Below are 144,179 nucleotides of genomic sequence, written 5' to 3'. Positions count from 1 at the left end.
GCTTGGAGGCAATGAAGGGTCTCTCTAACAGTTAACCATGTCATGCAGCACAGTTTCCACTCCAGGCCAGCAGAGAGAGCTCTGAACCAGAATTGGGAGAGGAGTGCTCTCTAAGGGCCAGGAGGGGAAATGAGGAGCGAGTGTGAGGAGGGTAACGAGTGTAGACGTGTGGAGAGATGCTGGAGGTTGAGCTGAGGATAGAGAGCTCCCTCCCAGTGATAGCGCATGATCTGGAGCCTGGTCTCCACGGTTGTATGGATACTGAAGGTCATGCAACAGAAACCAGAGGAATAGGAAGCTGTAAATGCTCTATTCCCAACTTAGACTCAGAGGCACAACAGCAATGTGTGAGCTAAGAGAGATAGAGGGGTACAGCTGTCTGTCATACGAGGTAGTTCTAAGAGAAGATAAGAAGGAGGAGCTTCAGTGTAACACTGTACTGCATGTACCTCAAGCCAGCGCTAGGAAGGAGACTACACAACCCATCTGATAGAGAGATCCCTGAGTTGCTTCCAGGCTAGCCTGCTCCAGTGCCATCTGTAACTGTGGCGCCCCCAGGAGTATGGCCGCCACAGTGGCTTTGCCTTCCTCCAGGGGAGGGTAATGCCAGGCTTGGAGGCAATGATGGGTCTCTCTCGCAGTCAATCCATACATGCAACACAGTTCCACTCCTGGCCAGCAGGGGGAACTCTGAACCAGGATTAAGGGGAGGAGTGCTCTCTGAGGGCCAGGAGGAAGGGGAAGTCAGTTAGTCTGCGGAGGGTGAAGTGTGCAGATGTGTAGAGAGAAGCTGGAGGTTGAGCTAGGAAAGAGAGCTCCCTCAGCTTGAGAGCGCACGAACTGGAGCCTGGTCTCCACGGCTGTACGGATGCTAAGGGTCCTACAGCAGATACCAGAGGAGTAGGAGGCTGTAAATGCCCTACTCCCATCTAAGACTTGAGGCACAACAGCAGCTTGGATAGAGAGCCAGGACTCAGAGAAGGGAGTCCCCGAGAGAGGCTACAGCTGTCTGCCGTGCAAGTACGGTTCTTGACAGGAGGAACTTCAGAGTAACTTAGTACTGGAGTGCTTCATTCAAACAAGCGTTAGGAAGGAGACTGCACAGCCCGTCTGCTGAGAGAGAATCCCTGAGTTGCTTCCAGGCTAGCCTGCTCCATTACCATCTGTAATCAGGACCCTGGACTGCAGTTATCAAGTAAAGGTACAGAAATTGCACCCCGCTGTGTCTTGTCTGCTTCCTACCTTTCCGGCACTGGAAGTGAAGTGCCGCACGGGAAGAGAGGACAGCGCGTGAGAGGAGGAGGAGCTGAGGCCTACAGCCCGGAGCGTCGGGCCTGTGAAGCAGCCGCCGGTGAGCTCACACAATCCCCGGCCCTGGCTAACGTTAACTAGGGGGAGAAGAGGATGTCTGCGCCGAACGGCGATGCAGCGGCAGGCGCCGTTGTCAACCTCGCAGCACCACCAGGAGGAGCGCCCGCCACAGCGGTCTCCATAATGCCGCTGTCTGTGCCCTACATACCGGGAGTGGCCTGGCTACCGCAGTACTCGGGTGAGTCGCATACCCTGAGTGAATTTAAAGAGAGACTGTGCAGTTTGTTTAAAGTATACCCTCTGTCTGAAAGCCAGAAAGTGAATATCCTGATTGGAAAGCTAAAGGGTGCAGCGCAGAGAGAAGTGAAAGCCTGGCAGGACAATGATAAAGAGACTGTTGCAAAGATCCTGGCCAAGCTGAGGAGCACCTTTGACACCAGCCCTGCAGCTGAAATCAAGATGAGGTTCTTTGGCTGTAAACAGAAGGCGCAGGACAGTATCAGGGATTATGCTCTCAACCTGCAGGAGGCGCTGCGAGCTGTTAAGCAAGTTGATCCTGACAGTGTAAAAGATAAACTGTTAAAGGAGCAGTTCATTGAAGGACTCCTATCTAGAACCCACAGAGGACAGTTGCGCATTATAACCCTGCAAAACCCTGATCTGAACTTTGCTGATTTTAAGGACAGGGCTATTCGGGTACTGCAGGAGTCCACTGACAGCCGTCCAGCGCCCCCTAGGCGCCTAGCGATCACCTACCATCAGGAAGCAACATCTTTTCCTTCCATCCCTGTGGAGGCTGATGCACGAACTCTGGATAAAGATCCAACTGAGGAGCTGCGTCTTCAAGTCCAGGAGCTGACCAAAGGGATGGCTGCACTTACCAAAATCGTGCAGTCCCTACAAGTGTCTTCCAAAAAAAAGATCCAGCTTGCTTCCAGTCCAGCCAGAGGATGTCCCGTGGCTCCAGAGAAGGAGAACCCCGCCACTTCAAGGAAGGAACAACGATCGCTATGACCAGGATGGACGTCCCATCTGTAGTCGCTGCTACAAGGCAGGTCATCTTGCCAGGTACTGTCCTTTAAACGAGCAACCCCTGGGGCAAAGGGCCAACCCCCAGGAGTAGGATCCCCAGGCCCAAAGAACTGGAGAGCCAAGTATGTGGGAGGGAGACCAATCCTTCCTGTGGTGATTGACGGCATCCCCATGAACGCTTTGCTGGACACTGGCTCCCAGGTGACCACTATGCCGTATATTCTGTACAAGAGATATTGGGCTGATTCAGAGCTTACCCGTGGCCCAACTGATGAACTGACAGTAGTTGCTAGTAATGGTCAGTCTTTACCGCATATAGGATGTAAAGAAATTACTGTCAAAGTGGGGCGGGTATAGCTAAACTCTCAAAGTTTAATAGATGATGATATTGATCGACGTGACTGTAATCCCATGATGACTCTTGGTTAGTGTTGAGCATTCCGATACCGCAAGTATCGGGTATCGGCCGATACTTGCTGTATCGGAATTCCGATACCGACTTCCGATATTTTTTCAATATCGGAAGTCGGCATCGGAATCGGAAGTTCAAAGTTGATTGACAGCCTGACGTCATCATGATGCGCGGTGTGTGCGCATCATGATGCGCCGTCATTTCGGGCCTTCTGGGGGTCTCTGCCGGCCTGCCGGGGGGCTGTGCCGGCCTGCCGGGGGGCTGTGTGGACTGCCCGGGGTCTGTACCGGCCTGCCGGGGGGCTGTGTCGGCCTGCCGGTGGTCTGTGCACCCTGTGGGGGTCTGTACCGGCCTGCCGGGGGGCTGTGCCGGCCTGCCGGTGGTCTGTGCACCCTGTGGGGGTCTGTACCGGCCTGCCGGGGGGCTGTGCCGGCCTGCCGGGGGGCTGTGCTGATGTCCGGGGGTCTGTGCAAGCATCGTCCGATGGGACTACAAGTCCCATCTGGCGATGCCTGCTACCATGACAGTGATTGACAGTAGTAGTCCCATCATCCGGCTAATGCGTTAAATGTTAAAAAAAAAAAAAAAATACTACATACATACTACATGCATGCTACATACATACTACATGCTACATACATACTACATACTACATACATACTACATACATACCACATATATACTACATACATACTACATACATAACACATATATACTACATACATACTACATACATACTACATACATACTACATATATACTACATGCATGCTACATACATACTACATGCTACATACATACTACATACATACTACATGCATGCTACATACATACTACATGCTACATACATACTACATATATACTACATACATACTACATACATACTACATGCATGCTACATACATACTACATGCTACATACATACTACATATATACTACATGCATGCTACATACATACTACATGCTACATACATACTACATATATACTACATACATACTACATACATACTACATGCATGCTACATACATACTACATGCTACATACATACTACATACTACATACATACCACATATATACTACATACATACTACATACATAACACATATATACTACATACATACTACATACATACTACATACATACTACATATATACTACATGCATGCTACATACATACTACATGCTACATACATACTACATACATACTACATGCATGCTACATACATACTACATGCTACATACATACTACATATATACTACATACATACTACATACATACTACATGCATGCTACATACATACTACATGCTACATACATACTACATATATACTACATGCATGCTACATACATACTACATGCTACATACATACTACATATATACTACATACATACTACATACATACTACATGCATGCTACATACATACTACATGCTACATACATACTACATATATACTACATGCATGCTACATACATACTACATGCTACATACATACTACATATATACTACATACATACTACATACATACTACATGCATGCTACATACATACTACATGCTACATACATACTACATATATACTACATGCATGCTACATACATACTACATGCTACATACATACTACATATATACTACATGCATGCTACATACATACTACATGCTACATACATACTACATATATACTACATACATACTACATACATACTACATGCATGCTACATACATACTACATACATACCACATATATACTACATACATACTACATACAATACATACATAGACATACAGTACATATAACATAGAGTAACATACTTACCAATACTTGTCACATTGTTCCCCAAAGCCATTGTCTTTTACGGAATAAATATTAACATAACAAACCACAAAAATACTCACCCACGATCCGAAGCAGTCCACGAGTGTGTCCCACGACGATCTTGGGTAGAGAACTGCAGCATCAGCTGTTGCTGCCGTTCTCTACGGGCTGCAGGAATCCAATGACGGAAGGTAGGTATCCTTCCGCACTGTATTCCTCCGCCACTTAAAAAAAAAAAAAGTCCCTAGTCTCACTTTATGCCATTGAGACTAGGGACTTTTTTTTTTTTTTAAGTGGCGGAGGAATACAGTGCGGAAGGATACCTACCTTCCGTCATTGGATTCCTGCAGCCCGTAGAGAACGGCAGCAACAGCTGATGCTGCAGTTCTCTACCCAAGATCGTCGTGGGACACACTCGTAGACTGCTTCGGATCGTGGGTGAGTATTTTTGTGGTTTGTTATGTTAATATTTATTCCGTAAAAGACAATGGCTTCGGGGAACAATGTGACAAGTATTGGTAAGTATGTTACTCTATGTTATATGTACTGTATGTCTATGTATGTATTGTATGAATGTATTGTATGTAGTATGTATGTAGTATATATGTGGTATGTATGTAGCATGTAGTATGTATGTAGTATGTATGTAGCATGCATGTAGCATGCAGTATGTATGTAGCATGCATGTAGTATATATGTAGCATGTAGTATGTATGTAGCATGCATGTAGTATATATGTAGTATGTATGTAGCATGTAGTATGTATGTAGCATGCATGTAGTATGTATGTAGTATGTATGTAGTATGTATGTAGCATGTATGTAGCATGTAGTATGTATGTAGCATGCATGTAGTATATATGTAGTATGTATGTAGCATGTAGTATGTATGTAGCATGCATGTAGTATATATGTAGTATGTATGTAGCATGTAGTATGTATGTAGCATGCATGTAGTATATATGTAGTATGTATGTAGCATGTAGTATGTATGTAGCATGCATGTAGTATGTATGTAGTATGTATGTAGTATATATGTAGTATGTATGTAGCATGTAGTATGTATGTAGCATGCATGTAGTATATATGTAGTATGTATGTAGCATGTAGTATGTATGTAGCATGCATGTAGTATATATGTAGTATGTATGTAGCATGTAGTATGTATGTAGCATGCATGTAGTATGTATGTAGTATGTATGTAGCATGTAGTATGTATGTAGCATGCATGTAGTATATATGTAGTATGTATGTAGCATGTAATATGTATGTAGCATATATGTAGTATGTATGTAGTATGTATGTAGCATGCATGTAGTATATATGTAGTATGTATGTAGTATATATGTAGTATGTATGTTGCATGTAGTATATATGTAGTATGCATGTTGCATGCATGTAGTATATATGTAGTATGTATGTTGCATGTAGTATGTATGTAGTATGTATGTTGCATGTAGTATATATGTAGTATGAATGTAGCATGTATGTAGTATGTAGTATGAATGTAGCATGTATGTAGTATGCATGTTGTATGTATGTAGCATGTAATTTTTTTTTTTTTTTTTACATTCAACACATTAGCCGGATGATGGGACTACTACTGTCCCATCATTGGCTAATGTGTCAATCACTGTCATGGTAGCAGGCATCGGAGTATCGGACGGTATCGCTCAACTCTACTCTTGGTACAAATGTAATTGAAAATTGTCTGTCCGAGGTTATTGTCTTGTTGCAACAGGTGGCTGAGACTGCTGGTTCTGGAGAACAACGAGTCCTGCAGAAGGAGATCCGAGGCCTGATGCAAAGGCAACAGGTAGAACTCTCTGGCGGAGAGATTGGCACCGTCAGAGTAAGTGATGCTTTTCCCATTGCAATACCCCCCAGATGTGAAATGTTGGTTTGGTGTCGGGCAGCTATAGGTCTTAAAGGGAGAGATTACCTGGCGTTGAAAGAACCAGTATAGTCCGAGAGCAGGCCCACTGTCCTGACAGCCAGAGGGGTGGTTGATGTCAGAAAAGGGAGAGTACCTGTACGCCTTTTCAATTGTGGGGAAGAGGAAGCCACAATACCTCGGTACGCCACAGTTGCTAAGCTGCTCTCCGTTAATAACAACTCTTTGCAGACAGCAGAACCCTTGGTCTCATCCGATCAGGTGGAGGACAATGGCTCTGTGAAGCAGCCAGATGAGTGGTGTCAGCAACTGCAGGTGGGAACTGACTCTACACCTTCATACCGGAAAAATGGGGTTTACAGAGTGACACAAGAGTATGAGCGGGTATTCAGCAAACACCACTAGATTTTGGGCAGGCAAAAGAAGTTTAACATCATATCCCTACTGGAGACCATCCACCCATAAAGGAGAGGTACAGACGTATACCCCCAACACAATACCAGTGTGCTAAGAGTATGTTGAGGGAGATGAAGGAGGCAGGGGTCATCAGAGACATTTGTAGCCCCTTGGCAGCTCCATTAGTGTTTGTAAAGAAAAAGGATGGTACCATGAGAATGTGTGTTGATTACAGGAAAATTAACAGCATTACACATAAGGATGCCTACCCATTACCCAGAATTGAAGAATCATTAGCTGCACTTAAAACTGCTAATTACTTTTCCACCTTGGATCTCACTAGTGGGTATAGGCAGGTTCCCGTGGCAGAGGCAGACAAGGAGAAAACAGCATTTACCACTCCAATGGGTCTCTGTGAGTTCAATTATATGCCATTTGGGCTCTGCACTGCTCCAGGAACATTTCAACGGCTGATGGAGTGCTGCCTGGGACACAGGAACTTTGAGACGGTCCTGTTGTACCTGGATGATGTCATTGTTTTCTCCAAAACCTATGAAGATCATCTGGAACACCTGGCTGAAGTGTTTGAAGCTTTGTCCAATTTTGGCCTGAAGGTGAAACTCTCCAAGTGCCACCTCCTGAAGCCCAAGGTGCAGTATCTCGGTCATGTGATCAGTGCAGAAGGTGTGGCACCAGATCCTGATAAGGTCACAGTCATCCGGGACTGGCCGAAGCCCAGCAACCTTCATGAGGTACGCCAATTCCTTGGACTGGTAGGCTACTACCGAAGATTCATCAAGGGCTTTACTGAAATAGCCATCCCTATGCAAAATCTCCTGGTGGGGCAGTCCAAGAAGACCAAACAGAAAAATTCCACCTTTGAATGGACTGAAGAGTTGGAAAGGTCCTTCACCAGATTGAAGATGGCTCTCACAGGAGATGAAGTTCTGGCCTACCCAGATTATGACAAACCCTTTGTGCTGTACACAGATGCCAGCAACGTGGGACTAGGAGCAGTACTGTCACAGGTACAGAATGGGAAAGAAAGAGTGATCTCCTATGCCAGCAGGAAGCTGCGCCCCACTGAAAGGAACCCTGATAATTACAATTCTTTCAAGCTGGAGTTCCTTGCCATAGTCTGGGCTGTCACTGAAAGGTTCAAACATTACTTAGCCTCTGCCAAGTTCACTCTCTTCACGTACAACAACCCGTTGACGCATTTGGATACTGCAAAACTAGGTGCACTGGAACAGCGATGGATGGCTCGGCTATTGAACTGTGAGTTTACCATCAAGTACCGGGCAGGGCACAAGAATGCCAATGCTGATGCGCTGTTCAGAATGCCTAACCTACCAGATGCTGGAGAAGACCCTGAGGCTCTTGAAGAGATAGAGCTACCTCCCTTCCACCGGCCACTTGCGGCCCAACGTGCTCAAGGAGTGAGAAACAGACGGTCTGGCTTGAAGGAGATCACCCTGAACCCATTGCCCCATCATGATTGGGCAGAAACGCAAGATAGTGACCCTACAGTCCACCTGGTGAAGGAGCTGCTGACACGAGCTGACTCATGTCCAGAGTCGGATGCTCCTGAAGAAACTCAGCAGTTGTGGAAGGAGAGAGGCCGGCTGTTCATTTATGAAGGGAAGCTGTGTCGGAGGAGTATCAATGCCCGCACTCATGAGTTGGTCTGGCAGGTGGTAGTCCCAAAGAGAGAGGCATCAATGGTCCAGGAAGCATACCACAATGGAGCTGGACACTTCGGATGGAAGAAATTGGATGTATTGCTCCGAGAGAGGTTCTACTGGGCTGGTATGAGGAAAGCCATTGAGAGGTGGTGCTGGGAATGTGGACAATATAACCTGCGGATCGGGACAGTCAGAGAGCTCCTCTACAGCCAATCATCACCAAACAGCCCCTTGAGTTGGTAGCCCGTGACCATGTGAAGCTGGTTCCAAGCCGGTCAGGCTACATCTATGCACTTACCATTGTGGACCACTACTCAAGATTCCTGGTAGTTGTGCCTGTCAAAGATCAAACTGTAGGACAGCAGCCAGAGCATTCCAACAGCACATCTGTAATCCACATGGGTATCCTGAAAGAGTGCTGACAGATCAAGGTCCAGTTTTCGAGGCAGAAGTGTTCCAAGAATTCTGTAACCTGTATGGTTGTAAGAAGATCCGGACAACGCCGTATCACCCACAGACCAATGGCATGTGCGAGAAGATGAACCAGGTAGTGATTGACCTCCTGAAGACTTTGCCCTTGGAGGAGAGGAATCTGTGGCCAGAGAAGTTGCCCGATCTGGTGGACCTCTACAACCATATCCCAGTGAACTCCACCAACTGTACTCCAGCCTATTTAATGAGAGCCAGACCTGGTAAGCTGCCTATTGACTTGGACATGGGAGTTCTGACACCTGAAGTGGCATCCCCAGATGCTGATTGGGACAAGGAGAGGCAGCAACAGTACCGGAGAGTTCAAGAATGCGTGGAAAGGAGTCTGGCTCAGGCAAGGCAAAAGCAGGAGAAGCTTTACAATCAAAATGCACCTGCCGTTCCTTTGTCGCCGAGGGAGCAAGTCTTGAAAAGGAAGAGAAGATTGCACAAGTTGGATGATCAATGGGAGGCTGAACCTTATACCATTCTGCCCTCGAACTTTGATAATACTAAGGTATGCCTTGTGAGTAAAGATGGAGGAGAGACCTCTGCAGCGGTATCGAGAGATCATTTGAAGTTGTGTCCTGACCAGTTATAAGAAAGAAAAGAAGAACCAGATAACATCCCGCCCGTAGTGGAAGAAGAGAAGGTCAGCACAGTACTTGGGGAATTCCCTGCGAATTGGACCAAAGTAAACGATGCAATAGTGGTGCCAGTGTTGATATTTCCTCAAGTGGTAGCACAAGAAGAAGTGACTCAAGAAAATCAGGAAAATCAGGTAGCAGATGCCACACCAGCAGTGGAGCCAGAGAACCCTCGCCCTGCCAGTGGTGAATCTGCCATACCCCTGGTGAGTCTAAGATTCGGTAGGAGAATGCTACCCAGTTTGCCCACACTACACAAGGTATACCACCCCTTAGATATCGCATATAGTAAAATAAATGTAAATGATGAAATTGTGTATGTAAATATGTAACTGTTCTCAAGTTTTGTGCCTACAGGTAACCTGTAAGAGTTTCCTTTGGAGTTTGTTTCATGGACACTGAACCACTGGACTTGTGTGTGGTCAAAAACTTTATTTGTAAATAATTTACCATTTGCCCAGGAATGGACCATGGACATTGATGCTGGACTTAACATCATAGGACCATTTTTGGAAACACTTGGTTTTTGTAACTTATTCATTTTTTAAATCTTGTACAATTGTTATTATTGTAACTGTTTACATGTTTCACTTTTTTTGTTCAGCCCAGGAGTGCTGACTTGCACTAGGGGGAATGTGGCGCCCCCAGGAGTATGGCCGCCACAGTTGCTTTACCTTCCTCCAGGGGAGGGTAATGCCAGGCTTGGAGGCAATGATGGGTCTCTCTCGCAGTCAATCCATACATGCAACACAGTTCCACTCCAGGCCAGCAGGGGGAACTCTGAACCAGGATTAAGGGGAGGAGTGCTCTCTGAGGGCCAGGAGTAAGGGGAAGTCAGTTAGTCTGCGGAGGGTGAAGTGTGCAGACGTGTAGAGAGAAGCTGGGGGTTGAGCACAGACTCAGTGCTGCAGCCCCTTCATTCTCTGAATGGGGGGCTCGGGATGTAGGACCCCAGATACTCAGTACTGCAGCCCCTTCATTCTCTGTATGGGGGGCTCCGGATGTAGGACCCAATAGACTCAGTACTGCAGCCCCTTCATTCTCTGTTTGGGGGGCTCCGGATGTAGGACCCCATAGACTCAGTACTGCAGCCCCTTCATTCTCTGTATGGGGGGCTCCGGATGTAAGACCCCACAGACTCAGTACTGCAGCCCCTTCATTCTCTGTATCGGGGGCTCCAGATGTAGGACCCCACAGACTCAGTACTGCAGCCCCTTCATTCTCTGTATCGGGGGGGTTCCGGATGCAGGACCCCATAGACTCAGTACTACAGCCCCTTCATTCTCTGTATGGGGGGATCCGGATGTAGGACCCCACAGACTCAGTATAGCAGCCCCTTCATTCTCTGTATCGGGGGCTCCTCCAGATGTAGGACCCCACAGACTCAGTACTGCAGCCCCTTCATTCTCTGTATGGGGGCTCCGGATGTAGGACCCCATAGACTCAGTACTACAGCCCCTTCATTCTCTGTATGGGGGGCTCCGGATGTAGGACCACACAGACCCAGTATTGCAGCCCCTTCATTCTCTGTATCGGGGGCTCCTCCAGATGTAGGACCCCACAGACTCAGTACTGCAGCCCCTTCATTCTCTGTATGGGGGTCTCCAGAGACTCAGTACTGCAGCCCCTTCATTCTCTGTATGGGGGGCTCCGGATGTAGGACCCCACAGACTCAGTACTGCAGCCCCTTCATTCCCTGTATGGGGGGCTCCGGATGTAGGACCCCAGAGACTCAGTACTGCAGCCCCTTAATTCTCTGTATCGGGGGCTCCGGATGTAGGACCCCACAGACTCAGTACTGCAGCCCCTTCATTCTCTGTATCGGGGGCTCCTCCAGATGTAGGACCCCACAGACTCCGTACTGCAGCCCCTTCATTCCCTGTATGGGGGGCTCTGGATGTAGGACCCCAGAGACTCAGTACTGCAGCCCCTTCATTCTCTGTATGGGGGGCTCCAGATGTAGGACCCCACAGACTCAGTACTGCAGCCCCTTCATTCTCTGTGTGGGGGGCTCCGGATGTAGGACCCCACAGACTCAGTGCTGCAGCCCCTTCATTCTCTGTATGGGGGGGGCTCCGGATGTAGGACCCCACAGACTCAGTGCTGCAGCCCCTTCATTCTCTGTATGGGGGGCTCCGGATGTAGGACCCCACAGACTCAGTACTGCAGCCCCTTCATTCTCTGTATCGGGGGCTCCTCCAAATGTAGGACCCCACAGACTCAGTACTGCAGCTCCTTCATTCCCTGTATGGGGGGCTCTGGATGTAGGACCCCAGAGACTCAGTACTACAGCCCCTTCATTCTCTGTATGGGGGGCTCCGGATGTAGGACCCCACAGACTCAGTGCTGCAGCCCCTTTATTCTCTGTATGGGGGGCTCCGGATGTAGGACCCCACAGACTCAGTACTGCAGCCCCTTCATTCTCTGTATGGGGGGGCTCTGGATGTAGGACCCCAGAGAGTCAGTACTGCAGCCCCTTCATTCTCTGTTTGGGGGGCTCTGGATGTAGGACCCCACAGACTCAGTACTGCAGCCCCTTCATTCTCTGTATCGGGGGCTCCTCCAGATGTAGGACCCCAGAGACTCAGTACTGCAGCCCCTTCATTCTCTGTATGGGGGGCTCCGGATGTAGGACCCCACAGACTCAGTACTGCAGCCCCTTCATTCTCTGTTTGGGGGGCTCCGGATGTAGGACCCCACAGACTCAGTACTGCAGCCCCTTCATTCTCTGTATCGGGGGCTCCTCCAGATGTAGGACCCCACAGACTCAGTACTGCAGCCCCTTCATTCCCTGTATGGGGGGCTCCGGATGTAGGACCCCATAGACTCAGTACTGCAGCCCCTTTATTCTCTGTATGGGGGCTCCGGATGTAGGACCCCATAGACTCAGTACTGTAGCCCTTTCATTCTCTGTATGGGGGGCTCCGGATGTAGGACCCCACAGACTCAGTACTGCAGCCCCTTCATTCTCTGTATGGGGGGCTCCGGATGTAGGACCCCACAGACTCAGTACTGCAGCCCCTTCATTCTCTGTTTGGGGGGCTCCGGATGTAGGACCCCACAGACTCAGTACTGCAGCCCCTTCATTCTCTGTATCGGGGGCTCCTCCAGATGTAGGACCCCACAGACTCAGTACTGCAGCCCCTTCATTCTCTGTATGGGGGGCTCCGGATGTAGGACCCCACAGACTCAGTACTGCAGCCTGTTATGATTGAGTCACCGTAGGAGGCAAAAATAGAAATGCTAGCTAAGTCCAGAAAACCAGAGAAGTTGGCAGCTATCGGATTGCAGACCCCTGAACCTATCAACACAACTAGCAGTAGCCGTGGGGGGCTCCTACGATGCCCTAGGCCCCTCGATCACAGCCGGAGGACTACATAGCCTAAAGACAGAAAGGGAAATCTAAACTGCCCCAGAGCAGACCCCAAAGCAAAAGGCAGCCCCCCACATATAATGACGGTGAAGCAAGAAGAAAGAACAAAACACAGACAGAAAGATAAACTGAGCTAAGATGGGGCCCAAGCTAGCTTAGATAGGAAAGGACAGGAAGGCTGCTGTCTGCAATCCATGAAAAACCCTATGAAAATAAGAGCCAACAAACTGACAGTAAAAAAGGCCCTGAAGACGCTAGGCTTCAAAAAAGGCTATGTCAGTACTCAGGAATATTCTGAAGACAGAGCAACAGGCAAAAGGAGAATCAGCTCACCCCAGCAGGGAATGGCAGAATCCAGAAAAGCAAGGAAAACAAAACACTAATGCAAAAAAGCAAAGCAGAAATCTTAGCTTTAGATGAGCAGGAATCAAACTGGTTTCCTAGAAGTCTACAGAGAAATCACCCGCAGGCCAGAAGGGCGTCGGCAGCCTTATATCCAGTCATTAACTCCACTCAGCCAGTCATCATCATCAGCCCCAGGTGTTTGACAATCAGGCTCACTACCTTTCTTCACCAGAAGAGGAAGTTCCTCGGGACTCAGTAGTGAAGGGGAAAATGAACTCACAACAGTACCTCCCCCTTGAGGAGGGGTCACCGAACCCTCAACCACGCCACCAGGGCGATCAGGGTGAGCCCGATGAAAGGCACGCACCAATCTTTTGGCATGAATATCAGAGGCAGAGACCCAGGAATTATCCTCCTGACCATAACCCTTCCACTTAACCAAATACTGGAGTCTCCTTCTAGCCAGACGGGAATCCAGTACTTTCGCTCCGGATGTAGGACCCCAGAGACTCAGTACTGCAGCCCCTTCATTCTCTGTATGGGGGGCTCCAGATGTAGGACCCCACAGACTCAGTACTGCAGCCCCTTCATTCTCTGTTTGGGGGGCTCCGGATGTAGGACCCCACAGACTCAGTACTGCAGCCCCTTCATTCTCTGTATCGGGGGCTCCTCCAGATGTAGGACCCCACAGACTCCGTACTGCAGCCCCTTCATTCCCTGTATGGGGGGCTCTGGATGTAGGACCCCAGAGACTTAGTACTGCAGCCCCTTCATTCTCTGTATGGGGGCTCCGGATGTAGGACCCCACAGACTCAGTGCTGCAGCCTTTTCATTCTCTGTATGGGGGCTCCGGATGTAGGACCCCAGAGACTCAGTACTGCAGCCCCTTCATTCTCTGTATGGGGGGTTCCGGATGTAGGACCCCACAGACTCAGTACTGCAGCCCCTTCATTCTCTGTACGGGGGGCTCCGGGTATAGGACCCCACAGACTCAGTACTGCAGCCCCTTCATTCTCTGTATGGGGGGGCTCCGGAGTAGGACCCCAGAGACTCAGTACTGCAGCCCCTTCATTCTCTGTATGGGGGGCTCCGGATGTAGGACCCCACAGACTCAGTACTGCAGCCCCTTCATTCTCTGTATGGGGGGCTCCGGATGTAGGACCCCAGAGACTCAGTACTGCAGCCCCTTCATTCTCTGTATGGGGGGCTCCGGATGTAGGACACCACAGACTCAGTACTGCAGCCCCTTTATTCTCTGTATGGGGGGCTCCGGATGTAGGATCCCAGAGACTCAGTACTGCAAAGCAGAAATCTTAGCTTTAGATGAGCAGGAATCAAACTGGTTTCCTAGAAGTCCACAGAGAAATCACCCGCAGGCCAGAAGGGCGTCGGCAGCCTTATATCCAGTCATTAACTCCACTCAGCCAGTCATCATCATCAGCCCCAGGTGTTTGACAATCAGGCTCACTACCTTTCTTCACCAGAAGAGGAAGTTCCTCGGGACTCAGTAGTGAAGGGGAAAATGAACTCACAACAGTACCTCCCCCTTGAGGAGGGGTCACCGAACCCTCAACCACGCCACCAGGGCGATCAGGGTGAGCCCGATGAAAGGCACGCACCAATCTTTTGGCATGAATATCAGAGGCAGAGACCCAGGAATTATCCTCCTGACCATAACCCTTCCACTTAACCAAATACTGGAGTCTCCGTCTAGCCAGACGGGAATCCAGTACTTTCTCTACCTCATATTCCATGTTACCTTCAACCAATACAGGGTCTGGAGGTGCAACCCCCGGAACAACAGGTTCAACAAACCTCTTCAACAAAGATTTATGGAACACATTATGGATTTTAAATGTGACAGGAAGAGCCAAACGAAAAGAGACCGGATTAATAATCTCCAAAATCTTGTAAGGTCCAATAAATCTAGGCTTAAACTTAGGAGAAGCCACCTTCATAGCAATATATTTTGATGATAACCACACCATATCAACAACCTTAAACTGGGGACCAATGGTCCTATGTCGGTTGGAAAACCGCTGGGCCTTTTCCTGGGAGAGAGATAACTTATCCACCACTTGGTCCCAGATCTGGTGCATTCTCTCCACCACAGTGTCAACACCTGGGCAGGCAGAGGGCTCCACCTGCCCTGAAGAAAATCGAGGATGAAACCCAAAGTTACAAAAAAAAGGTGACATCAAAGTGGCAGAACTAGCTCTATTATTTAAAGCAAATTCGGCCAAGGGCAAAAATGAAACCCAATCATCCTGATCAGCAGAAATAAAACATCTCAAATATGTCTCCAAGGTCTGGTTTGTTCTCTCTGTCTGCCCATTGGTCTGAGGGTGAAAAGCAGAGGAGAAGGACAACTGAATTCCCAGCTTGGAACAGAAAGTTCTCCAAAATCTAGACACAAACTGGACTCCTCTGTCAGATACAATGTTCTCAGGAATCCCGTGCAAGCGAACCACCTGTTGTAAAAACAGGGGCACCAATTCAGAGGAAGACGGCAACTTAGGGAGTGGTACAAGATGAACCATCTTAGAGAACCTATCACAAATCACCCAAATAACAGTCATCCTTTGAGAGACAGGCATATCAGAGATGAAATCCATTGAAATATGGGTCCATGGCCTCTTGGGGACAGGCAAAGGCATCAACAACCCACTAGAGCGAGAACACGATTTAGACCGGGAGCACGTCCCACAGGTCTGCACAAAATTCCTGACATCACGAGACAAGGAGGGCCACCAAAAAGACCGACTCACCAGATCTCTAGTACCAAAAATACCTGGATGACCAGCCAAAGCAGAGCAATGAACTTCAGACATCACTCTCTTCTTCCACTGGTCAGGAACATACAACTTTCCACTGGGACAACGCTCAGGTTTGTCCTCCTGGAACTCCTCCAGAGCACGTCTCAAATCGGGCGAGATGGCAGAAAGAACTACCCCTTCGCCTAAGATGGTAGCAGGCTTGGTCACCACAGGAGAATTAGCAAAGAAGCTCCTAGAGAGGGCGTCAGCCTTGACATTCTTAGTTCCAGGAAGAAAAGAAACCACAAAATCAAAACGTGTAAAAAACAAGGCCCACCTAGCCTGTCTAGGGTTCAAGCGCTTAGCCGACTCTAGGTAAATCAAATTCTTGTGGTCAGTGAGGACCACGACTTGATGCTTAGCTCCCTCCAACCAATGTCTCCACTCCTCAAATGCCCATTTCATGGCTAACAGTTCCCGATTCCCCACATCATAGTTACGTTCAGATGGAGAGAACTTTCGGGAAAAGAAAGCACAGGGATTCATTTTAGATGTTACAGGATCCTTTTGGGACAAAACAGCTCCTGCACCAATCTCAGAAGCATCCACCTCTACCTGGAACGGAAGTGAGACATCAGGTTGCCGCAAAACCGGGGCGGAGGTGAATCTTCGCTTCAGCTCCTGAAAGGAAGAAACAGCCTCCGGAGACCAATTTAACACATCAGCACCCTTCTTAGTCAAATCAGTCAATGGCTTGGCAATACTAGAAAATTTTGCTATAAATTTCCGATAAAAATTAGCAAAACCCAAAAACTTCTGGAGGGCCTTCAAAGAAGTGGGCTGAACCCAATCGTAAATGGCCTGTACCTTGGCCGGGTCCATTTCAATAGTTGACGGGGACAAAATAAATCCCAAAAAAGAAATCCTCTGTACTCCAAAAAGGCATTTAGATCCTTTGACATACAGGGAATTCTCCCTCAAGATCCGGAACACAGTCCGAATATGTTCCACATGAGAATCCCAATCCTTGGAGAAGATCAAAATATCATCCAGATAGATAATCAAAAATTTATCGACAAAATCTCAGAAAATATCGTTCATGAAGCACTGGAAGACAGAAGGGGCATTAGTGAGCCCAAAAGGCATCACCAGGTACTCAAAATGTCCCTCCGGAGTATTAACCCCTTCCTGACATCAGACGTACTATCCCGTCCATGGGAGCCGGGTCCCTATGCCCATGGATGGGATAGTACGTCTAGCGCGATCAGCGGCGCCCACGTGGTGAGCGCCGCTGATCGCGGCCGGGTGTCAGCTGATTATCACAGCTGACACCCGGCACTATGTGTCAGGGGCGGTCACGGACCGCCCCCGACACGTTAACCCCTTGCACACCGCGATCAAACATGATCGCGGTGTACCGGGAGTTAAAGGGAAGCATCGGCAGGGAGGGGGCTCCCTCCGTGCTTCCCTGAGCCCCCCACGGCAGCGCAATGTGCAGCGCTGCTGCGGGGGACTCCTTTCTTCCAGGCCCCCGGATCCAAGATGGCGACGGGGGCCTTCGGGGGCCTGGAGGAAGCTGGCTTCCTCAGTGCCTGCAAAGCGCAGGCATGAGGAAGTCTGCAGAACTGCCTGTGACAGATTGCTGATCTGTCACAGTGATCTATGATGTGACAGATCAGCGATCTGTCACAGGACAGTGATGTCCCACCTGGGACTATGTAATAAAGTAAAAAAAAAATTAAAAAAGAGTGTAAAAATAATTTTAAAAAAATCGCCAAATAAATTAGTAAAAAAAAAAAAAAAAATATTCCCCAATAAATTCATTTTTTGAAAATAAAAAAAACCCAAAACAATAAAAGTACACATATTAGGTATCGCCGCGTCCGTAACGACCCGCCCTATAAAACTGTCACATTAGTTAACCCCTTTAGCGAACCCCTTAAAAAATAAAAATAAAAAACGAAGCAAAAAATAATGATTTATTATCATACCGCCAAACAAAAAGTGCAATAACGTGCAATCAAAAAGACGCATATAAATATCCATGGTACCGCTGAAAACGTCATCTTGTCCCGCAAAAAACGAGCTGCCACACAGCATCATCAGCGAAAAAATAAAAAAGTTATAGCTCTCAGAATAAAGCGATGCAAAAATTATTATTTTTTATATAAAATAGTTTTCATTGCAAAAAACCGACAAAACATAAAAAAAGACCTAAATGAGGTATCGCTGTAACCGTACTGACCCGAAGAATAAAACCGCTTTATCAATTTTACCGCACGCGGAACGGTGTAAACGCACTCTCCCAAAAGAAATTCATGAAACGCTGGTTTTTGTTCATTCTGCGTCCCAAAAATCGGAATAAAAAGCGATCAAAAAATGTCACGTGCCCGAAAATGGTACCAATAAAAACGTCAACTCGTCCCGCAAAAAATAAGACCTCATATGACTCGGTGGGTCAAAATACGGAAAAATTATAGCTCTCAATATTTGGTGATGCAAAAACTATTTTTACAATAAAAAGCATCTTTTAGCGTGCGACAGCCGCCAAACATAAAAACTGCCATAAATAGTAAATCAAACCCCCCGTTATCACCCCCTTAGTTAGGGAAAAATAATACAATTAAAAAAATGTATTTATTTCCATTTTTCCATTAGGGCTAGGGTTAGGGCTAGGGTTAGGGCTAGGGTTAGGGTTAGGGTTAGGGCTAGGGTTAGGGCTTGGGTTAGGGCTGAGATTAGGGTTAGGGGTGTGTTGGGGTTCGGGTTGGAGTTAGAATTGGGGGTTTCCACTGTTTGGGCACATCAGGGGCTCTCCAAATGCAACATTGCGTCTGATCTCAATTCCAGCCAATTCTGAGTTGAAAAAGTCATATGGTGCTCCTTCCCTTCCAAGCTCTGCCATGCGCCCAAACAGTGTTTTACCCCCACATGTAGGGTATCAGCCTACTCAGGACAAATTGCAAAACAATTTTTGGGGTCCAATTTCTCCTGTTACCCTTAGGAAAATAAAAAATTGGGGGCAAAAATATCATTTTTGTGGAAAAAAATGATTTTTTTATTTTCACGTCCGAGCGTTATAAACTTCTGTGAAGCACTTGGGGGTTCAAAGTGCTCACCACACATCTAGATAAGTTCCGCGGGGGGGTCTAGTGTCCAAAATGGGGTCACCTGTTGGGAGTTTCAATAGGTTAGGTACATCAGGGGCTCTCCAAACGCACATGACACCCGCAGACCATTCCATCAAAGTCTGCATTCCAAAATGGCACTGCTTCCCTTCCGAGCCCCGACGTGTGTCCATACAGTAGTTTTCTCCCACATATGGGGTGTCAGCGTACTCAGGACAAATTGGACAACAACTTTTGGGGTCCAATTTCTCCTGTTACCCTTGGGAAAATGAAAAAATTGGGGACTAATTGATCATGTTTGTGGAAAAAATACGATTTTTTTATTTTCATGCCCTGGCATTATAAACTTCTGTGAAGTCCTTGGGGGTTCAAAGTGCTCACCTCACATCTAGATAAGTTCCTTAGGGGGTCTAGTTTTCAAAATGGGGTCATTTGTGGGGGGTTTCCACTGTTTAGGTACATTAGGGGCTCTCCAAAGGCAACATGACACCCGCAGACCATTCCATCAATGTCTGCATTCCAAAACGTCACTACTTCCCTTCCGAGCCCTGACGTGTGTCCATACAGTAGTTTTCTCCCACATATGGGGTGTCAGCTTACTCAGGACAAATTGGACAACAACTTTTGGGGTTCAATTTCTCCTTTTACCCTTGGAAAAATAAAAAAATGGTGACTCAAAGATCATGTTTGTGGAAAAAATATGAATTTTTTATTTTCACGCCTGGGCGTTATAAACTTCTGTGAAGCACTGGGGGGTTCAAAGTGCTCACCACACATCTAGATAAGTTCCTTGGGGGGGTCTAGTTTCCAAAATGGTGTCATTTGTGGGGGGTTTCCACTGTTACGTACATCAGGGGTTTTCCAATCGCGACATGATGTCCGATCTCAATTCCAGCCAAAAACGTCAAATGGCGCTGCTTCCCTTCCGAGCTCTGCCATGCGCCCAAATAGTGGTTTACCCCCACATGTGGGGTATCAGCATACTCAGGACAAATTGCACAATAACTTTTAGGGTCCTGTTACCCTTGGGAAAATAAAAATTGGGGTGAAAAGATCATTTTTGTGGAAAAAATATGATTTTTTAATTGTACCGCTGTACGTTATAAACTTCTGTAAAGCCCTTGTGGGTTCAAAGTTCTCACCACATATCTAGATAAGTTCCTTGGGGGGTCTAGTTTCCAAAATGGGGTCACTTGTAGGGGGTTTCCACTGTTTAGGTACATCAGGGACTCTCCAAACGTGACATGGCGTCCGATCTGAATTCCAGCCAATTTTGCATTGAAAAAGTCAAACGGCGCTCCTTCCATTCTGAGCTCTGCCATGCGCCGAAACAGTCGTTCCCCCACACAAATCAGGTATCAGCGTACTCAGGACAAATTGCACAATAACTTTTGCAGTCCAATTTCTCCTGTTACCCTTGGTAAAATAAAAAAAATTGAACCTGAAGTATTTTTTTTGTGAAAAAAAGTTAGATGTTCATTTTTTTTTAAATATTCAAAAAAATTCCTGTGACGCACCTAAAGGGTAAATAAACTTCTTGAATGTGGTTTTGAGCACCTTAAGGGGTGCAGTTTTTAGAATGGTGTCACTTTTGGGTATTTTCTATCATATAGACCCCTCAAAGTGGCTTCAAATGTGATGTGGTCCTAAAAATAAAATGGTGTTGTAAAAATGAGAAATCGCTGGTCAACTTTTAACCCTTATAACTTCCTAACAAAAAAAAATTTTGGTTCCAAAATTGTGCTGATGTAAAGTAAACATGTGGGAAATGTTAGTTATCAAGTTTTTTTTGTGCAGTATCTCTGTGATTTAAGGGCATAAAAATTCAAAGTTGGAAAATTGCGAAATTTTCAAAATTTTTGCCAAATTTCCGTTTTTTTCACAAATAAACGCAAGTTATTTGAATGAAATTTAACCACTAACATGAAGTACAATATGTCACGAGAAAACAATGTCAGAATCACCGGGATCCATAGAAGCGTTCCAGAGTTATAACCTCATAAAGGTACAGTGGTCAGATTTGTAAAAATTGGCCCGGTCATGAATGTGCAAACCACCCTTGGGGGTGAAGGGGTTAAACTCCGTCTTCCATTCATCCCCATGCTTAATGTGAATAAGATTATACGCCCCCCTGAGGTCAAGCTTGGTAAACCAGCAAGCACCTTTAACTCTGGAGAATAGATCAGAAATAAGGGGTAACGGATACTGATATTTAACAGTAATTTTGTTGAGAGCACGATAATCAATACAAGGTCTTAATGATCCATCCTTTTTGGCTACAAAAAAAAAAAACGGCACCTAAGGGTGACGAGGATGGTCTAATATGACCCTTCTCCAACGCCTCCTTAATATAGGATCGCATAGCCTCGTGCTCGGGTACAGATAAATTGAAGAGCCGACCCTTGGGAAATTTACACCCCGGGCTGTTCAATTGCACAGTCATAACTCCTATGAGGAGGCAGAGACGCAAACTCATTCTCACTAAATACATCATAAAAGTCCGCCAAATAATCAGGAACATCATGTGACTGAGTAGAGGTGGAAAACACCTGAGCCTCACTAAAGGCACACCGACAACCCCAACTCACCACAGACACAGATTTCCAATCCAAAACTGGATTATGAATTTGTAACCAGGGAAACCCCAGAACAATAGTATCATGCAGATTATGTAACACCAAAAACCTGCAATTTTCTTGATGGTCTGGGGCGACCCGCATTACCACCTGGGTCCAAAACTGAGGTTTATTTTTAGCCAAAGGAGTAGCATCAATCCCCCTCAAAGGGATAGGTGTCTGCAGAGGTGTCATCGGAAATCCACAACGTTTAGCAAAATCCAAGTCCATTAGGTTTAGAGCTGCTCCCGAATCCACAAAAGCCTTGGCAGAAAATGTGGACAGGGAGCAGATCAGAGTAATAGCCAGAAGAAACTTAGGTTGAACACCACCAACCGAAAACGTGTGTGCAAGGCATTTCTCGCGTTTAGGACAGACAGAAATAATATGTGAGGCATCTCCACAGAAAAAACACAACTTATTACGCCTTCTGAACTCCTGTCGCTGCTCTCTGGAAAAAACTATCACATTGCATAGGTTCAGACATCTGTTCAAGAGGTGGCAACACCTCTCGTGCAGCTCTGCGTTCGCGCAAACGCCGATCAACCTGAATGGCTAAAGACATAGAATCGTCAAGACCAGAGGGAACAGGAAATCCCACCATAGTATCTTTTACGGCTTCTGACAACCCCTTCCGAAAGAGAGCAGCCAAGGCATTATCATTCCAGGTAGTAAGTACTGCCCACTTTCGGAATTTTTGACAGTACAATTCTGCAGAATCACGACCCTGGTTCAATGCCAGCAGGGTCTTTTCAGCCTGATCAATGGCATTAGGTTCATCATACAACAACCCCAAGGCCTGAAAAAATGCGTTCACATTAGTCAGAATAGGATCATCTGGTTTCAAAGAAAACGCCCAATCCTGGGGATCGCCACGCAGCAAAGAGATGACAATTTTAACCTGCTGCGCGGAGCTCCCTGACGAGTTAGGCTTCAAGGCAAAAAATAATTTACAATTATTTTTGAAATTCAAAAATTTAGACCGATCCCCCAAAAATACATCAGGTGTAGGAATCTTTGGTTCAGCAGCATGTGAATGAGCAAGGTAGGCGGAAATTCCCCGCACTTCCGCAGCGAGCTGCTCCACACGATCAGACAATTGCTTTATCTCCATTGAGAGAAAAAAAAATTCCCCCTACGGCCTCAGAGATAAAGAGGAAAAAATATACACACTTTTTTTTTTTATACAATTCTTTCCTGCAATTGAGTACCCTAGGATCTGCGGTATGGCGGGTGATTCTGTTATGATTGAGTCACCGTAGGAGGCAAAAACAGAAATACAAGCTAAGTCCAGAAAACCAGAAAAGTTGGCAGCTATCGGATTGCAGACCCCTGAACCTATCAACACAACTAGCAGTAGCCGTGGGGGGCTCCTACGATGCCCTAGGCCCCTCGATCACAGCCGGAGGACTACATAGCCTAAAGACAGAAAGGGAAATCTAAACTGCCCCAGAGCAGACCCCAAAGCAAAAGGCAGCCCCCCACATATAATGACGGTGAAGCAAGAAGAAAGAACAAAACACAGACAAAGATAGACTGAGCAAAGATGGGGCCCAAGCTAGCTTAGATAGGAAAGGACAGGAAGGCTGCTGTCTGCAATCTGTGAAAAACCCTATGAAAATAAGAGCCAACAAACTGACAGTAAAAAAGGCCCTGAAGACGCTAGGCTTCAAAAAAGGCTATGTCAGTACTCAGGAATATTCTGAAGACAGAGCAACAGGCAAAAGGAGAATCAGCTCACCCCAGCAGGGAATGGCAGAATCCTGAAAAGCAAGGAAAACAAAACACTAATGCAAAAAGGCAAAGCAGAAATCTTAGCTTTAGATGAGCAGGAATCAAACTGGCTTCCTAGAAGTCCACAGAGAAATCACCCGCAGGCCAGAAGGGCGTCGACAGCCTTATATCCAGTCATTAACTCCACTCAGCCAGTCATCATCATCAGCCCCAGGTGTTTGACAATCAGGCTCACTACCTTTCTTCACCAGAAGAGGGAGTTCCTCGGGACTCAGTAGTGAAGGGGAAAATGAACTCACAACAGCAGCCCCTTCATTCTCTGTATGGGGGCTCCGGATGTAGGACCCCATAGACTCAGTACTGCAGCCCCTTTATTCTCTGTATGGGGGGCTCCGGATGTAGGACCCCACACACTCAGTGCTGCAGCCCATTCATTCTCTGTATGGGGGGCTCCGGATGTAGGACCCCACAGACTCAGTACTGCAGCCCCTTCATTCTCTGTATGGGGGCTCCGGATGTAGGACCCCATAGACTCAGTACTGCAGCCCCTTCATTCTCTGTATGGGGGGCTCCGGATGTAGGACCCCACACACTCAGTGCTGCAGCCCATTCATTCTCTGTATGGGGGGCTCCGGATGTAGGACCCCACAGACTCAGTACTGCAGCCCCTTCATTCTCTGTATGGGGGGCTCCGGATGTAGGACCCCACAGACTCAGTACTGCAGCCCCTTCATTCTCTGTATGGGGGGCTCCGGATGTAGGACCCCACAGACTCAGTACTGCAGCCCCTTCATTCTCTGTATGGGGGGCTCTGGATGTAGGACCCCATAGACTCAGTACTGCAGCCCCTTCATTCTCTGTATGGGGGGCTCCGGATGTAGGACCCCACACACTCAGTGCTGCAGCCCATTCATTCTCTGTATGGGGGGCTCCGGATGTAGGACCCCACAGACTCAGTACTACAGCCCCTTCATTCTCTGTATGGGGGGCTCCGGATGTAGGACCCCACAGACTCAGTACTACAGCCCCTTCATTCTCTGTATGAGGGGCTCTGGATGTAGGACCCCATAGACTCAGTACTGCAGCCCCTTCATTCTCTGTATGGGGGGCTCCGGATGTAGGACCCCACAGACTCAGTACTGCAGCCCCTTCATTCTCTGTATGGGGGGCTCCGGATGTAGGACCCCACACACTCAGTGCTGCAGCCCCTTCATTCTCTGTATGGGGGGCTCCGGATGTAGGACCCCACAAACTCAGTACTGCAGCCCCTTCATTCTCTGTATGGGGGGCTCCGGATGTAGGACCCCACAGACTCAGTACTGCAGCCCCTTCATTCTCTGTATGGGGGGCTCTGGATGTAGGACCCCATAGACTCAGTACTGCAGCCCCTTCATTCTCTGTATGGGGGGCTCTGGATGTAGGACCCCACACACTCAGTACTGCAGCCCCTTCATTCTCTGTATGGGGGGGCTCTGAATGTAGGACCCCACAAACTCAGTACTGCAGCCCCTTCATTCTCTGTATGGGGGGGCTCTGAATGTAGGACCCCACAAACTCAGTACTGCAGCCCCTTCATTCTCTGTATGGGGGGCTCCGGATGTAGGACCCCACACACTCAGTAGTGCAGCCCCTTCATTCTCTGTATGGGGGGCTCCGGATGTAGGACCCCACACACTCAGTACTGCAGCCCCTTCATTCTCTGTATGGGGGGCTCTGGATGTAGGACCCCACACACTCAGTACTGCAGCCCCTTCATTCTCTGTATGGGGGGCTCCGGATGTAGGACCCCACACACTCAGTACTGCAGCCCCTTCATTCTCTGTATGGGGGGCTCTGGATGTAGGACCCCACACACTCAGTACTGCAGCCCCTTCATTCTCTGTATGGGGGGCTCTGGATGTAGGACCCCACACACTCAGTACTGCAGCCCCTTCATTCTCTGTATGGGGGGCTCCGGATGTAGGACCCCACACACTCAGTACTGCAGCCCCTTCATTCTCTGTATGGGGGGCTCTGGATGTAGGACCCCACACACTCAGTACTGCAGCCCCTTCATTCTCTGTATGGGGGGCTCTGGATGTAGGACCCCACACACTCAGTACTGCAGCCCCTTCATTCTCTGTATGGGGGGCTCTGGATGTAGGACCCCACACACTCAGTACTGCAGCCCCTTCATTCTCTGTATGGGGGATCTGGATGTAGGACCCCACAGACTCAGTACTGCAGCCCCTTCATTCTCTGTATGGGGGGCTCTGGATGTAGGACCCCACACACTCAGTACTGCAGCCCCTTCATTCTCTGTATGGGGGGCTCTGGATGTAGGACCCCACACACTCAGTACTGCAGCCCCTTCATTCTCTGTATGGGGGCTCTGGATGTAGGACCCCACACACTCAGTACTGCAGCCCCTTCATTCTCTGTATGGGGGGCTCTGGAAGCCGGCCCCCACAGCTCCTACCCCTAGCCTCCCTCTCTATAAGTAATGCACACACGTGTTGGGTACCACAGAGAAGCTCTGCAGCCACAATGGGGTCTTATACTGGGGACCCCCCACTGCCGGGTAGTGGATACTTTTTAATCCCACAAATGTAAAAAAAACGGGAAATATTCCTGCTATTAGCTATGACTCAGTCATCTTCAGTGTGAAGGAGCAGCGCTCCCGGCCATCATGCCGGAGGTGCTGGGTAGATGGTCACTGTTGTCCATGGCTTCTGGAGCTCAGACTTTGTGTGCATCCTTACAATATAGATTATTAGCTTCATAAGAAAAATTGCACAAAACTCTGATGAACACGGACATTCTGTGGACAGGTTTCCCCACGAGTGTGCACTCTCTCCGGAGACGGAGCAGACGAACATCGAGAACAAATCCTCTCGCTACACGGACTACTTTTCCAGAAAGGAGCATGGCTACATAGTGACGTTCGTGACGTGATCGCAACACACCCAACGGCTGGCGTTGGGCGCATCACGAAGCTCCCGTTTATGGTCAATGGGCGGAAGGATCTCTATTCCCAGAATGTGGATCCGGAGTAGGTGAAGGATGCAGCTGGGAATGTTGTGTGCTGGAGGCTCCCGGACTTGGTGATGTGTGCGCGGTGAGTATGGCGATGCCGGATACTCCTCCTCCCGCTACTCACCTGTTTTGTTCTCGGTTCCCCGTAGTTACACGTTGCCCCAGGGCCATAGTCGTCTGTACGCGGAGCGAGATGTCAGGCCCCGCCCCCTGCCTGCTGCAGAGACAAGGCCCGGGTGTCAGGAGCTGTGGCCGTGTCCCTGCGAGCAGCATCCTCCGGAGCATCACCGGGACACGGCTGTCAGTGCGGGCCCGCAGCCAGGCGGCATGTGCGGCGACTATCCGGGGCTGCACACCGTCCACGTACTGGGTTATACCTAATTATGTGTGCGGTATCTGTACAACCAGGAAAATACACTGCTATACTGTCTCCATACACACTACCTCCTGTATATATACACTGCTATACTGTCTCCATACACACCACCTCCTGTATATATGCACTGCTGTACTGTCTCCATACACACTACCTCCTGTATATATACACTGCTATACTGTCTCCATACACACCACCTCCTGTATATATACACTGCTATACTGTCTCCATACACACTACCTCCTGTATATATACACTGCTATACTGTCTCCATACACACTACCTCCTGTATATATACACTGCTATACTGTCTCCATACACACTACCTCCTGTATATATACACTGCTATACTGTCTCCATACACACCACCTCCTGTATATATACACTGCTATACTGTCTCCATACACACCACCTCCTGTATATATACACTGCTATACTGTCTCCATACACACTACCTCCTGTATATATACACTGCTATACTGTCTCCATACACACCACCTCCTGTATATATGCACTGCTATACTGTCTCCATACACACTACCTCCTGTATATATACACTGCTATACTGTCTCCATACACACTACCTCCTGTATATATACTGCTGTACTGTCTCCATACACACTATCTCCTGTATATATACACTGCTATACTGTCTCCATACACACCACCTCCTGTATATATACACTGCTATACTGTCTCCATACACACTACCTCCTGTATATATACACTGCTATACTGTCTCCATACACATTACCTCCTGTATATATACACTGCTATACTGTCTCCATACACACCACCTCCTGTATATATGCACTGCTATACTGTCTCCATACACACTACCTCCTGTATATATACACTGCTATACTGTCTCCATACACACTACCTCCTGTATATATACTGCTGTACTGTCTCCATACACACTATCTCCTGTATATATACACTGCTATACTGTCTCCATACACACTACCTCCTGTATATATACTGCTGTACTGTCTCCATACACACTATCTCCTGTATATATACACTGCTATACTGTCTCCATACACACTACCTCCTGTATATATGCACTGCTATACTGTCTCCATATACACTACCTCCTGTATATATGCACTGCTATACTGTCTCCATACACACTACCTCCTGTATATATACACTGCTATACTGTCTCCATATACACTACCTCCTGTATATATGCACTGCTATACTGTCTCCATACACACTACCTCCTGTATATGTACACTGCTATACTGTCTCCATACACACTACCTCCTGTATATATACACTGCTATACTGTCTCCATACACACTACCTCCTGTATATATACACTGCTGTACTGTCTCCATACACACTACCTCCTGTATATATACACTGCTGTACTGTCTCCATACACACTACCTCCTGTATATATACACTGCTATACTGTCTCCATACACACTACCTCCTGTATATATACACTACTATACCGTCTCCATACACACTACCTCCTGTATATATACACTGCTATACTGTCTCCATACACACCACCTCCTGTATATATACTGCTATACTGTCTCCTTACACACCACCTCCTGTATATATGCACTGCTATACTGTCTCCATACACACCACCTCCTGTATATATGCACTGCTATACTGTCTCCATACACACCACCTCCTGTATATATACACTGCTATACTGTCTCCATACACACTACCTCCTGTATATATGCACTGCTATACTGTCTCCATACACACCACCTCCTGTATATATGCACTGCTATACTGTCTCCATACACACTACCTCCTGTATATATACACTGCTATACTGTCTCCATACACACCACCTCCTGTATATATATGCACTGCTATACTGTCTCCATACACACCACCTCCTGTATATATACACTGCTATACTGTCTCCATACACACCACCTCCTGTATATATGCACTGCTATACTGTCTCCATACACACCACCTCCTGTATATATGCACTGCTATACTGTCTCCATACACACTACCTCCTGTATATATGCACTGCTGTACTGTCTCCATACACACTACCTCCTGTATATATTACACTGCTGTACTGTCTCCATACACACTACCTCCTGTATATATGCACTGCTATACTGTCTCCATACACACTACCTCCTGTATATATTACAGTGCTGTACTGTCTCCATACACACTACCTCCTGTATATATACACTGCTATACTGTCTCCATACACACTACCTCCTGTATATATTACACTGCTGTACTGTCTCCATACACACTACCTCCTGTATATATGCACTGCTATACTGTCTCCATACACACTACCTCCTGTATATATTACACTGCTGTACTGTCTCCATACACACTACCTCCTGTATATATGCACTGCTGTACTGTCTCCATACACACTACCTCCTGTATATATGCACTGCTGTACTGTCTCCATACACACTACCTCCTGTATATAATATGCACTGCTGTACTGTCTCCATACACACTACCTCCTGTATATAATATGCACTGCTGTACTGTCTCCATACACACTACCTCCTGTATATAATATGCACTGCTGTACTGTCTCCATACACACTACCTCCTGTATATAATATGCACTGCTGTACTGTCTCCATACACACCACCTCCTGTATATATGCACTGTAATACTGTTTCCATACACACTACCTCCTGTATATATGCACTGCTATACTGTCTCCATACACACTACCTCCTGTATATATGCACTGCTGTACTGTCTCCATACACACTACCTCCTGTATATATACTGCTATACTGTCTCCATACACACTACCTCCAGTATACACTGCTGTACTCTCTTCATACACACTACCTCCTGTATATATGCACTGCTATACTGTCTCCATACACACTACCTCCTGTATATATTACACTGCTGTACTGTCTCCATACACACTACCTCCTGTATATATGCACTGCTATACTGTCTCCATACACACTACCTCCTGTATTTATTACACTGCTGTATTGTCTCCATACACACTACCTCCTGTATATATGCACTGCTATACTGTCTCCATACACACTACCTCCTGTATATATACACTGCTATACTGTCTCCATACACACTACCTCCTGTATATATGAACTGCTGTACTGTCTCCATACACACTACCTCCTGTATACACTGCTATACTGTCTCCATACACTACCTCCTGTATTTATACACTGCTATACTGTCTCCATACACACTACCTCCTGTATATATGCACTGCTGTACTGTCTCCATACACACTACCTCCTGTATATATGCACTGCTATACTGTCTCCATACACACTACCTCCTGTATATATTACACTGCTGTACTGTCTCCATACACACTACCTCCTGTATATATATACTGCTATACTGTCTCCATACACACTACCTCCTGTATATGCACTGCTGTACTGTCTCCATACACACTACCTCCTGTATATATACACTACTATACTGTCTCCATACACACTACCTCCTGTATATATACACTACTATACTGTCTCCATACACACTACCTCCTGTATATATGCACTGCTATACTGTCTCCATACACACTACCTCCTGTATATATACACTACTATACTGTCTCCATACAAACTACCTCCTGTATATATACACTGCTATTCTGTCTCCATACACACTACCTCCTGTATATATACACTACCTCCTGTATATATGCACTGCTATACTGTCTCCATACACACTACCTCCTGTATATATACACTACCTCCTGTATATATACACTACCTCCTGTATATATACACTACCTCCTGTATATATACACTACCTCCTGTATATATGCACTGCTGTACTGTCTCCATACACACTACCTCCTGTATACACTGCTGTACTGTCTCCATACACACTACCTCCTGTATATATACACTGCTATACTGTCTCCATACACTACCTCCTGTATATATACACTGCTATACTGTCTCCATACACTACCTCCTGTATATATACACTGCTATACTGTCTCCATACACTACCTCCTGTATATATACACTGCTATACTGTCTCCATACACACCTCCTGTATATATGCACTGCTATACTGTCTCCATACACACTACCTCCTGTATACACTGCTATACTGTCTCCATACACACCTCCTGTATATATGCACTGCTATACTGTCTCCATACACACTACCTCCTGTATATATGCACTGCTGTACTGTCTCCATACACACTACCTCCTGTATATATGCACTGCTGTACTGTCTCCATACACACTACCTCCTGTATATATGCACTGCTGTACTGTCTCCATACACACTACCTCCTGTATATATGCACTGCTGTACTGTCTCCATACACACTACCTCCTGTATATATGCACTGCTGTACTGTCTCCATACACACTACCTCCTGTATATATGCACTGCTGTACTGTCTCCATACACACTACCTCCTGTATATATGCACTGCTGTACTGTCTCCATACACACTACCTCCTGTATATATGCACTGCTGTACTGTCTCCATACACACCACCTCCTGTATATATGCACTTCTATACTGTCTCCATACACACCATCTCCTGTATATATGCACTGCTATACTGTCTCCATACACACCACCTCCTGTATATATGCACTGCTATACTGTCTCCATACACACCACCTCCTGTATATATACACTGCTATACTGTCTCCATACACACCACCTCCTGTATATATGCACTGCTATACTGTCTCCATACACACTACCTCCTGTATATATACACTGCTATACTGTCTCCATACACACTACCTCCTGTATATATACTGCTATACTGTCTCCATGCACACTACCTCCAGTATACACTGCTGTACTGTCTCCATACACACTACCTCCTGTATATATGCACTGCTGTACTCTCTCCATACACACTACCTCCTGTATATATGCACTGCTATACTGTCTCCATACACACTACCTCCTGTATATATTACACTGCTGTACTGTCTCCATACACACTACCTCCTGTATATATGCACTGCTATACTGTCTCCATACACACTACCTCCTGTATATATGCACTGCTATACTGTCTCCATACACTCTACCTCCTGTATTTATTACACTGCTGTATTGTCTCCATACACACTACCTCCTGTATATATGCACTGCTATACTGTCTCCATACACACTACCTCCTGTATATATGCACTGCTATACTGTCTCCATACACACTACCTCCTGTATATATGCACTGCTGTACTGTCTCCATACACACTACCTCCTGTATATATGCACTGCTATACTGTCTCCATACACACTACCTCCTGTATATATTACACTGCTGTACTGTCTCCATACACACTACCTCCTGTATATATTACACTGCTGTACTGTCTCCATACACACTACCTCCTGTATATATACTGCTATACTGTCTCCATACACACTACCTCCTGTATATGCACTGCTGTACTGTCTCCATACACACTACCTCCTGTATATGCACTGCTGTACTGTCTCCATACACACTACCTCCTGTATATATGCACTGCTATACTGTCTCCATACACACTACCTCCTGTATATATACACTACTATACTGTCTCCATACACACCACCTCCTGTATATATGCACTGCTATACTGTCTCCAAACACACTACCTCCTGTATATATACACTGCTATACTGTCTCCATACACCACCTCCTGTATATATACACTGCTATACTGTCTCCATACACCACCTCCTGTATATATACACTGCTATACTGTCTCCATACACACTACCTCCTGTATATATACACTACCTCCTGTATATATGCACTGCTATACTGTCTCCATACACACTACCTCCTGTATATATACACTACCTCCTGTATATATGCACTGCTATACTGTCTCCATACACACTACCTCCTGTATATATGCACTGCTGTACTGTCTCCATACACACTACCTCCTGTATACACTGCTGTACTGTCTCCATACACACTACCTCCTGTATATATACACTGCTATACTGTCTCCATACACTACCTCCTGTATATATACACTGCTATACTGTCTCCATACACTACCTCCTGTATATATACACTGCGATACTGTCTCCATACACTACCTCCTGTATATATACACTGCTATACTGTCTCCATACACCACCTCCTGTATATATGCACTGCTATACTGTCTCCATACACACTATCTCCTGTATACACTGCTATACTGTCTCCATACACACTAACTCCTGTATATATGCACTGCTATACTGTCTCCATACAAACTACCTCCTGTATACACTGCTGTACTGTCTCCATACACACTACCTTCTGTATATATGCACTGCTGTACTGTCTCCATACACACTGCCTCCTGTATATATGCACTGCTGTACTGTCTCCATACACACTACCTCCTGTATATATGCACTGCTGTACTGTCTCAATACACACTACCTCCTGTATATATGCACTGCTGTACTGTCTCCATACACACTACCTCCTGTATATATGCACTGCTGTACTGTCTCCATACACACTACCTCCTGTATATATGCACTGCTGTACTGTCTCCATACACACTACCTCCTGTATATATGCACTGCTGTACTGTCTCCATACACACTACCTCCTGTATATATGCACTGCTGTACTGTCTCCATACACACTACCTCCTGTATATATGCACTGCTGTACTGTCTCCATACACACTACCTCCTGTATATATGCACTGCTGTACTGTCTCCATACACACTACCTCCTGTGTATATACACTGCTATACTGTCTCCATACACTCTACCTCCTGTATATATACACTGCCATACTGTCTCCATACACACTACTTCCTGTATATATACACTACCTCCTGTATATATACACTACCTCCTGTATATATACACTACCTCCTGTATATATACACTGTCTCCATACACACTACCTCCTGTAGATATACACTGCTATACTGTCTCCATACACCACCTCCTGTGTATATACATACATACACACACTGCTATACTGTCTCCATACACCACCTCCTGTATATATACACTGCTATACTGTCTCCATTCAGACCACCTCCTGTATATATACATACACACACTGCTATACTGTCTCCATACACCACCTCCTGTATATATACACTGCTGTACTGTCTCCATACACCTCCTCCTGTGTGTGTGTGTGTGTGTGTGTGTGTATGTATGTGTGTGTATGTGTGTATGTATATATATATATATATATATATATATATATACTGCTATACTACCTCGTGTATGTATATACTGTATATACACACATACACACGACTATGCAAATAAAGTTCGTGGAGCCTCATTTAAGAGTCTCAAACACGGGACTAGCCAGATCTTCCTCCTTCCTTCCGCCAAGGGGTGGCTTCTTTCGGAAACCACCATTACCACCATATTAAGTGGCCCTTTAAGTCAATATCCAGCTCTTTACGAGTTTACAGATATGAAAAGGGAAATTCCAAGGCCAGGTATCCATCCACAGACAGCTGTTTCGGGGTGTTGTCCCTCATCAGTGTTGAGTAGGATTCTGGCTAGGTGGGAGCAATGCCTAGTAGACCAACATCACGACCATACACACCACCTCCTGTATATATACATACACTGCTATACTGTCACCATACACTACCTCCTGTGTATATACACTGCTGTACTGTCTCCATACACCACCTCGTGTGTGTGTGTGTGTATATATATATATATACATACACTGCTATACTGTCTCCATACATTACCTCCTGTGTGTGTATATACACACACACACTGCTATGCTGTCTCCATGCACCACCTTCTGTGTGTGTGCAAATTTATTAAAGAAAAACTGAAATATCACATGGTCATAAGTATCGTATTTTTAGGAATATAAGGCCGGTTTCACATTTGCGTTTAGGGCCGCAGTGTCGGCCTGCGCACGGCCGCCGCTAAGCCCCGCCCCCTGCCGCGCCTCCTCCGGTAGCTCTGCCTCCGGGCGCATGACGCTGCATGCATCATGCGTCCCCAACTTTATCACTGAGGACGCAGGCAGTGCGCAGTATGCGTTTTGGCGGCGCCTGCGTCCTTTTGACGGTGCGCCGACCAGCGCCAAACGCAACCTGTTGCAATTTGGTTGCGCTCGGCGCACCATCAAAAGGACGCAGGCTCCGCCAAACGCATACTGCGCACGGCCTGCGTCCTCAGTGATAAAGATAGGGGACGCACGCAGCGTCATGCGCCCGGAGGCGGAGCTACTGGAGGAGGCGGGGCTTAGCAGCGGCCGTGCACAGGCCGACGCTGCGGCCTTAAACGCAAATGTGAAACCGGCCTAAGATGTATTTCCCCCCCCCCATATTTGGGGAGAAAATGGGGGTGCGTCTTATAATGCATATATACCTTACCGATACTGTTGCTGCAGGCTGGGATGAGAGGGTGTCCGGCGCTGCTGCTGTGGCTCTGCCGACATTTTGTGAAAGGCCAGAGCCCCCTGCAGTTCCATGGTTTCCTGTGTGGTGGACTCCGGGAAAATGGTCGTCGCATGCGCAGATGGAGATATCGGCACCAAATATCTCAGGAAAGGAGATCTCAGTGCTGATCTATTCCCTATCAGTATGTCTTTGGAATATGGGAGGAAATCAGAGTATCCGGAGGAAACCCACGCAAACACGGGAAGAACATACAAACTCCTTGCAGCCACCGTGCCGCTAAATTCTTTTGTGACCTTGGCCAGAACTCTGCCTTGCCACAATTCTGTCTCTGAGCTCCTTGGCCAGTTCCTTTGACCTCCTGATTCTCATTTGGTCTGACATGCACTGTGAGCTGTGAGGTCTTATATACACAGGTGTGTGCCTTTACAAATCAAGTCCTATCAGTGTAATTAAACACAGCTGGACTCCGATGAAGGCGTAGAACCTTCTCAAGGAGGATCACAAGGAAATGGACAGCATGTGACTTAAATATGTCTGAGCAAAGGGCCTGAATATTTGTGACATTTCAGTTTTTCTTAATAAATTTGCAAAAATTTCTACATTTGTTTTTTTTTTTCAGTCAAGATGGGGTGCAGAGGGTACATTAATGAGAAAAAAAATGAACTTTTTTGAATTTACTAAATGGCTGCAATGAAACAAAGAGTGAAAACGTAAAGGGGTCTGAATACTTTCCGTACCCACTGTACACTGCTATACTGTCTCCATACACCACTATATATGTATATATATTGTACAGTCATGGCCAAAAGTTTTGAGAATGACACAAATATTAATTTTTACAAAGTCTACTGCTTCATTTTTTCTAATGGCAATTTGCATATACTCCAGAATGTTATAAAGAGTGATCAGCTTAACAGCAATTACTTGCAAAGTCAATATTTGCCTAGAAAATGAACTTTATCCCCCAAAACACATTTCAACATCATTGCAGCCCTGCCTTAAAAGGACCAGCTAACATCGTTTCAGTGATTGCTCCATTAACACAGGTGTGGGTGTTGATGAGGACAGGGCTGGAGATCAATCTGTCATGATTAAGTAAGAATGACACCACTGGACACTTTAAAAGGAGGCTGGTGCTTGGCATCATTGTTTCTCTTCTGTTAACCATGGTTATCTCTAAAGAAACACGTGCAGTCTTCATTGCACTGCACAAAAATGGCCTAACAGGGAAGAGTATCGCAGCAAGAAAGTCAACAATCTATCGCATCATCAAGAACTTCAAGGAGAGAGGTTCCCTTGTTGCAAAAAAGGCTCCAGGGCGCCCAAGAAAGACCAGCAAGCGCCAGGACTGTCTCTTAAAAGTGTTTCAGCTGCGGGATCGGGCTACCAGCAGTGCAGAGCTTGCTCAGGAATGGCAGCAGGCAGGTGTGAGTGCATCTGCAAGCACTGTGAGGCGGAGACTCTTGGTGCAAGGCCTGGTCTCAAGGAGGGCAGCAAAGAAGCCACTTATCTCCAGGAAAAACATCATGGACAGACTGATATTCTGCAAGAGGTACAGGGAGTGGACTGCTGAGGACTGGGGTAAAGTCATTTTCTCTGATGAATCCCCTTTTCGATTGTTTGGGACATCTGGAAAACGGCTTATTCGGAGAAGACCAGGTGAGCGCTACCACCAGTCTTGTCTCATGCCAACTGTCAAGCATCCTGAAACCATTCATGTGTGGGGTTGCTTCTCAGCCAAGGGAATGGGCTCTCTCTGTCTTGCCTAAAAACACAGCCATGAATAAAGAATGGTACCAGAATGTCCTCCAAGAGCAACTTCTCCCAACCGTCCAAGAGCAGTTTGGCGATCAACAATGCCTTTTTCAACATGATGGAGCACCTTGCCATAAAGCAAAGGTGATAACTAAATGGCTAAGGGAACAAAACTCCCCAGATCTTAATCCCATTGAGAACTTGTGGTCAATCATCAAGAGACGGGTGGACAAACAAAAACCTTCAAATTCAGACAAAATAAAAGCATTTATTTTGCAAGAATGGACTGCTATCAGTCAGGATTTGATCCAGAAGTTGATTGAGAGCATGCCAGGGAGAATTGCAGAGGTCCTGAAGAAGAAGGGTCAACACTGCAAATATTGACTTGCTGCATTAACTCATTCTAATTGTCAATATAACCTTTTGCTACTCATAATATGATTGCAATTATATTTCTGTATGTGATAAAAACATCTGACAAACACACATAAAAACCAGAGGGCAGCAGATTATGTGAAAATATAATATTTGTGTCATTCTCAAACCTTTTGGCCATGATTGTATACACATACACACACACTCTGTTATACTATCTCCATACACCGCCTCCTGTGTATACAGCTCTGGCAAAAATTAAGGGACCACTGCAAAATTTTCAGTTTGTCTGATTTTTCTCTTTATAGGTATATTTTTGAGTAAAATGTAAATTGCTCTTTTATTCTATAAACTACTGACAACATGTCTCCGAATTTCCAAGCACTAAATTTTGCCCTTATTTTCAGAAAATGAGAAATGGTCAAAATATTAAAAAAAAAAAACCAGGGCTTTCAGACCTCAAATAATGCTAAGAAAACACGTTCATAATCATTTAGAAACAACAATACTAATGTTTTAACTCAGGAAGAGTTCAGAAATCAATATTTTGTGGAATAACCATGATTTTTAATCACAGCTTTCATGCGTCTTGGCATGCTTTCCACCAGTCTTTCACACTGCTTTTGGGTGACCTTATGCCGCTCCTGGTACAAAAATGTAAGCAGCTCTTTGTTTGATGGCTTGTGACTATTCATCTTTCTCTTGATTACATTCCAAAGGTTTTTCAATGGGGTTCAGGTCTGGAGATTGAGCTGGCCAGGACAGGGATTTGATGTGGTGGTCCTTCATCCACACATTGATTGACCTAGGTATGTGGCATGGGGCATTGTCCTGCTGGGTAAACCAGTCCTCAGAGTTGGGGAACATTGCCTGAGCAGAAGGGATCAACTGTTTTTCCTGGAAAACCTTGTATGCGGCTTGAAACATATGTCCTTCGCAAAGATTAACCTGCCCAATTCCAGCCTTGCTGAAGCATCCCCAGATCATCACCAAGCCTCTACCAAATTTCACAGTGGGTGCAAGACACTGAGGTTTGTACGCCTCTCCAGGTCCTCGTCTAACCATTAGATGACCAGGTGTTGGGCAAAGCTGAAAATTAGACTCATCAGAGAAGATTACCTTACTCCAGTCCTCTATGGTCCAATCCTTATGGTCTTTGGCAAACTTCAGCCTGGCTCTCCTTTGCTTCTCGTTGATGAAAGGCTTTTTTTTTAGCTTTATATGACTTGAGCCCTGGCTCTAGGAGCCTGTTACGACCTGTTCTTGCCATGCACTTCACCCCAGATGCCATTTGCCATTCCTTTTGTAGGTCGTTAAATAAGATTTGGTTCAGATGATCACCTAATCAGAAGCACATTTAAGGGAATCTGTCACCTGGTTTTGGCGGGCTATTTAAATGAGGTCTGTCCGGTCCGATTTGGTTCAGGTGTTCACCTAATCAAAAGCACATTAAGGGTGTGTGCAGACGCTGCGGATTAAGCCGCACCGCACAGATTTTGCAAAAACCGCAGATAAACCGCAGGTCAAAAGACCTGTGGATTATCTGCGGTTTGGTCCTGCGGATTCACCATCTCCACAATGGTGGAGATAGGAACCCGCTGCGGATTCCGCAGAAAGAATTGACATGTCACTTCTTTCTGCGGTTTCAAAACCGCAGCAAATCCGCGCGGATTTTTCCGCAACGTCTACACAGCGTTTTTTTTTACCATTCATTTGAATGGTACTGTACACCGCAGCTAAAACTGCTGCGGGTCCGCAGCGGCCAAAAACGCTGCGGAAACGCAGCGGAATCCGCAGCGTGTGCACATACCCTAAAGGGAATCTGTCACCTGGTTTTGGCGGGCTATTTAAATGATGTCTGTCCGGTCCGATGAGCGGTGTTTCAGATCTTGGCCGCCGTCCGCAGTTTGTTCATGAATAGGAGTAGGTGTGCGACATCTTTCGCGTGTGCGCTAAGCATTCTTGGCTCGCACACGCGCAGTATGCTTTGCCCAACTGCGGGCAAAGCCGAAAAGCTTTGCTGTGTTCAGGGGCCTAGTTAACCGGCGCATGCGCAGTAAGGCTTTTCGGCTTTGCCCGCAGTTGGGCAAAGCATACTGCGCGTGAGCGAGCCAAGAATGCTTAGCGCACGCGCGAAAGATGTTGCACACATACTCCTATTCATGAAAAAACTGCGGACGGCGGCCAAGGATGGGGAGACGGCAAAGATCCGAAACACCGCCCATCGGACCGGACAGACCTCATTTCAATAGCCCGCCAAAACCAGGTGACAGATTCCTTTTAAGTAGAATGAGGTGTCCTCTGGTTGGAATTCAACTGACACTGAAATGGAATGGCTGTCAGACATGTAGAGAAGCTGATTTTTAGAAAACTGTAGTGGTCTCTTAATTTTTGCCAGAGCTGTATATACATAATACATACGTGTGTGTGTGTGTGTGTGTGTATATATATATATGTGTGTGTATATATATATATATATATATATTTACTACATTCTGCAGCCATACAAATTATGTGCTATATATGTACACATTGTATTCTGTAAGTGCAGCCAGTCATATATACATCTATACTGTGTATCCATATACCTCATCTCAATAAGTATATATTTATGTATTCTACAACTGTACAAATAGTCATGTGCTAGTCTTTACCATGTATCCATACACTCCATCTCCTATGCATATATGCATTGGCAGACACAGACAGAAAAGGCCCCTATGCAAGGTTAATATATGGGCCTTTTTCAGTCATAATGCACAATTCCACCTGCTGTCTTCAGGGTGCACCAGTGATACGTCCTCCCATTTATGTATGTGTACATTTTATTCTACAAGTGTGCAGCTATTCCTATGTACGTCTATACAGTGTATTTACCATATTTTTTCGATTATAAGACGCACTTTTTTTCTCCAAATTAGGGGGGGAAAAGTGGGGGTGCATCTTATAATACGGATATACCTTATCGTCGCGCCGCTGCACTGTGTCCAGTTCAGTTGCTGCGCTGTGTCCGACGTTGCTGCGGGGGGGGGGGCTCTGCTGTCATTTTGTGAAAGGCCAAAGCACCCCCGCAGTTCCGAGGTTTCCTGTGCGGTGGACTCCGGGAAAATGTCTGCCGGGGAGGCGGTGCATGCGCAGATGGAGATCTCGGCACCAAGATCACCGCAATAACCACCCCAGGTAAGCAATAAGACACATGGGTTATAAGAAGCACCACCATTTTATTTTAAAAAAGTTGTTTTTCCTATTTTTTCCTCAAAATTTGGGGTGGGTCTTACACTCCGAAAAATACGGTATATTGTGTGTCTGTACAGTCCATCTCCTCCCTCTCTCTATTGGATACATGGTGTAGATGTATACATGACTAGTTATAGAATATATATGTGTACGTACAGTAGCTTGAGGTATATAGACCAGTCATAAAACACAAGGGTTTTACACTACTACTCTTATATTCTCCATATATGCAAGACTTTGTAAACGTTTTAGATGGGTGCGTAAAAATTGCTTCAAAGTAAGAAAGCTTTAAAAAATAGAAGTGATAAGTGAATGAACAAAAGAGAAATCTGAATAAAATCAATGCTTGGTGTGACCGCCCTTTGCCTTCAAAACAGCATCAGTTCTTATTGCTACTACACTTGTCACGTGTACACAGCTATTGAAGGAACTCTGCAAGATGTTGTTCCAAACATCTTGGAGAACTAACCACAGATCTTCTGTGATTGAGGCTTATGCAAAACCGTCTATCTCTTCATGTACTCCCAAACAGTATGGATGAGATCAGAGCTCAGTGCCGTATCATCGTTTCCAGGACTTGTTCTTCATTACAGTGAAGATTTTAAAGGGAATATGTCACTCCCTGGGCTGTTTTTAACCTATTAATATGGGCATACAGGTGAAAGAATGGTAAAACAGTCATATCTGCATGCCTCTGTTATTATTATTTATTTATATGGCACCATTGATCATTCCATGGTGCTGTGCATAAGAAGGGGTTACATACAAATTACAGATATCACTTAAAGTAAGCAAACTTACAATGACAGACTGATACAGAGGGGAGAGGACCCTGCCCTTTCGGGCTTACATGCTTACAGGATGGTGGGGAAGGAGACAGTAGGTTGGTGGGTTGCAGCAGTTCGGGTGTTGGTTGAGGTGATATCTCCAGTAGTGGTGAGGAGGTAGTGGGGTCATTGCAGGCTGTAGGCTTTCTTGAAGAGGTGGGTTTTCAGGTTCCGTCTGAAGAATCCGAATGTGGTTGATAGTCGGACATGTTGGGGCAAAGAATTCCAGAGGATGGGGGCTATTCGGGAAAAGTCTTGGAGGCGGTTTGGTGAGGAGCGAATTAGTGTGGAGGCGAGAAGGAGGTCTTGGGATCGGAGATTACGTGAGGGAAGGTATCGGGAGATTAGTTCAGAGACATATGGGGGAGACAGATTATAGATGGCCTTGTAGGTCAGTATTAGTAATTTGAACTGGATACGCTGAGGGAATGGAAGCCAGTGAAGAGATTTGCAGAGGGGAGAAGCGGAGGAGTAGCGAGGAGAGAGATGAATTAGGCAGCAGAGTTAAGGATGGGCTGGAGAGGTGCGAGGGTGTTAGCAGGGAGACCACAGAAAAGGATGTTGCAGTAGTCGAGGCGGGAGATGAGGGCGTGCACAAGCATTTTAGTAGATTGAGGGTTGAGGAGAGGACGGATTCTGGAAATATTTTTGAGCTAGAGGCAACAGGAGGTAGAAAGAGCTTGGACGTGTGGCCTGAAGGACAGGGCAGAGTCAAAAGGGTCACTCCGAGGCAGCGGGCTTCCGGTACTGGGGAAAGTGTGAGGTCATTAATTTTGATAGGTCAGGTAAGGAAGATCTATGAGATGGAGGAAAGATGAGTTCGGATTTGTCCACATTGAGCTTGAGGAAGCGAGAGGCTCAGGAGGATATGACTGATAGATACTCCGGGATTCTGGACAACAGAGAGGTAGATCTGAGTGTCGTCAGCATAAAGTTGGTACTGGAATCCATGGGACTTTATGAGTTGACCCAGGGTAAGGGTATAAATTGAGAAGAGTAGGAGTCATAGAACAGAGCCTTGGGGGACTCCAACAGAGAGAGGGTGGGACGAGGAGGTGGTGTGGGAGTGGGAGACGCTGAATGTGCAGTTTGAGAGGTATGAGGAGATCCAGGATAGGGCGAGGTCTTTGTTGCCAAAGGAGGAGAGGATCTGTAGTAGGAGGCAGTGGTCAACTGTGTCGAATGCAGAGGACAGGTCTAGAAGCAGTAGTATAGAGTATTGTCCGTTTGCTTTGGCTGTAAGTAGGTCGTTAGTAATTTTGGTCAGGGCTGTTTCAGTGGAGTGATGGGGCGGAAACCAGATTGTAGATTGTCAAAGAGCAAGTTAGGATATGTGCACACGTTGCGGATTCTGCTGCAGATCCGCAGCGTTTCAGGCTCTGCGGGTCCACAGCAGATTTAGCTGCGTTGTACAGTACCATTGTTTTCAATGGTAAAGTGAAAAACGCTGTGCACATGCTGCAGATTTTCCCGCGGGTTCAAATCCGCAGCATGTCAATTCTTTGTGCGGAATCCGCAGCGGTTTCACACCTCCATTTTAGAGGTGTGAAACCGCAGGGCTAAACCGCAGGCTAATCCGGAGGTAAACCGCAGGTCTTTTGACCTGTGGATTTACCTGCGGATTTTTCCAAATCCGCGTGGAAAAATTGGCAGCACCTAAAACTACGTGTGCACATAGCCTTAGATGAGAGGTGGGAGGAAAGTTCAGCATGGATGTGCAGCTCCAGGAGTTTGGAAGCGAATGGTAGCAGTGATATTGGGCGATAGCTGGCTTTTTAAGGATAGGTGTGATTGTGGCATGTTTAAAAGCAGAAGGGAAGGTACCGGACGGTAGCGATAGGTTGAAGAGGTGGGTTAGGGATAGGATAAGTGTGGTGGTGAGGTTGGGGAGGAGGTGGGATGGGGTCAAGTGCACAGGTTGTGAGGTGCGATTTGGAGAAGAGGAGACCTATCCATTAAAGTAAATGGCTGCTCACTCTCCCCAGTCCCACAAGCTTGCTGCCTCAGGGTAATCCTCGACTCCGATCTCTCCCTCAAACCACACATCCGAGTCCCCTCCACCTCCTGCCGACTTCAGCTCAAAAATACTTCCCGGTTCTGTACATTCTTCATCCAAGAATCTGCAAAAACCCTAGTCCATGCCCTCCTCTCCCGCCTTGACTACTGCAACCACTTGCTCTGTACCCTCCCCTAGAACACTCTCGCTGCCCCCCCCTCCAATCTGTTCTAAACTCTGCTGCCTGACTAATCCACCTGTCTCTTTGTTATTCCTCGGCCTCTCCCCTCTGTCAATCCCTTCACTAGCTCCCAATTACCGTATATACTCGAGTATAAGCCGATCCGAGTATAAGCCGACCCCCCTATTTTTGCCACAAAAAACTGGGAAAAATTATTGACTCGTGTATAAGCCGAGGGTGCACAGTGAGTGGCCTCAGTTATCTGCAGTGTGTGGCCCCAGTTATGATGCACAGTGAGTGGCCCCAGTTATGATGCACAGTGAGTGGCCCCAGCTTTTCTGCACAGTGAGTGGCCCCAGCTTTTCTGCACAGTGAGTGGCCCCAGTTATCTGCACAGTGAGTGGCCCCAGCTTTTCTGCACAGTGAGTGGCCCCAGCTTTTCTGCACAGTGAGTGGCCCCAGCTTTTCTGCACAGTGAGTGGCCCCAGCTTTTCTGCACAGTGAGTGGCCCCAGCTTTTCTGCACAGTGAGTGGCCCCAGCTTTTCTGCACAGTGAGTGGCCCCAGCTTTTCTGCACAGTGAGTGGCCCCAGCTTTTCTGCACAGTGAGTGGCCCCAGTTATCTGCACAGTGAGTGGCCCCAGTTATCTGCACAGTGAGTGGCCCCAGTTATCTGCACAGTGAGTGGCCCCAGTTATCTGCACAGTGAGTGGCCCCAGTTTTTCTGCACAGTGAGTGGCCCCAGTTTTTCTGCGCAGTGAGTGGCCCCAGTTTTTCTGCGCAGTGAGTGGCCCCAGTTTTTCTGCGCAGTGAGTGGCCCCAGTTTTTCTGCGCAGTGAGTGGCCCCAGTTTTTCTGCGCAGTGAGTGGCCCCAGTTTTTCTGCGCAGTGAGTGGCCCCAGTTTTTCTGCGCAGTGAGTGGCCCCAGTTTTTCTGCGCAGTGAGTGGCCCCAGTTTTTCTGCGCAGTGAGTGGCCCCAGTTTTTCTGCGCAGTGAGTGGCCCCAGTTTTTCTGCGCAGTGAGTGGCCCCAGTTTTTCTGCGCAGTGAGTGGCCCCAGCTTTTCTGCGCAGTGAGTGGCCCCATCATGTTGCTGCTGCCGCTGCCTCCCTTACAAAAAAAAACAAAAACCTGTATGCTCACCTCAGTCGCTGCCCCCTGCTCATCAGCATTGCGCTCTGCAGTGACTGTGCAGGCAGAGAGCGATAGCGCCCTCTGACCTGAATGTCACTGCAGAGGACGCAAGACAGCAGAGCGCAGGGACAGGTGACTATGCCTCCCAACCCCCCGCGTTCATACTCACCGGGTCCTGGCGCTTGTCTCTGGAGCTCCCATGCTTGTTGTTCCATGTTGTCGGCGCTGCTCTCTTCCTGGTTCAGTGGTCACGTGGTACCCGCTTATTAAATATGCGCATATTTAATGAGCGGGTACCATTTGACAGCTGAAGCAGGAAGAGAGCAGCGCCGACAACATAGAACAAGCAGGGGAGCTGCAGAGAAGGGTGAGTATGATCTGACAACCCCGCTCCCCCTCCCCTGCCGATCTCCCCGGTATATGACTCGTGTATAAGCCGAGAGGGGGACTTTCAGCCCAAAAAAATGGGCTGAAAATCTCGGCTTATACACGAGTATATACGGTACCCAAAAAGACTCCAGATCAAACCCTTAACATACAATGGTAATGAGTTCTTCCAGTACCTGGAAGAAAACTCTGCATCCGATCTTCATTATCATACAAACCCCATCCCATCAGCGTCACACTGCCCTGTGACGTGTATTGGTGGCCCCGGACTCTCGCACCTGTGCACTGCAATAGATATTGGTTGTATGTTTGGGGTCGTTGTCTTGCTGCAGTGAATATTTGGAGCCCATCAGATGACTTCTTATGTTATTGCATTATGATACTGTGTATATATGGGGGTGAGTCAAAAATTTTCCGCACTCCGGTTATATTTAAAATTCTGTTCACATCTTCCCCAGTCGCACCAGTTTATTTGTAACTGAGGTGCGAGAAACAATGGCTGCTTCACTTACTTTTGCACAAAAGAGCTGCTTGTTCTGTGTTTTTGTGGTCCGAGGATGTCTGATGCCGATGTTTATCTAAGACTTTGTGCACAGTATGGAGAAAGTGGTTTGCCATGAAGTGTGTTTGAATGGGCAGAGACGTTGAAGGAAGGTCCATCCACAGCTGATGACAACACTGAGCGTACTTGTGAACTGTTTCTGTTGGATTGATGAGTGACCGTGGGTTATGTCCCCTGAAAGAAGCCCTACAAAAGACTTAAGATTCACATCTGATGAAAAAGTGAGGACAACGGTGCATTAATGGCTCGCAGCTCAGCCTAAAATATCTTTCAATGAGAGAATATGAAAACTTGCTGACAGATGGCCAAAATTATTGAAGCGTTAGGCATTTATGTAGCAAAATTACCGTATATACTGGTGTATAAGATGAGTTTTTCAGCCCTTTTTTTGTGCTGAAAACATCCCCTTAGGCTTATACACGAGTTAGTTGTCCCAGAAAGCCGGTGGGGGAGGAGGAGCGGTGGTGCACAGAGGCAGGAGCCGGAGGGGGAGCGGTGGGTCACAGGCAGGAGCCGGCGGCTGTGGGCTAAAGCCTGCGCTGCTGCTGTAATAGCGCACAGTGTCAGCCGCAGCCGCCGGCTTCCAGCACACATCCTACTCGCCTATCTGCACGCCCTCGCCGACACTACATCTCGTTCGTTCTGGCACCAGCAGCTCTTCCGGTCGAGCGATCACATGGCCCCGCTCATTAAGATAATGAATATGCACGCCTCTCCACTCCCATAGGCGTGGAGTGCATATTCATTACCTTAATGAGTGGGGCCAAGTGATCGCTCGGCCGTAAGAAATCCTGGCGCTGGAACGAGATGCAGTGCCGGCGAGGGCGCACAGGCCGGTAAATATGATGTGTTTCTTTTTTTTTTGTTTTTTAACAGGAACCATACAAACAATGATAGGGGATAAGGAACTATGCATACCATGACAGGGATGGGGGAGCCATGCATACCAGGATAGGAATGAGGGGGACAATGCATACCCAGCTTATACTCGAGCTTATACTGCTCACCAGAAGAAATGCTGGCACCGGAACAAGATGCAGAGCCAGCGAAGAACCATACAAATAAGGATAGTGGATAAGGAACCATACAAACAAGGGAGTCATGCATACCATGACAGGGACGGGGGAGCCATGTATACCAGGACAGGGATGAGGGGACAATGCATACCATGGGGGAGCCAATGCATACCATGACAGGGATGGGGAGCCGTGCATACAAGGACAGGGACCAGGGAGCCATGCATACCAGGACAGGGATTAGGGGACAATGCATACCCGGCTTAAACTCGAGTCAGTAAGATTTCCCAGTTTTTCGTGGCAAAATTAGGTGCCTCGGCTTATACTCGAGTATATACAGTATACATTTCTCTTTTCTGAAAGTTGTGTAAAATAAATTCTATAGCCAAAGTGCGAGTATTTTTTGACTCACCCATGTGTGTACAGTATGTTTTTAATATTATGATTACGTACTGTATATTGTACAAAAGTAGTCATATGCTATTCCTTACCCTCACCTTCTGCGTGTGTCTACATACACATATATAAATAACCCCAATTGCCAAAAAGTTGTGACACTGTAAAATGTAAAGAAATCAAGAATCCAATGCTTTGGAAATCTTTTATCAGCATATGCTGTTCACAACAGAGCATAGAACGCAGATCAGAAGTTGAAAGATTGACATTTTTTTATTTCACTTGAAAAAAAAAAAGATTTAAAAATTGATAGCAGCAGCACATCTCAAAAAAGTTGACACAGAATTAATAAAAAGGTCTGTAAAGGTTAGTGTCATTAATGAAAAACAGTTGGAGGCTATGTGCACACGTGCGGAATTGCCGCGGAAATTTCCGCGACAATTCTGCAACTCCCTGCCGCGGGAAATACGCATGCGGAATTCCCGTGAAAATCTAGCGTTTTGCAAGCGTAATTAGCTTGCAAAATGCTAGCGTTTTCCAAGCGATCTGTAGCATCGCTTGGAAAACTGACAGGTTGGTCACACTCGTCAAACATAGTATTTGACAAATGTGACCATCTTTTTACTATTGAGGCTGCCTATGCGGCATCAATAGTAAAAAGATAGAATGTTAAAAATAATAATAAAAAAAAAATTATCGTGATATTCTCACATTCCGGCGGCCCCTGCAGCCATCCCAGGCCTCAGCGATGCTCCCGACAAGTCCCGTTCCCAGCGGTTCCTTGCGAAAATAACCCCAGATGACGTAGCATCACGCGAGACCACTACATCATCACAGGTCATTGTGGCAAGGCATCGCTGGGAACGGGACTTGGCGGGAGCATTGCTGAGGCCTGGGAACACTGCGGGGGCCGCTGGAAGGTGAGAATATAACGATTTTTTATTTTAATTCTTTTTTTTTTTTAACAGGGATGTGGTACCCAGGGCCTGGAGGAGAATCTCCTCAACTCCAGACCCTGGGCACCATCCACACATTTTCCGCTTACTTTGTGCATGGTGGGCATAGCCACATGCAGATAGTAAGCGGATCAATGCATTCCTATGTGTGCGGAATCCCCGCGATTCCGCAAAAAGAATGAGCCTGCTGCATATTTTTCCGCGATGCAATTCTGCCGCTGGAAAATACGCAGCATTAGCACAGCATGTGCGGAATGCCATTGAAGTCAATGGGTTGCGTATTTTTATCGTTTTTGCGGCGAAAAATCCCCACGTGTGCACACAGTGTGAGGCTCCGTTTTTTACTTGGTCACAGGTCTATAAAAGAGAGAACATTAGAGTGGCAGAGTCACTCAGAAGCAGAGATGGTCAGAGGTTCACCAGTCTGAACAACTGTCTAAAAGTTGTGGTCATTTTCAGAAAAATGTTCATCAATGTAAAATTGCAAAAACTTTGAATATTCCAACAACCACAGAATATAATATGAAAAGATTTAGAGATTCTGGAGAAATGCATGTGCACAAGAGACAAGGCCAACAGTCAGTATCTGCTCATGGTCCACAGGTTCCCAGGTAGCAATGCATTCAAATTGGGCATGATTCGGCTAAGGCCTGTTTCACACTTCCGTTTTTTCAAATCCGTCAAAATCCGTTGTTTTCCGTAAAAAAACGGATCCGCCATTTTTTGCAGGATCCGTTTTTTTTTGTCCCATAGACTTCCATTACGGTTACCGCGGATCCGTCAAAAAAACGGATCCGTTTTTAAAAAAACGGATCCGTTGGCATCAGTTTCCGTCAAAAAAACGGAAACGGATCCGTTTGGCGGACACAAAAACGGAAGTGTGAAACAGGCCTTAGTAATCCACAAATGCAAGTGGATAATGACATTGCTGTATGATTGTGGTTGTTCTGCAGAATATATGCCTTCCTGATGCTATTGCATGATTGAAGCATCTGCCTGTATCTCTCAGCATTGAGTACACCGTTAAAAAGGTTGTCTGGTCAAAACTGATTTGTCTGGAGTCACTGTGTGACAGCAAACTTACGAATCCCTCAGTACACGCACTGTGTGCGATGATTCGCCAGTTTTAGCTCTGGGAACGGAGGGTATGTATGAGTTACACATACCTCCAACACTTGTATGGAGTGAGGCTGCATCCTCTAGTCGGACACGCCCACAGTTGGCTCAATGCGAGGCCTCACCCACTGGCCGGGGTATGTATAACTCATACATACCCTCCATTCCTGGGTCTGAAACAGGTGAATCGCAGCTGCGCACCGAGCATGTGCTGGTGGACTCATAAGTCTGCAGTCACATAGCATGACTGCAGACTTATTGGTTTTGACCAGATAACCCTTTTAATATTGACTGAATCCCCATCTTCATTTGCTAAAATACAGCCTCAAACTCGTAGTGAACCCTCCCCCATGCTTCACTGTTACCTTTTGGACACTCATTATCCTGCTTTCCAGCATCATTAGGTCACATTCCAATGTGGAAGGTATGGCTTTTTGGCTGCAATTCTTCCATGAAGTTCACATCTGGTCAGACTTCTCCGAACAGTACAAGGGCGTAAGCTGGGACCCAATGGTTTGTCAGTTCTCAGCTGCTAGTGCTGCTAGAAATCTTTCAATTTTGATGGGAAGTAGGTGTGATGTGTCTTACATCTGCTGCACTATGTTTCCTTGGCTGTCTTCTATTTATCTAGGGTCCTCAACGTTGCCTATTAATGATTCTTCAAATAGCTTAAACAGAAAAATATTTAATCCTTAGTATGCTTTGAAATCTTTGCCTGGAAGGCACCTTCCTGATGCAGTATACAGTTGAGGCCAAAAGTATTGACACCCCTGCAATTCTGTCAGATAATAATCAGTTTCTTCCTGAAAATGATTGCAAACACAAATTCTTTGGTATTATCTTCATTTAATTTGTCTTAAATGAAAAAACACAAAAGAGAATGAAGCAAAAAGCAAAACATTGATCATTTCACACAAAACTCCAAAAATGGGCCAGACAAAAGTATTGGCACCCTCAGCCTAATACTTGGTTGCACAACCTTTAGCCAAAATAACTGCGACCAACCGCTTCCGGTAACCATCAATGAGTTTCTTACAGTGCTGCTCTGCTGTAATTTTAGACCATCCTTCTTTGGCAAACTGCTCCAGGTTCATGATATTTGAAGGGTGCCTTCTCCAAACTGCCATTTTTAGATCTTTCCACAGGTGTTCTATGGGATTCAGGTCTGGACTCATTGCTGGCCACCTTAGAAGTCTCCAGCGCTTTCTCTCAAACCATTTTCTAGTGCTTTTTGAAGTGTGTTTGGGTCATTGTACTGCTGGAAGACCCTTGACCTAAGAGGGAGACACAGCTTTCTCACACTGGGCCCTACATTATGCTGCAAAATTTGTTGGTAGTCTTCAGACTTCATAATGCCATGCACACGGTCAAGCAGTCCAGTGCCAGAGGCAGCAAAGCAACCCCAAAACATCAGGGAACCTCCGCCATGTTTGACTGTAGGGACCGTGTTCTTTTCTTTGAATGCCTCTTTTATTCTCCTGTAAACTCTGTTTGATGCCTTTTCCCAAAAAGCTCTACTTTTGTCTCGTCTGACCAGAGAAATCTCTTGTCAATTTTTCTTTTCCGTCCACATCTAGGGAGGTTAGCCACAGTGCCATGGGCTTTAAACTTCTTGATGACACTGCGCACGGTAGACACAGGAACATTCAGGTCTTTGGAGATGGACTTGTAGCCTTGAGATTGCTCATGCTTCCTCACAATTTGGTTTCTCAAGTCCTCAGACAGTTCTTTGGTCTTCTTTCTTTTCTCCATGCTCAATGTGGTACACACAAGGACACAGGACAGAGGTTGAGTCAACTTTAATCCATGTCAGCTGGCTGCAAGTGTGATTTAGTTATTGCCAATGCCTGTTAGGTGCCACAGGTAAGTTACAGGTGCTGCTAATTAAACAAATTAGAGAAGCATCACGTGATTATTCGAACAGTGCCAATACTTTTGTCCACCCTCTTTTTTATGTTTGGTGTGGAATTATATCCAATTTGGCTTTAGGACAATTCTTTTTGTGTTTTTTCATTTAAGACAAATTAAATGAAGATAATAATACCAAAGAATTTGTGTTTGCAATCATTTTCAGGAAGAAACTGAGTATTATCTGACAGAATTGCAGGGGTGTCAATACTTTTGGCCACAACTGTAACTACCTTTCCTTTTGTTGCTGTGCTTAGTCTTGCAATGATATGTGATTTGTGTCATAAAGGAAGAACAAGGACTTCTGGAAGGAATGATATCGCCCCCACAGAGTTCTGATCTCAACATAACTGAGTCGAAGGATTACATGAAGCAATAGAAGGATTTGTGCAAGCCTTCATCCACTGAAGGTCTGTGGTTACTTCTCCCAAGATGTTTGGAACAACCTCCCTGACAAGTTGCTTCTAAAACTGTGTGCAACTGTGAATAGTTGCTGTTTTTAAGGTAAAGGGTGGTCACAGTAAATATTGATTTAATTAAGGCTAGGTTCACATAGCATTTGACTGTATGTTCCATGACTCCATTGGTGTTTGTGTTCAAACCCCGGCAAATTGAAATTTGGGTGTATGTGCTGACGGGGCCATTGACTATAATGATGCGGATTGAGTCGTAGTGTGTTCTGTTTTACATAAGTTTTGGCCATAAACGCTTATTGGAGGCAGGCAGCAAGATTTAGCAGACTACGTCTTGGTGCCTGCCTCAACTCTGCGTATGAGGACAGAAATGATGTCCAATAAAGCACACTGTGACTCCATGTGCATTGTTATAGTCAATGGGGCCGGACAGTTGATACTTCAGTAATGTGACCAAGAAAAGAACCAGAACAGCGCTGGAAACCATGGAAGATGGCCATCGGTGAGTTTATTAAAGGGTTTGAGGGTATACTCCTGACCATTAGTATACAATTAACCACTGCAACCCACTATACAAAATATAAATTGATAAGTCGGCACTGTCCCCACCCTCGTTATCAATTAGCCACAATTTTTCCTGCCAATAAAATATAAATTAATTATCCATTTTTCCTTTCCGCCAATTCATTACAAGTCCCTTTTCTTTGCCCTATCTCCCTTAGTTCATGGCAATTCCTTTTCCTCTTCCCCAGGTCATTAATGCTCCCTGCTTGGGTGGGCCGTGCAAGTCTTCTTACCTTTAAATAAAAACAATTGGTATATTTGGGACAGTAAACGTGGTTGTGTGTGGTCACTACTGATCCACCACTACTGCCAAAAGTCACAATGGACATAGAAGTTCTATACAGTTCTGTCCTAAAGTGTGGTATCACCATCATATCAGTTGATCAGCCATAACATTAATACCAAATTGTGCAGGTCATCTTATACTGCTGAAACCGCTGTATTCTGCTGAGACATGAATTCCACCAGACCTAAAGGCGTCCCGTGGTATTTGCCACCAAGACATTAACTACAGACTCTTGTAAGCTACGCCTCCATGAACGGATGGTAAAAGCAGGCAGCTCCTGCACCCGTCCACAATGCGGATGAGCGACTGGTCGCTATTTACAACTGTTGTCTGATCTCGGCCTATGGCTGAGTTCACACATAGTGGCTGCTGCTGTGGAGCTGGCACAATTACTGCTTTTTTTCCATTTGGATTATTCTAGGATGTGTTTGCCTTGCTGCCTCCCTGTATTACGTCCATACACAGGCATCTGGTGCAGAGTTCATGGAACATTTTTCTGTCCAGAAGTAGCTCTAAATGTATTTCAGAAAAGTAAAAATACACCTCGTAGCAGTTTTTAAGGAGTATTTTTAGCCATGGAGTATTTTTATATGCAGTAACACGCCCTCTACTGTAAACGGCACAATCCACAGTGTGTTTTTAAAAATAAAATAAAAATGACACACTAATCTTCAAGAAGAGCCTGCGTGATGCCAGTGATTACCTGAGGAACTTGGGGGAATGTTCCTTACGCTCTTCTTTCTGCTCCAGCCCCCCACATCAGCGAGATGGATGTCAGTACAAGTTCCACAGTTAAAATTTCGTATGTCGGTCTTGAGTCCAGGGTTCAAATTAATTAAGAAGCCAATATGGATTTCAGCTACAATTTACGTAGGTTTTTTTTTTCTTGCGCATTATGGTCTGCTCTAGCATTCCAATTTTTAGATTTTTAACCCCTTCCCGACCCATGACGCCTACGTAGGCGTCATGAAAAGTCGTGCCTAAACGACCCATGACGCCTACGTAGGCGTCATGGTATAAATCACCCTCCTGCGGGTTGGGTGACTGGGGTCACTGAAAGGTCACCTGACCCGCACACACAGGAGGTTTTGTGCTTCACCACAGGGGGCGTGGCTTAGCCCCCAAGTGGCTATGATCGCTCTGATTGGCTGTTAAAAGTGAAACTGCCAATCAGAACGATAGTAATATTTCATCAATGAAATTTGATGAAATATTACAATCCAACCACGGCCGATGCTGCAGTAGCATCGGACATGGCTGGAAACACTAACCTGACACCCCCCCCCACTCCCAGCTGGCAGGGGAGATCGCCCCCCGCCACGGACTGGCGGCAGCGATCGGACACTGCCCTCAGGATCTGCTCCCCCTTCCCTTAGCTCCCCCCGCAGTCCGATTTCCCCCCCCCCCTCACCCTCCCCGGTACCTGCTATGTCCCTCTGGCTGTCCCGGTGCCCCGCCGTCCCGGATCATGGGCGCCGCCATCTTGGAAAATGGCGGGCGCATGCGCAGTCCGATTGTAATATTTCACCAATGAAATTTGGTGAAATATTACAATCCAGCCATGGCCGATGCTGCGGTAGCATCGGACATGGCTGGAGACACTACCCTGACCCCCCCACACCGGCTGGCGGGGGTGATCGCCCCCGCCACGGACAAACGGCAGCGAACGGATGTTGCCGTCACAATCTGAACCCCCTCCCCTTCCCTCCCTCCGCTTCCCCCCCGCAGTCCGATCCCCCCCTCACCCTCCCCAGTACCTGCTATGTCCCGCTCTGGCTCCCGGTGTTCCCCTATCCCTCCTGCATGGGCGCCGCCATCTTGGAAAATGGTGGGCGCATGCGCAGTGCGCCCGTCGGAATATGCCGGCCGGCAGATTCATTCATTTATTTTGATCACTATGATTAACTCTCTCAGTGATCAAAATAAAAAAAAAAGTAAATCACCGCCCCCCTTATCACCCCCATAGGCAGGCACATATAATAAAATAAAGAAAATATTTTTATTTTTCCATTTAAGGTTGGAATTAGGGTTAGAATTAGGGTTAGGGTTGGAATTAGGGTTAAGGTTAGGGGTGGGTTGGGGTTGGGATTAGGGTTAGGCTTGTCGTTAGGGTTAGAGTTGGGATTAGGGTTAGGGGTGTGTTGGGGTTAGGGTTGTGGTTAGGGTTATGATTAGGGTTGCGATTAGGGTTAGTGGTGTGTTGGGGTTAGAAATGGAGTTAGAATTGAGGGGTTTCCACTGTTTAGGCACATCAGGGCGTCTCCAAACGCGACATGGCGCCACCATTTATTCCAGCCAATTTTGCGTTCAAAAATTCAAACAGTGCTCCCTCCATTCCGAGCTCCGACGTGAGCCCAAACAGTGGTTTACCCCCACATATGGGGTATCGGTGTACTCAGGAAAAATTGTAGAACAACTTTGCGGGCCTAATTTCTTCTTTTACCCTTGGGAAAATAAAAAATTGGGGGCTAAAAAAATTATTTTTGTGGAAAAAAAAATGATTTTTTATTTTCACGCCTGGGCGTTCTAAAATTCTGTGAAGCACTTGGGGGTTCAAAGTGCTCACCACACATCTAGATAAGTTCCTTGGGCGGTCTAGTTTCCAAAATGGGGTCACTTGTGGGGGGTTTCCACTGTTTAGGCACATCAGAGGCTCTGCAAACGTAACATGATACCCGCAGACCATTCCATCAAGTCGGCGTTTCAAAACATCACTACTTCCCTTCTGAGCCTCGACGTGTGCCCAAACAGTGGTTTACCCCCACATATGGGGTTACCATCGTACTCAGGACAAACTGGGCAACAACTTCTATGGTCCAAATTATCCTGTTACGCTTGTGAAAATAAAAAATTGTGGGCTAAAAATCATTTTTGAGTGAAAAGCTTACTCAGGACAAACTGGACAACATCTTTTGAGGTCCAATTTATCATGTTTCCCTTGGGAAAATAAAAATTAGCTTGCTAAAAAATAATTTTTGAGGAGAAAAATGATTTTTTATTTTCTCTGCGCTGCTATAATCTTCTGTGAAGCACTTGGTGGTTCAAAGTGCTCACCACACATCTAGATAAGTTCCTTTTGGGGTCTAGTTTCCAAAATGGGGCCACTTGTGGGGGAGCTCCAATGTTTAGGCACACAGGGACTCTCCAAATGCGACATGGCAACCGCTAAATATTCCAGCATATTTTCCATTCAAAAAGTCAAATTGTGCTCCTTCCATTCTGAGCCCTGCCCTGCGTCCAAACAGTGGTTTATGACTACATATGAGGTATCGGTGTACTCAGGAGAAATGGCCCAACAAATTTTAGTATCCATTTTACCCTGTGGCTTATGAGAAAATGAAAAAACAGGCTAAAAGAAAATTTTTGCGAAATAAAAGTCCTTTTTTTTTTTTTTTTTTTTAGGATCAATTTGTGAAGCACCTGTGGGGTTAAAGTGCTCACTATGCATCTAGATAAGTTCCTTGGGGGGGTCTAGTTTCCAAAATGGGGTCACTTGTGGGGGAGCTCCAAAGTTTAGGCACACAGGGACTCTCCAAACGTGACATGGCAACCGCTAAATATTCCAGCATATTTTCCATTCAAAAAGTCAAATGTCGCTCCTTCCCTTCTGAGCCCTGTCGTGCGCCCAAACAGTGGTTTATGACCACATATGAGGTATCGGTGTACTCGGGAGAAATTGGTCAACAAATTTTAGGATCCACTTTATCCTGTTGCTCATGTGAAAATGAAAAAATTGATGCTAAAAGAAAATTTTTGTTGGAAAAATTAAAATGTCCATTTTTCCTTCCATGTTACTTTAGTTCCTGTGAAGCACCTGAAGGGTTAATAATCTTCTTGAATGTAGTTTGAGTAGCTTGAGGGGTGCAGTTTTTAGAGTGGTGTCACTTTTGGGTATTTTCTGCCATATAGACACCTCAAAGTGACTTCAAATGTGAGGTGGTCCCTAAAAAAAATGGTTTTGTAAATTTTGTTGTAAAAATGAGAACGCTGGTCAACTTTTAGCCCCTATAACTTCCTAACAAAACAAAATGTTGTTTTCAAAATTGTGCTGATGTTAAGTAGACATGTGGAAATGTTATTTATTAACTAGTTTGTGTAACATAAATGTCTGGTTTAACAGAATAAAAATTCAAATTTTGAAAATTGCAAAATTTTCAAAATTTTCGCCAAATTTCCGTTTTTTTCACAAATAAACGCAAAAATTGTCGACCTAAATTTACCACTAACATGAAGCCCAATATGTCATGAAAAAGCAATCTCAGAATCGCTAGGATTCGTTGAAGTGTTCCTGAGTTATTACCTCATAAAGGGGCACTGGTCAGAATTGCAAAAAATGGCCAGGTCATTAAGGTCAAAATAGGCTGGGTCATGAAGGGGTTAAACCAAGTATGTATTAAAAAAAAGTCTCGGTCTTTGCTTTCCAGGTGTCCTATGTTTAGAATCCATATCTGCCTTTAGCTTCAAAAACAGCACAAGAAATCCACCATGTGGAACTATAGATGTGCTGGTGCAAAAGGGCAGAAGGTGAAAGTTATGCTTTTCTTCAAATAGTGAACTATTTGACTTTTCAGGAAACTTGTGTAGTAGGATTAATGTATCACCCTCTGTAAAATTGTAAAATCTTTGGTTACGTTATTTAGATCTGCTTTGTGGTAACAGGCTGACTGTGAAGCATTTAAAGGGAACCTATCACCTCGTTTTTGAGCTATGAGCTACTGCCACTGCCTTTCGGGGCTTATCGACAGCATTCTGTAATGCTGTAGATAAGCCCCCGATGTAACCTGAAAAATAAGAAAATCACGTTTTATTATACTCACCTGGGGGCGGTGTCGCAGGTCTTTTTGCAATGTCGTCATCTTCAGAGATCAGAGAGGCCCAGCGCCTGCGCACTGCAGTATTCTGCCCTGCCATCAATAGGGCAGATCAGTATGCCTGCGCAGGAACCATGACAGGAAGCAAGGAAGATGACGACATCGCAAGAAGATGGGAGGCACGTCACCGATCGGACCGGACCGCCCCCGGGTGAGTATAATAAAACTTGTTTATCTTACAGTATCTTCCAGATTAGATCGGGGACTTAGCTGCAGCATTATAGAATGCTGTAGTAAGCCCCGAAAGGCAGTGGCCGCAAATTGAGGTGACCTGTTCCCTTTAACCCCTTAATGTCCAATGACGGACACAGTCCATCATCAGACATTTCCCCTGCTTTGATGAGGGCTCCGGCGCTGAGCCCGCATCAAAGCCGGGACATGTCAGCTGTTATGAACAGCTGACATGTGCCCGCAATAGGCGCGAGCGGAATCACTGTCTGCCCGCGCCTATTAACTAGTTAAATGCCACTGTCAAAGCTCACAGCGGGCATTTAAATAGCATTTCCGGCCGCCGGGCCGGAAATGACCTCATCGCCGACCCCCGTCACGTGATCGGGGGTCAGCGTCATGTTGCCTGGACAACCAGAGGTCTCATCGCCCATATGTAGCAGAGCCGATCGGGTTGCGCAAGCTTCTAGCCTCCTATGGAGGCTATTGAAGCATGCCAAAAGTATAAAAAAAAAAAAAAAATTAAAAAAACCTAAAAGTTCAAATCACCCCACTTTCGCCCCAATCAAAATAAAACGGTAAAAAAAAAATCCCACATACACATATTAGGTATTGCCGCGTTCAGAATCGCCCGATCTTTCAATAAAAAAAAAAGCATTAACCCGACCGCTAAACGGCGTAGCGAGAAAAAAATTCAAAACGCCAGAATTACGTTTTTTTGGTCACCAAGACATTGCATTAAAATGCAATAACGGGCGATCAAAAGAACGTATCTGCACAAAAGTGGTATCATTCAAAACGTCAGTCCGGCACGGAAAAAATAAGCCCTCACCCGACCCCAGATCATGAAAAATGGAGACGCTACGGGTCTCGGAAAATTGCGCAAATTTTTTTTTTTTTTTTTTTTTTTTTAGCAAACTTTGGAATTTTTTTTCACCACTTAGATAAAAGAGGACATAGACATGTTTGGTGTCTATGAACTCGTAATGACCTGGAGAATCATAATGGCAGGTCAGATTTAGCATCTAGTGAACCTAACAAAAAAGCCAAGCAAAAAACAAGTGTGGGATTGCACTTTTTTTGCAATTTCACCACACTTGGAATTTTTTTCCCGTTTTCGAGTACACAATATGGTAAAACCAATGATGTCATTTAAAAGTACAACTCGTCCCGCAAAAAATAAGCCCTCACATGGCCATATAAACGGAAAAATAAAAAAGTTATGGCTCTGGAAAGAAGGGGAGGGAAAAATGAAAATGTAAAACCAAAAATACCCCTGGTCGTTAAGGGGTTAAAGAAACTTGTGTTTATTTTTAAAAGGTCTTTCATCATCATCATCATCATCATCATCTAAAATGGATCAAATGACAAAAAAGCGCATTTTTTTTCAAATCTGCAGGATGTCAAAGCAACGTGTATTTTGCAGCATTTATCCTGCCAGTGCTCTGTTTTTTCCCCAGAAAAATCTGCAAATACTCAACGTGTGCACATATACCCTAAGGCGGCTACATTCACATGCCCAACCGTGGGCTTCCTGACCGAACTGCCTAATATCCGTATATGATGAGGCATGTTTGGCCAGGCATTGCAGTCTGAGCATGGTCAATATATTAAACATAAGTCAAGCGTTAGGCCGGATTCACATTAGCGTATCACATCGGATGCGATATGCTAATGATCCTCGCCTCCTGCTCTGCTGCGAGTGGGAACCGAGTGTCATGCGATTGTGTTCCAATCCTCTCGCGTGAGAGAATCTCAGCACAGCTGCGGAGGAGACAGAGAAATTAATTTTTCCATCTCCTCTGTTGCCGGAGTCGTAGGAAAATGCACTGCACTTTGGTGATATCCGATGTTTTACACGCACCCATAGATTTATCAGGGGCAGAAGAGAGAACTTAACGGGACCTCTAGAGATAGCCGAGTGTTGCATTGAACTAGTGTTACGCACACCTGAAAGAATGAATAGAGCTGCAGTGACCATGACCACCCTCCACTCAGTTCACATGGGGCTGTTCAGAGCTTACGATAGGGCTTATTGTAACATAGACTCTTGTCTGTAGATACTAATCAAAGTCATATAATTTCCTGCTTTTAATACATTGTACTGCTCCTGTTATTTGGCCTTTAAAGGGGGCCCAAAAAGTTCATTTTAATCAATAAATCATGGAATAAAAATAGGTCCCATAGTTGGATGTGTTTAAAAGAAATGTTTCTGTGCTGAGCTAATCTTATAAATGTGCCTCTGCTATGTACTGTGTAATGACTGTACCTTACTGTGCAGGAACATGGTCTGATCATACCACAGCACCTGGGCAGGGGAGGAAGCAAAAGACAGTATACAGATAGCACAGCAGGGGATCACAGCTGATTCTTTCTGAGAGATCAGAAATTTTCCTGCCCATTTGAATACAGTGTTTTCACTCACAGAATGCAGCATCTGTTGTACCTCTCTGTATATTCTTGCTTCCTCCCCTTCCTAGGATCTGTGGTAAGATCAGACACAGCCATTACACAGCAGGGGCACATTTATAAGATTTTCTCAGCAAAGGGACATTTTTTTTAACACATCCAAATGTGGAAATGATTATTTTTCCAATATGTATTGATTAATATGTACTTTATTTGTGGGACAACCCCTTTAAGTATAGATGTACCTTGATCCATAGATGTCCCCACAGTTCCACCAAGTACTGACAACTTAAAAAATGTATAAAAGTAAAGCAGCTCATCTAGCCTCATTCCCCCGATCAGATGCTGCGGTCTGTGCAGTGTGTGGACTGAGGCTTCTTGCAGCAAGCATTATCTAATGACCTCAGTCACGCCTGCTTTACTGAGACGCTTACTCACATGTTGAATGTTGGAGCAGATAGTCAGTGGCTTCCTCCTCCCCTATTGTATTCCACAGTGTGTGCATTCTGAGGACGCAGATACTGGGTAAATTGAGATGATGTTCATCATGTGGTGTGGTACACCACTATCTCCAGTGCTTCGGCTTTCCCAGTCTGCCCAGACCTGGTATATGCTGGATACAACAACAAGCCCAGTTTTAGTACTTAGTCCTGTTGCAATACTGTCTGTCGTAGTTATGTATAGAGATGGGCGGACATCTGGATTTTTGGCCAAAAAGTTTGGGTACAAGAACAGTACCTGGACCCCATTCACTTGAATGGGGGTCCCGAACATCCAGTGTTTGCCACGCTGTCGTGTGCATGGCAGTACGGCAAACACCTCTTCTGATTGGCAGTGAAATCATCCCTGCCGGTCAGAGAGCCGTGGTTCCCACGCTGTCAAATTACAGCGTGAGCGCTAAGCTGTGATCGGAGGTATAAAGTTTACCTCCGGTCACTGGTGTCAGCGGATGGCACAACTGCTTTCATCATCCGACACCTGCTGCCACTAATAACAGCGAGAGCAGGAGCTACTGATGAGTGTATTCATTAGCCGACTCCTAAGCTGTAAATAAAAAAAAAAAAAAAAAAGTGTGGGTTCCCCCATATTTTTGATAACCAGCTAGGCGAAACTCACAGCTCGGGGAGTCAACCCTCAAGAAGCCAGCGTCAACAAGCCTGGTTATCAAGAATAAAGGGGTCCCCAAGCTGTTTTTTCAAATTATTTACATAAATAATTGAAAAAAAACACTGTACACCCATTTGTGACAACCAGCCTTGCTAAAGCAGACAGCTGGGGGGTTGATATTCTCAGGCTGGTAATGGGCCATGGATATTGCCCCCCCCCAACTTAAAAATAGCAGCCCGCAGCTGCCCAGAAAAAGCACATCTATTAGATTTGCCAATTGTGGCGCTTTGACCAGCTCTTCCCACTTGCCCTGTAGCGGTGGCAAGTGGGGTTCATATTTGTGGGGTTGATATCACCTTTGTCAATGAGACACCTGTCCATTACCAATCCTATAGTTATATGGTAAATAAAGACACAGCAATAATAAAGTTCTTTGTTAGAAATAAAATAAAACACAGTTTTCCATTATTTAAAAATAACAAACACAGTTATACTCACCTAACTCCTAATTCCAACAAAGCCCTCGATTTCCTCTAACAACCAAAAATAAAAAAAACAACAATATCCCTAACCTCTCTGTCGTTCTGTCCCATGCTGTTATCCATGTCTGGGGGGGAAAAAACGTTTTCCATCTGGACGGTGCCAAGATGCCACCATCTAGGCTGAGAACCTCTGGTGAATGAGCTGCTGCGAGCGCAGCCTCAGTGACCGGCGGTGATGTCATCGAGGTTACCTCCGGTCACTGAGGCTGCGTTCCCTGCCGGGCTGAACTGGGGTGACCTCTGTGAGTTCTGCTAGCACCGTGAGAGAAAATTTCACTGTGTTAGCGGGGATCTCACCAAGGTCACCGCAGTTTCGGCCCGGCAGGGAACACAGCCTCAGTGACTGGTGGTAACCTTGATGACGTCACCACCGGTCACTGAGGCTGGGCTCGCAGCAGCTCATTCACCAGTGGTTCTCAGCCTGGATGGTTGCATCTTGGCACCGTCCAGGTTGAAAACTGTTTTTTCCCAGACATGGATTACAGCATGGGACAGAACGACAGAAAGGTGAGGGATTTAGTTTTTTTTTTTTATTTTGGTTTATTACAGTAGATTAAGTGCTTCGTTGGAATTAGGCGTAGGGGAGTATAACTGTGTTTGTTATTTTTAAATAAAAATTCAAAACTGTGTTTTGTTTTACTTCTAATAAAGGACTTTATTCTTGCTGTATCTTTGTTTACCATATAACTTTAGGATTAGTAATGGATAGAGATGTCTCATAGACACCTCTCCATTATTAATCCATGGGCTTGTTGTCACCTGACAATACAAAGGCGATAACAACCCCACAAATATGAACCCCACTTGCCACTGCTACAGGGCAAGTGGGAAGAGTCGGGCAAAGCGCCAGAATTGGCGAATCTAATAGATGTGCCTTTTCTGGGCACCTGTGGGCTGCTATTTTTTGGCTGGTGGAGGCAATATCCATGGCCCCTTACTACCAGCCTGAGTATACCAGCCCCCACCTGTCTGCTTTAGCAAGGCTGGTTGTCAAAAATGGGAGGGACCCCATGCTGTTTTTTTTTTTTTAATTATTTGTTTAAATAAAAAAAAAAAAAAAAAAAGCGAGGGTACCCCTCTATTCTTGATAATCAGCCTTGCTGAAGCTGACAGCTGAGGGTTGCAGCCCCCACCTGTGAGTTTTGCCTGGCTGGTTATCAAATATAGGGGGTAACCCACGCTGTTTTTTTTTTCCTTTAATTATTTATTTACGGCGCAGGAGCCGGCTAATGAAAACACTGATCAGCCACTCCTGCTCTCACTGTTATTAGTGGCAGCAGGTGTTTTTTGACGGGAGCAGTAGTCCCATTCGCTGACACCAGTGACCGGAGGTAAACTTTATACCTCTGATCACAGCTGAACACCTGCTGTCTTTTGACAGCATGGGAACTGCGGCTCTGACTGGTGGGGATGATTTCACTGCCGAGCAGAAGCTGTGTTTGCCGCGCTGCCATGCACATGACAGCGAGCAAACACTCGGTGCTCGGGCAGCCGAACCCGAACAGTAACACGGACTTACTGGTGAAGTCCGTATTCGGTGTCTGTTCCCAAACAATAGGTGTTCGGTACCGACGTCGAACTTTACTGTTCGGGTTCGCCCATCTCTGTTTATGTAATTTCTAACTTGAATGCATTGAAAACTGATTTCACATGTATGAACCTGCCCTTGTGGACTCCCTGGTGTTTGGCTTTCTTCTTGCATTTATTGGGGTAGAATTCTTTTAGGAACTTAAGTAATGACTTTACAGAAGAACATGCTTCAGCCACTGCCTGAAAATAAGTTGTTGTTTTTTTTATTTCTTTTTGGGAGTGTCCCAAGTCTTTACATTGTTCTGTTATAAGGATTTAGTCATAGGAAAGTGGCTTTAAACACTTCAAAGTAGCAAAGCTTTTAATATGAGGCTGTTAGCACAGTGCGTCAGGCACGGGTACTGTTGGGTGGATGTGGGTTTACATTAAATACCAGTTGTAAAGATCTTCCTAACATGGTGAATAAAATATACTGTATAGTTCCGTCCCAAGCTACTTGGATCTGTATTTCTGCCTATTCCTTTATGTTATCTGCTATCTAGTTAGGCCTAGCAAAGGTCTTTTTATAAGTACACTCATTTCTGATATCTGGCAGCTAAATTGTATGGAGGGAAGTTCAGCTGTTAGAATTGCCCAGTTCACAGTAAGATCAGACAGATTTGGTTTCCTTCTTCCTTCCTATGCAGACGGAGTCTTCTCTGCTGTGTACGGCTCTGCTCCTCTCCTGACAAGCGGGCCACAAAGTTGTTGTTTTTTTCTGGTTACTGGGCAGAGAACAGAGAATCGCTATGCGTAGAACTGATTGACTGTATATATCCCAAGTTATTTTTGTTTATGTTTTTTTCGATTTCCAGATATCCTTGAATGGTTATCATGGTCATATCAATGGTTTATTGTCACTTTGCAGGTACTAAAAAGAAAGCCATGCATATGACATTTCTCATCGTGGCTTGAGGGATTGGATTTTTTTTTCTACTTGTCATCCAGAATGACAAGGACCCTTATTTATAGTCTCTATTAATATGCAAACACTAATTGTTACCTGATCCTGTGCTGATCTTTAAAGGGTGTGACAGCCTACGTCAACAGAGCTGCCAAGCTTAGTGATTGGCTGCAGCGGTGATGTAAGCTATAAATGTGATGTCACTGCTGCACCCAAAACTCCTGACAGCGGAGCAGCGGCTGATCACCAATCATGGACCCAGGGAGGGTGAGTACCCACTCTGTTATGTATGTAAAACCATTTGGTCTCCACTTTTCTTAAACGGAAAACCCTTTAAGTGAAGCAGACACATAATAAGCACTGTTAGGAATTATATACTTTAAACAGAACCTGTCAATAGGTTTTTGCAATTTAATTAACACCACCACCTAATGCCTATCTTACCGCATTCAAGGAATCTGCATATAAGCCCCCAACTTTCTTTACCTATCCAAAAAATACCACCATATGTCCACATCCAATGGGCAGTGATGGTTTTTGCCGGTGCCTCTTCTATTCCCGTAATCGCTGTCTTCTTGCCTTGATTGATGTGGATGATGTGTACTGCGTCATCAACAGTGCCACCAATCTCTTTCTCACACAGGCGTTCCTCGCTCTCCCTGCTATGGGCACAGGACCACTACATCCCGTTATTCATATTCCCATAGAGAGGACAGAGAGGCGATGACTCAGAACTAAAGTCGCCGAGTGTGCATTATGGGATGTTCTATGTAATCCGCCCTTAGCAGGGCACAGCGATGCACGTCTTTGTAGGTCTGTGTTCCCACTGCGCATGAGCGTGTTTCGCAGCACGGTGAGGATGACATACGATGCGTCATCCACATCAATCATTGCCGGAGGACAGCGATTGTGGAAATAGAGGAGGCGCCGGGCAAAGACCTACAATGCCCATCGGACTGCAGCGTATGGTGGAATCATAAGGCTGCGTGCACATGCTGCGGAATGGGGTGCGGATTTGGCCTCGCGGATTTTGTAAAATCCGCAGGTAAATCTGCAGGTCAAAAGACCTGCGGATTGGCCTGCAGTTTTGCCCTGCGGTTTTTCATCTGCACAATGGAGGAGATGGCAAACCGCAGCGGAATCCGCAGAAAGAATTGACGTCAATTCTTTCTGCAGTTTCAAAACCGCAGAAAAAACGCGCGGAAAAATCCGCAGCGTCTGCACTGCGGTTTTTTATTCCCATAGGGAATAATGGTACTGTACACCGCAGCGGCCAAATCCGCTGCGGGTCCACAGCAGAATCCGCAGCGTGTGCACACACCCTAAGTATTTTTCTGGATATGCAGAGGTAGTTGGGGACTTGTATATACAGGCTGCTTGACTGCAGTAAAAGAGACTTTAAAAGTGGTGGAATGAATCTATATTGGGAAAACTTGGTGAGAAGTATCTTTATGAGCATAGGGCAAGTGGCTGTATAAATAGAAGCAAGAATGGAACGGATTTTGCTCCGATTTATACAGTTTTCTGACTACTATGTCATTAAAGAGAATCTGTCAGCAAGTTTTTGGTACCTCATCTCAGAGTAGTGTAATGTAGGCAAAGAGACCCTGAATCCCATGATGTATCACTTAGTTTACTGGGTGCAGCCATTCTGAGAAAGCTAACCCCACCCACACCAGGCTCCATATGTATATTGTCTATAGATAGATTCTTAGAACAGGAGAGGAGGTGGTTGGACTGTCATGCACGCTGCTGTAGTCCGGTCAGTAGTAATCACCAGGTGATAAAACCTTCTATTCAGTATAAGTAAGCAACAGCACACAGCTTGACGTGACTGACACATCAATGAACTTGGTGTTTTAACCCCTACCTCATGCTCTCTGAGCAGATTACATAGCAAAAATCTGCTAACGGATTCCCTTTAATCGGACAGGTAGACTATGGTAGAGAGAAACTGCCCGCTACTCCTCTGCCTACAATACATTGAATAAGATTTAGGCTGAGTTCACACGTGGCGTTTTTTTCGCGTTTCCGCGGCGGTTTTAACCGCGCGATTTTGCCGCGAAAACGCGAAAAATAAGCATCCTATGCATTCCTATGGGATTCCGCAATGCTGTACGAATGCTGCGGTTTTTACCGCGGCGGAATCGCTTCGTGGTAAAAACCGCAGCATGCTCATTAATTTGCGGAATCGCGGCGATCCCGCACCCATAGGAATGCATTGTTCCGCTTTCCGCATGTGGCTGTGCACACCATGCGGAAAGTAAGCAGAACATTTGCGGATGGTACCCACGGTCCGGAGGAGAGGAGACTGTCCTCCGGGCTTTGGGTACCATATCCCTGTAAAAAATAGAATTTAAAAATAAAAAATATTGTTATTCTCACCCTCCGACGTCCCGCGCAGTCTTCCTGCTTCTCTTCACGCTCTCGTTCCCAGTAGTCCTTTGCGAAAATGCCCGCGATGGCGTCCGTTCTCGCGGGATCGCGAAGTCTCGCGGTCATTCGCGCGACGTCATCGCGAATTACCGCGAGATGTCGCGATCCCGCGAGAACTGACGTCATCGTGGGCATTTTCGCAAAAGATTACTGGGAACGGCTGCGCGGGACGTCGGAGGGTAAGAATAACACCATTTTTTATTTTTTTTTTTTACATTCTATCTTTTACTACTGATGCTGCATAGGCGGCCTCAGTAGTAAAAAGTTGGTCACACTTGTCAAACACTATGTTTGACGAGTGTGACCAACCTGTCAATCAGTTCTCCAAGTGATGCTACAGATCGCTTGGAGAACGCTAGCATTTTGCAAGCTAAATACGCTTGCAAAATGCTAGTTTTTCCGCGGGAAAATCGCGGGAATTTAAAATGCGATTTTCCCGCGGACTGGAATTCCGGAATTCTTGCGGTAATTTCCGCGAGAGTTCCGGTACGTGTGCACTTAGCCTTAAGCAAAACGTTTCCTAGGATACTGGTCCAGTGGCCACAGACCACAGGGCTCTGGCCTGGTGGACTTGGGCTACTGACTTGTTTGCTGGACAAAGGGCTTACAAATCTTTTTGCTCGACTGTAGACTGGAGCACATGTGTAAAGAGCAGTGGAGTCGATACATGGATCAGTTTCGCAGCATCAGTCTCCAGCTATCATTAGTTATGGCAGAAGCAATCCTCCATGCTTCTCTGCACTTGTTTTCTGTATTGTCGGAATATGGAGCCTTGTTAAAGCTGCAGTAAACGGGCTGATATTCCAGCGAGTGGGATCAGACACTCCCATTTGTTTTGGTAAAATACGAGGGGCGATCCAAAAGTAATGATAATCAATAATAAACACAATGAATATAGTAAAAAAATTTTTTTATTTTTCTACATAGTCTCCTAACAAGTCTATACATTTAGTCCATCTCTTTTCTAAACTTAAAATTCCCGTCGAAAAAAATTCTTGATCTTGACCCTCAAAAAACTCCCCAACAGCGGTTATCACGTCGTTATTGTTGTCAAATTTCTTGCCCCGGAGGTGTTCCTTGAGCCGAGGAAAGAGAAAGAAGTCACTGGGGGCTAGATCTGGCGAATAGGGGGGGTGTTCCACCAGTTCAAAGCCCGCTTCTTGAATGGTAGCCATGGCAACTGCAGCTTTGTGAGCCGGTGCGTTATCTTGGTGAAACAGCACTCCAGCCCGCAGTTTGCCGCGCCTTTTCTCCTTGATAGCCTCCCGCAATCTTCTTATTTGTTCTGCGTAGTAGGAGCCCGTAATAGTGGCTCCCTTCTCCAAATAGTCCACCATAATAATTCCTTCAGCGTCCCAAAAAACGGACGCCATAACCTTCCCTGCTGAGCTTGACACTTTGAATTTCTTCGGCGTCGGTTTGTCAGCTCATTTCCATGTCATCGATTGTTGTTTAGTTTCGGGATCAAAGTGGTGGATCCAGGTCTCATCCATGGTCAAAAAACGTGACAAAAAATTCTCCTTGTCTGCTTGGAACTTTTCGAGATTTGCTATTGAAATGTCAACTCGTTTCTTCTTTCGCTCGTCGGTTAACATTTTTGGCACCCAACGCGCGGAGACCTTTCTCATATGCAATTCTTTTGCAAGTATTCTTTGAATACTGCCATATGAGATCCCTGTGACCTCAGCTACATGCCTGATAGTCACTCTTCGATCTGCCAACACAACTTCAACTTTTTTCACATTTTCTTCATTGAGGGACGTGGATGGGCGTCCTTTGCGATGTTCATCTTCCGTCGATGTTCTTCCCAGCTTAAGTTCCTTGGCCCAGCGTGCAACTGTGGAATATGGAGGAGAAGAGTCCCCCAATGTTTCCACCAAGTCGCTGTGTATGTCTTTGGTAGACATTTTTTTCAAGCAGAGGTATTTGATGACAGCTCTGAGCTCGTTTTTTCCATTTTGATGTTCACTCCTTGGCAGTTCATATTCAAATGAATGTAGCTCCCGGGAATCGTGGCCTATTTCAGTGATTTTTTTTTTTTCCTGGACTAGTGGGCACCTAAGAGTGAAGAAAACATTTTATTTTAATTTCTGTGTGCAATAGAAATAACCGATTATCATTACTTTTGGATCACCCCTCGTAAGTAATTTGATACTGTAGGAAGAAAATAAAATAAGAAGCTGTTCAGCCTCAGGATCAAGTTACTGACATGTCTTTCCCCATGCGACTTACTCCAGTGATCCTCCTGGCTTTATACTCTACCTTATGTAAGTTCCATTTCTTTCCCTTTCTTTTTATGCCAAAAGCTTATCTGTATGGTGAAAAATATATAGGCCCCGATTGTCTTTGCGCCATTTTTCTGGGGTAAAGTGGCTCTGATAGTGACATTCTTATTTGCTCTTATTATTTAACCCCTTTCCGACATCCGACGTACTATCCCGTCCATGGGACCTGGGCCCCTATGCCCATGGACGGGATAGTACGTCTACCGCGATCAGCGGCGCCCACATGGTGAGCGCCGCTGATCGCGGCCGGGTGTCAGCTGATTATCACAGATGACACCCGGCACAATGTGTCAGGGGCGGTCACGGACCGCCCCCGACACGTTAACCCCTTGCACACCGCGTTCAAACACGATCGCGGTGTACCGGGGGTTAAAGGGAAGCATCGGCAGGGAGGGGGCTCCCTCCGTGCTTCCCTGAGCCCCCCACGGCAGCGCAATGTGCAGCGCTGCTGCGGGGGGCTCCTTTCCTGCAGGCCCCCGAATCCAAGATGGCGACGGGGGCCTGCAGGAAGCTGGCTTCCTCAGTGCCTGCAAAGCGCAGGCATGAGGAAGTCTGCTTCAAAGCCTGTGACAGATCGCTGATCTGTTACAGTGATCTGTGATGTGACAGATCAGCGATCTGTCACAGGACAGTGATGTCCCACCTGGGACTATTTAATAAAGTTAAAAAAAAAATAAAAAAAGTGTTAAAATAAATTAAAAAAAATCGCCAAATAAATTAGAAAAAAAAAAAAATATTCCCCAAATAAATCCTTTTTTTGGAAATAAAAAAAAAACAATAAAAGTACACATATTAGGTATCGCTGCGTCCGTAACGACCTGCCCTATAAAACTATCCCATTAGTTAACCCCTTTAGCGAACCCCTTAAAAAATAAAAAAAACGAAGCAAAAAATAATGATTTATTATCATACCGCCAAACAAAAAGTGTAATAACGCGCGATCAAAAAGACGCATATAAATATCCATGGTACCGCTGAAAACGTCATCTTGTCCCGCAAAAAACGAGCCGCCACACAGCATCATCAGCGAAAAAATAAAAAAAATATAGCTCGCAGAATAAAGCGATGCAAAAATAATTATTTTTTATATAAAATAGTTTTCATTGCATAAAACCGACAAAACATAAAAAAACGACCTAAATGAGGTATCGCTGTAACCGTACTGACCCGAAGAATAAAAGTGCTTTATCAATTTTACCGCACGCAGAACGGTGTAAACGCACCCCCCCAAAAGAAATTCATGAAACGCTGGTTTTTGTTCATTCTGCGTCCCAAAAATCGGAATAAAAAGCGATCAAAAAATGTCACGTGCCCGAAAATGGTACCAATAAAAACGTCAACTCGTCCCGCAAAAAATAAGACCTCAAATGACTCGGTGGGTCAAAATACGGAAAAATTATAGCTCTCAATATGTGGTGATGCAAAAACTATTTTTACAAAAAAAAGCGTCTTTTAGCGTGCGACAGCTGCCAAATATAAAAACCGCCATAAATAGTAAATCAAACCCCCCTTATCACCCCCTTAGTTAGGGAAAAATAATAAAATAAAAAAAATGTATTTCCATTAGGGTTAGGGCTAGGGTTAGGGCTGAGATTAGGGTTAGGGGTGTGTTGGGGTTAGGGTTGGAGTTAGAATTGGGGGTTTCCACTGTTTGGGCACATCAGGGGCTCTCCAAATGCAACATGGCGTCTGATCTCAATTCCAGCCAATTCTGAGTTGAAAAAGTCAAATGGTGCTCCTTCCCTTCAAGCTCTGCCATGCGCCCAAACAGTGTTTTACCCCCCACATGTAGGGTATCAGCCTACTCAGGTCAAATTGAAAAACAATTTTTGGGGTCCAATTTCTCCTGTTACCCTTAGGAAAATAAAAAATTGGGGGCAAAAATATCATTTTTGTGGAAAAAAATGATTTCTTTATTTTCACGTTATAAACTTCTGTGAAGCACTTGGGGGTTCAAAGTGCTCACCACACATCTAGATAAGTTACGTGGGGGGTCTAGTGTCCAAAATGGGTCACTTGTGGGGAGTTTCAATAGTTTAGGTACATCAGGGGCTCTCCAAACGCACATGACACCCGCAGACCATTCCATCAAAGTCTGCATTCCAAAACGTCACTGCTTCCCTTCCGAGCCCCGACGTGTGTCCATACAGTAGTTTTCTCCCACATATGGGGTGTCAGCATACTCATGACAAATTGGACAACAACTTTTGGGGTCCAATTTCTCCTGTTACCCTTGGGAAAATGAAAAAATTGGGGACTAATTGATCATGTTTCTGGAAAAAATACGATTTTTTTATTTTCATGCCCGGGCATTATAAACTTCTGTGAAGCCCTTGGGGGTTCAAAGCGATCACCACACATCTAGATAAGTTGCTTAGGGGGTCTTGTTTCCAAAATGGGGTCATTTGTGGGGGGTTTCCACTGTTTAGGTACATTAGGGGCTCTCCAAAGGCAACATGACACCCGCAGACCATTCCATCAAAGTCTGCATTCCAAAACGTCACTACTTCCCTTCCGAGCCCTGACGTGTGTCCATACAGTAGTTTTCTCCCACATATGGGGTGTCAGCGTACTCAGGACAAATTGGACAACAACTTTTGGGGTTCAATTTCTCCTGTTACCCTTGGGAAAATGAAAAAATTGGGGACTAATTGATCATGTTTGTGGAAAAAATACTATTTTTTTATTTTCATCCCTGGCATTATAAACTTCTGTGAAGCCTTTGGGGGTTCAAAGTGCTCACCTCACATCTAGATAAGTTCCTTAGGGGGTCTAGTTTTCAAAATGGGGTCATTTGTGGGGGGTTTCCACTGTTTAGGTACATTAGGGGCTCTCCAAAGGCAACATGACACCCGCAGACCATTCCATCAAAGTCTGCATTTCAAAACGTCACTACTTCCTTTCCGAGCCCCGACGTGTGCCCATACAGTAGTTTTCTCCCACATATGGGGTGTCAGCGTACTCAGGACAAATTGGACAACAACTTTTGGGGTCCAATTTCTCCTGGTACCCTTGGGAAAATAAAAAAATGGTGACTAAAAGATCATGTTTGTGGAAAAAATACGAATTTTTTATTTTCACGCCCGGGCGTTATAAACTTCTGTGAAGCACTGGGCGGTTCAAAGTGCTCACCACACATCTAGATAAGTGGGGTCTAGTTTACAAAATGGTGTCATTTGTGGGGGGTTTCCACTGTTTAGGTACATCAGGGGTTTTCCAATCGCGACATGGTGTCCGATCTCAATTCCAGCCAAAAAGTCAAATGGCGCTGCTTCCCTTCCGAGCTCTGCCATGCGCCCAAATAGTGGTTTACCCCCACATGTGGGGTATCGACGTACTCAGGACAAATTGCACAATAACTCTTAGGGTCCTGTTACCCTTGGGGAAAATAAAAATTGGGGTGAAAAGATCATTTTTGTGGAAAAAATATGATTTTTTAATTGTACCGCTGTACGTTATAAACTTCTGTAAAGCCCTTGTGGGTTCAAAGTTCTCACCACATATCTAGATAAGTTCCTTGGGGGGTCTAGTTCCCAAAATGGGGTCACTTGTAGGGGGTTTCCACTGTTTAGGTACATCAGGGACTCTCCAAACGTGACATGGCGTCCGATCTGAATTCCAGCCAATTTTGCATTGAAAAAGTCAAACGGCGCTCCTTCCATTCTGAGCTCTGCCATGCGCTGAAACAGTCGTTCCCCCCCACATATCAGGTATCAGCGTACTCAGGACAAATTGCACAATAACTTTTGCAGTCCAATTTCTCCTGTTACCCTTGGTAAAATAAAAAAAATTGAACCTGAAGTATTTTTTTTGTGAAAAAAAGTTAGATGTTCATTTTTTTTTTTAAAATATTCAAAAAAATTCCTGTGACGCACCTAAAGGGTTAATAAACTTCTTGAATGTGGTTTTGAGCACCTTAAGGGGTGCAGTTTTTAGAATGGTGTCACTTTTGGGTATTTTCTATCATATAGACCCCTCAAAGTGGCTTCAAATGTGATGTGGTCCTAAAAATAAAATGGTGTTGTAAAAATGAGAAATCGCTGGTCAACTTTTAACCCTTATAACTTCCTAACAAAAAAAATTTTGGTTCCAAAATTGTGCTGATGTAAAGTAAACATGTGGGAAATGTTAGTTATCAAGTTTTTTGTGTGCCGTATCGCTGTGATTTAAGGGCATAAAAATTCAAAGTTGGAAAATTGCGAAATTTTCAAAATTTTCGCCAAATTTCCGTTTTTCTCACAAATAAACGCAAGTTAATTGAATTAAATTTTACCACTAACATGAAGTACAATATGTCACGAGAAAACAATGTCAGAATCACCGGGATCCATGGAAGCGTTCCAGAGTTATGACCTCATAAAGGTACAGTGGTCAGAATTGTAAAAATTGGCCCGGTCATGAACGTGCAAACCACCCTTGGGGGTGAAGGGGTTAATGTATACCTTTTTAAGTTTACTTGGCTTGTTTGCTTTTTTCTGGTTGACAGTGAGTGTTTTTTTTTTTTCCCCTTATTCAGATGTTTTAGTCTAATTCATCATTTGCGATTTGTTTGAAATGTTTGCAAAATTTCTGCGCAGTTGTACTCCAGTACCCTAGTGGAGTATAAAATCTGTCCGATTTTATTTTTGATGACTAAAATGTAACATTTTTTAAAAAAATGATAACTCTACTGTTAACGTGGGCCATACAGCTGGGGGCCAAGTGAGTGACGAACCACTTTGACTTGTATTTTACTTTCAGGCTTGCATAGAAGTCGTTTACTGCCGGATGTGGCTTTGACCTTCACACGCTCGTAGTTCTCCTTTCACCCTTTTTTGCTGATAAGACGAAGAAACGGGTACAAACATGGCCGGCCATGTATCCCCTACGGTAACTCAGTAATTTCTGTATTTAAATATAATGAAATGTTTTCTGCAATCTACAGGGTGGGCCATTTATATGGATACACCTGGGTGGGACATTTAGGCCATGTGCACACGATGCAGATTTGCAGCGTTTCCGCAGCGGATTTTACCGCGCAGAAACGTTGCATATCCGCATTGTGATGTACAGTACCTTTAAAATGAATGAAAAAAAAAAACGCTGTGCAGACGCTGCGGATTTTTTCGCGCGGTTTTCCTGCGGTACAAAATCCGCAGCATGTTGCTTCTTTTGTGCGGTTTTCTATCTCCCCTGTTACCAAATCCGCAGGGGGAAGACCGCAATGGAAAACCGCACAAAAACCGCATGAAAACTGCGTGAAAAATGGAAGAAATCCGCAGGAAAAATGCAGGTCATTTGACCTGCGGTTTTCTTCCATTCTGCACGGAAAAATCCGCAGGGCTCAAAACTCCGTCTGCACTCAGCCTTATAAAGTTGGATCCAAAATGGCCGACTTCAAAATGGCCGCCATGGTCACCACCCATCATGAAAAGTTTCCCCCCTCCCATATACTAATATGCTACAAACAGGAAGTTGATATCACCAACCATTCCCAATTTATTTAGGAGTATCCATATAAATGGCCCACTCTGTATATGAAGTACAATTCCACACAGTAGGTTACCAAAATGTTGGGTAAATGTAAAGTTTTCTGGTATTATGTAAATAATTTTATTGTACAAGATTGATAAAAAAAACACTGCCACATTCTGCCACAAACTGCACTACATTGTCCAGGTGTCTATTGTATTCCTACTCAACTCTATGTACTTTAGTAGAGTTCAGCTGCAATACTAAACATGGGTAGGTGTGGTGCTTTGCACTTTTTTTTCTTAGTGCAAGCAGATATGGGTTTCCCTGCTATAACTACCCCTTTAAAGGGTAACTGTACTTTCAAGTAACTTTTTCAGAATAAGCTGTTCTGTGTGTGTACATGAGGAATGACACTATCTCTAGCCATTGTGTGACTTGTATCCTATATTTTCACCAGTTTTCCCATCTCCGTGCTCTACCTCTTAGGCCTTCCTCATACGTCCGTGTTTCCAGTACGTGTGCTCTCCATGTTTTTTTCACAGATACCACACATACACATTGGACTCTATGATGTTATGCACAGATCCCTATTTTTAAACGAACTGTGTGTTCGTTTTCTTTATCGCCTTATTGGGGGACACAGAATACCATGGGTGTATGCTGCTGCTGCTAGGAGGCTGACACTATGCAAAAACAGAAAATTAGCTCCTCCCCGGCAGTATACACCCACCGACAGGCACCAAGCACCCCAGTTTGTGCTTAGTGTCTGTAGGAGGCGGACCGGGATCTCCCCAGATCCGCAGTTATTAATCCAATTTTTCCTTCCAGGGTTTAGTTTGAACTTTTTAATCCTTTCTTCTTTTATCTTTTAGGTTTTTCCATTGGGAAACAGGGTATACTTATCACCCTGATTTCCTATATCATGCGGCTGAGCGAGCAGTGTGGTGTCATCCACATCGCAACTCTCAGTACTGCAGGCAGGACTTTTCCCTATCACCTTCCGGTGATAAGGGTTGTGGACAGGTGGCTGGTCCTTGCCGAATCCCCCTCCTCACCCCTCTCTCGGGACAGGGCTGAGAGGAAGACGGCGATCGCAGGTGGTTCAAGCCGTCTTCTGCAGGATGCGGGTACAGAGGACTCCTTCCCCTCCCAGCGGCCTGCCGTTTCCCCGTGGGCCCCTGTGGTCATCCTCTTCAGGGACGTCAGGTAAGTGCCTGTACGTTCCCTCCGGCCCCCGCATAAGCTCCAGTGCATGGGAGAAGTTGGACCTTGGGATTACAGGTCCACTGTTTTTGAATCTCCCGCCCTTTCTGCCTGCCGCGCGCTCACACAATGGAATGCGGACACTATCCCTTCCCCTCTTCTAGTCAGGGAGACGCTGCGGATCCCTTCACTCACCGCAGCAGCGTCGCAAGCAGGGGACCGCTTCATATTACTTCCTGAGCGCGGTATGTCGGGGTGGGCAAGGGGTTGCAGCGCCGGCGCGGGCGCCGTCAGTTTCACTTTCACTTTCCCCTCAGCCAGGGGAATTTCTCTGCTCCCTCCGTTCCTCAGCGCGCTCTTTCAGCGCGCCTTTTCTAGCCCATCACAGGGCTTCTTTCTCTTTGGAATGCCAGCCTCCCCTCTCTGTCATGCCCCCTCCGTCGCTGGTAGCCAATCACGGCGCAGCCGCTAAGCTCCGCCCCCCATCTTCCAGCACAAGGATTTCCTGGTTTTTTCACTCCTTCCTGCGCTGCTTGGGGGACACTTCGGCGTTTCTTCTGCTGCTCACAGAATCTCGGTAGGCTCGGCTCTGGGACAGGGATTAGCTCTCCTCGGCAGTTATTCCCTAATTTCTGCGGCCATTCAGTGCAGTTCACTTATGCCCAACCCTTCAGGGGATCTCTGCTTCAGGCCCACCGCTACCTATTACGCCTGTCTGCACTGTAAAAAGAAGTGGGCATCGGGTCAGTCGTCCCCATTCTGCCCCCCCTGCAGTCCTTCCAATATGTCAGCATCTCAGGAACGCACAGAATCCCGGGCAGAGGGCGCTCTTCCCTCCTCTCTCCCCCCGGAGTGGGCCGTTACAATGTCACAGTCTGTTTCTGACTTGACAAAAGTATCACAGTCGCTGGTCCAGGTCTTAGAACGATTACCTCAGCTATCCTCAGCCACCTCTGCCCCGACCACCTCTCGGGGTGAGTCGTCCGCACCTGACCGCGACCTTCAGAGAGACAGACAGGGAAGGACTTCTCGGAAGCGGGCTCTGTCCACTTCGTCTTCGAGCTCGCAGGGCCCTTCCGCTCCCAGGCCTCCTTCTCCTTCCTCGGAGGACAGCCTTCAGTCAGGCGATGATTCTCATTCGGAAGCTAGCTCAGAGGGGAACAGCGTTTCTAAAACGCGGGACATGGTCGATAGTCTTCTTGCAGCTATCTTCCAAACACTAAAGCTTAAACAGGATGAGGCTCCAGCTCAGGAAAGCTCGGTTCTCCTTAGACGAGCCAGACCTCCGTCTCGAACATTTCCCAATCACAACGATTTCGATACTACCTTATCCAAACACTGGGAGCGCCCTGAGCAACGTTTCTCAGGCCGCAAGTACTTGGACGTTCTGTACCCCTTTGACGCAGAACTGCTCTCTAAGTGGTCCAAGGCTCCAGAGGTAGATCCTCCAGTATCCCGGATAGCCTCTAAAACGGTGCTCTCGCTGCCCGACGGGGCATCGCTCAAAGATCCTACTGACAGGCAGATTGAATCTCTGGCTAAGTCTATCTTTGAGGCACCTGGCGCGTCTCTCTGCCCTATTTTCGCATCCGCCTGGGTGGCGAAGGTCATTTCCGCTTGGGCAAAAATTCTTCGCAGAGGCATCTTAGCGTCAGCTCCTCAAGACGAGTTGGCAGATCTTGCAGATCAGATTAACCAGGCGGGTAAATACCTTTTGGCCGCCTCCTTGGACGCGGCCGGCTGCGTAGCAAGGGCTAACAGCAACATAGTAGCTGTACGCCGAGTCCTTTGGCTAAAGTCGTGGAATGCGGACACTACTTCGAAAAAGTCGCTTACCAATCTGCCGTTCCATGGCTCTAGGCTCTTTGGAGCAAAGCTAGATCAGATAATTTCCGATGCCACTGGAGGTAAAAGTACTTCGCTTCCCCAGTCTCGACCAAAACGTCCCTTCAACAGAAGGGGGTTTCCACCATTCAGGCCCTTTCGTCCCTTCCCCGCCACGGAGAGAGCCACTCAACAGGATCGGCCGCCTGCCACCAGGGAGCGGGATCAGAGGAAACCTTCCTACAAACCCGCTCCTCGCTGGAGATCTAGAGGACAATATTCCAGATCTGCAGGAGCCAATTCCGGCAGATTTTCGTCTAAGTGACGGGTCACCCCCACCTGGAATTTCTTCCAGGGTGGGCGGCAGACTTTCCTTTTTCGCGGATGCTTGGCTGTCCGTTGTAGACGACGTTTGGGTCAGAGAACTCGTCGCATCCGGTTACAAAATCGAATTTGCTTCACTCCCGAACAGACGGTTTTTCCGGTCTCGGCCTCCGCAACAACGGGCCCAGGTTCCGGGTTTTCTGCAGGCCATCTCCTCCCTCCTTTCCGCCGGAGTCATTGTTCCCGTTCCCTCAGACGAACGGTTTTCCGGGTTCTACTCCAATCTCTTTGTAGTCCCGAAGAAAGACGGCTCTCTTCGTCCTATTCTGGACCTCAAATTGCTCAATCGCCGCGTGAAGTTTCTTCATTTCAGGATGGAGTCTCTTCAGTCGGTGATTGCTTCCATGGAGCCCGGGGAATTTCTCTGCTCGGTGGACATTCGGGATGCCTATCTGCACATTCCAATATGTGTGCAACATCAGAAGTATCTTCGATTTGCGTTTCAGGGAGACCATTTTCAGTTCACAGCTCTTCCTTTCGGCCTGGCTTCAGCGCCCCGGGTTTTCACGAAGGTGATGGCGACCGTCATGGCCATCCTTCGCTCCAGAGGGATCCTCATCATCCCTTATCTGGACGATCTTTTGATCAAGGGTTCGTCTCGCCAGGACTGTCTCCGGAGCCTTCAGATAACCCTGGACACTCTCAGCCGCCTAGGTTGGCTGGTCAACAAGGAGAAGTCCATTCTGATCCCCACCCAGCGTCTGACCTTTCTGGGTATGGAATTCGACACGGAGCTAGCCCGTGTTTTTCTTCCAAAGGAAAAATTTACAACTCTGTCCAAGGGCATCAGAACTCTCAAGAGGCCTGCTCCCATTCCCATTCGGTTCTGCATGAAGGTCCTGGGGAAGATGGTGGCCTCCATGGAAGCAGTGCCCTTTGCGCAGTTTCACCTTCGCCCCCTCCAGCTGTCTCTGCTTTCAGCCTGGGACAAGACCACGATGTCCTTGGACCGTCCTATTCGGCTTCCTCTCAGAGTGAGGCAGTCTCTCGCTTGGTGGCTACGGCTAGCGTCAGTTCTCCAAGGGAGGTCCTTTCTTCCGCCTCAGTGGCAAATCATCACCACCGATGCGAGCCTCCTAGTATGGGGAGCCGTGTTCCATCAGAAAGCGGCCCAAGGCCGCTGGAAGCCACAGGAGTCTCTCCTTCCAATCAATCTTTTGGAGATCAGGGCAATTTTCCTGGCTCTTCTTTATTGGCAGCCCCTCCTCTCCGGCAAGCCGGTCCGTATTCAGTCGGACAACGCCACGGCCGTGGCGTACATAAACCATCAGGGGGGCACGCGCAGCAAACAAGTAATGTCAGAAGTGGCCAAGATATTACGCTGGGCAGAACGTTACGTTCCGACAATCTCCGCCGTCCATATTCCAGGGGTGGAAAATTGGGCAGCCGACTTTGAGTCGCCAGGGCCTAGCGTCCGGCGAATGGTCCCTGCACCCCGCGGTTTTCTCTCAGATATGCGACCGTTGGGGCACCCCGGATGTCGATCTCATGGCTTCTCGGATGAACCACAAGGTGTCGCAGTTCGTAGCCAGGTCCAGGGACCCTCTAGCCGTCGCATGCGACGCACTGGTGACTCCGTGGTCCCAGTTTCAACTTCCGTATCTGTTCCCGCCTCTGGCATTGATCCCTCGGGTGGTCAAAAAGATAAAATCGGAAGGCGTACCAGTGATTCTAGTCGCTCCAGATTGGCCAAGACGGCCTTGGTACGCGGAACTGGTCAACATGCTCGCGGACGTTCCCTGGAGGCTTCCGGACCGTCCAGACCTTCTCTCGCAAGGCCCCCTTTACCACGAGAATTCTCAGTCTCTGAGTTTGATGGCATGGCCGTTGAGACCGCAATTCTGAAGGATTCAGGTCTGTCCAGTCAGGTTATTCAAACTATGATCAGAGCCAGGAAACCAGCTTCTTCCCGCATTTACTATAGGTACTGGAAGGTTTTTTTCCGTTGGTGTGATGATAAAGGAGTCTTCCCAATGTCCTTTTCTATCCCATCTATCCTTGGGTTTCTTCAGTCTGGGTTGGACGCGGGTCTGTCCCTCAGTACGCTCAAGGGCCAAGTTTCCTCTCTATTCTCTTCCAAAGAGAGCTAGCTTCTCTACCACAGGTCAAAACTTTTCTGCAAGGGGTTTCCCACGTGGCTCCTCCTCATCATTCGCCAATAGATCCGTGGGATCTCAACCTCGTTCTTGGCGCACTCCAGAAGGCGCCGTTCGAGCCTCTCCAGGACATCCCTTTGTCCCTTCTCTCTTGGAAGGTCACCTTTTTGATCACCATTTCATCCATCAGAAGGGTTTCTGAATTGGCGGCCTTGTCATGTCGTTTCCCTTACCTCATTCTCCATCAGGACAAAGCCGTCCTCAGGCCCGTTCCTTCTTTTCTTCCAAAGGTGGTTTCCGCTTTCCATATCAATGAGGATATCGTCCTTCCTTCTTTTTGTCCGGCTCCGTCTCATCCTCTTGAGAAGTCTCTCCACAAACTGGACGTAGTTAGAGCCCTGCGTGTCTATCTTGCCAGGACCTCTTCCTTTCGTCTGTCCGATTCCTTGCTGATCATCTCTGAAGGTCGTCAGAAGGGCCTTCCGGCTTCCAAATCCACGATCGCTCGCTGGATTCGTTCTAACATTCTGGAAGCGTATCGTCTTCAGGAAAAGCGGCCCCCTCCGGGAGTAAGAGCTCACTCCACCCGGGCTGTGGCGGCTTCGTGGGCTGCTCGTCACCAGGCCTCGGCCATGCAAATTTGCAAGGCTGCAACCTGGTCATCTTTGCACACCTTCACGAGGTTCTACAGGGTTCATACCCAGGCTTCATCTGATGCTGTGGTTGGTAGGAAGGTTCTGCAGGCGGCGGTGGCGCACCGGCCGACCTGAGCCTTTCGGTTACTTTCGTTCCTTTTTGCTGTTCCCACCCTTGGGACTGCTTTGGGACGTCCCATGGTATTCTGTGTCCCCCAATAAGGCGATAAAGAAAGATGGATTTTTGGTTCTTACCGTAAAATCTCTTTCTTGGAGCCTTCATTGGGGGACACAGCACCCTCCCTGTTTAAGTTGTACCGTGTTGGGTCTTAGAGTCCCTTGTTGGGTTGGTACATATGTTTCGAGTTTTTCTCGTTGCTTCTCCTACTGCTTTTTCACCAACTGAGGTGCTTGGTGCCTGTCGGTGGGTGTATACTGCCGGGGAGGAGCTAATTTTCTGTTTTTGCATAGTGTCAGCCTCCTAGCAGCAGCAGCAGCATACACCCATGGTATTCTGTGTCCCCCAATGAAGGCTCCAAGAAAGAGATTTTACGGTAAGAACCAAAAATCCATCTTTTTCAGGCAGCATGGATGAATAGGCTATTGGTCTGTGAAAAACACCTACCTTACACAGAAGGCATCACAGTGTCCGTGTTTAATATTGCAAAGTATAGGAGAAGCTTTGTAATTTCTTTCTTTCCTTATCCATACCGGAAAAACGCTGATGACAAAAATGGTCACACAGATTACACATGAATGGAAAACAATAATGACACCAATACCATTTTTTCACGTGCCTGCTTATATGGAACATGTGAAGGAGTCCTTAGTTTGCGATCCGCTCTGAGCTGGTGGGAGGAAAAAGGTTGCAGTGATTTGTCCCATACGCAGCAATCTGATGAATTTCTGCTCTTCATTCCTGTTTTATCACATAAGAGATGCAGCAGCAGTATAGAGGAAATCACCCAGCAGTACTGATCGGTGTAGATGTGAATACAGCACTGGAGTGAAGTAAAAGACTTTGCAGGAAGCTCAGCATGGTCTTTCTGTGTCTCTCTTGCACTCTGCCCTCTTCATAGAGTGAAATAGGCTCTGTCACATGACGCCAAAGTGAGCCTTTAGTCTGTCTTGTCCGAACAAGATGGAGTTGTGCTCTTTTTATCTGCTTGGATAACAAGTTCAGAGGGAAGAGGTTGAAGTGGCTGGTAAGTGGAGAAAGAATCAGATTTCTCTGATAATGATATATTACAAGGTTTCTTATATTCACCTGTTCTATTAATTGATGTAAAGTTTGTTGAAAGTACAGTCCCCATTTAAGAGCATTCATGACTTCAAGTCTATTAATCTACGTATCTAGTACAATGAAGTAATGATCTCACAGCAACAATAAACCTTACTGTAGTAGTGTTTTGTAGCATGTCTCACGCTGTCATGGCTTTAACCCCATTATATTTTTTAGGTGATATTTAGAGACGTTGCTGTTTATTTTTCGGAGAAGGAGTGGGATCTCCTTGAAGGGTGGCAGAAAGACCTGTACACTGGCGTTATTAAAGAAATTCATGGAATCCTCATCTCTCTTGGTATTGTATTCACATCTTATATAATATGAAGCTTGTAAATTATTCATTCCTTTCACAGAATTTGTGGCCACACTCTGAGACGTGAATTATAATCTATGACGGGAAGTGTCAGAAGTTGCCTCATTGATATACCCAGGCAATATATTTTCCTGTCGTTTAGGTTTTGTCATCCTCAATCCCAATAACTTCCTAAGGATACAGCCAGAAGAGGAGCCTTGTCGGAAAAGCCTCCATGTCGTAGGCAGAAATGAAAACTTGAGTATTGTTGGTTCTGGTGAGTTTTGTTGTAATTGATGTTATTTATGTTTTTTTCAGCCTTCTGATTATTAAAACATACATAGCCCGATACTGCTTTATCTTTGGTCTTGTGGTATTCATTGACGTTTTAAAAGCCAAATCCTTAATAATGGTTTATACATTTTGGGCAAAAACAAAAATGCTCTCTCACTTTTTGTCTTGAGCCTATTTTATGAGTTTTTAGCTTGAAATCACATTTTCCTCTAAAATGTTACAAAATTTGTACCAAAATATCTGGCATAATATTGCACGCCCCACTTTTCAGTTTTTGAATTGCCACAAAAATTTAAAATAACCAAACATTTCGTTCAACTTCACAACTGTGTCCCACTTGTTGTTGATTCTTCACCAAAAATTTACATTTAGTATCGTTATGTTTGAAGCATGATATGTGGGAAAAGGTTGAAAAGTTCCAGGGGGCCGAATACTTTCGCAAGGCACTGTAGCTACTTTTAATAAATTGCAATTGATAAATCAGCCAAAACCTCAATCTCTGGAAACCTCAAACCCCTCCAACAATGGTGAACATAATAAAAGAGGTGAACACTTAAAAAAGGTGCAGGATAATAGTTTTTATTTTTTAATTTGTAACCTCTATTGTGGAGATATGTTTAGGTTATAATTTACATTATGTCCAGGGTGGCGTTATCAGAATTTTTCTCTGGTGGTGTGAATTTCTTCCTCTGTATGATTTTGACCAATCATGGCAGCAGCAACATAGTGGGGAAAAAAAAGAACACACACCCCATGAAACGTTTAAAGAGAAACTCTGTCATCTGGTTGTGTGATCTGAGCCAGGTATGTTTGACTCTGAAATGCTGCCTACCCTCATGTGGAAACCTGTCAATCCTTGGCAGCAGGCCGAGAGAAGCCGTCTGAGACCTGCCTGTCCAGCTAGTTTTAAGCACAGTCTCTGTCCCTTGCGGCTAATAAAGTATAATTGTCTTTGAAACGCTGCAGCGTTTCGGAGTCTGGCTTGCCTTGCTGAGATCATACAGTCAGTGCCGGATACATGCTTCCAACAGGTTAGGCAGCATGTGTCAGCTAACAAGTTCTCTTTAATATAAAAAGGTAAAACTTGCCCATTAAATCCCTTGATACCAATCCTGCAGTGACGACATCACATACATCATTCATGAGACCGCTGCAACCAATAACTATCCTCCATAGTGATGCATGCATGTACAGCATGTGACCACAGGGGACTGGTCAGCTACACCAATTACTGTATCTTGTATAAGCCGACCCGAGTATAAGCCGAGGCACCTAATTTTGCCACAAAAACTGGGAAATCATATTGACTTGAGTATAAGCCAGGTATGCTTTGTCCCCTCATCCATATCCTGGTAGACATGGCTCGTCATTCCTATCCTTGTCTGCATGGCTTTTCAGCCCTATCCTGGTATGCATGGTTCCCTATCCCCATCCTTGTCTGCATGGCTCCTTATCATTCTTGTCTGCATGGCTTCTCATCCCTATCCTTGTCTGCATGGCTCCTTATCCCCATCCTTGTCTGCATGGCTCCTTATCCCTATCCTTGCATGCATGGCTCCTCATCCCTATCCTTGCATGCATGGCTCTTCATCCCTATCCTGGTATGCATGGCTCCTCATCCCTATCCTTGCATGCATGGCTCCTCATCCCTATCCTGGTATGCATGGCTCCTCATCCCTATCCTTGCATGCATGGCTCCTCATCCCTATCCTTGCATGCATGGCTCCTCATCCCTATCCTGGTATGCATGGCTCCTCATCCCTATCCTTGCATGCATGGCTCCTCATCCCTATCCTTGTATGCTTGGCCTCCATGAGAAAAGCATAAAACAAAGAACATCCTGCCTACCTTCCCTGCACGCCCTCGCTGCTTCTTCTTCAGCTCCAGCTGCCGGACGATCAAGTGTCCCCCGCTCATTAAGGTAATGAATATTCACTCCACACCCATGGGGAGAATATTCATAACGTTTAAGTAGCGCGCACCTGTGATAGCCCGGCAGCTGCTGTAAGCCAGCGGCTGCAGCTGTAATTGTGCGCTCTATAAGAGAAATGAATATTCATTGCCAGTACAGTGAATGTTCATTTCTCTTTAGCAGCAGCCGGATCCTGCCTCCTGTGACCCGCTGCTCCCTTGCTCTCCCTTCCCCGCCGGCTTTCTGGGACAATGACTCGAGTATCAGCCAAGGGGGGTGTTTTCAGCACAAAAAAAATGTGCTGAAAAACTGCTTATACTTGAGTATCCCTTTAAGAGAGCCTGGGGTCAGTACCAGAGCATTTGAAGGCAATTGCCCTGACTTCCATACCGGGGATCCCTTTAAGAGAGAGGCCTGGGGTCAGAATTAAAGCACTGGGTGGATTTGCCCTGACTTCCATACCGGAGATCCCTTTAAGAAGGGCCTGGGGTCAGTACCAAAGCGCAGAGCGGATTTTCCCTAAATTCCATACCAATGATCTCTTTAAGAGACCCTGGGGTCAGAACCACAGAGCTGAGTGGAACTGTCCTAACTTCCAAACTGGGGATCCCTTTAAGAGAGGCCTGGGGTCAAAACCAAAGCGCTGGATGGATTTGCTCTCATTTCCATACCAATGATCCCTTTAAGAGGGAAGATTTGCCTACGGGATGGAGGATGTGTGATGTGTATATGGGCACAGGAGGGGGGATTCATTTCTGTCATGTGCTCTCTGCTCCTTTCAGGGTGGCAGACAATGGCTGGGAGCTTATGTTCCTAGGGATGCTATATTTCTCCCATCATGTCAGTGTCTGCTGAGGTGTTGTGAAGTGGGAAAACTGTTGGTCATGGCAACCAATCACAGCTCAGCTTCTTTTAACCAGCTCTGGTGAAATGAGATGCTTAATGATTGTTTGCACGGAAAACTGTTGCTCATAGCAACCAATCACAGCTCACCTTCTTTTGAACAGCACTGGTGAAATGAAGATGCTTCGTGATTGGTTGGTGATACACACATGCATACATTCATTTTTACTATTATGTATTATTAGGCTGGGAAGATTTTGGTAAAGATGTCCTAGTATTTCATGGCTCAGGTAGAAGTTCTAGGGAATGTGTACTATTTATTTTCTCTTGTTCCATCTAGAGTGTGGTATGGTGAATCCTGATATTTTATTAACGGTCAAACTTGGTGAGAAGCAGCGAGTGATGAACTCCTACGACCAGGATGGCAAAGGGAGCATGTCTTCTCCCAGCACAAGTAAGATTCCTTAGAAAATAGGTGCATTGTGTAGTGATCTGTTGTCACATTGTTGGGGTTTTCCGTAGATCTCTTATTAAACCTCATGTGCTGGTGAATACAGCAGTGCCCAACAGAGACTGAAATTGCTGTCTTACGTGCATTGTATGGTGCAACTGTGTAGAGACGATACCCACAGTATCTTTCCCAAGAATGCATGTGGGAGAGTATACTTGTTTAATATGGCGTTACTGTCTCGCGTTTCCTTTTTAACAAGGTGCAGAAGTAATTGTAGAACTTTATGGGGATTAAAGTCAGGATCCATATTCTTAAATACCGTGTGTGCATGAGATATTAAAGAGAGGTTGTCTAAGGCTACTTTCACACATCAGGTTTTCGGCGTCAGGCGCGATCCGGCGTCGTGCCGGAACGCCGGATCCTGCAAATGTTTAGTAAAACCGGATGTGACGGATCCGGTTTTCTGCCGGATCCGTCTTTTTCTTGACAGACAAAACCGGATCCGTCTCATCCGGTTCATCCGTTTTTCTATCCGTTTTTCGACGGATTACGCCGGATCCGGTTTTTAAAATTGACCCTTGTGGCCTTCCGAACGGGATTGGCTACTGGAAAACTATATATAGCATGTTCCTACAGCCCTTCTTTGACAGGTTGTAGAGGAGAAAGTGCAGGTTGGAGAGAAGAGCAAGTTACTGGCGAAGATGGATGTTGTCATTGGAAATATTTTGAAGAATTTGGCGGATTTTACAGCGGAGGCAAATCGTTTGAGGGTGATTGTTCTGGAGAAGGAGAGAGCGAGACAGCAGCGCATCAGGCATCGTAGACGACGTTTGTGGATCCACCCCATCACAGCCAAGAGAATGACGCGTGGGGTCTATTCTACACTATGCATGGACCTTCGACGAAACCCGGATAAATTTTTTGGATATGTTAGGATGAAAATGGAGAATTTTGATTACTTGGTGGAGCGCATTGCACACCTCATAAGAAAAGCGGACACCTATTGCCGCTTCTCTGTTTCACCCGCAGAGCGTCTGATGGTGACTTTAAGGTAAGCCACATTTATTGGATATGATCGCATCAGAGCACACTTTCACTGCAATCTTGTTGGTGGTAATTTGTATCTCCAAGTGTTATAGGTCAGTTTTGGTATGTAATGCTGTGATTTAAAACTAATTTATTGTTTTTTAATTCCCCACAGATTTCTTGCAACTGGAGAATCCCTTTCGTCACTGCATTTCCAGTACAGACTCGGGATTTCCACCATATCTGGAATTGTGAAGTACACATGCCGTGCACTGTGGGACTCCTTAGCTGAAGAGTTTTTACCAGAGCCCACAACAGAGAGGTGGATTTGAAATTGCTGACAAGTTTCAACAGATATGTCAGTTTCCAAACTGCTTGGGCGCTGTGGACGGGAAACATATCCGCATTGTAAAGCCAGCTGGATCGGGATCGGAATATTTCAATTACAAGAAATATTTTTCAATTGTCCTCATGGCCATCGCTGACACGGAATACAAATTTATTAAGGTTGATATTGGGGCCTATGGCCGCTCCAATGACTCTCAAGTTTTCAAACTGTCTGCCATGGGGCGTAAACTGTATGGAAACACCTTCCAGTTCCCACCACCTAGACCGCTGCCGCAAACATCTGGTCCACCTATGCCATTTGTCTGTGTAGGGGATGAAGCCTTCCAGCTGTCAGAACACCTTTTGAAACCGTACTCTAGCAGAGGATTGACAAGACCAAAACGCATTTTTAATTACCGCCTCACAAGAGCAAGAAGAATGGTTGAATGTACCTTTGGTATTCTGACAGCCAAATGGCGGGTCCTATTGACTGCGATCAACCTCAAGACAGAAACTGTGGACGAGGTGATCAAAGCGTGCGTGGTACTCCACAATTTTGTTATCTGCAAGGAACCCATTTCCATTGAGGACACCTCTGAAGAAACCACCTTGCAAGATTACCATGACATTACCACTAGAAGTTCTGTGACGGTTTCAGTAATGAGGGACAATTTTGCACTATACTTTATGTCACCTCAAGGCAGAGTACACTGGCAGGATGACAGAGTGTGAAAGATTTGTGCCCTAACCAAACTTGTGTACCTTCTGTACCAACAGTATATACCTTTGCCAACCAAAGTTGGCTATCTTGTCATGGTCTCTATTTTTAGCTTTAGGCCACAGGTGTGTACCTGGTTGTGTTTTATGCAAAGTATTTCACCTTTTAACAAAAGTTGTGTACATTGTTAGGAAATCACCAACAATAAACACAACTTTTTAGGTGAAATACTTTGCTTCAAACACAACCAGGAACACAACTGTGGCAAAAAGCTAAAATTTACCCACAGTTATATACCTAGTTTTGAATACCATTTCACCTTTTAAATACCCTGTATTTAACCTTTTTCGCCGCAGAAAGAAATGACAGACAACCAGTGTAAAATAATGTAACTTTTATTGAAAAATGTTTTTTTTAGTAAACTTTTTTAAAATTTTAATAAACTTGTTTAATAAAACTTTGAAACTATAAAACTGAAACCATAAAACTGGTCATTTTTATTTAAATACACACATTATAATTCTGTGTAGTGTGTGGTGGAAATACTGCTGTAGGGGCTGCGGGACACTTCGACACTGGGAGTGTGGAGAGAGGACTGGGATCGTGGTGGGGAAGGAACAGTTAGAGGTGACGGTGTGGAAAAAACTACAGAATGGGTGGACATGTGGGAAGCAGAAGAGGTGGTGGGTGGTGGAGTGGAGGGTTGGGCAGGGACTGTAGGAGCAGATGATGTTGATGGCAAGTTGTATGGGGAAGGAGTTTGGTACGGGGCAGGTTGCTGGAAGTGGGGAGATGTCTGGTACGGGGCAGGTTGCTGGAAGTGGGGAGATGTCTGGTACGGGGCAGGTTGCTGGAAGTGGGGAGATGTCTGGTACGGGGCAGGTTGCTGGAAGTGGGGAGATGTCTGGTACGGGGCAGGTTGCTGGAAGTGGGGAGATGTCTGGTACGGGGCAGGTTGCTGGAAGTGGGGAGATGTCTGGTACTGGGGAGGTTGCTGGTACTGGGGAGTTTGCAGGTGCTGGGGAGGTTGCTGGTGCTGGGGAGGGTGCTGGTGCGGTTGCTGGTGCTGGGGAGGTTGCTGGTGCTGGGGAGGTTGCTGGTGCTGGGGAGGTTGCTGGTGCTGGGGAGGTGGATGGTGCTGGGGAGGTGGATGGTGCTGGGGAGGTGGATGGTGCTGGGGAGGTGGATGGTGCTGGGGAGGTGGATGGTATGTAATAGGAGGGGGAGGATGGAAAGTGGCTGGAGGTGGATGGTATGTAATAGGAGGGGGAGGATGGAAAGTGGCTGGAGGGCGTGTAGATGTAATAGGAGGGGGAGGATGGAAAGTGGCTGGAGGGGGTGCAGGTGGAGGAACTACTGTGGTGGGAGGAGGAGGAGGTTGGGAGGTAACTTGCTGGAGAGCAGCGTGGCATGAATGCATTACATGCATCTGCTGGGCAGGAGAGAGCGTTTCCATGCGCTCCACAACAGACCTGAAAAAGGTGTGGTTTGGCGAAGATCTTGCTTCTGAATGCATGGTTTGCAGAAGTGTCTTCACCTCCAGAATGCTGGAGTTGATCTGCTGATAGCCTGCGGAGATTTGCTCTGACAAGACTTTTAGACAGTTCTGGAAAGATGCATTCAGATGCAAGAACTCTGGCGCATAAGTCTTTTCCTGACCCCTCTGCCGCTGCCGCCCAGTACCCGCAGGTGTACTAGAGGTGGCAGGGGCAGAAGGGTGGGGTAAAGGGAAAGCGATCTCCTCACCAGCAGCTTCATGTAATGTAGGCGGCCACGATGCTCCTGTGCTGGTGGATGGGACAGATGGGTCGAATGTGTTGGAAGGCTGGGAAGGTGCAGATGTACCGGGGCGGTCGAAGTGTCCCTCGGTGCCGGTCTCCTCAGGGATCGCCTCAGAAGGGTCCAATCGTGCCGGCTCCCGAGTGCTGCTCACCGTGCTGTGGAATAAAGAGAAAAAAAAACAATTAAAATACTGACATGGTATGGCCCTGGCTGAAAAAAAAATTTACATCTAACATTTTTTTTCACATGTGGTGTGTAATATTTACCTTCTGGTGACCATTGTTTCCCGGAGGAACGACAGGGCTTCTGCGTACTTGTACTTGCTCCTGCGTCCTCCAGATCCACTCGGGGCCCGCATCTCTTTATTGAACTCCTTCTTGAAACGATCTCTCACAGACCGCCACCGATTCACAATTCTGTTCCCTGAAACGAGAAAGGAGTGGTTAGTATACAACATCAGTGTTTCCCAAACTCCAGTCCTCATGGTCCCCAGGGGTCATGTTTTCAGGATTTCCATAGTAAATAGAAATCCTGAACACATGATCCGTGGGGACCACGAGGACTGGAGTTCGGGAAACACTGGTTTACATCAAGCAACCGGTACTGTATATACTTACGCTCTTTAATCTGGGCCCGAGCTTCGAGGTCCTCCCAGCGGCCCACAAGGAGCGAACAGATTTCCTCCCGGAGTCGTCGGGTAACGATCAGGTCAGTGTGGCGGCGGTCAGCCATATTCCAGAGCGGCTCCCTTTCTGTGACGAGATCGATGAGGCGGTCCACATCAATCCCTCCATCCTCACCGTCAGAGTCGGGAGCACGCTGTGAAGGCTGTTAAAGAAAAAGACAAAAATAACATAATTAGCCTCCACAAAAGAAATGAAATAAAAAGTGCAAGAAAACAAAGCAAAAATATTTATACTTACACGCTGGTGACCGCCGCGTTGCTGTCGCCGACGACCCTGGGAGGCACTGCGAGGACCTCTTGGCCAAGCACCAGATTGGGAAGACTAGAGAAGAAAACAAAAAATGTTATGTCTTTGGATGTAGGCATTTGTTTGCTGTGTGTGGTCTGCAGAACATTGTTTTCTATGTGTTGTGTGTAGTGTGATGTTGTGTTTCTGCGTTTGATGCAAAAAACTTACCAATTGTGAGCCCACTCCAGGTGTCTGTCCACCCCTTCCTTCTTCTTCTGGGAGCTCCTCTTCATCTTGTGATTCCTGTTTTGAAATAAAAGGCCATGAATAGACATATATTACAGAGAAGATGGATTTTGGAAATAAAAACTTACCATCAAACGCTGACGATGCGAGGGAGGGCTCCCAGAAGATGATGTGCTGTCTTCCTGGTGGCCACACTCCACGCCTGTGGGTGGTGTTCCAGCTGCTGCCATTGCTGCTGCTGCTGCTGCTGCTGCTGCATCTATTGGGCGGCTGTTGAATAAAGAGAAAAAAAGGGCCAATGAATATCTTGATATTCAATAGCCCTAGTTTGGAGGAATGGGTGATTTGATAATTACCGTCTCTCATCTGCTGCTGGACTCCCCTCCCGTTGTTCAGCATGCTGCTCCAATTGGGGTGGTGCTGATGGTGCTGCTGCAGATGTCTCCTGCCTTCTCCTGCGCCTGGTTGCTGTCTTGGGTGGCATGTTGGGTGTGGCTGTGGGTCCCACTGTCTTGCTTTTATATATGTCTTGTGGGCAGAGCTACTGAGCATGCTCAGACCAAAAAACCGGATCCGGCCGCCGGATCCGGCTTTCGCCGGATCCGGCGCATTGCGGCGCTCATAGGCTTTCATTGTGTGAAAAAGCCGGACGCGCCGGATCCGGCGTGTCCGGCTTTTTCGCCGGAGACAAAAAACGTTACAGTAGACGTTTTTTCCAGACGCCGGATCGCGACACATTGCGACACATTGCCAGATCCGGCGAAAACCGGATGAAACGCATGGCCATCCGGCGCGATCCGGCGCAAATGCAAGTCAATGGGGGGGAAACCGGATCCGGCATTGCATTTCGCCGGATCCGGTTTCTGTCAAAAGCGCCGGATCGCGCCTGACGGCGAAAACCTGATGTGTGAAAGAGGCCTTATCCCCAAATACTATTTACCTGCCCATATAGGGTTAATCAGCAGGTTAATAGTGCTACAATGTAGTCTGGTCGCCTTGTGGCTACCTGGATATAATTTTCTGTATTCCTCTTGGGAGCCCCCGGCTTTAAGTCAGAGGCGTGCATTGAGCAGCTGCAGTCATCGCTTAGTACAACGTGAGCAGCGGCTGTAGGTTTGTCCTGGCATTTTGATTTACAGGTCATTCTGCAGCGCATTATGCAAAGCGAGCTATCCAACTGCAGGGCGTGCTTATGGTGCCTCTCACAATGCTGTGAGCTGTGACACTAGTCGCCTCAGGCACTGCCTCTATCACTGAATGCCAGCGGATAAAATCCAGTTTCTCCCGGACTTTTAGTAAGCTTGCCAGACAGCATTGTAACGTTATTAACCTACACATTAAAACCGGAAAACCCCATCAAATTACAGGTCCTCAGTCATAAGTCTGCGTTCCGTGAGGATTCTCAGATGACGCGTTGGTTAGGCCTATTTCACACTTCAGTTTTTTTACGTCAGTCAAAATCCGCCAATTTTAAAAAAAACGGATCCGCCAAAAAAGGGGCGGATCCGTTTTTTTCCCCCATAGACTTACATTAGTGGCGGATCTTGACTGACGGTCGGTCGTCCGTCCCACTCGTTTTTGATGGATCCGTCAAAATGTTAGCGTCTCCCGGGCGGATGAGACGGACAATGCAATGTTTTTTTGCAGCGACGGTCCGCTATTTTGTAGCGCGCATGCCCGGCAGATTTCTCCTGCCGAGCATATTAACCCTAAATACCGTTCTGGAAGAGCCGAAAAAAATTCTCTCTCTCTCATCTTCGGCGGATAACATCCGTATGTCACAACGCAGGCGGATCCGTTACTTTTCGTTTTTGGCGGATGTCAGCTGACCGCCGACAACGGAAATGTGAAACAGGCCTTATGTGACCACAAGTATGCAATATACAAATTTCTACTAGATGGACATGGCTTCTCATAATGCAAGCATATTCAGTGAAGCCGGAAACAGTCTAGTCTGAATGTGGCCGGGAGTAGGCATATTACTTAGTCACATGACTGTCACAGCATTGGTGAATCCTCACTGCGCCCAGACTGATGACTGCAGACTTGTAGGTTAGGACCAAACAACCCCTTTAATCCCATAATCCCAGTAAGTCTAGGGCAACATCACATGTTATCAGTAATTCTATCAATCTGATGCTATTTCGGTCAAGTTCCCACTCACAAACTACTGTGACTGAGATGTGTGACCATCACAACAAATTCCAACCCTTGATTGGTTGGATTTTTGGTTGCAAATGTTACTTAAAGGGGTTGTACCACGATTACATTTCCACATTGTGGATGATATTTGAATGAACTCCCTGCTTTAGGAGGGTGAACAGTGATCAGGATGATGTATGAGTGAACTATTTGAACCCAGTAATGGGGAAGGATACAGTGAATTCAGGAATGTGGCCGTTGAGGTCACATGGGCCTTTTTGTAACCCCCCCTCCCTCCATTTCACCTGTTTGGGCAACCAAACAAAAAACATATAAAGGCATTTTTTATTCACCATAGCCACTGTAAATATTTTACTTTTGAAGCTTTTGCCAGAAAAGTATGTCATGGCACAACCCCTTTAACTTTGCTCCTATAGATTTGAATGTAAGTTGCATGTGTTGAGATCTGGATTTTTTTTTTTTTACAGTTAAATCACAACTGTAAAAATAGTCGCATGGCAGCAATTTGCCAACAAGTCACACATGATTTTGTTGCTTGAATAGTTTAAGAATTAATGTCATGTGGCCATAGACACTGTGTTCCCCTCCCCATTAATGTGTATATTGCAAGCTCAGGGGCTGAATTTGAGAAAAGTTGTCTGTTTACTTCTCCAACATGTTTTTAATTTAGAATAAGATAATAGGTGGGTTCCCCTTTAAGGGGTATTACTTTAAGAATAAATAATCCTTGTGTTCGTCCAAAAATACCAATTAAAGGGGTTGTCCACTAGTAGGACGACCCCTTGATCGCATTGTTTGACTCCAGTAAAATAAAACTTATACTCGCCTCCCATGCCAGTGCCATTCCAGTGATGTCAGCACTCACGGTCCCGGGACGGCGCCCAGTCGGCGCTGGCATCACTATCCTTGGCGAGAGCGAGTGCCGACACAGTGGGAACAGCGCTGGCATGGGAGGGGAGTATAAGCTTTGCTATTTTATCCGGGGCCAAGCGTGGGGTATGAGGAGGGATGTCCAAGTAGTGGACAACTTCTTTAAGGTCTGACTCTGTACACCTGCTGCTCAGCTCATTGAATTGGGCACAAATCGAGGAGTGCGTCCTTGTCATTGTTCAGTAGAAACGATTCCACACTTTTGGTAGCCTGTGCCTGGCTTTGTAGCTATTCATTTAAATGGGGCTGGTAAGGAGTCGCCGTTGTGAGTTGTAGTACCAGGCACAGCCACTACTAAAAGTACAAAGATCTGCCCTGTAACCGTAACAGAGACCAGGTCCTCGGAGTGCTGTTGCTCCTTCCACCATTTGAGAATTGAACTCCTGCCATTCTTATATTGGTGGCAATACTAAAGAATAAGTAAGCAGTATTGTATTACTGTTATATTGGTGGCAATACTAAAGAATAAGTAACCAGCATTGTATTACTTGGAGAGCCCCTTTAAATTAGAAGTTCACCTCAACTTGCTTAGGACATCAGAATTAAGTATTAATGTGATTTAATCATTGAGGCAGTGAAGTTATATATAGGTGATGAACAGCTCCTTTAAGTGAAAACTCATTCTTTTGCTGCTCTTTACCTTTAGCGTTCTCATTTTCATTAAAAATTTTACATGTGTAGTTGACATGAATTTGTTTTGACTTTACACCAGGTAAATTTATAGACCGATTTGGAGAATACATGGCTGTTAAGGACGAGACACCTCTTGAAGATTATACTGTTATCTCAGATGTTGAATGCTTGGATGACACAGAACAATGTAAGTGGCCACTCAGTGAAACTTAAATTCCAAGTGCAAACACATAGTCACGTGGCAACCAGTTTACCGTGTGGTGAGGATTGTTTTGGACACATTTTGAGGGTCTTAAGGATCTCTTTGCATCTGAGTTGAAATGTGATAGTGGCTAATATATTTTGCCCCCAAAAATATGTAGTCAGAATATTATTTCTCCTTCGTCTCATTGGGAGACACAGAGACTGTGGGTGTGTGCTACTGCCGTCTGGAGGCTGACACTAGGCATACAAAAAACAAGTTGGCTCCTCCGCTGCCGCATACACCCTCGCCCCGATAGCGGGCGGAAACCAGTTTTTGCTTAGTGTCTTATGGAGGCACACGCAGTCTGGATCTCTCCAGACTATTTTTTTCTAGAACTGAAGCAGGGGGAGAGACGCGCAGGAGCGGGTAAGTGCGACCCCGTCCCGGAGCCACACTAAGGCACTACACCGTACCCTCCTCCCCCTCCGCCTACCCCCCCCCCCCAAGCCTTTAAGGGATTTTTTTGGGTGTGGGCCGGCGCCAGCAGTATGTCTGGGAAAGGAAAAAAGCACACGTTCCTTTATGCCGCATGCGTTTCCTGTGGGGTGATGTTCCCACGAGCGCAAACTATTAAGTTATGTGAAGCCTGCGACTCCGAACGCGCCCAGGAGCCCTCCCCTGCGACAGAGCCCGGGGGTCTGGATCCCCCAGAATGGGCGTTATCACTCTCTCGGTCCATGGTTTCGATCACGAAGGCGATTGAGACCCTTCAGGCCCCGGATAGGGGTAGAGATGACGGCTCGCCTGTTTGGGGGGGGTCATCCACCTCACAAGAGCCTCCGGCCTGCAGGGGCCGCACACTCTCTAGGCAGACGCACAGGAAAAGAGCCCGTACTGCGTCTCCTGGCCCCTCCGGTGCCTCAGCATCCGTGAGTGCGGCATCTCGCTCACCATCACCATTTTCTGGGAGCGAACAGAGTTCAGGTGATGACTGGGAAGAGTCCTTGGACCTGGATACCCCGGGGTACCGGGAAATGGTAGACAGTCTTATTGAAGCAGTCAATCAGACTCTGGGTATTGACAATGATGTCTCCCTAACCGCAGGTCATAAGGTATCCTTTAAGAAGACCAGGAGACCACATAGAGTATTTAGCACTCATCCTGAGTTCGAGGATATAGTGCAGCGGCATAGGGAACGTCCACACAAACGTTTTTCAGGACAAAAAATGCTGGAAACGAGATATCCGTTCGCATCAGAATTTTGTAAAAAATGGGCGGAATCTCCGGTAGTGGATCCCCCAGTGTCACGCCTAGCTTCAAGGTCCTTGTTGTCAGTACCTAGCGGTTCTTCCATTAAGTACCCCACGGATCGACTCATAGAAGGTTTAGCTCGCTCGGTGTATGAAGCATCGGGATCAGCGCTCTTTCCTTCTTTTGCGGCAACATGGGTAGCCAAAGCCATGATGTCATGGTCAGATTCTTTAAACAAGGTCCTACAGGATAGAGATTTGATGACAGAAGTGGCAGAGATAGCAAGTCAGATCGCGATGGCGGGTGACTATTTAATTAATGCATCCTTGGATGCGGCTAAAGGCGCGGCTGTAGCGGCAGCAAATGCAATCGCCATTAGGAGAGCCTTGTGGTTAAGGTTATGGCGGGCTGATTCTATTTCTAAGAAGTCTTTGACTTCCCTGCCTTTTCAGGGTAATCGGCTATTTGGGGAGAAATTAGACAAGCTCATTTCAGATGCTACAGGGGGAAAAAAGCAGCTTCCTTCCACAGCAGAAGATTAGGCCGCCTTTTCGTCAACCTCAGGCGCGCTTTCGAGCATTTCGCACCCCCGGGTGGATGGCAGCGGCCAGTACCTCCACCCCAGCTTGCTATAACCAAGACAAGGAGCGTCAGGTCACGTATAGAACCAACCCGCTGGGTAGGATGCGGGGCCGCCCGCCCAGATCAAGGGGGGCCAGGTCCCAGAAGCCCTCAGCAAAATGACTCGAGGCATCCAGTACCCGAGGACAGCAGAGTAGGCGGACGTCTGCGCAGGTTCTGCCGCGTCTGGGTCGCGGTGGTGCGCGACACATGGGTGGCAGAATTAGTGTGTTCCGGGTACAAAATAGAGTTTGTCAAAGATCCGCCAAGACGATTTTTTCTTTCCCGGCTTCCCAAAACGGAATCCCGGGCAGAGGCATTGCTAGGGGCCATCGAGGTGTTACGGCGCAACGGGGTCATTGTCCCTGTACCAGAGTGCGAGAAGGCCCAAGGATTTTATTCCAATCTGTTCGCAGTCCCCAAGAAGGACGGAACAGTAAGGCCGGTTCTGGACTTAAAGCTCCAGAACAGGTTCATCAGGGTCAGGCGTTTTCGCATGGAATCTCTCCGGTCGGTCATATCGTCCATGGAGCACGGAGAATATTTGGCCTCGATCGATGTCCAGGATGCCTACCTGCACATCCCTATTTTTCCCCCGCATCAAAGGTTCCTTCGGTTTGCAATCGAGGGCCGGCATTTTCAGTTTGTGGCCCTACCTTTCGGGTTGGCCACGGCACCCAGGATATTCACGAAAGTGATGGCGGTCGTCATGGCCGTTCTACATTCTCGGGGCATAGTGGTTTTGCCGTACTTAGACGACCTCTTAGTAAAGGGGCCGTCCTTTCGGGCATGCAAGGAGAATGTGAGCATCACACTGGATACCCTATCTCGCCTAGGATGGTTGATCAATGGGAAGAAATCTTCCCTTACCCCAGCTCAGAGGATTTTATTCCTGGGGATGATTTTCGACACTTCCCGAGGGTTGGTAATCCTCCCTCAGGACTAGGCTCGGGCGCTCCGGCAGGGAGTCCGAAGTCTTCAACAACCGGGCCCTCACACTATCCGGTTCGGGATCAGGGTTCTAGGAAGGATGGTGGCGACGATGGAAGCAATTCCGTTTGCTCAATTTCATCTCTGTCCCCTGCAGCATGCTCTCTTAGCGGCTTGGGACGGGAGTCCGTTCTCCCTCGATCATCAGTGCAGGTTGCCCTCTCAGGTTCGACGGGCGCTGCAGTGGTGGACACACGACTCCTCTCTTCGACAGGGGAAGCCTTTTCCCCCAGATCATTGGTTGGTGATCACGACCGATGCAAGTCTTTTCGGCTTGGGGGGCAATCTTCCGGCATCACACGGCCCAGGGGCAATGGTCGCCTCAGGAGGCTCGTCTTCCGATCAACCTGTTGGAGATTCGAGCGGTGTGGTTGGCGCTGCAGCGTTTTCAGCACTTGCTAGCAGGACGTCCAGTCCGAGGTCAGTCAGACAACGCCACGGCAGTGGCGTACGTGAAAAATTGGGCAGAAGATTTCCTAAGCCGACAGGGCGTTGCGGCCGGGGAATGGTCCCTTCACCCCGAGATCTTCCAGCAGATTTGCCAACGGTGGGGGACTCCAGACGTGGATCTGATGGCGTCCAGGGAGAACGCCAAGGTGAGCACGTTTGTCGCTCGGTCTCAGGACCCGCGAGCGATCGCGGTGGATGCGTTGGTCCTACCGTGGAGCCAGTTTCGGCTCCCATACCTGTTTCCCCCACTGCCGCCTCTCCCAAGGGTCATCAGAAAGATCAAGACAGAGGGGGTCCCGGCAATTCTGCTGGCCCCGGACTGGCCCCGTCGAGTATGGTACGCGGATCTAGCGCAGCTCCTCGCAGACGTGCCTTGGCGTCTACTGGAACGGCCAGACTTACTGTCTCAGGGGCCGATCTGCCACCCGAACTTAGGGGCCCTGTGTTTGACGGCATGGCCGTTGAATCTTGGATTCTGACCCAGTGGTTGCGACAATGGTTAGCGCCCGGAAGCCGGCCTGGGCGAAAATTTATCATAACTCTTGGAAGGTTTTCTTTCATTGGTGTCGAGAACACGGGGTTGCGCCATTATCCTGTTCGGTCCCCAACATCCTGGCTTTTCTGCAGTCCGGCCTGGACGCAGGGTTGGCGCCAAGTTCCCTTAGGAGGCAGATTTCGGCCTTGTCGGTCCTTTTTCAGCGAAAGATCGCTACCAATATGCAGGTCAGGACGTTCATTCAGGGGGTTTCTCATTTGGTGCCCCCCTATAGAGCACCTATAGATGCCTGGGACCTTAACCTGGTCCTGGGTGTCCTACAGGAAGCCCCGTTTGAACCATTACAGGAAATTTCATTGTCATATCTCTCCAGGAAGGTGGTATTCTTGGTAGCCATAACTTCCATTAGGTGGGTCTCGGAGTTAGGATCATTATCCTGCAGAGCTCCTTTTCTGACCTTTTTTAAGGATAAAGTAGTCCTTAGACCACCGCCGCCTTTTCTGCTGAAGGTCGTGTCCTCTTTCCATATTAATGAGGACATTGTTCTGCCTTCGTTTTGTCCAGCGCCAGTACACAGAGTGGAAAGGGCGCTCCACTCTTTAGATCTGGTAAGAGCTCTCAGGAGGTACGTGTCAAGGACAGCACCTTTTCGCCAGACGGACTCGTTGTTTGTGATTCCGGAAGGGCGCAGGAAGGGTCTCGCAGCCTCACGATCTACCATAGCCAGATGGCTTCGCCTAACTATTCAGGAGGCTTACCGTATTAGAGGCGCACCGATTCCAACAGGGATAGGGGCGCACTCTACTCGGGCAGTGAGTGCTTCGGCAGAGCAGGTATGCAAAGCAGCAACCTGGTCCAGCCTGCACTCTTTTTGTAAGCATTACAATGTGCATACCCGGGCCTCCTCGGATGCGAGTCTGGGTAGGTAAATTCTCCAAGCAGCAGTGGCACACCTTTAGACAGGAGGGCATGCGGCTTGGATCGGTGAGTTGTCCTCCCACCCAGGGACTGCTTTAGGACGTCCCACAGTCTCTGTGTCCCCCAATGAGACGAAGGAGAAACATGGATTTTTGTGAGTACTCACCGTAAAATCCTTTTCTCCGAGACGCTCATTGGGGGACACAGCACCCACCCTGATAGCCAGTTGGCTCTTGTTTATTTAATTAGTATAATTCCTCATTTAATGTAGGGTGGTCCTTTTTCAGACATATGATTTTCTGCGTTAAGGCTAATTTTTGGATGTTCTCCTACTGCTTTTGCACTAAACTGGTTTCCGCCCGCTATCGTGGCGAGGGTGTATGCGGCGGAGGAGGAGCTAACTTGTTTTTTGTATGCCTAGTGTCAGCCTCCAGACGGCAGTAGCACACACCCACAGTCTGTGTCCCCCAATGAGAGTCTCGGAGAAAAGGATTTTACGGTGAGTACTCACAAAAATCCATGTTTCTTTTTTGTATCTGTTACAGGTTATCCTTCAACGCCACCAGTTCCTCGTCGGGTTAATTTTCAAGAACACCCTTCAAAGAACAGCTTGCAGATTGATGGTAAACGTGATGTCAAATATGCATCTGGTGAGCTCTGAATATGTTCTTTAAGAAATCTGTTTGAGAATACTACGCGGTCATGTAATTTCATTGCTTTGCTCTCCTGCCCTGCTGCTCTCCGTTGCTCTCTAGGGGCTGCTGCTCTCCGTTGCTCTCTAGGGGCTGCAGCTCTCCGTTGCTCTGGGGGCTGCAGCTCTCCGTTGCTCTGGGAGCTGCTGCTCTCCGTTGCTCTGGGGGCTGCTGCTGCTCTCCGTTGCTCTGGGGGCTGCTGCTGCTCTCCGGTGCTCCGGGGGCTGCTGCTGCTCTCCGGTGCTCCGGGGGCTGCTGCTGCTCTCCGGTGCTCCGGGGGCTGCTGCTGCTCTCCGGTGCTCCGGGGGCTGCTGCTGCTCTCCGGTGCTCCGGGGGCTGCTGCTGCTCTCCGGTGCTCCGGGGGCTGCTGCTGCTCTCCGGTGCTTTAGCACCGCTGTGGTCTAGCACTCCAGTAGTAGAAAGAGACTCGGCAACTGTGGATTTCTTGGTGTGGTCATCTGAGAAAAATCTCATGTCAGGAGAAAAAGCTGATCCAGGCGCAGAATCTGTGATCTTCTCTGTCAGCATTTGCTTTTCCTATGACACAGTTGGGTTTTGATTGGCAAGTGCCATAGTGCTGAAATGCAAGAAATATGCCCGGTTGTTTGATGGGAAATACTTCTTATTGGCCACTCTTTATTTCTTTCGGGCATAACCTTGGAATGAAAGGGCACACTAGAAAAACAAAAACTGTTCCAAAATCAGTGATGAAGCGGCAGTTGGAGGATGGTACCTGTTAAGGTTAGGACAATAGGGAAAAACCCGTAAGTGGACCCTCTGGTTCATGGCTCTAGAGCCCCCGAGGGCGAGTGGACCAGGTGAAGACCACCCCCTATACAGGGAGTGCTAGGGGCAGGCCCAAGGGAGATGGAACCACAACGGCTGGAGCCAAAGGGGCGACTTAGGGCAACACAGAGAAGATAGCAAGGAAGACCGGGTGAGGAAGGAGTACAGATATGCGTTTGGAGGCACCGGGAACTGAGGAGTATGGAAGGCAAGCGGGACCGGGAGGACCTGGGGCTGGCAGCAGCTGGATGCTGCAAGAGAGAAGGTAACAATACTGAGAGAAGTACACAGAGACCAACGGGAACACAGAAACGGAAGGACTTCAGCAGCCACAACAGACAGGGGTGGCTGAGACACTAAAAGGCTAACTGGGCAGAGGTACTGGACAAGAGAGTGAGGCAGAGATGCAGGTTAAACAGGTACGTCAGAAGCACAGGGCAAGCAGGTACGGCAGAGGCACAGGGCAGGACGGACAAGACAGAGACACAGGGGCCTTCAGATCTGGTAGCACGCTTAGTGAAAGATACCGCATAAGATAATCAGGCGTCTTACCTGCGCGGACGTCGTGCAGAAATACCCAGTGGGCACCGCCATGTTGGGGGCAGAGCTCTCGGACCCTTGCTGTGGCAAAGATGCCACCATGCATGCACGAAGCGGAGACGCGTCGGGAGCCTAAGATGACAGCAGGGGGAACTCGCCGAAGAGCGGGGCCGCGCTGGTGAGTTACCAGCGGTGGCCATAACAGTACTCAGTTTCAATTAAAAACTAAGTTAACCCCTTCCTTACTGATGACGGAATAGTACGTCATCGGTAAGGATCCCCTGCTTTGAGGTGGACTCCGGTGGTGAGCTGACATGTGCCCACAATAGGCGCGAGCGGAATCGCCGTCCGCCAGCGCCTATTAACTAGTTAAATCCCTCTGTCAAAGCTGGGCCGGAAATGAGCTCATCGCCGACCCCGTCATGTGATCGGGGGTCGACGTCATGTTGCCTGGACAACCACAGGTCTCATAGAGACCTCTATGGTTGTTCCAGGCAGATGGCTTTGAGTGCTGCCCGATGGTCAGCGCTCAAAGCACAGAAGTAAATCTGCTACATATGGGCGATCTGCTCATCTCCCATATGTAGCAGAGCCGATCGGGTTGTGCATGCCTCTAGGCTACTATGGAGGCTATTGAAGCATGCCAAAAGTAAAAAAAAAAAAAAAAAAAGTTTAAAAATGAAAAAAATCTAAAAGTTCAAGTCATGCCCCTTTCGCCCCAATCAAAATAAAACAATAAAAAAAATCCCACATACACATATTAGGTATCACCGTGTTCAGAATTGCCCAATCTATCAATATAAAAAAAAGCATTAACCCGATCGCCAAATGGCGTAGCGAGAAAAAAATTAACGCCCGAACTACGTTTTTTTGGTCGCCGCGACATTGCATTAAAGTGCAATAACGGGCGATCAAAAGAACATATTTGCACAAAAGTGGTATCGTTGAAAACATCAGCCCGGCACGCAAAAAATAAGTCCACCCGACCCCGAAAAATGGAGACGCTACGGGTCTCAGAAAATTGCACAATTTTTTTTTTTTTTCTTTTTTAGCAAACTTTGGAATTTTTTTTCACCACTTAGATAAAAGAAAACATAGACATGTTTGGTGTCTATGAACTCGTAATGACCTGGAGAATCATAATGGCAGGTCAGATTTGGCATCTAGTGAACCTAGCAAAAAAAAGCCAAGCAAAAAACAAGTGTGGGATTGCACTTATTTTGCAATTTCACAGCACTTGGAATTTTTTTCCCGTTTTCGAGTAGACGACATGGTAAAACCAATGGTGTAGTTTAAAAGTACAACTCATCCTGCAAAAAGTAAGCCCTCACATGACCATATTAACGAAAAAATAAAAAAGTTATGGCTCTGGAAATAAGGGGAACGGAAAACGAAAAATCGAAAAAAGCTACGGGAGTCCTGTGAAAAACGGTCAGGAAAATGGAAGCACATTGATCTGATCATGGCAGTGGAGTGAATGGGTATGAATCTACTGTGCAGTAAATAAATGATCAGTTCTTGAAGTTAATATGTTAGAAGTAGGAAAAGCTGGAAGTAACAGCTAAAGTTGTGATGGCTACAAGACTGGGTCAGAGCATCTCTAAACTGTCAGGTCTTTTGGGGAGTTTCTGGTATGCAGTGGTTTGTCCCTATTTATGTGGATCAAGAAAGGATCACAGTTGACCCATCGCCGGGCTCATCATGGGTTCCCCATGCTTATTGGTGCTTATAGGCAGCTACTTCTAGCCAATACTGTATGATCTCACAGAAGCGCTACTTTAGGAAAAAATTGAAGGAAACGCTACTGACTGAACAAAAGGTGTTGTAGTACACAATGCATCACGGCTTGCCAACCTGCTCCGCCAAACCCTGTCTTCTTTCAAAGTCAACTGCATTGGCAGATTAGCATCATTACTGGACCATGGACTAAAAGATAAGGATGACCTAGTAGGATGAATCTGTTTTTCATTTACATCATGTGAGTGGCCAGGGAGTGGTTACCTGGCGGCCCTAGAGGAGGAATGCAAGCCGGCAGAGGTAGTGTGTTACTCTAGGCAATGTTCTAGTAGGAAACCGAAGGTCCTGGTTTTCACAACGATGTATCTTTGCTATTGCCATGAAGGGGTGTACAATGTATAGGTAGGTGATACATGTCAATCATTAATAGCAGTGGCCCCTTTTGAGCCGCGTATCAGTCCGCCACACTGCATAGATTGTTTAGGAGGGGCATGAAAAGGTGTTGTCTTATCCTGCAAATTTCGTATTCAAGGTTTGAGTGGGATTGGCTGGAAAAACTAGTTTATCCATGGAGATCTCCCCTCAAAACTTCTAAGACTAAAAAAGATCTGCTGCTGAAGTCTTCACCTTCAGAGGTCACCAAAGGTGGATTGAGGGGTTAGAGCTGCGTATGTAGCCATACATCTATTCTGGCAAGTAGACTTGTGTAGCCAAGGGTAGCCAGAGCTGTCACAGAATGGTGTTGTTACTGATCTGCTTTATTTTTAAAGGTTTGTTTTTCACTCCTAGTACAAGGACACAGAGCATCTACCTCTGGTACTAATAAGACAAATATGGTTGCAGTTCCACAAAAGTTCATAATTGAAAAACCCTACAACATTTGTGAAAAAAATGTTATTTTGAAAGGTGAGTGCAGTGATGACCATAGCATGCAAATGTATTTCTCTCTCTGTATATAATTTATGTATAGTCAGTGACAAAATATAGGATATGTGGCAAATACCTCCCATAGCCTTCACTGCACGTACCGCTCCCTAGAATTAAAGGGAGTCTGTCACCCCATTTTTGGTCTATCAGCTGCCGGCACCGCCATCAGGGGCTTATCTGTAATGCTGTAGATAAGCCCCCGATGTAACCTGAAAGATAAGAGAAATTAGTTATATTATACTCACCCAAGGGTGGTCCGGTTCGGGTCCAGAGGGTGTCGTGGTCCGGTTCGGCGCCTCCCATCTTGTAGAGATAATGTCCTCTTCTTTGCTTCCCGTCGCGGCTCTGGCGCAGGCGTACTTTATTTGCCCTGTTGAGGGCAGAGTAAAGTACTGCAGTGCGCAGGCGCCAGACCTCTCTGAACTGGTCCGGTGCCTGCGCACTGCAGTACTCTCTAATGCCCTCAACAGGGCAGAGCAGTGCGCCGGAGCCACGACTGGAAGCAAAGAAAAGGACATTATTGCTAGAAGATGGGAGGCGCCGGACGGCGACAACCTCCGGACCCCCGGGTGAGTATAGTCTAACTTGTTTTTCTTATCTTTCAGCTTACATCGGGGACTTATCTACAGCATTACAGAATGCTGTAGATAAACCCCTGATGGCGGTGCCAGCAGCTGATAGTCCAAAAATGAGGTGAGAGATTCCCTTTAAAGGAATATTGAACTAAAATAATAATACATTGATTTAAATGGAAAAAGCATTATGCTGCACCACTAAATTGGCAAACGAGTGTCATATTAGGTATGCAAATAACCTCTCTTTAGGAAGGAAGAGGAAATGATCTGTAGCGCCATCTATTGGGGGGTAGCAGTCCTATAAGTCAATATCAACTCTTTAACAAACCTTGCCACATGACTTGGGAAAGGAATTCAAACCAGACATTTCATTTGCAGACATGTGTTTCGGGGCATTTGCCCCTCATCAGTGCAAAGCAGGAGGTCTCAATTAGCTAAGTGATATAAAGTCTCCTTATAGAGAGTGCCAAGTTGACTTAAGAAGACTTATAGGCCACACAATGCTCCTTTTGTAAATTTGCATATCCTATGAATATATCATTAATGCCCAAGATTAGAATACACCCATAATTAGTATTTCCTTTGGACTTTCAATTTTTTTTTTTTTTTGTAGAATTTCCCAGCATTGAACCTGTCACACTAAGAATGAAATCAAAAGAGCCGCAGTCCAACAGTGAAAATATTTGTTTGGATGGAAGAGATGTAATAAATTATACAGTAGGTAAGTTCTTAAGACTTCTGCAAAGGATAGAGTTTTCTCAAATTGCTTCTGGGTGTTGTTAATTTCAGGAATATGATTGTTTGTGCCTTTGTTTTAGAAGGGGGACAGGCTCGTTATAGAAAACAGTATTTGTTTGTTTGTTTGTTTTTTTTTTAAATCTCCATGATGAATCTGCCCTTAGGCTATGTGCACACGTATGCAGAAAATTTCTGCATAAAAACGGGACTCCTTCTCAGAAAACGCACGTTTTTTGCCGCGATTTTTCCGCGTGTCCCCAGACACATAGAAAGCCAGAAATGCGGAATTTACCACGAAATTAATGAGCATGCTGCGGTTTATTGCGCGGTAAAAAACGCATCAATATGCACAAAAAGTGTAAAATGCATTAAAATGAATGGGAAGCTTCTTTTGAGCGGATTTTTTGGTAAATCCGCGGGAAAAACGCGAAAAAAACAGTGTGTGAACACAGCCTTACAGTATGTTTAGAGGGTTTTCCGATGGCATAAAAACACCAAACCACACATACGTCACTATATATATATATATATATATATATATATATATATATATATACACTCACTGGCCACTTTATTAGGTACACCATGCTAGTAAGGGGTTGGACCCCCTTTTGCCTTCAGAACTGCCTCAATTCTTCGTGGCAGAGATTCAACAAGGTGCTGGAAGCATTCCTCAGAGATTTTGGACCATATTGACATGATGGCATCACACAGTTGGCGCAGATTTGTCGGCTGCACATCCCTGATCTGAATCTCCCGTTCCACCACATCCCAAAGATGCTCTATTGGATTGAGATCTGGTGACTGAGGAGGCCATTTGAGTACAGTAAACTCATTGTCATGTTCAAGAAACCAATCTGAGATGATTCGAGCTTTATGACATGGCGCATTATCCTGCTGAAAGTAGCCATCAGATGTTGGGTACATTGTGGTCATAAAGGGATGGACATGGTCAGCAACAATACTCAGGTAGGCTGTGGCGTTGCAACGATGCTCAATTGGTACCAAGGGGCCCAAAGAGTGCCCAGAAAAAATTCCCCACACCATGACACCACCACCACCAGCCTGAACCGTTGATACAAGGCAGGATGGATCCATGCTTTCATGTTGTTTACGCCAAATTCTGACCCTACCATCCGAATGTCGCAGCAGAAATCGAGACTCATCAGACCAGGCAACGTTTTTCCAATCTTCTACTGTCCAATTTCGATGAGCTTGTGCAAATTGTAGCCTCAGTTTCCTGTTCTTAGCTGAGAGGAGTGGTACCCAGTGTGGTCTTCTGCTGCTGTAGCCCGTCTGCCTCAAAGTTCGACGCACTGTGCGTTCAGAGATGCTCTTCTGCCTACCTTGGTTGTAACGGGTGGCAATTTGAGTCACTGTTGCCTTTCTATCAGCTCGAACCAGTATGCCCATTCTCCTCTGACCTCTGGCATCAACAAGGCATTTCCGGCCACAGAACTGCCGCTCACTGGATTTTTTTTCTTTTTCGGACCATTCTCTGTAAACCCTAGAGATGGTTGTGCGTGAAAATCCCAGTAGATCAGCAGTTTCTGAAATTCTCAGACCAGCCCTTCTGGCACCAACAATCATGCCACGTTCAAAGGCACTCAAATCACCTTTCTTCCCCATACTGATGCTCGGTTTGAACTGCAGGAGATTGTCTTGACCATGTCTACATGCCTAAATGCACTGAGTTGCCGCCATGTGATTGGCTGATTAGAAATTAAGTCTTAACACACAGTTGGACAGGTGTACCTAATAAAGTGGCCAGTGAGTGTGTATATATATATATATATATATATATATATATATATATATATATATATATATATATATATATATATATATACCATGCTAAAAAGTTCATCATTCCAAGTTCATTCATCTTGATAGCTCAAATAGCTGATCCAGGGTGGTCAGACAGGTAGGATTCCTGTCCAACCAAAGAACACATCTCCTGGTCTGGTGGCTGGTTGTCTTCACTGAGAACTAGAGTTCAGCAGATCATGGACATTTTAAAGCGAACCTGTCAGCAGGCAGAGCAAGAAAAAAAGTCAAAACACCAGAATTATGTTTTTTTGGTCGCCGCGACATTGCATTAAAATGCAATAACGGGCGATCAAAAGATCATATCTGCACCAAAATGGTATCATTAAGAACGTCAGCTCGGCATGAAAAAATAAGCCCTCACCCGACCCGAGATCGCGAAAAATGGAGACCCTAATGATATCGGAAAATGGCGCTTTTTTTTTTCTTTTTTTTTTAGCAAAGTTTGGAATTTTTTCTCACCACTTAGATAAAAAAGAACCTAGAGATGTTTGGTGTCTATGAACTCGTAATAACATGGAGAATCATAATGGCAGGTCCGTTTTAGCATTTAGTGAACCCAGTAAAAAAAAAAGCCAACCAAAAAACAACTGTGGAATTGCACTTTTTTTTGCAATTTCACCGCACTTGGAATATTTTTCCTGTTTTCTAGTACACGACATGCTAAAACCAGTGGTGTACAAAAGTACAACTCTTCCCGCAAAAAACAAGCTCTAACATGGCCGTATTGGCCGAAAAATAAAAAAGTTATGGCTCTGAGAAGAAGGGGAACTAAAATGAAAACGCAAAAACAAAAATGCCTCCAGGGTTAAGGGTTTAATCTTTATTTTCAGTTTTGTGTTAATGATATGCTTGTGCTCTAAGGTGGGGTTGGTGTATGTGAGCTCTGATTAGGTATTCATAAAGCAGCCTGCTGACAGGTTACTCATCCCTCACAGCTCGCATACAGAATAAAAAAAACTCTTCTGCAGGCAGGTGCCGGCCGTGGTATCTGCACTGCAGCATAATCGCATGGTTACTATGCGCTTAATCCCTTTTTTCAGATTTTCTTGAGCGAGGGAAAAAAAGTCAGCGAACACAAATTGTAGGAAGCATTCATCCTTAATCAAAATAAAAAGCCTTTCCTTCATGATCCTATGACAACACTTTATGCAATCATCCACTGGTGTTCTGCATAAAGAAAAGTCGGGGCATTGAAGTTGGTGTAGTGAGCAAACTCACCGATTCTAAAGCGCTCATTCATTTTTATGTAGATATATGGCACTCTCCCCCAGCAGACTGATGTTTGATGCTCTCATTTTTAGCAATGACCTTTATTACTGTTGGATCATGAAAGCATAAGGATATGTTCCCACAGTCGGTATTGGCGGCGCTTTGGACGCAGCACATGTCGAAAGTGCTGCCGACTTTTGAACGCAGGTGATTCCGCATGAATTCATTGAACTGAGCATCTCCGCAAGATAAATAGACATGCTGCAGTCTGGAAAGATGTGGCGCATGTGCGTGTACGCAGGGAAGCCAGAGGTATCCCTGCACGCGTCATGAAATCCCATCCACTATGCTGTAACATCTGGACGCTGTGGATGTACGCAGTGTCCAACCCGCAGCGTTTACTGACCGTGGGAACATACCCTAAAAGGGGGTTTTGTAGGACAGTGCTTTTTTTAAAATAATTGATGTGTTTTATATTGTTGGGTATCACTGTTTAGGTCACAAAATGACTGGGTGTGCAGCTCACAGACAACTCCCAGATATGTGGTACCTCTTTTAAAGTGCACCTGTCATTCTCTGAAAGACTACACTGCATGTATCACAACGAGCGGTGACATTTGTAATGACTTTTTCTGTCCTTTCCCCAAAGCTACAGTACCTGGGACCATTGCCCTACTGGCGTGTTGCTGAGTCATTTGCATACTGGAACCACTGGCATTAGGCAGAAAATGTCAGCAGGAAAGGGAGGAAAAATATTAAGTAAAAAGAAAAATAACATTAAAAAAGTAAGCATTTCTGAAATCTGTAGCAAGCATAGGTGATGTGTATAAACTCAGAATGACAAGTGCACTTTAAACCTCTCAATACTTCACACCTTGACAATTGTTAGTCTGTTATGTCATTATAGCAATGTCATTAACTTTTTGGGTTGTGATCAATCAAATAAGATAAGGCTTTTTCACAGTGCACCAAGGGTTTCCATAGACTTGCCACAAAAGAAAGAGTACTTGCACGTACGAACATTTGTAAAATGTATGGTATAATGATTATGCCATGTATGTGTTGCACAAGCGATCAGAAGATTGCAACTTCAATTCTCCTAAGCAGACTATTGAAGCATGTAAAATAAAAAATGTAAAATTTTAGCAAATATATGTTCAAATCACACCCCCCTTTTACCCCTTTCAAAATAAAACAATTAAAAAAATAGAAATACACCAATCTGGTAACGCCGCATTCAGAAACGCCCGATATATCAAAGTATAAAAATAATTAATCCGATCAGTAACTGTATAACAAGAAATATCGAAACGCCAGAATTACTTTTTTTTGGTCTCCGTAACTTTGCAATAAGATGCAATAACGGGAGATCAAAACACCATACCTACCCCAAAATAGTATCGGTAAAAAAGTTAGCTCACCCTCAACCATCCTCAGATCTCAAAAATGGCCCTTTTTTTCTCTTATTTTTGCAAACTTTGGATTTTTTTTTTACCACTTAAATAAAAAAATGGTTTGGTATCTGCATACTCGTACTGACCTGAAGAAGCATAATTGTAGGTCAGTTTTAGCAGTTCGTGAACATGGTAAAAAAACAAACAAAAAACAATTGTGGGATTGCACTTTTTTGCAGTTTCACTGCACTTGGAAGTTAGTTTCCCGTTTTCCTTTGCAATATATGGTAAAATCAATGGTGTCGTTCAAAAGTACAACTAATCTCTCATATGGCCTTATTGATGGAAAAAGAAAAAGGTATGACTCTGGGAAGAAGAGGAGCAAAAAACAAAAATGGAAAAACCCAAGGTGATAAAGGGGTTAACCCACAAGGTAAACTTCATAAACAAAAAACATTGCAACTTGCCCTCCCCAAATGTAGTAAAAAGCAATTAAGAAATGTTATACTGACGAAAACGACACAAAAAAATTAGAGCTACACGTGACACACACTTTTTTTTTTTGTTTGCCACTTAAATATTAAAGAGCTAAATAAGTTTGGTCTCGGAATCTGTCTGTAGGATCAAGCCTCTTAAGCAGTCTATATGGACATGCAGGTCATAGAGGCTTTAATAAATTGGTACCTTGATATCTGCAATTTGATGTCTTATTCCAGAGAAATCCACATTTTTGTTAATCTTTAAATGACCCGCTAAAGGGATTGTCTGGTCTAAAGCTACAAGTCTGCTTGTATACATAATGTGGGATCCAACATCAGGCAATAAAGTGCCACACGTTGGCTGCCTTTCGGGTAAGGTAGTCTGGCTCCAGTGTCTTAAATGGCCACATCACAATGATTGAAAAACGTCACCTGAATAATGGAGGCATGGATATCAGCATTACTTTATTACACATACATACGTTCAGCATGAGTTACTCTCTGAATACTGCAGTTAGCAGCAAATGTGACATTTATGTACAGTACAGACCAAAAGTTTGGATAACACCTTCTCATTCAAAGAATTTTCTTTATTTTCATAACTATGAAAATTTGTAGATTCACTCTGAAGGCATCAAAACTCTGAATTAACACATGTGGAATTATATAATTAACAAAAACGTGTGAAACAACTGAAAATATGTCTTAGATTCTAGGTTCTTCAAAGTAGCCACCTTTTGCTTTGATTACTGCTTTGCACACTCTTGGCATTCTCTTGATGAGCTTCAAGAGGTAGTCACCGGAAATGGTCTTCCAACAGTCTTGAAGGAGTTCCCAGAGATGCTTAGCACTTGTTGGCCCTTTTGCCTTCACTCTGCGGTCCAGCTCACCCCAAACCATCTCGATTGGGTTCAGGTCTGGTGACTGGAGGCCAGGTCATCTGGCGTAGCACCCCATCACTCTCCTCCTTGGTCAAATAGCCTGGAGGTGTGTTTGGGGTCATTGTACTGTTGAAAAATAAATGATGGTCCAACTAAACGCAAACCGGATGGAATAGCATGCCGCTGCAAGATGCTGTGGTAGCCATGCTGGTTCAGTATGCCTTCAATTTTTAATAAATCCCCAACAGTGTCACCAGCAAAGCACCCCCACACGATCACACCTCCTCCTCCTTGCTTCATGGTGGGAACCAGGCATGTAGAGTCCATCCGTTCACTTTTTCTGCGTCGCACAAAGACACGGTGGTTGGATCCAAAGATCTCAAATTTGGACTCATCAGACCAAAGCACAGATTTCCACTGGTCTATTGTCCATTCCTTGTGTTCTTTAGCCCAAACAAGTCGCTTCTGCTTGTTGCCTGTCCTTAGCAGTGGTTTCCTATCAACTATTTTACCATGAAGGCCTGCTGCACAGTCCCCTCTTAACAGTTGCAGAGGTGTGTCTGCTGCTAGAACTCTGTGTGGCATTGACCTGGTCTCTAATCCGAGCTGCTGTTATCCTGCGATTTCTGAGACTGGTGACTCGGATGAACTTATCCTCCGCAGCAGAGGTGACTCTTGGTGTTCCTTTCCTGGGCCGGTCCTCATGTGAGCTAGTTTCTTTGTAGCGCTTGATGGTTTTTGCCACTGCACTTGGGGACACTTTCAAAGTTTTCCCAATTTTTCAGACTGGCTGACCTTAATTTCTTAAAGTAATGATGGCCACTCGTTTTTCTTTACTTAGCTGCTTTTTTCTTACCATAATACAAATTCTAACAGTCTATTCAGTAGGACTATCAGCTGTGTATCCACCAGACTTCTGCACAACACAACTGATGGTCCCAACCCCATTTATAAGGCAAGAAATCCCACTTATTAAACCTGACAGGGCACACCTATGAAGTGAAAACCATTTCCGGTGACTACCTCATGAAGCTCATCAAGAGAATGCCAAGAGTGTGCAAAGCAGTAATCAAAGCAAAAGGTGGCTACTTTGAAGAACCTAGAATATAAGACATATTTTCAGCTGTTTCACACTTTTTTGTTAATTATATAATTCCACATGTGTTAATTCATAGTTCTGATGCCTTCAGAATGAATCTACAATTTTTATAGTCATGAAAATAAAGAAAACTCTTTGAGAAGGTGTGTCCAAACTTTTGGTCAGTACTGTATATTCATGTTAGCGCCTCCATGGGTGTAAAAATGTCAAAGTAGAGTATGAGTTCAAAGGAACTTTTCTCCTTCGTCTCATTGGGGGACACAGATACTGTGGGCTGTATGCTTCTGCCGCTAGGAGGCTGACACTAAGTGAAAAAAAGAGGTTAGCTCCTCCTCCGCAGTATACACCCTCGCCCCTATTGCGGGCGGAAATCAGTTTTTTGCTTAGTGTCCTATGGAGGCACACACAGTCTGGATCTCTCCAGACTATTTTTTTCTAGTTTACTATGAAGATGAGACAGGGGCGACGGATCCTATTGAAAGGGTCCGATCTCCCCAAACCATCAATGGTCGAGCACGTGTTGAGTATCCCTCCACGTATCCTCTCCCGCGACGTGGGACATTATGCCAGACTTAGCCCTGTCCACCCCTAGGTATTGAAACCATGGGCTTGCACAGAGGCACAAGACTAGTCTGTGCGGCCCCCACTGCTCCACCAACGCTAGACGGCGGTGCTGCAAGGTGGCGGACGGTCCCTCTCCTCACCCCCTGAAGGGGTTAGATGGAGCTAGGGTGCCTGCACCGTCCTATTTTTTATCAAAGACCCCCTCACATACCTGCTGGATCTGGATCCGTCAGGACAGGAACACTGCGCCGGTCAGTAGTGCCACTTTTGGTACCGCCCCCCCCCCCCCCCCCCCCCCCCCGGTCGGGTAGGGGAAAAATTGAGGCCGCGGCTTCGGCCGGAAGTTCCGCCCTCGGGGCCGCGTGTCACTTCCGGCAGCCCGCCCCGCATTCGGCGGCGGTAAAAATCGAGGCCCCGGCTTCAGAGCACGGGCTAGGCCGCAAGATGGGAGTACCGCCCCTAGAGCGATTTTACAGGCTGGTGCGCGCCACAGATGTCGGCATGCGATTTAAAGGAGCATCCTGGACGGGGGGGCGCAGGACTGGGGTAAGTGCTGCCCGAGAGGCTACCTCTTCCCCATATCCCCAGCAGCGGACAGATACAGCATGTCCGAACAAAAGCAAAGTCGCACACGTTCTTTTACGCGGCATGCATCTCTTGTCGGGCTGCGTTTCCGCAGGCGCAGAGCAGCATTTATGCGAAGCCTGCGAATCCAAACTCCCCCAGGAGCCCTCCCCTGCGACCGCGACCAATGTGTCAAATGCCCCGTAGTGGGCCCGATCACTGTCACAGTACATGGCGTCGCTTACGAGAGCAATAGAATCCCTTCAAGCCCCAGATAGGGGCAGGGACAGTGTCTCGGGAAACCTCCACCTCACAGGAGCCTCCGGCCTGCAGGGGCCACCCTCACTCCAGGCAGACCCGGGGGAAACGAATCCACACTGTGTCGCCCAGTCTATCCGGTGCCTTCGGCATCCGTAAGATCTGCTTCTCGCTCCCCGTCACCAGTGGTTGATAGCGAGCAGACCTCAGATTGTGACTCAGACGAGCCCATGGACCTGGACACTCCAGGGTCACGTGAAACAGTGGACAGCCTCATAGAAGCCATTAATCAGACCCTGGGGATTAAGGATGATACCGCAGCGGCTACGGGGTGTAAAGTGGCAGGTAAACGGGTGAAGCGGCTGCACAGAATTTGTTCCTCTCACCCTGAGTTTGAGGACATAGTGCAGCGGCACAGAGAACGTCCAAAATTGCTTTTTACTCGGGTTAAAAGGCACTCGAAACGTTATCCGTTTGCTCCGGACCTCCGTAAACAAACGATGGAATCCCCGATAGTGGATCCTCCGGTTTCACGCCTGGCCACTAAGACCCGGTTATCTGTCCCTAGGGTTTCCTCGATTAAAGATCCCACGGGACTGCCTTATTGAGAGCCTAGGTCGTTCAGTATATGAGGCGTCAGGGTCTGCACTCGCTCCCTCGTTCGCAGCAACTTGGGTAGCCAAGGCTATGATATCATAGTCAGAAACATTAAACAAGGTCACGCAGGAGCAGGATCTACCTGCAGAGATCTCGGAGGTCACATGTCAGATGACGATGGCCGGAGATTATGTATTGAATGCGTCTTTGGATGCGGCCAATTGTTCAGCACTTGCTGCCACTAATGCAATCTCTATCTGAAGAGCCCTGTGGTTGAGGACATGGCGGGCCGATTCTACTTCCAAGAAGTCCTTGACTTCCCTGCCTTATCAGTGCGGCCGCCAATTTTTGTATCAATTTATCTCCGACTCCACAGGAGGAAAGAGCGGGTTTCTCCCTCAGCAGAAGGTTAAATCGTTTTTTCGTCTCCCGGTTCAGGCACGTTTTCGGGCCTTTCGCAGTGCCACCGGCCATTCTAGGCCGGGCGTGACAGCATTGGTCAGGTGGTGGCCGCTAAGCAGCCTGAGCCTGGTCCGGGACCCGAATAGGAGACCGGTCCGGGGTCATGCGTTAAAAGACTCCGGGTGGACTACGGGGCCCAATTCCGCCACCTCAGGCCGCCCCAATCAGGATAGGGAGCGGCAGGCCATATAGAGCCCACCCATTGGGGAGAATGCGTGCTCAACAGGCCAGATCGAGGGGACCCAGATCCTAAGGATCATCGGCCAAATGACTCGAGGTCTTTACCAGACGACACCAGCAAAGTGGGCGGCCGCCTACTCTGTTTTCACCACGTCTGGGCCAACATCGCTCATGACGCATGGGTAAAAGAATTGGGTGTCCTCCAGTTACAAAATAGAATTTGTCAGATACCCTCCAAGATGGTTTTTTCTTTCCCGGCTTCCCAGGGTGGATACCCAGGTAAGGGCTCTATTGGGAGCCATCAAGTCGCTCCTGCACAACGGAGTCATTGTTCCAGTGCCGGAACACAGAAGAGCTCAGGGATTTCATTCCAACCTTTTTGCAGTTCCCAAAAAGGACGGGTCTGTCAGGCCTGTTTTTTGGACCTGAAGCTTATGAACAAATTCATCAGGATCAGACATTCCCGGATGGAGTCTCCGTTCAGTCATAGCGGTCATGGAGCAGTGAGAATACTTGGCCTCAATTGACAGCCAGGACTCATTTCTGCATATTCCCATTTTTTCCTCCTCATCAGAGGCGGCTACGCTTCGCCATCAGCGTTCAGCATTTGCAGTTCGTAGCGCTACCCTTCGGGCTAGCCACAGCTCCCAGAGTATTCACAAAGGTTATGGCAATTGTCAGGGCCACACTACATTCTCGAGGCATAGTCATCTTGCCTTATCTGGACGACCTCTTGGTCAAGGGCCCGTCAATACGGGCATGTGAGGAAGGTGTCAACATCATGCTAGATACTCTTGCCGCTTAGATGGTTGGTCAATGCAAAGAAATCATCTCTTGTGCCAGCTCAGAGGATCTCCTTCCTAGGAATGATCTTCGACGCTTGCTGAAGGTTGATAATTCTCCCTCAGGAAAGGGCGCTAGTCTCCGGCAGGGAGTCCGGACACTACGCCAACCAGTCCCTCATACCATCCGATCCGCGATAAGGATCCTAGGGAAAATGGTGGCAGCAATCGAAGCGATAACTTTCGTCCAGTTCCATCCTTCACCCCCTGCAGCACGCCTCGTGTCAGCCTGGGATAAGAATCCTTTCATGCTCGATCGGTGGTGCAAACTGTCCTCTCAAGTCAGGCAGTCGTTCGGATGGTGGATAACCAGTTCTTCTCTGGCCTAGGGGAAACCTTTCCCCCCCATGTCATGGGCTGATAATGACAATCAATGTCAGTCTCCTCGGTTGGGGAGCGGTGTTTCGCCACCACACAACCCAGAAACGGTGGTCGCCACAGGAGGCACGCCTCCCGATCAACTTATTGGGGATACGAGCAATTCGGCTGGCTCTGCAGAAGTTTCATCACTTTCTAGCAGGCCGCCCCGTCCGGATTCCATCGGACATCGCCACGGCGGTGGTTTACATTATTTGTCAGGGGGGCACCCGCAGCAGAACAACCATGCGCAAGGTGGAGCACATTCTTCAGTGGGCCGAAGCAAACCACTCGGTGATTTCGGCTGTCCACATCCCGGGCGTGGAAAATTGGGCGGCAGACTTCCTCAGCCGGCAGGGTCTTGCATCCGGAGAGTGGTCTCTACATCCCAAAGTTCTTCAACAGATTTGTCAACTGTGGGGAGCTCCGGATGTGGACCTGATGGTTTCCAGAGTGAATGCCAAGGTGCCCACATATGTCGCTCGGGCCAGGGACCCGCAGGCATTCGCAGTGGACGCGTTGGTTCTACCATGGAACCAGTATCGCCTCCCATATCTATTTTCCCCACTGCCACTACTCGAGAGTCAGCAAAGGGATCAAGACGGAAGGGGGGCCGGCGATTCTGCTGGCCCCAGACTGGCCCCGTGGAGCGTGGTACGCAGATCTAAGGCAGCTGCTCGCCGATGTTCCTGGGCGCCTGCTAGAGCGCCCAGATCTACCGTCTCAAGGGCTAATTTGCCACCCGAACTCAGGGACCCTGTGATTGAAGGCAGGGCCGTTGAATCTTGGATTCTAACCCAGGCAGGGTTCGGGAGCAAGGTGGTCGCTACAACGATTAGCGCCCGGAGGCCTGCTTCAGCATGAATTTACCACCACACCTGGAAGGTGTTCTTTGCTTGATGTCGAGGCTGCGGTGTTTCTCCGCTAAGATTCTCGATCTCCAACATCTTGGTTTTTCTCCAGTCGGGCTCAGAGAGCCCGGATAGCTCAGTCGGTAGAGCATTAGACTCGGGCTTTGCCCCAGGTTTCCGCATGAGACAAATGTCGGCCTTATCCGTCCTGTTCCAGTGCAGGGTTGCTACCAATTTGCAGGTGAAAACTTTTCATCCGGGGAGTGTCCCACTTGATACCTCCCTATATGGCGCCGATGGACGCCTGGGTTCCTAACATGGTCCTAAGTGTTCTGCAGGAAGCTCCATTGGAACCGCTTCAGGATATCGCTTTGAGGTACTTTTCCTGAAAGTTGTTCCCCTAGTGGCCATCACTTCCATCAGGCGGGTTTCAGAGCTGGCGGCTCTATCCTGCCGAGCTCCGTTCCTCACTTTCCATAGGTATAAGGTGGTCCTCAGACCAGCCCCTCTTTTTCTGCCGAAGGTCGTGTCCTCTTTGTCACATCACTGAAGATGTTGCTTTGCCTTCATTTTGTCCAGCACCGGTGCACCGTGGGGAAGAAGGCTCTTCACACGTTAGACCTGGTAAGAGCCCTCCGGAGGTACGTGTCACGGACGGCACCCTTTCCTCAGACGGACACGCTGTTCGTGCTCCCTGAAGAACGCAGGAAGGGAATCGCTGCCGCAAAGTCGACCATAGCCAGATGGATTCGTTTGACTATTCAGGAGTCCTACTGCATTAGAGGCACGCCGATTCCGGCAGGGATCACAACGCACTCTACCCGGTCGGTGGGCACCTCTTGGGCGCTTCGGCACCAGGCTTCGACAGAACAGGTTTGCAAGGCAGCAACCTGGTCCAGCCTGCACACATTTGCCAAACATAATATCCATACTCAGGCCTCGGCGGATGCAAGCCTGGGTAGAAGGAGTCTCCAAGCAACGGTGGCGCACCTTTAAACAGGTGCATGTAGCTTGGATCGGTGAGTCAATCTCCCACCCAGGGACTGCTTTAGGACGTCCCACAGTATCTGTGTCCCCCAATGAGACGAAGGAGAAACATGGATTTTTATGAGTACTCACCGTAAAATCCTTTTCTCCGAGACGCTCATTGGGGGACACAGCACCCACCCTATTAGCCAGTTGGCTCTTGTTTAAATGAATATGTGTTTACTTATTTGATATAAGGGTGGTGTTTTCCTTTGGACATGTTGTACCTGTATTAAGGCTGATTTTTTGTCCTCCTACTGCTTTGGCACCAAACTGATTTCCGCCCGCAATAGGGGCGAGGGTGTATACTGCGGAGGAGGAGCTAACCTCTTTTTTTCACTTAGTGTCAGCCTCCTAGCGGCAGAAGCATACACCCCACAGTATCTGTGTCCCCCCAATGAGCGTCTCTGAGAAAAGGATTTTACGGTGAGTACTCATAAAAATCCATGTTTCGTGTCCAGAATTGCTATATACCTGCAGAAATGCCGTTAAGCTGCAGGTAAATGGCATAAGTCATGCCTGCATACTGGAGCAGCGGCTACAGGAAGAATATGATCTTCTGTTCTCCCAGCGGCTGCTTCCGTCCCTTCATTGGGGCGTTGCAGGGAGCAGTTATGGCCATTGTTTATTACGCCGCGTGCTGTTATAATCAATCACCGGCAGATTCATTGACAGCCAGCTCTTCAGTGTTTGTCAAACAGGTTCTGGAGAGTGATTAATGCTGGGCTAATATTATAGTAAGCTGTGATTGTAACCGCTCGCTGCACCACCCGATGAAGTTATTTACCTACTAACTTATCTCATATCCGCAGGTAATTAGCATTTCCCGATATGACCGGTTTCCTTTTATCATTTAATTTTATAGCTCATTAACACACAGCAGTATATCAAAATATATTTAACCATTTTACGAAATTGCTTTTCTGGTACACCCAATATCGGATCCCCCTCTTTGATGCAGGTTAAGTTACTCAGCCATTATTTCCCTCAAACAGCAAGAATAAGTTGAGCTGAGCTCCACATGCTGCTAACTTTGCTAAATGCCTCTGTTTATCTCTGGTATTTTTAGTACATGGCTGGGGGGGGGTGTCTGATGGTTTATGCGCCTATGGCTTCTCCCCCATGCAGCAATCGTGGGATGTTGATGGGTTGATATGGCAGCCGCGGAACTGCTGATGGGCCTTTTGCCTGCCTTCACAGTGCCACATTGAAGACCAGTGGGTGGGCTTCAGAGGAGATTATTTTTGCTATATAAAACCCTACTGTGGCATTTCAGTATATACTATAAGCGATCAAATGATCTCCGCTTACATTCCCAAAAGCGTTCTAAAAGATACAGTAAAAATACCTATATAAAAGTTGGAAACGCCAATATTTTCCCCTTAAAAATAAATAAGAAGAAAAATACATGGAATTGTCGTGCCCAAAAAAAGTCTGATATGCTAAAATAAATAATTAACCCCTTAGTGACGGAGAACCATTTTTTAAATTCTGACCAATGTCACTTTATGTGGTGATAACTCTGGAACGCTTCAACAAATTCCATTGATTTTGAGATTGTTTTTTCATGGCACATTATAATTTATGATAATGGTAAATTTAGGTCGATAAGTTTTGTGTTTATTTATAAAAAGTATCAGAAATTTGACAAAAATGTAAAAAAAAAATGCAATTGTCAAACTTTGAATGATTATCCCTTTAATCCAGAGAGTCATACCACACAAAAACATTAATAAATAACATTTCCCACATGTCTGCCTTACATTAGCAGCATTTTTAAAATGCTAGTTCATTTTGTTAGCCTTTTAGGAGGTTTAAAAATGTAGCAATAATTTTTCATTTTTTCAAGGAAATTAATAAAATTTATTTTTTTGAGGTATCTATCCTGGTTTGAAGTGACTTTGGGGGTGCTATATATTGGAAGACCCCAAAAGTGATACCATTTTAAAAACAGCACCCCCTGACATATTGAAAACGTCTGTCAAATAGTTTATTAACCTTTCAGGTGATTTTCAGGAATTAATGCAAAGTGGTATAGCAGGAATGAAAAAGTGTTTGTTTGCCACCTAAATGTCGCTAACTTCTGAACTGACCGCTATAGCCGGGAGACTCTAAGGCCAATATTTGGCCATGAATTGCTATGGCAAACATTAGAACCACACAATCATGATCTCGGTGTGTCAATTAGATTAAAACGGAAGCCCCCGCATTCTATTAACCAGTCCTTAGATGTAGTCATTTTTGACAGGAGCAACTAAGGGATTAAACAGATATGGACAGTGCCAACACTGATCATTTGTGATGCAGCAAGTTGTCAGCTATAGTGTACAGCTGACAGTTGCTGGATTGTCACCTGTATGGGGATGCTATTCTCATATCTCAGGTCAGTAAAAAGGTGTATTGGCTGTCATTAAAGGGTTAACCTGATAGATAAATATTGTAAATAAAAAAAATTAAACGTGATAGTTATAGGTGACTACTGCAACACCGCTAAAAAATGCAATAGAAGGCTATCAAGGCGTTGTAATGTACACCAAGCTGCGATCACTAAAATGAAAGCTCACAATGGACAAAATCAAGACTTGCACAGCTTCATTAACCGAAAATTGACGATGTTAAATGTCTCAGAAAATGGCAGCACAAGCAAATTTTTTTTTTTTTTTTTTTTTTTTTTTTTTTTTTAAAGAAGTTCTGATTTTTTTTTTTTCACCACGTTAAAAAACAAAATATATGCAAATTTGGTATTGCCATAATCAAACTAACCTGGAGAATAATACTGGCAGGTCATTTTTACTGTAGAAGGAATGCCATCAAAACAAAACTCAAAAAAACAATTGCAGAGTGAGGTGGGAGGAGGGATTTCCGAATTTTGCTGCTTTTTGGATTCCCCCCCCTTTTCTAGTCATTGAATGGTATATTGAATCATGTCAAAAGAACACCTCGTCCCACAAACAGCAAGCCCTGATAAGGTTATGGTGGCCCTTAAAAGAAGGAGACAAAAAAAAAAACAAAAGTGCAAAAATAAAGTCTTCTGGTTTTGAAGAGATTTAATTCCTACAACCATTCAGCTATACTTTGATATCCATACAAGTTCTTAAAGGCATATTCTCACCATGGAGGGGTATGGTATATCACTAGAATATGTAAGTATATTGTTTTCAAAGGCGTTCTGGTATTAGAATCCCTTTCCCATCCAGTGAATGAGGGGACTAAGTTCTCTAACTAGGGGCATCACAGATAGCATTTAGGCCCCCTCAGTCTAAAGGTACTGTCACACTTAGCGATGCACCAGCGATCCCGACAACGATATGACCCGGTCAGGGTCGCTGGTGCATCGCTGAGTGGTCGCTAGTGAGCTGCCAAACAGGCAGATCTCACCAGCGACATAGCAGCGGTCGGCGGTCGTTACCTGTCAGACGAGACGATGAAGACGTCCTCCCGCCCGCGTCCACGCGTCACTCGTCACCACAGCAGGAAGCTGATGACGAGAAACGGCCCAGGATGTTCTCGCGCGATCAGCGATAACCAGCGGGGGGAGCCGGTCGGAGGTAAGTATCACACATAGCGATATCGCTAGCAATATCGCTGCAACGTCACAAAACCAGTGACGTTATAGCGATATTGCTAGCGATATCGCTTAGTGTGACGGGCCCTTTTGGATTAGTCAGTAAATTATGGCATATCCTAGCTATGCTGCATTTTCTAATGTAATGGGAAAACTGCTTTGAATGTGATAAAGGTTTATTGAATTACTTTTCTCCTTCGTCTCATTGTGGGACACAGGTACTGTGGTACTGTGGGTGTATGCTACTGCTGTCTGGAGGTTGACACTAAGTGAAAAAAAGAGGTTAGCTCCTCCTCTGCCGTATACACCATCGCCCCGATTGCGGGCGGAAGCCAGTTTTTTGCTTAGTGTCTGTTGGAGGCACACGTCGGTCTGTCTCAAGACTGATTTTTTTTTTTTCTTTCTTGTTCCCCATGAAGATAAGACAGGGGTGACGGACCCTATTGAAAGGGTCCGATCTCCCCAAACCAGCAACGGCGAGCACGTGCGAGTATCCCTCCTCGTATCCTCTCCCACAACGGGGATTTTTTTCCGAATTCTCCGTTCTTTCACAATGAAGATGAGATAGGGGTGACGGATCTTATGAAAGGGTCCGATCTCCCCAAACCAGCAACGGGCGAGCACATGTGAGTGTCCCTGCACGTATCCTCTCCCGCACCGTGGGATATTGTCAGACCACGGAGGTGAGATACGGGTGACGGACCCTATGGAAGGGGTCCGATCTCCCCAAACCAGCAACGGGCGAGCACGTGTGAGTGTCCCTCCACGTATCCTCTCCCGCACCTTGGGACATGATGCCGGACTTAGCCCTGTCCACCCTAGGGTATTGAAACCCTACACTGCACAGAGGCACAAGCGTAGTCCGTGCGGCCCCTGCTGCCCCACCAATGCTAAGGACTGCGGGGGGCAAGGTGGCGGACGGTCCCTCTCCTCACCCCTGCAAGGGGTTAGATGGAGCTAGGGTTCCTGCACCGTCCTTATTGAATAGGGCCCCCCTCCCCTCCAGGGCTGTGGAGTCGGAGTCGTGGAGTTGGAGTTAGTTTTGGTTGGAGTCGGTAGAAATGTACCGACTCCAGCTTTAAAAAAATGTATTATTATTTCATAATTGAACTTTTATATGAATTTTATAAATGTTACTCAAATATATATGTTCTATCAAACTATGAACAACAGTGATAAGCAGTTCTGCTGGAGATAGAGACATTTCTTACTTCTTGTGTGTCACTGTTCTCCACTGCCCTTATCTAATCTTATACTTGGTTACCCTCATGCTGCCCCAACCCCCCTACTTACAATGTATGAAACTGAAAGTGAAAATGTGTTGCAAATTCTTAGTAGTAAAGCTCCTCCTCTAGACTAGATCATACTAGGTGTGCGTCTTCCAAGCATCTCACAGCTGCCTGCTACTCAGAAGAGGAAGACTGTAAGAAGTATTATCCTTTCAACAAACTTTGCATCAGTTAACTGTGAGTACATGAGGAATAATAACAGTATTACTGACCACTATATCAGTTGTACGACCTGGCAATAATTTTGTACAATTGTTTTTAGGAAAAACAATTGTCATTTGGATTGTGAATGCAGAATTAAAAACCTGAGAATGTCAAAGAAGCATCACATTAAATCAGCTGTATTTGAACATTTCACCATCACTCAAGATAGAAAACATTGTCTGTCAGTGTATGACAAATGATCCAGACGAAAACAAATGCTGTGAAGCCAAGATGAGTGCATATTCAGGCAAAGATAAAAATGCTCCTACCAGAGCTTCTATTCTAAAGAGACATTTACAGCGCTTTCATCCAGAAGTACTGAAAGCAGTGGATGAGAAAGACTGCATCCAAACCAATTAACCAGTGCCCAGCTCTTCCAGCCAAACAAAGGAGCAGAGAACTTTGCAGCCATCAGTTGCAAGATATTTTGTCAGTGACAAAGTTACAGTGACAATGACAGTAGATACATTTAAAAAACAGATCATAGAGCTTGTTGTAAAGGATATAGTGTGCCTATTTCATTATTTTCACGACCAGCTTTTATATGTCTAAATGGGGAAATGGCCCGCAAGCTTGGTGTTTCTCTGGAGAGAGAGAGTATTAGAAAATTAGTAATCGAAGCTTTTAAACAAAAGGAAGAACTTAAAAAAAACTCTCAAGGGACGCTTTCTGTTTCTTAAAATGGATGCCTGCACACGTCACAGAGTGAACTATTTTGCCATCAATGTCCGATTTGTTTGTGACAAAAATGAAATAGTTACCAAGACATTGGCAGTAAAAGACACCAAAGCTCATCACACCAGTGAGTTTCTCCAGGTCTTGGTGGAAAAGGTTCTGCAAGACTATGAACTTAAAAAAGAGCAAGTTCTTTCTGTCGTAACTGAAAATGCTTCAAATATGATAAGTACTATTAAGCTAATGAATGAGAGTAATGATGGTGACCAGCAGCTAGAAGAACATTCTGGGTCCACAGACACAGAAATGTTTGAAATAGAGGAACACAGTATTGTAACTGAGGAGCAAACTGAAGTTGCTTCAGATGAACAGCAACATGATAGTTTAGATGATCTTATTGAAACTGTGTCAATATGTTCTTTCATTCATCACATGCGCTGTGTTGTGCATACGCTACAGCTGGCTATAAGAGACAGTCTGCAAGAAGGACATGCTGCTGCACTGATCGGCAAGGTGAGAAAATTGGCTGCTGTTGCCAGAACCCCTAAAGTTGACTCAATTTTGAAGAGACGTGCTGGAAAAGGGGCAATTATTGATCAAGCCACACGATGGGGCAGTACTTAATGATTCAGCGCTTGGTTGAACTGAAAACCTTTCTTGTAGACATGGCTAACCCTCAACTGACGCTAAATGAAAGTCAGTGGAATCAGGTGACTGAGCTGGAAAAATTGCTAGAGCACCCATTTACAGTGACTAAAAAATTACAAGCAGAGGACTTAACTCCAGGTATTTTCTTAAAGGAGTGGAAGAACCTGATGTTTCGCCTGTCCCAAAGAGGAGGGTTAATTGCAAGTGGCATTGCTACATCAATGAAACGGAGAGAGAAGCTACTATTACAAAATAACATTCTTTTGGCAGCTGTTTATGTAGACCCAATGCATCGGATTCTTCTAGATGATCAACAGCTAAGTAAAGGAAAAGAAGTTCTGTTTGAAATAGCAGTAAGGATGAAAGGGTTGCAGAACAGTCAGGAGGAACAAGAAGAATTTGGTCGTCCTGCCACATCTTCACCCTCATCATCAACTGATGAAGAATTTAATTTCGAAAAATATTTGGATCACAAGGACCGTGCAAAGCGTTCCCGCATAGAAGAAGAGTCATCCCCATCAAGGAACACAGCCAGTCCATTTCAGCAGAATTTTTCATCTGCACTAAAAGAAATTGAGAAATTTGACCGTTCATCAAAAATAACAGTGCAACAAGCGATTCCTCTGTATCCTGACATTGTCAGAGATGTTGCCCGAGTGGTTACTGCTTTGCCACCAACACAAGTTAGTGTAGAGAGGTTGTTCTCTGCTCTCAAAATAATTAGATCAGATTTGAGGGCATCCATGAAGGAGGATCTGACAGAGGCAATACTTTTTCTGAGGACAAATTTATAGATTTCTTCTTATTAACTGCATAAAAGTGTTTATTGCATATTTACTTACAGTTTAGAAAAGTTTATAAAAGTTATTTGCTATATTCTAATTGTATTCTAATAAATGTAGTTTTTGCTCTAAGTGGTCTGATTACTTATATGATGGTGAGAAACTGAATAAGCACGATGTTCAATATTTTACAACAGTAAATTTGTTGTTATGAATTGGCCATTTATGAAGGAGCCGGAGCAGGAGTCGGAGTCGCAACTGTGGCTTACCGACTCCACAGCCCTGCTCCCCTCTACCTGAGGAATATGGCCAGGGAGGGCTCCTGTAGCATCCGGGGATCCGGTTCCAGCATGATTCTGGAGGTCCGGCGGTTCCGGATGGGGGAATAAATCAAGGTCGGAAGTCCCCGCCCCCGGAATTACGTCTCGGTGGCCCCGCCCCCCGTGGCCTGGGCGGACGCTGGAGGAAATTTAGGCCCCGGCTTTAGCCGGACTTAGGCCGCAAAGAGAAGACCGCCTGTTATGAATGGGTCACCGAGGAGAAAAAAGCAAAACAAGCTAAGCCACAGAAAACCAGAGTGTTTGGTAACTATGCAGATTGCAGATCCCTGATCTTACCACACAACTAACAGTAGCCGTGGAGCGTACCTACGATAAACCTAGACGCCTCGTCACGGCCGGAGGACTACATAAGCCTAAAGCAAGAAAAGGGAAAACTAACTGCCCCAGAGCAGACCCCAAAGGAATAGATAGCCCCCACATGTATTGACGGTGAAACAAGATGAAGGCACAAACACAGGCAGGAAAATAGGCTGAGCAAATGATGGGGCCCAAACTAACTAGACAGGAAAGGAAAGTGAAGACACTATCTGCAACCTGCAAAAAACCCTGCAAAAATAATGTCCAACACTTCTGATAGCAAAATTAACCCTGAAGTCACTAGACTTCTCCCACTATATCAGCACTCTGAAATATTCTGAGACAGAGCAAAAAGAGACCGAACTAGTAAAGGACAAAAAGCCAATTGGCAAAATACTAATCAATAAGAGTGGAAATTCAGCTCAGCCTCCAGCCGGGGCCGGCAGACAACACAAAAAACTGAATAGACCAACAAAATCAAGTGTGAACATTAGCAGAAAAACTTAGCTTTAGAAGACTGGAACAGAGCTGAAAACCAAGAGCTGACAAGCCAGAAGGAATCACCAGCAACTGAATAGGGCGTTGGCTGTCTTAAATCCAATCTGAGAATCCTGAGATCCAATCGTCATCCTCATTCTCAGGTGGCAGATCTCCACCGATCAAACCAGCCGCACCACCTCCCGTTACCATCAGAGGGAGTCCAGAAAGGGAACTCACAACAACTGCCCCCAGGATCCTTCTTTTTCTTCCGGGGGCCAGCTTGCAGTACTGGCGTGCAGATTAAAGCGACGCCTCGCACGCTGAGGACACAGGGGACACAGGACCGGGGTAAGTGCTGCCCCCCAGCCCCACGGAGAGGCCACGCTTTCGGGAACAAAGAGCGCCCTCCCCGGCTGATTTTGTCAGCACGGAGACCTGACAGGTTCAACATGTCAGGAAAATCCAAGACAAATACGTTCCTCAGGAGCCCTCCCCTGTGACCAAGCCCAGTGTACCAAGATCCCCGGAATGGGCGTTATCACTGTCGCAATCTATGGCGAGCGCAATCGAGTCCCTTCGGGCCGCAGATAGGGGCAGGGACAGTGGCTCTCCTGTCTTAGAGGGGTCCTCTACCTCACAGGAGCCTTCGGCCTGCAGGGGCCGCTCTCACTCCAGGCAGGCGCATGGGAAACGGACTCACACGGCGTCTCCCGGTCCATCTGGTGCCTCGGCATCCGTGAGCTCTGCTTCTCGCTCCCCGTCGCCAGCAGTCGATAGCGAGCAGGGCTCGACTACGACTTGGATATACCCCTTGACCTAGATACGCCAGGTGGTCAGGAAACGGTTGACAGTCTCCTAGAAAACGTCAACCAGACTCTGGGGATTGAGGATGATTCCACTCTGGCTGCGGGCCATAAGGTGTCATTTAATAGTGTCAAGCGGCCCCATAGGGTATTTTGCACTCACCTTGAATTTGAGGACTGTGCAAAGACACAGAACAGCCTGACAGGCGGTTCTCGGGTCAGAGGGCACTCGAGGTGAAGTACCCTTTTCCCCCGGATCTCTGTAAAAAGTGGATGGAATCCCCAACGGTGGATCCACCGGTTTCGCACTTGGCTACAAAAACTCTACTATCTGTACCTAGTGGTTCTTCTATTAAGGATCCCACTGATAGTCTCATAGAGAACTTGGCTCGCTCAGTGTTTGAGGCATGAGGATCAGCACTCTTTCCTTCGCAGCAACGTGGGTAGCCAAGGCCATGATTTCTTGGTCAGAAACTTTGACTAAAGCCTTGGAGGACCTAGACCTACCAGCAGAAGTATCAGAAATCCCAAATCAGATAGCCATGGCGGGGGACTACTTGATTAATGCATCTTTAGATGCGGCCAACTGCACGGCACTTGCAGCCGCAAATGCAATCTCTATTAGGAGAGCGCTATGGTTAAGGACATGGCGGGCCGATTCAGCCTAAAAAAAAGTCCTTGACAGCGCTACCATACCAGTGTGGCCGCCTGTTCGGAGAGAGGTTAGATCAGCTCATCTCCGACTCTACAGGAGGTAAGAGTGGCTTTCTTCCTCAGCAAAAAGCCAAACCGCCGTTTCGTCACCAGTTTCAGGCGCGTTTTCGGGCCTTTCGCAACCCCAGGTGGACGACAGCGGCTAATTCCGCCGCATCAGGGCGTCCCAACCACAATAGGGTCCGACAGGTCTCATATAGAGCCAACCCATTGGGGAGGGTGAATCATAGAATCATAGAGTTGGAAGGGACCTCCTGGGCCATCTGGTCCAACCCCCTGCTCAAAGCAGGATTCGCTAAATCATCCCAGTCAGATGTCTGTCCAGCCTCTGAAGACATCAAAGTTTTTTCTAATATCTAATCTGTGTCTCCTCCCATTCAGTTTCATCCCATTGCTTCTAGTCTTTCCTTGTGCAAATGAGAATAAAGTTGATCCTTCTACAATGTGACAGCCCTTTAGATATTTGTAGACAGCTATTAAGTCTACAAATGCATACTAACCAGGCCAGGTCGAGAGGATCCAGGTCCCAAAGATCTTCAGCCAAATGACTCGGGGCATTTATCATGTGGCATCAGCAGGGTAGGCGGCCGCCTACTCCGGTTTCACCATGCCTGGCTCAATTTTGCACACGACGCACGGGTGAGAGAGCTGGTGTCCACAGGGTAGAAGATATAATTTGTTAGGTACCCCCAAGACAATTTTTTTCCTTCCCGTCTTCCCAAAGTGGGTACCCGGACAGAGGCTCTACTAGAAGCCATCGATTCGCTCAGCCACAACGGAGTTATCATCCCAGTACCGGAAAACGAGAAGACGCAGGGCTTCTATTCCAACCTGTTTGCAGTCCCCAAAAAGGACTGGACGGTTAGGCCCGTTTTGGGTCTAAAGCTCCTGAACAGATTTATCAGGATCAGACATTTCCGGATGGAATCTCTCCGTTCTGTCATATCGGCAATGGGGCAGGGAGAGTACTTGGCCTCTATCGATATCCAGGATGCCTATCTACATATCCGCATTTTCCCTCCGCATCAAAGGTTTCTATGCTTTGTCATCAACGGTCTACATTTTCAGTTTGCAGCGCTGCCCTTGGGGCTAGCCACGGCCCCCAGAGTGTTCACAAAGGTCATGGCAGTCCCCATTGCCATACTGCACTCCTGGGGCATAGTCATATTCCCCTACTTAGATGACCTCTTGGTCAAGGCCCCTTCAAGGCAGGCATGCGAGGAAAGTGTCAGCATTATGCTAGATACTCTTGCCCACTTAGGGTGCTTGGTCAATGTAAAGAAGTCATCCTTTGTTCCAGCTCAGAGAATTTCCTTTTTAGGGATGACCTTCGACACTTGCCGAGAGTTGGTAAGTCTCCCTCGAGACAAGGCCCTAGCCCTCTGGCAGGGGGTGCGGGTACTGCGCCAACCAGTCCCTCACACCATCCGTTTCGGCATGAGGATTTGGGGGAAAATGGTGGCAGCGATGGAAGCGGTCCCGTTCGCCCAGTTTCATCTTAGTCCCCTGCAGCACGCCCTCTTGTCAGCCTGGGACAAGAACCCATTCACGCTCAATCATCGGTGCCGATTGTCCTCTCAGATCAGACAGTCACTAGAGTGGTGGACAATCAGTTCCTCCCTTCAAGGGAAACCCTTTCCCCCCAGATCAGTGGCTGGTGGTCACAACCGACGCCAGCCTTCTCGGCTGGGGAGCGGTTTTTCACCACCACACGACCCAGGGACGGTGGTCGCCACAGGAGGCACGCCTCCCGATCAACTTGTTGGAGATATGGGCAATCCTGCGCACTCTGCATCGATTCCATCACCTTCTAGCAGGCCACCCCGTCCGGATTCAGTTGGACAACACCACGGTGGTGGCTTACATAAATCACCAGGGGGGCACCCGCAGCAGGGCAACCATGCGCGAGGTAGGGCACGTGCTCGCTGACATCGGCGGTCCACATCCCGGGGGTAGAAAACTGGGCGGCAGACTTCCTCAGCTGGCAGGGGCTTGCGTCCGGGGAATTGTCACTTCACCCAGAGGTTTTTCAGCAGATTTGCCAATGGTGGGGAACACCGGATATGGATCTGATGGAGTCCAGGGTGAACGCCAAGGTGTCCGTGTTCATCGCGCGGTCCCGGGACCCGCAGGCAATCGCCGTGGATGCGCTGGTTCTGCCTTGGAATCAGTTTCCCCCGCTGCCTCTGCTTCCGAGGGTCATCAAGAAGATCAAGGCAGAAGGGGTGCCAGTGATTCTGCTGGCCCCAGACTGGCCTCGTTGGGCGTGGTACGCAGATCTAGTGCAGCTGCTCGTCGACGTGCCATGGCAACTGCCAGAGCGCCCAGATCTACTTTCTCAAGGGTCGATCTGCTACCCGAACTCAGGGGCCCTGGATTCTGACGCAGGCAGGGTTCGGGCGCAAGGTGGTTGCTACGATGGTTAGCGCCCGAAAGCCTACCTCGGCACGAGTTTACCACCACACCTGGAAGGTTTTCTTTGCATGGTGTTTGGGCAACGGTTGTTCGTCACTGAGATTCTCCATCCCTCATATCTTGGCTTTTCTCCAGTCTGGGTTAGACTCTGTCTTGGCCCCCAGTTCTCTCAGGAGACAGATATCGGCTTTATCCGTCCTTTTTCAGCGCATGATTGCTACCAACTTGCAGATTAAAACTTTCATCCAGGGGGTCTCCCACTTGGTACCTTCCTATAAGGCACCTATGGACTCCTGGGACCTTAACCTGATCCTAAGTGTTCTGCTGGAAGCTCCATTTGAGCCGCTACAGGATGTCTCTTTGTCATACTTTTCCTGGAAGGTGGTGTTTCTGATAGCCATAACATCAATCAGGAGGGTCTCGGAGCTGTCAGCTTTATCTTCCCGAGCCCCGTTCCTGACCTTTTACAAAGACAAGGTGGTTCTTAGACCAGCTCCTCCTTTTTTACCAAAGGTCGTTTCCTCGTTTCATATTAATGAGGATATTGTCTTGCCCTCTTTCTGTACTGTGTGGAAAAGGCTCTTCATATGTTGGACCTGGTGAGAGCTCTCAGGAGGTACGTGTCGCGGATGGCACCCTTTCGTCAGTCTGACGCGCTATTCGTGCTCCCTGAGGGTCGCAGGAAGGGACTCGCTGCCTAAAAATCGACCATAGCCAGATGGATTCGTTTGGTTATTCAGGATTCCTACCGCGTCAGAGGCGTGCCGATTCCAGCAGGGATCAGAGCACACTCTACTCGGGCAGTAGGCGCCTCTTGGGCGCTTCGACACCAGGCTTCGGCGGAGCAGGTTTTCAAGGCAGCAACCTGGTCCAGCCTGCGCACGTTTACTAAACATTACAATGTCCATACTCAGGCTTCGGCGGATGCGAGCCTGGGTAGAAGGATTCTCCAAGAAGCGGTCGCGCACCTTTAGACAAGAGGTGCATGTAGCTTGGATTGGTGAGTCAATCTCCCACCCAGGGACTGCTTAATATGCTTTCTGTATGAAATTAGGGTGGTTATTTTCTAGACATGTTAGCTGCATTAATGTTGATGTGGTCTGATTTCTGTTTAATCTCCTACTGCTTTTGCACCAAACTGGTTTCCGCCCGCAATCGGGGCGAGGGTGTATACGGCGGAGGAGGAGCTAACCTCTTTTTTTCACTTAGTGTCAGCCTCCAGGCGGCAGTAGCATACACCCACAGTACCACAGTACCTGTGTCCCCCAATGAGCGTCTCGGAGAAAAGGATTTTACGGTGAGTTATCACAAAAATCCACGTATTTAAATCTTTTAAAAATATTGTCAGATTCAGTCTGCTCGATGGTATTGGTGACACTATATTTCTGACACATCATTATTAGTCATTTGCCTAGAGTTTTATTCTCTAATTATTAATGAAAAACAATCCAAATTCCAGAGAGAAGACTTCTTTACATTGTATCTTTAATTATCACAATCTAAAATATTGTAATTTTATTCTCTTTCTTCCCCCAAAAAGATGATGAATTGATTATCGAGAGCCAACGCAGCACTGAAAAATTTAACCTAAGAAATATTCCTTCAAAAAACAAAGTGAAAATCCAGTACAACATGAAAACCAGTGGATACTGCCAAAGATTAGTCCGGTGGCCGGTGAGTCAGAAAGAAGATCTTACACAGAGACATTACAGGCCAGGTATTTCCAGGGACCTTGAGAGGACCTTCAACTGCACTGAATGTGGAAAGAGATTTTTAAGAGTAAGCGATCTTAGGCTTCATCAAGGAACCCACAAAATGAAAATGAAACAGTACGACGGCTCAATGGTTCAGTTCAGACCCCAGCAGCAAAGAGTTGAATCCAGTCTAAAACTTCCTGTGGATGACAAGTTTCCTCACTCCATCTCCATCAAAAATGTATCTGTAGCAAAGTCTTTAACGTGCGTCGTGTACGGAAAGAATGTCATCCCCGGCGCACCGATCATGCAAACACATAAGACGTTTGCGAGGGAGAGACGATTTGTATGTCGGTTTTGCGGAAAACGGTTCCAGAATAACAGTAATCTTATTGGGCATGAGAGAATACACACGGGGGAGAAGCCTTTTGAATGCCCAGAGTGTGGCAAGAGCTTCAGCCAGAAGGCAAATCTTACTACTCACCAGAGGTTGCACACCGGAGAGCGGCCCTTTGTATGCATCACTTGCGGTAAAGGCTTTGCGCAAAAGATAAACCTTTTAACACATGAGCAAACCCATTCGAAAAAGAGAAAGAAGGTAGATGGCAAGCTGGTCCTAATAAACTAATCCAATATCTCACATCAGGTTCTCGTTGACGAAAGATCGGCCGGGATAACCGTAAAGTGCCTGGGAATCACTAAGTCTACTTATTTTTAAATGCACACTACACCGTTTTTGTTGTCGACTCGCAGGCTATTTTTACTGTTCAATCTAGTTTGTTTGGACTAGTGTTTTTTTGACAGGTGCTACTCCAAGAAGATAAGATACATACAAAAGAAAGTACCTCAAAACATGAGAAGTATTTTAGAGATTTCTAGAATATGAATCATTTGCTCCAATGTTTTTTCTAGCCTTATGTTATAAGAAAATATATATAAATGTTGTAACTAATTTGTATATAACAGTTGAGTTATATAGAGCTCAGTGTCAGGGCTGGAAATCTTGACCATTTCTTCACTAGTAATTTTTCAGGGGTTAAAACAAAAAAGACTTTCTGTATATATACAACGGTATATTCTCCTCCTCCAACCTCACCCCTCCAAACTACAAAACCTCAATGATACATTCTTTTCTTTTTCAATATGGTCATTGTGTTGTTTGATCATAGGAGGGAAAGAAGATTGCCTCTATTTTTAAAAACAAATGACTGCAAACTTCTAGAAATGGTCGGGGAAATGTTTTGTTCTGTTATTTATTACATAGTATATCTTGTGGTGCACAATGCTCCATCAGGTCTTTTGGTATCAGGTTTGACCTTATACACTAAACATCCTGCTAAACGGTATTCTATAACCTCCAGGCATAAGTTATTGTGCAGTTGCGCTCCTGATCTGTGCTTCTATGTAGGCAATGTTGAACGATGTTCTGTAAACCTCCATGTTTTAATGGTGTGGTTTATTTTATTTTTTTTTTTGCGGGGGGTTATTTTTGTCAGTTAAGACTAGAATAATTTCCTGGATTGAAGACCATGAAATGTTTGAATCTGCTTTGTTTCTTTTTTTTCTGAGTGAATTTCTTTAATTAACTTTATACTACTGTGTCCCGGTTGTTATTGTTGAGGATTGTAATTTGCTCTGTCTTTTTGGCTCTTTTAAATTATTCAGCTATCCTTATAACGTGGACTATATATTTAACAAGTAAAATTCAGTTTTAACTAGCGAAAGGGTTTTTGTTGGGATTATACACAACTACAGTTGTGGACAAAGGTTTTGAGACTGACACAAATTTTGGTTAGCACACAGTTTTCTGCTTCAGTGTTTTTAGCTCTTTGACTCAAATGTTTCTCTGGTTACTGAAGAACAACTATCAGCAATTTATGTAAAGACTCAATATTTACAGTGTTGTCCCTGTTATTTCAAGTCTTCTGCCCATCTCCCTGACAGCTGGAAATCGGCTTCTTGGACATGATAACCCATTCACGCCAAATCAGAGCTTGGAGCTTATCACAATTTCTGTGGTTTTGTTTGTCCTCCCGCTTATTGAGCATTGACCACAGGTTCTCATTGGGATTGAGATCTGGGGAGTTTCCTGGCCATGGAACTAAAATGTCAATGTGCTGTTCAAAAAGCCAATTTTGCAACTTGGTGGAAAAAAGCATTGATCATCACCAAATTGCTCTCGATGGTTGGGGGAAGTTGCTCTTAAAGGGTGATTAGATCCCATTCATTATTCATAGCAGTGTTCTTAAGGAAAATTGTGAGTGAACCCCTTCCATGGACCAGAAGCCCCCACACAAGAATGATCTCAGGATGCTTTACTGTTGGCAGACACAGGACTCATGGTAGTGCTCACCATTCCTTCTCGGCACCATCAGTGTTCCAAACAGCCTGACGGGGCTCCATCAGAGAAAATAACTTGACCCTAGTTCTCTGCGGTCCAATTTCTGTACTTTCTCGAGAATGTCTCTGTGCTTAATGTTTTTCTTGGAAAGAAGTTTTTGACTTTGACACCTGCCACCAAAAACCCTTCACTTCATTGTGCTTGCAAATGCACTGATACCAATGTGCTGCCATGCCTGAGCAATCCCATAGTTGAATCCTCTTTAGTAGACGGTCCTGACACTTGCTGGACTTTCTTGGGTACCCTGAAACCACCTTCACAGCAGTTGAACGTCTATATTTCTTAATGATCTGATGAATTATTGATTTAGGGTTATCCTTAGAAGCCTAAAAAAATACCTTTTGATGCAATGATGACTGCACAGATTTCCTTGGCAGGGCAGAAACAATGGTTAATAGAAGAAGACAATGTTTTTGAAGCACCAGCCCTGTTTTAAAGCAACCAGTCTGCTCTTATCACTTTGTCATGCTGATTGAATTATATTGACTGTCCTGTCCTTATTGACACTTTTTCTTGAGCTAAAATGACTATCAATGAAATGATGTAAGAAGGTCATTTTGTGGTAGGGCTGAAATATAGTAGATATGGGAATTTTGTGATTAAGTTAAATTTCATGGTGTGGAATGCCTTTTACAAATCATCTGATCACTCTTCCTTACTATCTAGAGTTAGTTAATTTCCACTATCAAAACTGAGGCTGCAAACTTTATGAAAACCAAAATTGTGTCAGCCATGACTGAATTTTTAATACATCCCTCCAAATCAAACATATCAGAAGAACAAAGTGGTTGCAGTGCTCCAGTGAGTATGTATTCAGATACTGTAGCTTGTCAGTATACGTATTCTTAGTATTCCAGGTAAGTCCCATTTACTTGAACAGGAATGAGTTTCATTATCGGGCACACTGGCATTTGCAAACTTCATACTCTTCCTTTGTAATACTTATTGGAGCAAAGCAATTGCTGGAGTCCTGATAACCCTGCATTCAGCTGAAGAATTGGCCTCCGTGGGATCGATCCTGCAGGATTCACCAATGAATGGGCCATCCTATGGATAGACCATTATTAGTTTAGATTCTTTGAAAATCCCTTCAACATGCATGACTCAGGTGCCAACTTACTTAAATCAAGGATTGTTATACAAGGTTCCTTTTAGAGTTTGGATTTTCTGCTTCCATGTTGCTTCACATGCTGGATAGTTCAGGAGATAACTGTTGTCATTTGATGACTTCTACTGTGTCCTCTGGCAATTTGCAGAGAGTGAGGGAAAGGGTAATTTCATAGTGACAGTCCTGATTAGGGGGTCTTCTTTCAGCACAAGCCATAACAAGGGGAAATAATGAGTACCCCCAAACGGTATACTGTAAGAGAGTATCCATGCTATATAATAGGAGGATGGCTGAGAAATATCGTATAGGGGGTAAGGGAGTTTAGTGTATTGAGAGTTCATACTGCGATATCTCATTCCTAGAATGTCTAACCTTGAATGGCAACAAATGTTTTCATCAGATGGCAATGAATTCATGAAATGGTTTTAGCTTTTTATACCAATTGCTACAAACGGGTTTTTTAAAACTGGTTTTAGATTTCGATTGGTCAAACCTGATCCTTTTAGCACCATGTACATATTTTCAGAAGTGTTTTCTGCACATTGATTTCTCCAGAGGTCAAGGAACCCAGTTTCACATATTCATTGTAGTTACAGCACTACGCCCTAGGAAATTATGCATTACACAGATCCTATTTGAATCAATAGACTGTGCAACGTACAGTGTCTCAAGACCTCGATAGTGAGAGGCCTTCTGTGTAGCCGCTTAGGCTAATATGTGAGGGACCTGACCAGGGCAGCTATCCTTAAGATTCCATACTAGGGTGTTTAATAATTCAGTTTCAAAAGGAGACAACCCTTTTATGGACCTCCTTATTAATAAACATAGCGTGGCAAGATGGGCACTCAACATGGTCTTGATTCTTTCACTTTTCTTTTAAATTCATGGGATTCTCTGCTTTATGCTCCTTGTGAAGAAAACTTTAATATAAATGTTAAATATAAGTTATTTTTCAGATTTTCTTTTCTACTCTAGTGTGTTAAAAGTTACTCATATTTGCACAAAAGACTCTACGTTTGTATCCGGCTCCTATGTCCCACGTGTGTCCAACCATCACACGTGATCGTACTGACGTGGTTTCTGTTGCTCTATGCAGTCTTAAATCCACAATGGTTCGTTTTCTAGAAACCTCTTGATTCAACAGAATAACTGTTTCAAAGCTGCTCTACCGCCATAACTGTTTGTTCTAGGTATTCACAGATTTTCTGAATTTCTCAAGTTTATGGGAGAAGCGTCTTTGGTCCATTAATCATCAGGCTGTAGAGTTTAGAGATAGAAGCTTTTTTTATAGGTAGTGTAGGCTGCACGTCTTCTAAAGAAGAAGAAAAAAAAAAAAAAAAGTAAAATAAAAAATCTAAAAAAAAATAAAGCTTTACATGCAAAAAGTGATTGCAGCGACAATGAGTTGTGTGAGTCATGTAGATAGATCGTGGTGGCTGCACTGTCGTGAAAACTACACTGAGTTTTAATTTGACCTTTATGTTACTGTTTGTTACTTTTTTTATTGTGTCATTTTTTTGTTACAACAGTATCCATTACTTCCTGATTCTTTCTGCTCAATTTAAGTAAGTGAACCTTTATCTTAAGCTGAATTGTATGTCCAGAAGCCTCGATTTTAATATCAATGTTTTCCTCACTTGTGTGTCAGTGAAAATGATTGTGTTCTAGATGGCACGCCACTACCCATGCCCGTTTACTTACATGTTTGACCTTCAAATGCTTGGGCAAAACTTGTATGATAGAGGCTAATATATGGCGTTAACTTCAGAGCTTTAAAACCAATTTGACTGACAAAGACACCAAAACTTTAAGGGGTTGTCCAGTTCAAACAAGTTATCACCTATTTATGGGGTGGGTGATAACTTGTTGATTGGCTGAGGTTTGACCACATGCACTCTGACTAATTGGCAGAACTTGGGAACTTTTAGACTCGTTAGAATGGAGCAACATTATGGATGATTGACCTGTGTCAATCATCCATAATGTTGCTCCATTCTATTTATTCCTTGTGGGCCAGTCAAGCAGAGTTCTTGGCTTTTTCTGGCAGCACCATAGAGAATGAATGGAGCGTGTGTCGAGCATCTATCCTGCCATGCCATTTTGTAATGGTGATTAAAGGGAATCTGACACCTCATTTTGGCGGTCTATGTAAATGACTTTGGTCCGGTCCGATGAGCAGTATTTTGGGTCCTTTCCTCCACCCCTCTTTGGCCGCTGTCCGCAATATTTCTGGGAAATTCCGTAGTTTTCCTCCATATTACACGCGTGCGCATTGTAATCTTGACTCATGCACGCGCAGTATGCTTTGCCCAACTGCGGGCAAAGCCGAAAACAGTGCGCATGCGCCGGTGAACGATGTCCCGGAAGTATTTCGCTGTGTTCCGGGACATAGTTCACTGACGCATGCGCACTAATGCTTTTCGGCTTTGCCCGCAGTTGGGCAAAGCATAGTGTGCATGCGCGAGTCAAGATTGCAATGCGCACGCGCGTAATATGGAGGACAACTACGGAAATTCCCAGAAATATTGCGGACAGCGGCCAAAGAGGGGTGAAGAAAAGGACCCAAAACACCTCCCATCGGACCAGACCGAAAATATTTACATAAACCACCAAAATGAGGTGATAGATTCCCTTTAAAGTATCTGGTCGGGATCAAAATTCACCAATCTGTTGGTCGGTGCAGGCTCCTGGCAATGGGACACCACCCAATCACCTATCACGCAGATGGGGTCTAACTTGTTTTAACCAGACAATCCCTTTAAGTATATACAGTCATCGCCGAAAATGTTGGCACCCTTGAAATTGTTTCACAAAATTAGGTGTTTCTCCTAGGAAATTATTACAATTACACATTTATGTTATACGAATGTTAATTTCCTTTGTCTGTACTAGAACAACAGAAAAAAAAGGCAATTTGGACATAATTTCACACAAAACTTCCAAAATGGGCAGGACAAAATTGTGGGTAAACAACTGTGTTTCAAGCAGGTGATGTTTGTTCAAACTCGCCTGTGGCAGTTAACAAATGTGGACAATATAAAAATCACACTTAAAACAAGATAAATAGGGGAGAAATTGACTCAATCTTTGCATTGTGCGTCTGTGTGTGCCACACTAAGCATGGAGAACAGGTGAAGAGAACCGTCTGAGGACTTGAGAACCAAAATTGTTAAACAGTATCAACAGTTTCAAGGTTACATATCCATCTCCAGAGATCTTGATGTTGCTTTGACCTAGTGCATAACTTAATCAAGAAATTTACAAGCCATGGTACTGTAGCTAATCTCCCTGGACATGGATGACAGAGAAAAATTGATGAAGGGATGCAATGCTGGATAGTCTGGATAGTGGATACGCATTTTCAATCCAAAGAAATTCAAGCAGTCCTGAACTTTCCATCGACATTTGAATGAAATAAAATGCTATGGCAGCAGCCTCACTGCTCACACACAGACATACAAAAGCTAGACTGCAGTTTGCCAAAATACTTTGGGGAAAGTGTCTTGTGGACAGGCTAGACCAATATAGAGCTTTTTGGTAAAGTACATCATTCTACTGTGCGCCAAAAATGGAATGAGGCCTACAAAAAAAAAGCACCATACCTACAGTAAAATATGGTGGAGGTTCAAAGATGTTTTGGGGTAGTCTTGCTGCCTGTGGCACTGGGTGCCTTGACTGTATGCAAGGCATCATGAAATCTGAAGATTACCAAATGATTTTCTGTCACAATGTAGTGCCCAGTGTCAGAAAGCTGGGTTTGCCTCCTAGGAGAACATGGGTCTTCCAGCAGGACAATGACCCTAAACATATTCAGGAAGCTCACAGAAATGGATGGAAACGAAGTGCTGAAAAGTTCTGAAGTGGCCAGGAATGAGTCCGGATCTAAATCCCATTGAACACTTGTGGAGAGATCTTAAAATTAGGAGAAGGCACCCTTCAAATATGGGAGACTTGGAGCAGTTTGTAAAATGAGTGATCCCAAATTCCAGTTGAGAGGTGTAAGAAGCTTGCTGGTGGTTATAGGAAGCGATTGATTGCAGTTACTTATTCCAAACGGTGTGCAAGCAAATATTAAGTTGAGGGTGCTACGAATTTTGTCCAGCTTATTTTTGGGGTTTCATGTGACATGTCCAATTTGCATTTTTTCTGTGTATAACAAAGTGTGTAATGGCAATAATTTTCTGGGAGAAATACTTCATTTTCTGGAACAATTTCAAGAGTGCCAACACTTTCGGCCTTGACTTTATTTCTCCATAAAATTGTTTGTTCACTGTTTTCAATCATTTCTTGGTCCGAATACTCAGTGACTGAGCTTGACTCTAGGAAAGTTGTTTGCCCAAGCACTAACATGGCTTACAGAGTTTAAGTGGGTCAATATTAGTGACTTTTAGGCACTCTGTGTGCCTCCATATTGTTCCTCTGTGAGGCACTATTATCTACCAGAAAAGCATTGCTTCTGAGGGAGAACTCAGTAGTTCAGTATGTGTAAAGACTTTACCCAATTTACTTGTTTAAGATCAAAAATATATTGTCTGCTCCTAGTAGTGCAAGGGCACCATACTACGTCTCTGTACTATGGCCATGTGCCTGTGTCCTTATATTAATACACCACAGAGAGGTAGCTGGGGGAAATGCCCTATATCAAGATTGCATAAATCACTGCCCCCATCACCACTACCAGTGCTCAAACCCTCCAGAGGTATTCACATCCATATACTTTACAGATTTCAGCATTTACATAATTTCTGCACTTAAGGTTTCAGGCTTCTCCAGTTCTCTAATGAGGCTTAACAGTGTTGTATGTGCATTTCCTTCCATACCTTTGAATAGGGTTGGCTAGTTTTTTTAAGATAATTTGAAGTTGCATCCTTTCTACCACTTTATCGCATGTGATATGGGTTGTGACAGCAGTACTGGTGCCTTCCCATTAATTAAAAGTTGGCCTTACCTGCTGACTTCAGTTGGGTGTACCGATTCACAGTGATGACAAATGGGTTATAGAGTATTGGGCATGTCAAATTGCAACTTCCTCAATTTTACGGTTCCCAAAGAGGTATCTGAAAGAGTCTTCTCTTGCCATTGTACACTCGGCTGAACTGAGCGTGCCTCATGTCTTTGAGAATGTTGGGAGTAATAGCCAGATTGCACTTTTCCTTTTGCGTTAAGGATAACTCATCAGTACTGCTGTCAAATGCTGAATTCTACTCATTGTATTGAAACCCTTAACTAAAGATTTACACCAAGAGTTATCTCTTTTTGAATGTTACATTTACTGTTTGCTGTCATAAATGCCAAATTTATTTAAAGGGAAAATGTCAGCAGGATTTCACACCCTCTCCCATCCCAAACTGCTCATATACACGTAGCTATGGAAAAGTCCATCCATATCTTCAGTTAGCCAGTCCGTTGCAGAGAAATCACCATTTGAATTAATATGCAAATGAGGCTGAAGTGCTCTTGGTATGTAGAAGCACTTCCCAAGCCTCTACTCTCCCGAGCTTAATCTCCCAGCGCCATCTGCTGCTTGTCTGACAAAGTTTTTGCTTCTTTGACTTCAAGCAAAGTACCTCCCAGTCGAGAAGCAGAAGGCGACATTGGGTGAGGTATATAGCTTGGGAAATGCTTCCACACACCGAAAGCACTTCAGCCTCCTTTGGATATTCAGGCAGTAATTTTTCAGTAACAGATGGTCATACTGGCTAGTTACAGATACGTTATGCATTTTTTTTTGGCAACAGCTACATGCATATAAACAGTTTGGGTGTGAAATCCTGCTGACAGATTCTCTTTTAAGATTTATTGATCTGAAACGGGTTTTAAAAACTAAAATGGAGGCCTTTCCCAGTAAAATCGACCATAGACCTCAGATTTATAATTGCAGATTCCAAAGGGATATTCTCTATAAGCATGATGATTCCCTGGATCAATCGAGGAGACTTTTTTTTTCTTAATTGTCTAATCGTATTGGTTTCCCCAATCTGCATCAGTGTATCTGATCTCCAAACAGCTACAATGTGTTAGACTTTTAGGAGAAAAAGCAATGTCGGTAAGCATAACAAGCTTTTCTTCTCCTGACGCATATTTTAGTAATTTTGAGATGTCGACTGTTACATTGAATATATTATTATTTGCAGTGTTTTTGCATCATTTTATACTCTGGCCTTGTTATGGGTGTTACCAACCCTTGTTTATTATTTTAAAAAGGCTTTAAGATGTCATAGAATGATTCCCTGCCAATTGCCCGCTCACGATGTTAAAAAGGGATGCTTTAAAACCACCCCTTTAAGCTACCATAATTCCCATGGTTAACTATATATTTCTCATTCAAATGTCACTTTGGGTAGCGAGACCCGCTTTTTTCAAATAAGATTTTCAGTACCCCTGGATATAAAAAATGCTTCATTTGTCTAGCATTTTTAAAATATTTATCATGCATTTTAAATTAAAATTTGAAGTCCAGATTGCAGCTAATTTTAATTTGAGAACATTCAGTACAGTGAACGCAAGTTCAGATATAGTTAATATAAATCTCCTGTTCCAATTTTGTTTTCCTGCTTCTGAAGCAGTCTAATACGTTACTGTACCCAGTTACAATGAAGACATTGAAACCAAATATTATATATGCAAAGTCTTTATGGTTTTTTGCTTATTTTTTAATTTTCTTGTCTTGTGGGGAAAAAAAGATCAGTCTTACAACTGTTTTTGTATATGTCTATCAGTGTTGTGTGTAACATGCATCGCTCTTCAACATGTGTTACGCATGTTACTTGGTTTTTTGTGTGTCTGAAATTAATAGAACCTAAGGTACTTCTAGATGACGATTGTTAGCTGTTACTGTAACCTTCCCATTTAGAATGAGTGCTTCTTAGGAGTTGAGTTTGTATATGTGATTCTTTATGGTTGTCATAAATCCTGTAATATCTTCCAATAAACTCCTTTTTTGTTACCTATTCCTTTGTTTCATGTCTTTTTATACAACTGAGAATTGCACGGGTTAGGCCAAGTCTGCTACATTTTTTATGGCTTACACAATAAGAGAATTTATTTTAAAAGGGTGGTCTGAAGCTAAAGTTGAATTGAATCCTATGTGTTTATCTAGTTAATGTTATAATTTAAACACTTTTGTAATATACTTAAATTATAAAGTCCCTGCCATTCTCTTCTTTTTTTCCTTTTTTTTTCTTCCGTTTTGATGATGTTTTGTTCTTTTTTAAGCTGATTATTTATTAGATTTTACAGTATACATCCATAAAAACTTTTCATCCAAAGTAGTCAAATTACACTTAATCCAATTCAGCAGTATAGAGTACAGGCAAAGTTAGGAAATAACAATATGGAAATGCTTATCTAAAAGATTAATAACCAAAATTTTAAAAAGCACACACGTAAGACAAGGTAAAGGGGGAGCTTATTTGTAACAGATAAGTAAGATAATTGATATGACTTTGAGTCGTAATGCCACAATTGAGGTGGCCATCTATCTGTAATCTTTCTGTAACCATTAAACATCCCAAAGACTCCAAAATTCTTCAAAGCACTTTATTCTATTTAGTAGTACAGTAAGATGTTCCATACTACTTCCCCAGTGCTTTCTGGGATACTCAAACAGGATGTCATTAGGGAGACGAGGCTATGTTAATTGCCACAGCTGCTAGCCTTACCCTGCAAGGAAACATCAGTAGTAATGTCCACTTCAGGGGCTAAGCTGATCTTTGGTCTCCATGCTCACTGCCTTATTTCCTTTACAGTGTGCATTGACAGTGCTCTCTCATTCCAGTTTGTCACGGTTCATTAGAACTGGTGAGGGAGCACACTGTCACTATTGATTTAAAGGGAATCTGTCACCCTTTTTTTTGGACCATGAGCTGCCGACATCGACATCAGGGGCTTATCTACAGCATTCTGTAATGCTGTAGATAAGCCCCCGATGTAACCTGAAAGATTAGAAAAAAGAGTTAGATTATACTCACCCAGGGGCGGTCCGGTCTCGGTCCGATGGGTGTTGCGGTCCGGTGCCTCCCATCTTCATACAATTCCGTCCTCTTCTTCCCTTCCTGTCGTGGCTCCGGCGCAGGTGCACTGTCCAAAAAAAGGGTGACAGCTTCCCTTTAAAAGGAATATCGCACAATGAGTACATACTGAACATGTGTTGGAATTGACAACTGACACATGCTCAGTTGAGTACATGAGTACATTCTAGCCAAGCCCCTGAAACAGATCTTAATGATGATGCTTCGTCGCAGGGTTGGGATTCAGCAGTGGTAGGGGATTCTAAAAAGCAACCTCATCTAAATCGAAGTATAACAAAGCAGTGTAAAAAAGGGAACGGTAGAGACTTTATAACTGAATATATTAGAAAATCGATTAGAGTGTTACATTAGGCTAGATAGACACTCAAGATTATAAAACCAACTTTAGTTTGACCGTTTTTTTCCTATGTTATGCTTGCACAGAAAGCTGCAATCAATATTTGGGGGGGTTAAATTTAGCAGAGCTCATGAATATGGAGTATCACATGACATGGGCCTATCATTAAGAGAGCTAGCAGAGCAGCAGTAGATGTGACCCAGAATTTAGAATCTGGGTCTCTACTCTGACTCGATAAGTAACCTATTCGTAAATAATGCATAGCCATGGACAGATGAGATAATAATAATAAATTTTATTTTTATAGCGCCGACATATTCCGCAGCACTTTACATTTCAGAGGGGATTTGTACAGACAATAGACATTACAGCATAACAATAATCACATACAGTAGATTATAACAAATACCAAGAGGAAAGAGGGCCCTGCTCGCAAGCTTACAGTCTGAGGAAAGAGGTAGACATGAAAGGTGGGTGGTAACAGTTGCCCTGATTGTATGGACCAGCCATAATGTTAGGTGTGTGACAGTACGGACACAGAGGGCTAATGGATGCATAAAGCATGTGGGAGAATGATGCGGGGAACCTGGTTATGGTAAAACTTTTGGCTCTGCCACACAGGGATAGATTAGGTTAATGTGTTGAGGTGGTAGGCCAGTCTGAATAAATGCGTTTTCAGGACACGCTTAAAATTGTGGGGATTGTGGACTAATCGTATTGACCTGGGAAGTG

General features: G+C 45.8%; 1 protein-coding gene across 2 annotated transcripts; it reads left to right on the top strand.

Moving 5' to 3' along the window:
* Nucleotides 1-26,605: 26,605 nt before the first annotated feature.
* On the top strand, nucleotides 26,606-137,291 carry LOC141082579 (uncharacterized). 2 transcript variants are annotated; one of them, XM_073566565.1, is made up of 11 exons: nucleotides 26,625-26,704; nucleotides 51,490-51,704; nucleotides 73,495-73,623; nucleotides 81,810-81,930; nucleotides 82,091-82,204; nucleotides 85,317-85,430; nucleotides 94,246-94,353; nucleotides 99,622-99,726; nucleotides 103,621-103,737; nucleotides 104,947-105,054; nucleotides 131,418-137,291. In XM_073566565.1, exons 3-11 carry the CDS (start codon nucleotides 73,600-73,602, stop codon nucleotides 132,197-132,199), a joined length of 1,593 nt encoding a protein of 530 aa, XP_073422666.1. In that variant the 5' UTR covers nucleotides 26,625-26,704; nucleotides 51,490-51,704; nucleotides 73,495-73,599; the 3' UTR covers nucleotides 132,200-137,291. The 2 variants fall into 2 exon arrangements, with proteins under 2 accessions (XP_073422665.1, XP_073422666.1); XM_073566564.1 differs by lacking the exon at nucleotides 51,490-51,704 and having other exon boundaries at nucleotides 26,606-26,704.
* Nucleotides 137,292-144,179: the final 6,888 nt, after the last annotated feature.

The sequence above is a fragment of the Dendrobates tinctorius genome, unplaced genomic scaffold (genome assembly GCF_039654945.1).
Source record: "Dendrobates tinctorius isolate UK_male_01 unplaced genomic scaffold, ASM3965494v1 ptg000018l, whole genome shotgun sequence".
Lineage (NCBI taxonomy): Eukaryota > Metazoa > Chordata > Amphibia > Anura > Dendrobatidae > Dendrobates > Dendrobates tinctorius.
Note: the sequence above shows the minus strand (reverse complement) of the source record. Positions and strands in the feature narration are given on the sequence as shown.

Bases quoted from the DNA above. Each gene is read 5' to 3' on its own strand.
- LOC141082579 (XM_073566564.1), top strand. From the start codon at position 73,600: ATGGCCGGCCATGTATCCCCTACG. The intron at 85,431-94,245 runs GTAAGATTCCTT...ACTTTACACCAG, and splicing joins CATGTCTTCTCCCAGCACAA to GTAAATTTATAGACCGATTT. The intron at 94,354-99,621 runs GTAAGTGGCCAC...TATCTGTTACAG, and splicing joins CTTGGATGACACAGAACAAT to GTTATCCTTCAACGCCACCA.